Source organism: Benincasa hispida, chromosome 9, assembly GCF_027475165.1.
Source record: "Benincasa hispida cultivar pf3 chromosome 9, pf3_genome.v1.1, whole genome shotgun sequence".
In the NCBI taxonomy this organism is placed as follows: domain Eukaryota; kingdom Viridiplantae; phylum Streptophyta; class Magnoliopsida; order Cucurbitales; family Cucurbitaceae; genus Benincasa; species Benincasa hispida.
In genome coordinates, this window is record NC_143486.1 from 82822462 (window position 1) to 82966640 (window position 144179).

Genomic DNA, 144179 nt, shown 5'->3' on the forward strand with positions numbered 1-144179 from the left:
CTTGGCTCAAATTCACGTCAGTATTAGCTAAAGCATGTTCAATTGCGGTTTTACCATTCAGTTTTTGAAGGAAAACACCTCGCAATTTTTCTTCTGGTAGTAAAAATCCATCAACCGCCCTAATTGGCATCTGTTTCTCAGTAGGATTCTCTTTGAGAGTGTTAGAAACCGAACCATGAGGTTGAACTAGTAAGAGATCAGAAAGTTCACTAATAACGAAGCGCTCGTCTATGCTGCGTTGATTCTGAGACCCATCGGCCAAAGCACCATCATCAAATGGATTTGATGGTTCGTGTAGGGTTGAAAACAAGTATGATAAAGCCGATGAAAACGACGGCGAGTAAAGTAAGGAATCGTGATACCTGCCACTGGCGAGACGTCCCCAAAAACACCCTCTGAATTGATAGGAAAGAACACGCCGGGAAGCGCCGAATGCCATACAACCTATTCGATTGATTGCGGGCGGAGAGCCTGAGAGAGAAGTATCTGGGTGGCTTAAAGAGGGGAGCCAAAACGAAGATGGGACTTTCGCCCGTGGGTTCCAACTGGTTGACGGTGATGCCGGCGTGTTAACCTCCTGGCTCTTGTTGCAGCTTCATGTGCAACTGAATTGAAGTTTCTTCTGCTATGAACAAAGGAGCACTCACGGAATTCAGAAGAAAGCAACCGAATTTCCTCAACCAGGAAGTGGGATTCACGTAACCAAACAGAGACTTATTGCCATTAAGCAATCTAATTTCAATATAACCTTGGAGAATGGAAAATTTCAGATTCGAAATCTAAAAACGTTTCACCACTAACCTTTTGCTGATGCGAATTTCCAAAATTTCTCTTTTTAAAAAGCCTTCACATCATTTGATGAATACATGTCTCTACGAATACTTTACAATGATAGGGTCTCCCTCCATTTCGTTCATTTCCTGATAGTTGAGAGAATACTAAGCGAGCGTTTAGAGAATATTAATCGAGAGTATAAATTTGTACTGTATAATTGGTGTTGTACAAAAAAAACGAAGTGAAAATTACACATTATTTAGTCTAGATGGGCCAGTGTCAGGTGTTATCAATGTTTGTCACGTTTTCTTGTTATGTCCTCTCTGACCACGTCGTGTACACCTGTGTATTTGTCATGACTCCTCTCCAATTGAAGGTATCCTGACAGTTTGACGTCGACCTACACTTGCTACCTTTTTGCGGTGGTATAATTGGTTCAAAATCTCCAACATCTCCAACATATGGTCTTCAAACCCATTATTGACTGTGTCCAATTGGGAATATTGGTTCCGCTTATGCAGCAAGCACACACTCAACTGTAAACCATTTTGCAAATATCCATCGTCCACATTAATTATATGCATATTCACCGGAGAAATACGATATTTTATAGACATCAATCATGATTCCTTAAGAATAATCATTGCGTAATCAATTACAATGTTTGTGCATGTCGTTGTATGTGTACGTCGGATATAGAACCAACCTTGTAACCACTCGCAGATATGCTCTAATAGCTTTGTGATTGGTAGTTCTCGGGCATTTTTCAACACTCTATTGAGGTATTCTACTATATCTGTCGTCATCTTGTCATACTTACAATGGATTTGATAAATCCTTGCCCACCGTTGTAATCCAATCTCCTCAAGATAGGCCGTCACACCAAGATATTGATGGAGCTTAGGCCAATACATCTGAAAGTCAAACATTCTATAAGCTTTCGCCGCTAGGTAGAAGTGTGGGTTTATGTCCTTATTATTGAATTTGTCAACCAAATTGTTCCAAATATGGTATATACATAGGCCATGAAATGCATCAGGGAATATACTTACAACAGCCTTTGCAATTAAGATGTGACGATCTGATATAATCACTAAATTGGGAACGTCTCCTATCAAAACCTTCAAATGAGTCATGAACCAAGTCCATGATGCATCGTTCTCACCATCTACAATACTGAAGGCGGTATGATATATGTTGTTATTTCCATCGATACACGTTGCTATTAACAATATACCTTTGTATTTCTCATGCAAATGGGTTCCATCAACAACAATTACTGGGCGGATGCAGTTTAGAAACCCCTAATACACGGACTAAGTGCCATGAAGACATACTTAAAGTATTATTCGTCCTCTACTTCAACCTCAAATATGGTACCTGGGTTTGTAAACTTAAGTGTCTCGCCGTATGCTCTAACAATAGCATGTGATCCTTCTGGCGACCCTCGTGCATACACTAATCCATACTCTTTAGCGCGATAAGCTTGTCCGTAACTTATGTTCACTCCATAATCTCGTCGGACGTCCTCAATTATATCCCTTAAGCGGTAGGTTTGACCAACTTGTTCGTATTTGGACTTGATTAAGTGTTCCATAACCCAACTTTTTGCTTGTCAATGATTACCAGTTCTCATTTCAAGAGAACATGTATGTTCACTGCGATATTTCGTCACTTTGAAGGAATCACTTTCTTTCATTTTTTTTGCACGGACCCTCCACTTGCATTCCTCCACCGAACATCGGATAGTTAGCAAGCTATTTGTTGACTTTTTTACACGGTAGTCAAAGTTCTTTCTTATTGCAAGCATCGATAATTTAACTGACAAGTCATATTTCGAAAAGAAAATTTGACCGACCTTTATATCCTCATCATTCAGAAAGTCATGAGGTATTGTGATGAGATTGTCATATGATGGGCCCTCTGATGGTCTGGGTATATCAACAAATGGTTCAATTGGAACGGTGGAATGCATTATAACTGAAGGCATCACACCTGGTGGAATGAGAGCAGGTGAAGTTGGAACATGGATGTTAGGTATTGGAGAAGTTTGTAGTTCTAAAAATTATCCATATCAATGTTCAGTATCGAATTATGAAGTACATATGGGTTCACAGTTCCGACCAAACTAAGCTTCACTTCAGTCATCCCTCAAGTTACATGGCTCAATATGATCATCAAGTGAAGGCATGGTATAAATTGGATTAGGTTGATCGGTTGGATTGCAATGCTAGTACACATTGTCCGTGTGTACTCCATGACTTTCGCAAGGTGTAACTCGTATAAATAACGACATCCGGGATGCATCACTGCCTTCTAAAAATAAACTAAGATCTTCAGTCGTTGGTACATCATACTCATTAATTCACTGATTGTTATATCATTTCTGACTTCCAGATATTTCATATGATCACCAACGTAATTTCTTCTGGATTCATCTCAATCCTCACCAAACCGTACAAAGATGCGAAGTAACGTTATTAATCTACAATGGGATAAACAAATCATCGATAAGTGAACGATCGTTTATAAATTACCATACGATCGTTTATACATCACCATGTGATTGTGTATAAATTATTATGTGACCGTGTATAAATTACTACACAATTGTTTATAATTTACTATACGATCGTGTAGTAAACGATTGCATAGTAATGTATAAACAATCACATAGTAATGTATAAACGATCCTATTGTAATTTAATGTTAAACGACACTTATATTGTAACGAACAATTGTGTATATATTACTACACGATCGTTTATAATTTACTATACAATCGTATTGTAATTTATGAACGATCATATAGTAATTTATACATGACCGCATAGTAAATGATTTGCATAGTAATGTATAAACGATCGTATTGTAATTTAATATTGAGCGACACTTATATTGCAATGAACGATTGTGTATATATTACTACATGATCGTTTATAATTTACTATACGATCGTATTGTAATTTATGAACGATACACGATCGCATAGTAAACGATTGCACAGTAATATATAAACGATCGCATAGTATGTATAAACAATCGTATTGTAATTTAATGTTAAACGACACTTATTATGAAAGCGATCTAGGAAAAGAAATCGTACATTGAATGAAGAGTTGAAGAAACCATTGAAGGAAGAAGAAATGTGGACTGAATCTGACAATGAAAGTGATCAACAAAGATATTGGGCTGAAACTCTAAGAGAAAGCTATGAGAGAACAATGAGAGAATTTCGTGAGGAGCTCGATGACAAAAAGTGAACAATGAGAGTGACGTTCCATTCTCTTCAATGCTATTGAAAGAATATTAGTTCAGAATAAATGTTTTTGTGGAATGTTAGTGGTATATTGAATGCACATTGAATGAAGGCTGAATAAATCGTTGAAGGAAGAAGAAATGTGTTGAGGCTTTTTAAAAATTGGGGCTAATTTTGTAATTTCGCATGAGCAAAAGGTCAGTGGTAGAAAATTTTTTAAGAATAGGTTATTGGTATAAAAGTTGTTGGGTTTTGGGTCATCATGTGAAATTTTCCTTGGAGAATTCGCACTTTAGAGCAACAAGAAGCCCTTCCTCGACTGCATTTAATTTCCGTAGTGGGTCATCAAAGACAACATCAAAGCATTCAAGAGCAAGTCCCTTCAGATATCCAACTGAATCACGACATACAATACCCAACCCTATAATAGGTGGATCTTGTCTCCAAGCAGTATCTACGTTCATTTTTAGGAGTGCAACAAAAAATCGAAAAATCGAAAAATCGAATCAATCCAAATGGATCCAATGGTTTGGTTTGGCTTTTTAGTATAAAATTGGACATCTTGATTTGTATTTGGAGAAAATAAAAATGTATTGGTTCGGATCGGTTTTATATTAGAAAAAAAATCAATCAAAACCAAACTGATCCAAATGGAATATATATACCCTTCAAAATAAACTATCTTTTAGTAATTTAATTATTATGATGTATGCATATTTATTGTTCCCAGTTATTATGGAGCTGGTATGTTATTTATTTAGAAAAAAATGAAAAAAAAATGTTAACTTTCAATTTATAAAAGAAATAAATTGACACAATTTTAATTTTAAATTAGCAAAATAAACCAAGTCAAAACAAAATGGTAATAAAATATTAAAATTGGAAGAAAAAAGGAAAATGCAAAAGTTGATAACCAAATCAATAATAAATTGATCCAAATAAAACCAATCTAATGGTTTTGTTCTTTATTGGACATTGGTCTGGATTTTGGTTTGATCATTGGTTGACTTCAAAACCGACAAAACTGAAACGACCATCACCCTATTCCTCTTCATCAGATCCAATGGAGGAGTTGTCCATGACAAGATTTTCAAAGACTGAAGGATCCTTGGTAAAGTCATATTACATCTCTCCTTCTCCGTACTTTTTGAATATTCAAAGATGTCGTTTTGGATCCAATGTGCTCTGGTATTTGCATCGGCAGCTTTGGCTCCATGGACAATGGCGTTACAATCGGACCAGATGGCCTAACAATCTGTGGCAAATAATATGATTTTCGCTGGAACAATGGTTCATTATCTTAATTCATCTATCCATAAAACTATTATTGAAATGTTCAAAAGGCAAATAGCATATTGGAAATATAACTCCAAATGTCCAGGGCACGGAAGCAATTGAAAAGTATGTGATCCAGACTTTTTATATTCATCACCACAACATTGGCAAACAGGTATAATTTATAAGTCTTTCTTATCTAATTCAATTCTTGTGGGAAGAATGTTATGAAGAGCTCTCCAAAGGAAATTTTTTATTTTTGATGGGCCTCAATTTTCCATAATTTCTTCCAAATATACGTCATGTTATGGTTGTTGGACCATTCTTCTTTAATAATTTGTTGTATGAAAAATGGTATTCGCTTTTAATATAATAGGAATCATATCAGTTTTATCCTCCATTCTTCTGTTTGTAGGAACTTTCTTAATGTAATTAACATCATCTTCATGTAAATAATCATGTAAAAGTTCAAAATTACAGCTTTCCTAAGGATGGATAAAATCAGCAACCTTAGCATTGATTATTAGAGGATTGAAGCAGATGGGTTTGAATAATGAAGGCTTTAGTAGCCATCGATCGAGAAACGTTCTCATGTCAGAAACCTTCCCAATTTTATAACGGAGACCTTTAGATAAGAGGTCTCTATCCCAATACAAACTTTTTCATAGATATGAAGGATCATCCCTGATTTCTACTTCGAGAATAGGTTGACTTTCAAAATAATTGTTCTTCAAAACAGCAGTTACTAGGTTTAAGATCATTCATCATTCTCCATACTTGCTTGGCAATTAGAGTTGAAGGAAATGAATTCCCGTGGAAGCATGTGAACGTCTTGTATTTAGACATTCGTTATTTATGGAAACAAAAACAGTAAAATAAAACATGCACTTGTAGGATAACCGTTCAAACAAAACTATAAACATGCTAGAAAATAAAAAATATATATAATAAATAAAAACTCATATTTGTTTATTCTTCTAGCTTTCCTCTTCCACCATTATCAACGATCTCGAATTTCTCCAACGAAGAAGGACACCACCAACAAAGATATCTTGCTATTCTCTAGGATTCTAAATAACTTGAAAGAGAGATCTTCAATAACTTTTGAGGAGGAAAGGGTAGAGAACTTCTAGAGAGAAGATAAAAGGTTTGGACGCTAGTTATTTTATTTTATTTTATTATAAAAAACACTCGTCCTAAATGGGCTTTAAGGATATATTTATATTTCAAAAAATTTCTTTTATAACCTCACTGCTAATTAATTAAATAGTCATTATTTGATTAATCGACACATTAATTAAATAACTATATATTAAATCATATTTAATATACATTTAATTCATTATCATAAATAACATACATTTATACTAACCTCCAATCTCCATTATTTATTAATCAATTAATTAACAATTAATTAGTCAATTAAATAACCATATTAAATCATATTTAATATGGAGTTGATTAACATATAAATATTACATATTTGTATGTGCACGTCTCTTTATGAATCCAATTCATATAAATCTAATATTTGAATCTTATTCAAATATAACTCTCTTACATGATTTGGATTATAGGTCATATCTACCATTAACCATTATATATTAATATCATTAATATAAAATTTCCTCATTTGATTTGAACAATTTAAATAATTCCTCATCACTATCCTCTAGTGAGCTAACAAAGAGATTTTATAGACCTACAATTTAAAAGCTTTAATGATACGAGATTAATTGATTAAACTCATTTAATCCAATTAATCAATATTCATCAACTACCGATCACTCCACTAAAAATCAATAGTTGTACTATTCCCACAATAGATATATTTATGTGTTTGTGGATATAACCAATCAATAGAGCGATGACCCTTCACAAATGCTCATAACTACACCCGGGTCAAAATACCGTTTTACCTCTGCAATTACATCTAACTATTTAAATACCACTGATTTCTCTAACGAACAAATGGTTTATAGTGTAACTATAAACTAACACCCCTTGGGTCAATGAAAAGTTAAGGCCTCATTGTTCAAGACCCAAAACCAGCTTTTAAGGGAGCAATTTATCTACTTTTCCGATGAATGGGAATGAGTGAATTCCATCCTATGTAGTTGTGTTTCCAGCTTATTAATCATACAAATCCCGAAAATGGTAGGCTTATTGAGTCGACTATCATGACCACTCTCACCCATACATATCAAAGGACTGTCGTCATAAACAGAATTTCACAACTCACTCAGGATTGAGGTCAAGTCTCCTATGGTCATCCTAATTAAGTATTAGTTTCTTCAAGTAACGGTGTTATAAAGAGAAACTAATTATTTCGTGGTCCGATCCATGTATAAACTCCTTTATACAATATACCTTCACTCACATGTCCATCCATTTACTGCAAACCTTTTAGGTTATTACTTGAACATAAACCATTTGTATGTCAACCACATACTGTGCAAGTGATATCATGTAACCTTGGATCTTAGTTTATTGGATTGGATTAATGTTGTCTAAATGTCAAATAAAATACCTTTGATTTTATTAGATAAATAATTTGTGTTAACAAAACTACAAACCATGAGATACACTAGATTTAGGATATCAATCCTGACAAGAGCTTGGTTGAAGCTTTCAAGGTCACAATTCATTCTACCAAGAGATTTTGGCAAACACATCATTTTCCATGAAATCCAATGGATCTTATCTTTATTTACTTTAGAACTCCACCAAAATTTGGAGAGGGATTTTTTGATATCATTGCAAAAGATCTTTGAATTTGAAGAGATTCCTTGCATAGGATGGGAGAGATTGGCCCACACATTTAATAAGAATTCCTTTCCCAACTTTAGAGAAAAATGACCTCTTCCAACTTTGAACAACCTTCCACACTCTTTCTTGAATAAATCTAAATTCAGTTGATTTGTTTCTTGGAAAAATAGAAGGAATGCCTAAATAATGGCCAAAACTATCTACAAGGGATATGCCTAATAAGTTTTTGAGGAAATAAGCTCTCAAATGCCCCACATTAAGAGATGGGAGAATAATATACTTCTCAAAGTTATTTTTTTCCATTGATGCTAATTCAAATTGAAGGAGAATTTTCTTCATATTAATTAAATCCCCTTCAGTACTCTTACATAAAATGAGGTTGTCATCCGCAAAAAGGAGGTGGGATATGATAGATGATGTAATATGATTGGGATAATTTGGTAATTTCAAATCAATCTTGGTTAATCCATAATTAGTTACATTTTAGTTACCTAATTAGTTTTTAGTTTCTTTTTAGCTATCCTTTTGGGATTATTCTATTTCTCTATTAGTACTAGTCCTCCTCTTGTATTAGACAAGTTTTGATTGATAATAAAAATCTTGATATGATTCTTGGAGATTCCTCTCTGTCTAGCATTTAGCTACATCAAATTGGTATTAGAGCGATTGCTTGGGCCAAGATTGATTGTCGTTGGTGGGAGACTAAAAAACTCTTAGCGACACCGATCGCAAAAGGGAGCTTCGTGAGTTGTGCTTTCTGCCAAACAACACACATCTAATTGGAGAGAACCCTTGAAAGTCCAAGAAAGGAAGAAGAAACTAAAGATTTTCCAAGATTTTTCAAGAATGGACTATTACCGATCAAATAAGGCATCCAAGAAAAAATATAAAATTGATATGGGCAAGAAAATCAATTTCATTTCCAAAAACAGTGTTGGGATTTTGATTCAAGTGATTCAGAAGAATAATTCCCACATGTTGTTTTCACCCATGCCCGATTTTCTCAAAATGGTTTTTCTCATAATTTATCCACTTCAAGAACTCCTCGACAAAATGGTGTAGTTGAAAGGAAAAATCGTACTTTGCAAGAATTTGCTAGATCAATATTGCATGAGTATGGTTTACCTACATACTTTTGGGCAGAAGCCGTTAACACCTCTTGTTATGTTTTAAATAGAGTTTTAATTAGACCTTCTTTGATAAAACTCCTTATGAACTTTGACATTACAAACTTCCAAATATTGGATATTTCAAAGTTTTTGGTTGCAAATGTTTTATTTTGAATAACAAAGAAAAACTTGGAAATTTTGATTTTAAGACGGATGTTGGTATTTTCCTTGGCTATTCCTCTACTAGTAAAGCTTATAGAGTTTTCAATAAAAGAACTTTAGTAATTGAGGAATCTATGCATGTAGTATTTGATGAATCTTGCAATGTTATTTCTAATGAGCCTATTTATAGTGATGTTTTAGAAGGAAATTCTGGAGATTTACTTGTCAGTGACAAAGGCAAGGAAATTGTTTCAAGTAAGCAAGATGTGAGCTTAATCGAAAAGAACAAAGTTGGTTCTTCATCTATGCCTAAAGAGTGGAGGTATGCTCCTTCCCATCCAAAATAATTAATTCTTGGTGATCCCGAACAGGGTGTGAAAATTTGTTCCTCTCTTAATATGTTTAATAATCTTGTTGTTGTTTCTCAAATTGAACTAAAAAGTTTTAAAAATGTCGAAAATGATGAATTTTGGATTTTAGCTATGCAAGAAGAATTAAATCAACTTGAAATGAATAAAGTTTGGGAGTTAGTCCCTAGGCCCTCTCATGCTTCTATAATTGTAACTAGATGGGCCTTTAGAAATAAAATGGATGAAAATGGAAATACCATTAGAAATAAAGCTAGACTTTTAGCTCAAGGTTATTGTCAAGAGGAATAGATTTTGAATAAACTTTTGCACCCGTTGCTAGATTATAAGCCATTAGAATGTTGCTTGTTTTTTCTCATTATAAGAATTTCATTTTGTATCAAATGGATGTGAAAAGTGCATTTTTAAATGGTTATATTGTGGAGGAAGTTTATGTAGAACAACCTCCAGGGTTTGAAAGTTTTGATTTTCTTAATCATGTCTATAAGTTGAAAAAGACTATCTATGACTTAAAACAAACTCCAAGAGCTTGGTATGATATACTTAGTAATTTCTTGTTTGAGAATGGATTTAAAATGTGTAAAATTGATACTACTCTTTTATTGAGATTAAGGAAAACGATATGCTTTTAGTATAAATATATGTGGATGATATTATTTTTGGTTCTACTGATCAATCTTTGTGTGAAGAATTTCCTAAGTGTATGCATAGTGAATTTGAGATGAGTATGATGGGAGAACTTAGCTTCTTCCTTGGACTCCAAATCAAACAACTCGATGATGGTATTTTCATAAGTCAAGAAAAATACACAGAATTTGCTCAAAAGGTTCAAATTCAATGAAGGTAAATTTGCAAAAACTCCTATGAGCACATCCACTAAGCTTGACAATGATGAAAAAAGTAAGTGTGTGGATATAAAAAACTTATAGAGGTATGATTGGATATTTACTTTATTTAACTGCTAGTAGACCCGATATTATGTTTAGTGTATGTCTTTGTGCTAGATTTCAATCTTGTCCTAAGGAATCACATTTACATGCCGTTAAAAGAATTTTTTGGTACTATTGATTTAGGTTTATGGTATCCTAGAAATGTTGAATTTAATTTGGTAGGATATTTCGATGCGGATTTTGTAGGTAGTTTATTTGACCGTAAGAGTACTAGAGGGACTTGTCAATTTCTTGGTAGTTCTTTAGTTTCTTGGTTTAGTAAAAAGCAAAATTCGGTTGCCTTTTCCACTACCGAAGCGGAATATATTGCAGTTGCTAGTTATTGTGCTCAAATTCTTTGGATGAAACAAACTCTTTGTGATTTTGGATTAAAGTTTGATAATGTGCCTATATTTTGTGATAATACCAGTGCTATTAATTTGACTAAAAATCCTATACATCATTCTAGGACTAAGCATATTGATATTAAACATCACTTTATTAGAGAGCATGTGCAAAATGATAATATTACTCTTGAATTTGTAGGCTCTAATAATTAATTAGCGGATATTTTTACCAAGCCTTTGAATGAAGAAAACTTTGCAAAAATAGGCTTGAGCTCGGTATCATTCGTTGTGATGCCTCTTGATTTTATAATTTTACTTGTTAAATCTTTTAGAAGGCATTTTGATAGGGGGGAGATATGGAAAACATGTGTTAATATTCTTATAGGGAGTTGTGCTAAATTTATGTTCATGTTTTTAAGGGAAACATTTATATAGTTTTAAAATTTTCTTCATTATTTTTTTTTATGATTCCAAAGGGGGAGAAGTTTAAGAAAAATATGCTATAAATTTGTTACGATTTTGATTGTATTAATTAGGGGGGAAATTTATTTTTTTTAGTGAATTTCAAGAATGATCTTTATGGTGATATGTTGAATTTTATTATGTGCTACATATGGTTTACATGTATTTTAAGCTATTTTTCTTGAATGGGTTGTCATCATAAAAAATGGAGAGATTGTTGGCTTTTTGGCCATTAATCTCAAATTAATTAATTTTCATTAATTAATTAATCAATGTTTTGACGATGACAAACTCAATTTTTAATTACTGAAAATCTTAGTGTTTTAATATGTCCATATCGCAGAGCTCGGAACAATGATTCCAACACCTCTTGAATAACTCAAATCGGAGCTAAAACAAAGACGATATGACCGAAACTAGTCTATAGTGAAAATACCGTGGTGGATGATGTAATATAACCAGACCATTTGCATGTAGACATGTGGTAGTATATTGGTTGAATGGTGGATCATTAGGAGATTAACATATGAACAACTTTTGATTTTTTGGATTGATTTAAAATAAAAAAATTGAAATTAAAAAAAATTAAAAGGAAAATAAATTTAATATTATTTTATGTTTGTATCTAACGGCTAGTTTTTTACACATGATATGTTTTTTTAATTTCTAGATTGACTTTAAAGATAATGAATTTAAAAAGGAAATTAATTAAAAAGAAAATAAATTTAATATTAGTCTATCTTTGTGTCTAACGGCTAGTTTTTGATATATGGTATGTTTTTTTTTTTTTGATTAATTTTAAAAAGAAAATGAATTTAATATTATATTTTGTTTATATTTAACGACTAGTTTAGTTTAAAATATCCACCATTGATTTTTCTTTTCCAAAATCCAATGGTCCAAATTAATCGTGGTTTCTAAAAAATTTTTCATCTCTATATAAATCATCTTCCTCTCCAAATTTTAAACCAATAAATTTTACATTTCATAATGCTCTAAAACTCAAAAGTTCCATTGTTGCTCTCTCTAAGTTCCCATTTTTTTTTGTTGAGTGCTTAAACTTGTAAATCCACTATAATGAGAGTTGTATTGTGTTCTTAAAAAATTACAATATCTGTAACGGTTTGATCCTAAACCGTAGAAAGGATCGAGTTTGCTCTTGAACCCGTAAAAGGAGCGGTGTGTAACGGTTTGGCTCTAATTCGTGGAAAGAGTCGGAAAGATTTTATTCAAATTCCCAAGAGGTGCTTGGGGAGTGGAGGAGGTCGAGTTTGACCGAACCACTATAAAAATTACGGTGTCTTATTCTCTAACTCTTTCCTTTTATTCTTGCAATTAATTCAAGCAATTTATTGTATGTTTTAGTTTGTTCTTATTTATTTGCTAAAATTTGATATAATTAAATTATCATATTTTTGTCATCTTATTTGTTGCATAAATTGAATTTTTCTTATTATTTATAAAAAGTGTATTAATTAGTTTAATTGAGTTAATTTAGAAAAAAAAGTTTAATTAAACTCTATTCACCCATCTAGGATTGTCATATTGATCCAACACCTCCCCGTTTAGTCAACAGGGAAAAATTTTCCTATTCCTCTTCTATCTAATTGGAGATTTCCACCCATTTGAGGCAGATTTCCTCAGGGTCCCGTCCCATAGATCAAATGGACAATCCTAATTTTACTATCTAATTGTTTATCTTAGAGGTTTCAATAATCATTATTTATTTATAAGATATAAAAAGATAAAATATCGATCGATATTAAAAATATATTTGAAGATATGTAATTTATGGACGTATACTTACACAATTATAATATTTATAACAAAAGCTAATAAAAACGGAATTCAAAAAATTATTTTTGATTTTTAAGACTAAAAAAAAGAGACAAAAGGTTCACCGTCCACTGCAAGATGAAACATTTATCCAGGTTACCGCCAAATTCAAGTACAATAAACCCTAACTTTTCCCGCCAAAGCTTTTCCGAGAAACCACCACCAAATCGAACCGAGTACAGAACTCCATAGTCGATAGTGTAGTTCACCAAGCTAGGTAGCTCTCAGGGAGTTCGAATATCCCCACCCGACAAGTTCTTTGCAACACTGCCAAAATGGTATATGCAAAAGGGGGGACGAACCCTAGATCCAAGCCCAATCCGACTTATCAGCTCACGAAGAATGTATACCCGATTGGTGGCATCCAAGTGGAATTTCCATTCCGACCATACGGTTCGCAGCTCGCATTCATGGGCAGAGTTATATCCACCCTCGATCGAGCCCAGCGTGAGGGCCATTGCCACGCATTGCTGGAATCTCCGACTGGAACCGGGAAGTCGCTTTCACTTCTGTGCTCGAGTCTCGCTTGGCAGAAGAATTACAAGATAAAGAATCAGGATGCTAATTCCTGTCACTTGAAGCCCGCTCCAGAGGCTGCCACAGATGCTCTCGGTTTTGGCGGTGGATTTATTCCTGAAGTGCAGCCGTCAAGTAAGTTTGCATGTCTTCACCCTGATCATCCGAACATCTCGAACGCATGAATTCGATTGAGTAGTCAGAGAGCGACGTAGAAAAGAATAGCTTGGAGTTCATGCACGTTTTATTTATTTATTTTGATAAGAAACAAATTCAATTGATGTATGAAATTTACAAAAGGAGGGCATGTAGCCTGAGCCAAAGGAGTTACAAAAGATTTCTCCAATTGGTCAAGAGATGTAAGATCATATGAATTGAAAAACGATGTTCACTTGCACCAAGTCATAGCAAGGTAGATAGTATATTAAAAAAAGTGTCAAAAGACCTCACATTTTCATTGTAGAAGCGGTTGTTTCTTTATGTTGAAATTCTGAATTTTCTCAATATTTTTCTACATACATTTTATAAGGGGAGTCCCTTATATATATAACAATGTTTGCCAAATATGGCAAATACACATATCGGTAAAAATGGACATAAGGAAAGAATAATACTGAAAAGGAAAAATACAAATTGCAAGGAATAATATTCCAAATGAGTAAGGGGAAGGAAAAGAATTTCCATATTCAACACTCCCCCTCAAGTTGGACAGTATATGTTGATTAAGTCCAGCTTGGTTTTTAAGACTTCAAACATGTTCTTGAATAGGGCTTTTGTAAGTATGTCAGCAATTTGCCTTTTGGTAGGTATGTAGTTGAGTGAGATACTTTTAATTTCAATTTTCTCCTTAATAAAGTGTCAATCAATATCCAAGTGTTTTATGTGATCATGATGGATTGGGTCTTTGGCGATACTTATAGTAGCTTGATTATCACAGTGTACCTCCATCCGTTCTTTTGATTTGATTTTAAGTTTAGATAGGATGCTTTTGAGCCACATTCCTTCACATATTCCTTGAGCTAGAGCTCTTAGTTCAGCTTCGACACTACTCTTGGATACTACTGATTGTTTCTTACTTCGCCAAGTGACTAAGTTTCCCCAAACAAAAGTGCAATATCTGGTAGTTGATCTTTTGTCTATTTTTTTAGCTTACCCAATCGGCATTTGTGAAGATTTCAATGTTTCTTTTCCTAGATTTCTTGAAGTACAATCCTTCTCCTGGAGTTCCTTTCAAGTACCTGAGTATTCTGTAAATAGCTTGCATATTGTCTTCTGTTGGACTGTTCATAAATTGACTTACAAAGCTAATTGCAAAATAGATATCAGGTCTCGTGTGAGTTAGGTAAATCAATTTTCCTACTAGCCTTTGATACTGATCTTTGTTAATCACTGTGTGATTGTTTTCCTTGATTATGTGATTGTTCGTGTCAATGGGGGTATTAGCGGGCTTACATCCAAGCATACCTGTTTCCTTTAACAGGTCAAGGACATATTTTCTTTGAGAAATGCTCAAACCTGTTTTTGAGCGGGCCACTTCCATCCCTAGGAAATATTTAAGGTTGCCTAAGTCTTTTACTTCAAATTCCTTGGCTAAGAGAAACTTTAGATTCCTTATTTCTTCTTCATGATCTCTTATAAGGATAATGTCATCTACATAGACAATGATAATTGCTATTTTACCCATGTAAGAATATTTGATGAAAAGGGTATGGTCAGATTGACATTTCGAGTACCCGTTTTCCTTTACCACTTTTGAGAATTTTTCAAACCAAGCCCTAGGGGATTGTTTTAGGCCATAAAGAGATTTTTTGAATTTGCATATCTTATTCATGGTTTTAGTTGATTCTATACCGGTAGGTATATCCATATACACTTCTTCTTCTAAGTCTCCATTAAGGAAGACATTTTTTATGTCTTATTGGTGAAGTTTCCAATCATTATTCACTGTTAGGAAAAAAAGGACACGGATAGTATTTAATTTTGCTACCGGGGCAAATGTTTCTTGGTAGTCAATGCCATAAGACTGGGTGAATCCTTTGGCGACGAGTCTAGCTTTGAACCTATCTATTTCTCCATTAGCTTTGTATTTGATGGTGAAAATCCATTTGCATCCTACTGTTTTCTTCCCTGGAGGTAGATCTGTTATTTCCCATGTGTTGTTCTTTTCCAAGGCCTTTATTTCATATAATACAACTTGCTTCCAATTGATGTCTTTGAGGGCTTCATAGACATTGTTCGGAACATGTATTTTGGATAGTGTAATTGTGAAGGCTTTGAACTTGGGAGAGAGATTTGTGTAGGAAGGTAGTTTTGGATGGGATGCATCATACAAGTTCTTACCCCTTTCCGTTTTGCAATGGGAAAATCAATGTCTTCAGTGAATGTTTCCGTTGTGAGTTGGAGACATGATTTTTCTGCATTTCGGTTGGGTTTTGACTGAGTACTGGTTCATGTCCAAGGGTGTTTTTCCTTCTAGTATAGACTATAGGATCTTTCTTACCTTCAAGTGAGTTTTGATTGGAAACATCGGTTTCTTGTACACAAGGAGCACTCTCTTCAATGAGATATGGATTTTGGTTTCCTTCGTTTTCAAGAAGAATTCCATTTTCAAGGAGAGTGAAAGGTTCAGTGGTACCTTGCTTTTGAAAGTAAGGTTGAGTTTCAAAGAAGGTTACATCCATGGAGGTATATAACCTTTTAATGGTTGGCGAATAGCATTTGTATCCTTTTTGGCTTGGAAGTTGGAGCATAACCGAGAAAGATGCATTTGATTGCCTTAGGATCTTATTTACTCCTATCGGGTCTATGATCTTGAACGAAGACCGTACAACCAAATATTTTTAGGGGAACTTGAGAAAATAATCTATCATGAGGAAATAATTCCTCAAGTTTTTGTAAGGGAGCTTTGAAGCGTAATACCCAAGAGGGCATTCTATTAATAAGGTAGGTGGCTGTTAGAATAACTTCTCCCCAAAAATGATGGGGGGTGTTAGCGTAAAGCATTAAAGCTCTAGAAATTTCTAAGAGGTGTCTATTTTTTCTCTCTGCAATTCCATTTTGTTGGGGAGTGTTAGGACATGTACTTAAGTGGGTAATACCTTTTTCTTTTAGATTTTTTTTTTAAGGAAGTGTTGAAATAATCCTTCGCATTATCAGTGTGACGGATTTGGATTTTAGTGTCAAAGAGATTGAGAATCATGGCAAACATGTTTTGGAATATGGTCATGACTTCAGATTTTTCTTTCATTAAAAACACCCAAGTAAGTCTAGCGTGATCATCAATAAAGGAAACAAACCATTTAGCTCACGTTACATTTTAAACTCTACTAGATCCCCAAACATCACTATGCATCATAGAAAAAGGATAAGAGGATTTATATGTGCTTACCGGGTATGAGGATCGAGCCAACTTTGCCATTTCACAAGACTCACATTGAAAAACCTGAGAACTTTTATTAAAAATATATGGAAAAATTCGTTTCAAATATAAAAAATTGGGATGTCCTAAACGATTATGCCATAACATTATTGTACTATCATAATTGTCTTTAGAAGCAACAAAAGTAGATGTACTATCATAATTGTCTAAAAGCAACAAAAGTAGATATACTATCATAATTGTCTTTAGAAATAACAAAAGTAGATTTTCTAAGATCTAACTCCTTGACTTGAGGCTTAAGAGCATTTAATATGTAGAGACCCGAGGTTTCCTTAGCATTGCCAATCATCTTCCCCGAATTCAAATCCTGAAATAGGCAATTATGTGAGTAGAAAGTTGCACTGCAATTTTTCATAAGATTTAGTTTGCTTATGGAAAGGAGATTGCATTTAAGATTTGGGACATGCAACACATTTTCTGATACAAGATCTTTAGATACAAAGACATTGCCAGTTCCCATTACTTTAGAATAGGTACCATCAACAATCTTTATAGTAATTTGACTGTTACAGTGTGTGTAGTTAGTTAAAAGTGAGATATCACCTGTCATGTGATCTGATGCTCCAGAATCAATAATCCAAGTACTACAATTTTCTTTGGTTGCATTAAGAGCCCAAAGGAAGTTACTTGATTGTGCCACTGTTGCTACACTGGTTTTTGATGTTTTTTGAGTAGATCTCGGTTGACCAAATAGTTTTTGGAGAAGGTCCAACTGCTCCTTAGTAAACACATTATGTTCAGAGTTGAAGTTACCTTCAGATGTTGTACTTGCTTGGTAGGCCTTTCCACGTCTGTCTCCTGCACCTTTGTTTGGCTTCCAAGCTGGAGGTTTACCATAAATATCCCAACACATTTCTTTAGTATGTCCTGGTTTTTTACAGTGTTCACACTATGGTCTTGGTTTTCGTTGTCGATTCTCAGTTCCTATGTAGTTCTGATTTCGAGCAATTAAAGCCGATCCTTCAGATTTAGAGCTTGCAGTCACTCCTCACATTACTTTCTTCCTACTTTCTTCCTACTTTCTTCTCTTCTTACTTCTGCAAAAACTTCTCTGATATTAGGTAATGGTTTAATGACTAAGATTCTACCACGTACCTCATCTAGTTCTTTATTAAGGCCAAGAAGAAATTTGAACACTCGTTTCTTCTCAACTATCTTTTTGAATGTGGCTCCATCTGCAATGCATTCCCATTTGTGGCTTTCAAATACATCAAGTTGCTGCCAAAGAAAAGACAGTTGAGTGAAATAGTGAGTGACTTGCATATCCCCTTGTCGTAGCTCGTGAATCTTGCCTTTAATTTCAAGTGACTTTGCTGTATTTTCTTGGTTGGAATAAGTTTCACGAGTTGCTTCCCAAATTTCGCTTGCAGTTGAGAAGAGTAGAAATCCTTCACCAATCTCTGTTGTCATGGAGTTGATTAGCCATGACATAACCGTATTATTTTCCGCTTTCCATATCTTGTATTTTTGATCAGTTGGATCTGGGATAGGAGTTTTGCTTGATAGATAATCTTCCTTTCCTTTTCCACATATAAACATCATAACAGATTGTGACCAATGGAGATAATTTCTTCTATTTAATTTGTGATTAGTAATTGGGAGTATGGTTCCTTTTGAATTGTTAGAATTTACTGATGCCATAAAATTGATAATTTGCAAGATAAAAATTAAGAAAGAAATAGGGAAAAAGGAAAAAACACACTCCTAGACCCAAATTCTTTAAAAAAAAAGCTTCTCAGACCCGGTTGAATTTCGACTCGACCTGATTGATAAAATACTCGACAACACAAACCCACGAAGAATGACGACCTACACATGGTGACCTACGACTTCGAGCACGACAACACGATACTCGAAGATGATACTCGATAACTCGATAATAAAACCAAACCCCTTAACGATACTCAATACTCGACAACACACACGGATTAGATCGAACAAACCCACGACAACACAATACTTGGTCGAAGAATGGATACTCGATACTCGACAACACACACGGATTAGATCGAACTAACCCACGACAACACGATACTCGATCGAAGAATGGATACGCGATACTCGAAGAACGAGATTCGGCCGTCGTGAACGGTGGAGCATGGATTCGCTTTGGACGTGAAGCTTTAAGTTGTGGATGGAGGTTTCTTTGACGCACAACTTCAAACAAATTGGTAAGTTTGAAATTTCATTGTTCTGTTTTTCTTTGCTAGGGTTTCGGACGTGAAACCTATGAAAATGATTCAGAGAGATGACTCTGATACCATGTTGAAATTCTGAATGTTCTCAATATTTTTCTACATATATTTTACAAGGGGGAGTCTCTCTTATATATACAACAATGTTTGCCAAATATGGAAAAGACACATAACGGTAAAAATGGACATAAGGAAAGAATAATACTGAAAAGGATAAATACAAATTGCAAGGAATAACATTCCAAATGGGTAAGGGGAAGGAGAAGACTTTCCATATTCAACACTTTCCTTCCAAATTCTCCGTAAGAAAGCACGTATGAAGTGAGACCACATAATCTTCTCGTGTGCAAGAAACGGACGACCCAAAAGCGCGTCAGAAAGAAGGCTTTGTATATCATGAGGAAGAGGAGTGGACCACCCAAAGGAGGTGGTAATTTCCTTCCAGAAGTGTTTAGCAAATTGGCAATGGATGAAGAGGTGACTAGGAGTCTCAAGATCCACAAGGCAAATATGGCAGCACTGGGAGATAGAGCAATGTGTGGGAGATGTCTCTGAATTTTATCGTTTGTATTGATGGCATTATGGCCAACCTCCCATAAGAAAAATTTGACCTTTTTGGGATAAAAGTCTATCCATATAGCTTAAAAAGGGAAAGGGTTTGTTTCATCCCTCCGATCCCCAGATCAATGTTAATAATGATTTGGAGGAAAAATGACCATTTCTGTCAAGATTCCAAATCCATTTATCTCTAGTAGGAGTAGGCCAAACCTTCCATCCACTCCTCCAAGACCACGGGTGGCTTTGATTTTTGTGTTCAATGCTTTGTATGCCAAGGCCTCTATGAGAAAGAGGCTTAATAACTTTATCCCATCTAACAAGGTTCACTCTGGATCAGTGGGGGCCACCTTTCCTTAAAATAGTCATGTACAGTTTTTCAATTAGCACGATTACCTTGGTAGGGATCTTGTAAAGGGATAAGTAATAAGTGGGTAGGTTCCATAATGTGGCTTGAAGGAGGGTAAGGCGACCACCCTTGGATATGTGAGAATGATTCCATGACTGCAATCTTCTTTCCACTTTCTCAATGATGAGATTCCAAAAAGATAGAGTTCGGGGCTTGTCAAATAAAGGTAAACCACGTTAAGATCCTGGCCAATGACCCACCTTACAGCCATAGATTATAGCAATCAGACCAATGTCATTCGGTACCATATTAATGCCAAACATCTCAGATTTTTTTGGTGATTGATACTTAATCCCGATGCCTCAAAGATTTTCACAATACCGAAGAGGTTCTCAACCCTTTTGGGATCATTCTTTGTAAAAAGAATGGTGTCATCTGCGAAGAGAAGATGGTGGATAGGAAGAGAGCTTCGTCCAATAAGGAATCCTTTTATGTATTCATAATCATGTGCCTCCACCATCATCCTACTAAAACAATCCATGATAATGACAAAAAGAAAGGGTAAGAGAGAATCACCTTTCTAAGACCACGGGTGGCTTTGATTTTTTCCCCTAGGACGACCATTAATAATGATAGAAAAGTTTGTTGACGAGATACAACCTTTGATCCATTTCCTCCATGTTTTGCCAAAACCTTTGGCTTTTAAAACCATGTCTAAGAAGATCCAATCCACCTTTTTTTTTTTTTTGGTTAAGAAACAACTTTTATTGATGTATGAAATTTACAAACAAAGGTCGAAGCCAAACCAAATGGAGTCACAAAAGATTCCTCCAATTGGTTAATAGTGAAGATAGATTGTATGATCTGTAGAAAGATGTGCATTTGCACCAAGTCATAGCATGATAGACAATGATTTCAAAAAAACTATCAAAAGAGCTTCCCCTGTCGTTGAATATGTGGCTGTTCCTCTCCTTCCATGTAATCTATAAAAGGGCACGAATCGAGTGCATCAACATGATTCTTCTCTCTTTAATGACTGGATGGCCATCGGGAGCATATGAGAAGAGATTGATGATGTCATTGGGGAGAGCGGTATGCCAGCCAAAGGAGGATAATATCTTCATCCAAAATTTGTTGGCGTATTGACAGTTGATAAAAAAGGTGGCTAGGTGACTCATAATCTGATTTGAAAATGATGTGACAATGTGGAGAGAGTGCTCTATGTGGAGATTTTCTTTGGATTTTGGCACATGTATTGATGGCGTTATGGCTAATTTCCCAAAGGAAAAATTTGACCTTTTTGGGGTAAAAGTCATCCCAAATCGCACCATGGAAGAGGTGGGCAGTAGTGGTCATATTTGATCCGAAGTCCGAGAGGGATTTTGTGGAGAAGGCACCTTTGGTGTCAAGTTGCCACATCCATGTGTCCTTTGATGTGGAGATATGGAAACCATTAAGGCAATCCATAAGGTCAATCCAGTTGTCAAACTCCTCATCCTTGAGATTCCTCATAAAACATAAGGACCACCCGTGTCTCATGTCCCATAGATCATGTATGGAGGATTTTTTTGTTTGGATAGAGAGTAAAGCTGTGGGTATGCATCCTTGAGGGATGGATTTTCTAGCCAATTATCACACCAAAAAGATGTATTAATCCCATTGTTGACTTTGATAGATACTATATCTTTAATGAGGTTCATGTGCAATAATATAGTCTGCCAAGGCCCTTAATGTGTCCCAGATGGTTAATGTTAGGCCAAGATAGATAAGGAGTCACCCCATATTTGGCGTCTATGACCTATCTCCAAAAAGCGCCATCTTTGTGGTAATATCGCCAAATCCACTTGGCAAGAAGAGCTCAATTTTTATTGACCATATTCTGTAACCCAATGCCACCCTGTGCTTGAGGCTTGGTCAGTTTGTCCCATCTAACAAGATGAGACCCTTGTTGTGTAGTGCCACCGTCCACCTTGTCAAAAGCCTTTTCAATGTCAAGTTTTATAACCAGCCCCTATTTCTTTAGTTTAGCACAATTTTCAATAATTTCATTGGCAATCAATGATGCATCCAAAATTTGTCGACCTTCAGTGAATGCAAATTGATACTTAGTGATTGTACTTGGTAATACCTTCTCGAGTCGTTTAGATATTACTCTGGCAATAATTTTGTATAGACAGGAGATCAAACTGATCGGTCTATAGCCACCCAATGTTCTAGCATTAGACTTTTTGGGTATGAGGCAAATATAAGTTTCATTCAAGCAGGCATTAATGATTCCCTGTCTTAAAATGGTTTTGGAACACCCTCATAACATCACTCTTAAGAATGTACCAATATTTTTTAAAGAACTCTGCAGTAAAACCTTCAGGGCCCGGCAATTTATTAGTACCAAGGTCCTTAATAGCCTTGTGAATCTCAATTTCAGAGAATGGTGTTTCAAAAAAGCAAGCCTTTTTTATTGTTTGTTTATCTGGGTTCACCTTGTGAGCTCTTTATGCTTATTGCATGAGGATATATATATATACAGATACATACTGTGAGTGTCCAAACCAACTTACACGCACCTCGACTAATCTCACGAGACAACCCACTTTGACCCTACAACATTTGGGTGTCAAGGAAACTTGTAAAATACTAAACCCTAGGTACGTGACCACCATAGATTGAACCATGATCTCTTAATCCTTTATCAAGGGGATGTCCTCTTATTTACCACTAGGCCAACCCATGATGGTTTGCGTGAGGATATATTTAGGACGATAGCTTTACGGTGACATAGATTTTCTTTGTGCGACACCTGCAAAAAAACATGTTCATTATCGTAAACTGTTAAATTTATTGATGTCAAATTGGATTTGGGGATGGTTTTTTTTGGATGAATAACGTTGAGAAAGAGTGAGAGAATACGTGGGCTCACAAAGGTTGGGACAAATTGTTTTTCTTCTATTTGCTATGGAATATCATCTTTCAAACTATCATTGAAAATAGCTATTGTGGAATGTGGATGCTGGCAAGCTTTTGTTTTACATGTGGTTCTTTCTCATCTGTACTGAAATTTATACTGATGGAAGGATCTCAATTAGCAATAAAATAACCTTTCTCACTTTTCTTTAAATACATACATACACACATACATACATACATACATATATATATGTATATATATTTGCCTTTTTGTTCCTTTTTTTTTTTGTGTGTGTGTGTGTGTTTCTGGGCCAGTAACTTCTTCTGAGGAATATGGTGGGTTTTTTAGTGTCTCTAGATACAGAGTCATCTGTTCCAGTGCCAAACAACAAAAGTCAGAAGAAAACAGCCCCGACCATATACTATGCCTCGTAAGTTTCAATCTATGACAATTTGAGAAAAGGGCTGGGAATTTTTTCAAACTGTTTTTCTCATTTACGTTTGATGCTGATGCTATACGTTTTCTTATTCAAGGAGGACACATTCACAGATATCACAAGTGATCCGTGAGTATAGGAAAACTGTCTATCGAGTGCCAATGGCAGTGCTGGTATGTCACTTCTTAAACATCTGTGTGTGTATATATATATATATATATTTGTTTGTTGAGATTAACCATTGAATAATTTGAGAATTTAAATTAGCTGGTTTTGGTTGTAACAATCCCTTGGTTTCCTCTCGTATCAGCTGTGGTTCAGATGCTAATGCATTTCTGGGTAGTCCTCTTTAGGTAATACTGCACTGTTATTTTATTAACCCCCTTTTTATCCTCAGGCGTCAAGGAAACATTTATGCACAAATCCTTATGTACGAGGGAAAGATAATATAGATGAAGAATGGTGCATATTTCTCTCCATAGGCACCTTTTTCTTGATTGTTTGTCTTTTCCCAGTCAAATAAAGTCATTAATATTCTCCTTTTAACTGTAAATTTGTTGAAATCTACCAGCAAACTACTTTTGAAGGATCAAGATGCAGGATGCTGTGAATTTAAGTGAGTTATCTTTATCCCATTTCTTCCTCAATTTATTTCTCAAATATTACTTAATTTGAAGCAATCAGCAAAGGAAGATAAATAGTTTTTCATTTCTCTAATAGAAACGCAAACAAGGTTAAAAGTCATCCAACTCTTCAGAAAGGAGGATGTCATGAGGTTCATGACATTGAAGATTTGGTGCAAGTTGGAGAAGTTGTGAAAGGTCAATCCTTGATTTTTTTAGGTGTTTAACGTGCCTTATATTGTTATCACATATTTAACTTAATTTCTTTATCCTTTTTAGGTTGTTCATATTATGCAGCTCGTTCTATGGCAGACGATGCACAGCTGGTGTTTTGCCCATATAGCTATATTATCAATCCAGTTATTCGAGGAGCAATGGATGTAGATATTAAGGGTGCGATTGTGATCCTTGATGAAGCCCAGTATGTGTACTAGCATCAATAAATTATGTATTTCCTTTTACCTCGGTTGGATGGTAGCTTCATGAGATAGCTAGCAAATGCACGCAATTAATTAGTTTAACATGTTCACTTTTCAGCAATATAGAGGATATTGCTCGTCATGCTGGTAGTGTGGATGTTGAAGAGGATACTTTAAATAGTAGGTCATTAAAATGATACTATTTTGTTTGACGATTTGAGAAAAATATTTTCTTATGGCTTGTATTTCACATCTTTCAAAGAATTGCGGATGGAGTTAGAGCAACTATGTTATATTAATTCTTTGGTTTACCAGCCTCTGTATGAAATGACACAGGTAATTAGTTGTAATTACTTAGAATTATTTGTAAACATCTTTAACGATCTTTTGATATTTAGAAGTCTAACTGAACTTTTAGGATCTCATAAGTTGGATTGACCAGAGGAAGACCACATTGCAGAAGCGTGAGTTTCAGCATTATGTTACCTGGTGAGTTAAAAAAGAAAATTTTACAGGTTTTGCTGTAACATTTGATGTCTCAGTTGCAAATAGTTTTTCTTTGAATCGTATTGGTGTATTTAAAACATAATATCATATAATTCACCTTTTCTCATTCTAGATTCCTCGATCCAAGGAAGAAATTGATTTAAACTGCTTTTATTGATGTAGCTAGTGTGTTTTAAACATTTTAGGTATAAATTCCAGATTAAAATTTTCTCTTTTCACACTTCGAGCCCTTCAATAAACATGTATGTCTAGCTTATTCTCTCCTAAAAATGGTGCAAAAGACCTCTCTAGTAGCTGATATCAGTTTGACTTCTGTCTATGAGATATCCCATTTCTACGTTTATGAATATTGTAGTTGGACTGGCAATCATGCTCAAAGGGAGCTCCAAGAAGCTAATATAACTCAACAATGCTTCCCTATTTTGCTTGAATGTGCAACGAAGGTATCCTGTGTTGGGTTCTTTGAATAATTTGGGGGACCTTCATTTTGCTCTCATTATCTTAAAGTTTCACCGCATGCTTGTTTAAGGCTATTAAAGCCGCTTCAGATGCGGAGTCTGATGATGCACATTTGAGTGGCCTGTCAGTGATAACACTGGAAGGTAAGAGACTACTGGGTACAACATTTGCTTTATTTATATGTCAACCTTTCAATATTGACTAATTTATACAATGCAGGGTTATTCTCTTCACTGACATATTTCTTCTCAAGAAATGGTTGCCACATGTCTGATTACCAGCTTGCGTTACAACGCTACGTTAAAAGAGATCCTGGTAATTGGTTGCTTAGTCTTCTTCTTAGTTCACTGCCTGCAATGATTTTTCAGTCAGTGGTGACGGTTCTTGTTACCTTTTTTTAGTTATAAAGAACAAACTTCCATTGATCTAGAAGTACAAAAAGGAGAAAAACCATCCTCCCAGGAGCTGATTAAGCTTTTATGAAGAGCTTTGATTTTTATATATATATATAAAAGAAGTATATGTCCAACAATTTCCGAAAAAGAGCACAAGCCAAAAAAATCATCTTAAGTCCATATCTAAATATCATCAATTTTCCAATAAATTTTAATCTGAAACTCCCAAAATAAAGCCTTAATTGCATCAAGACAAGAACTTTAGCCCGCTGCTTGATGAAAGTGTGGGCACACACAAGATGGCACCACAGCAAACTCAAAAGGAAATAATATAGGATGTTGTTCCTAGTCTTTGGGGATGTTTGACCTAAGGAGTTGGAGTTTGGGAGGGGGGAGTGGAATTATGAACTCTACTTCTTATTTGGCCCCCCCCCCCCCCCCCCCCCCCCCCCCCCCAATTATTGATCAAAGAAATACATTCCTTTCAATCTTATGTAGTGGCGATGATGCAAAATTTTAGAGTATTGACTTTATATTGTAATTGTAATGCTGAAAGTTGACCTTTAATCACTTGAGGGAAAATGGGAGGCAAGAAGTTTGTCTGGTGTTATCTGGAGACTGTAATTGGCTTGCTATTTTAGACTTTTCAAGAGAAGACAGTTTTCACTGAATCTTATTTCTTGAGAATAAGAAAGAAAACTCTTGCACCTTTTTGCTTATGTTGAAATAGTTTTAGTTTTAGTTTCTTCTTGTTGTTCATTTTTATAAATAATTTTATATTTATTTTTTTATTTCAGGAAAAGCTTATGGTGACTGGACGCTTACTTTAAGTTTGTGGTGCTTGAATCCAGCTGTTGTATTTAGAGACATTGGTGATCTTTCCTTATCAGTTATTTTGACTTCTGGGTGAGCATCTAAAACTTGAAAACTGGAATATGATGTATTACATAGTTTATGGAAACCATAAATATCTTCATTCTTGGCTTCTACAACTATGCTCTTCAGCCATATTAAATTCAATTTTAACGTATCCTCCTTTCTTCTGGAAGAATAAGACTTGCAGACTTGCAGTTTCTCAATGATTAGAGTTGTTAGATTGACTATAAGTCAGTTGTTTAGCAGATTTCTAGACATTTTACTGAGTTCACACTTGACAGGATGAAAATTGAGATACTTCTTTAAAGTGCTCTCTCTTTCCTACATTTTCTTTTGGTGGGATATTTTATATATGTGCCTAAGAAGGCAATTCGTCTATCTAATTATTTCTGATTTCATTTAATTAGGACCCTGTCACCTATGAATTCCTTCTCATCTGAACTAGGAGTTCAATTTGGAACTTCACTGGAAGCTCCTCACGTAATTGACGTGGAAGCTCAGGTTCAAATGGACTTTTCTTATTTTCTGGTTTTTCTATCCCTGCAGCTGTTAAATTTTGAGCTATCAACAACTGTACTGCAGGTGTGGCCAGCTATTATATCAACTGGTCCAGGAAACTATCCTCTCAATGGAAGTTATAAAACGGCCGATGGATATGCATTCCAGGTACTTTTTGGAATTTCATGATTGATATAAACTTATTATTGGATTTTCTGGTCTTATACTGGCCGTTTTCTTAAAGGATGCTCTAGGAAAATCTTTGGAGGAGATATTTTTGATTGCTCCTGGTGGCTGTCTTGTGTTCTTCCCTAGCTATAAGCTGATGGAGAAACTCCAAAATCGTTGGTCTGAAACTGGTCAATGGTCTCGACTGAATGCAAGGAAGTCCCTTTTTGTTGGTAGGATACGTACCGGAAAAGTTATGTTAGGCTAGTACATGTTGCTGGTATTTTATCAATCAAGATGAGTTGAATTATATAATGTTTCTTGCATGCATATATATATATATTTTCTTTCTGCGTGTTGCATCAAGAATCCAAATCAATTCAATTGTTTTGTACAGAGCCAAGAGGAGGAGCTCAAGAGGATTTTGATTCCATTTTGAAAGGTTATTATGATACTATACGTCTTGGTGATAACTTTGCAGTCGGGAAGAAGAGGCGAGGTAAGAAGGACAAACCCAATCACCCATATGTGGTTGGCTGTGAAAATCCCAAGGAAGGTGCAGCACTCCTTGCAGTTTTTCGAGGAAAGGTATGTTCCTTTTGATTACTTAAAATTCAACTGCTTTTCCTTGTTTCTTTACGGTAATGCTAGCACCTTCTCGTCCTGAAGGCACAAAACAACCATGAATGTTGATATGCAGCTTGCAGTTTTGCGTGCCTCATGTGTTTTTCTTTTCTTTTCCTTTTGTTAAGAAATGTGTAAGAACTTCATTCAATAATGATCTCTAATTGGTGGAAGTCGCCAATTTCAGTATGACCTTCAGCTTGGTTCTTGAAAGAAAACTGATGAAAAAGGAAGAGAACATAGAGAAAAAATGTACACACAAGTTTACGTGGAAAACCCTAGTACAGGGAGAAAAAACCACGATATAGAAGTTTCTTATTACAATTGATACACCAGATACATAGAGGCTACACGTTTAAATAGAAAAAAGGGAAACCCTAGAGTATAATGAAAAGACAAAAAAGCCCCTAGGGCTTAAACCCTATTTTTAACACTCCCCCTCAAGTTGAGGCGTAGATATCAATGAGGTCCAACTTGCTAATACATGAGTCAAAGATCTGTTTGGGAAGCCCTTTTGTAAGAACATTTGCTATCTGTTGATTGAAAGGAATATAGGGAATACAAATGTTGCCCTTGTCAAGTCTCTCCTTGATGAAATGCCTATTAATTTCCACATGCTCCGTTCTGTCATGTTGTACTGGATTGTTTGCGATACTTATTGCGGCTTTATTATCATAGTAGAGCTTCATCGGACCGTCATGATCTTGATCAAGATCACTCGGGACCTTTTCCAGCCAAATTTCCTCACATATCCCCGACTCATGGCCCTGTATTTAGCTTTGACACTGCTTCTGGCAACAACACCCTGTTTCTTACTCCTCCACGTAAGAAGGTTACCCCACACGAAGGTACAATATCCAGATGCCGACTTCCTGTCTACCACAGAGCCTGCCCAATCAACATCTGTGTATGCCTTGATGCACCGTTTGTCGGACTTTTTAAACATCAACCCTTTGCCCGGAGAGGTTTTTAAATACCTCAGGATGCGCTCGACTGCTCTCATATGTTCTTCGTAAGGGGACTGTATGAATTGACTAACTACACTGACCGCATACGCAATATTTGGTCTGGTATGGGAGAGATAGATTAATTTTCCAACAAGCCGTTGATATCTTTCCTTGTTAACCGGAGCACTGTTACTCAAGTTACTGAATTTAGCATTAACTTCCACAGGAGTGTCCACTGGTTTACAGCCTGTCATACCTGTCTCCTTAAGTAAATCCAGAGTATATTTTCGTTGAGAAACTGAAATCCCTTTTTCAACCGAACCACTTTTATTCCGAGAAAGTACCTCAATTTTCTGAGATCCTTAATTTCAAATTCCTCAGCTATATTCCTCTTCAATCTGTCAATTTCTGAAGCATCATCACCTGAAATGACAATATCATCTACATACACAATAAGAACTGCAATTTTCCCGAATATTGATTTCTTCGTGAAGAGGGTGTGATCTGAGTGTCCTTGACTGTACCCTTGTGACTTCACAAAGGTAGTGAATCTGCCAAACCAGGCTCGCGGAGATTGTTTCAACCCATACAAGGACTTCCTCAGTTTACATACTCGATGATTGAACTATTTCTCGAACTCTGGGAGAGGACTCATGTAAACTTCTTCTAATTCTCCATTAAGAAAGACATTCTTCACATCAAACTGATGGAGAGGCCAGTCTTTGTTAATCGCAACTGAGAGAAGAACACGAACAATGTTTAACTTTGCTACTGAGGAGAAAGTCTCGAAGTAATCTATTCCGAAAGTCTGAGTGAAGCCTTTGGCAACCAATCTGGCCTTGTATTTGTCGATCGTTCCATCAGACCTATATTTAACAGTGAACACCCACTTGCACCCAACTGCCTTGTGCCCCTTTAGAAGGGTAACCTGGTCCTAAGTGTTGTTTTTCTTAAGCGCCCCCATTTCCTCCATGACTGTAGTTCTCCATTCGGGAATCTCCATCGCTGCATGTATACTGCTCGGTATTGTAATTGTGTCTAGGCTCGTAGTGAGGGCTTTGAACACGGGAGACAAGTTGCTATAAGACAAGTAACTCTGCAGCGGATACTTCGTGCAAGATTGCGTACCTTTTCTTAAGGCAATAGGAAGGTAGGAAGGTCAAGAGAGGCATCGTGGTCTTTTTTCTCCTTTGACTCCCCATTGCATTCAGCCTCCTGCTCATGTGTCTTATCCTCTAAGGGATCTCTTTCACCTCCAGCAACGTTCTCTGCTGGAACAGGTTTTTCACAACTACCATCACCTGTATTAACCACATTCTCAGTACAGTCATTGGTGCTATCACCGTCTTCTCTGTCTTTACTCACATCATTTTCAACACAAGCATCATTTTCAACATAAATGTTACCATTATCAGGGATAGGATTACTAGTACCTGGAACTGACACCCGTTCTGACTCGTGGACGGGAGCCGAAGAAGTAAAGGCGGCGCTATTTCCTTCCTGAGATTCATCCTATAGTACGTGATCCATGGGACTTGTTTGGTAGGCATAAAGGGTTCGTTGATACTTATGTCAGAAATAGGTTCAGGTAAGACTGACAGACTTAGACCCCAATTAGTCTCTTCACTAGTACCCCCTCCCCTTGAAGAGGACTAATGGGAAAGAAGGGTTGATCTTCGAGGAAGGTCACATCCATTGAGACAAAATATTTCTGTGAGGAAGGATGGTAACATTCGTACCCACGTTGATGAAGAGGATATCCCACAAAGACACATTTTTTAGCACGAGGGGTAAACTTGGTTCGACTAGGACCATGTGTATGAACGAACACAACACACCCAAACTCTTGAAGTGGAACATCAGGGATAAGCCGGTTATCAGGATAGAATTCCTTGAAACAGTCTAAGGGGGTTTGGAATTTTAAGACCCGAGAAGGCATTCGGTTTATCAAATGAGCTGCTGTTAGAACAACATCTCTCCACAATTAGGACGGAGGTGAATTGACAACATAAGGGGCCGAGCAACTTTGATAAGGTGACGGTTTTTCCGTTCGGCTACTTTATTTTGTTGAGGAGTATACACACACGAACTCTGATGGACAATTCCTTTAGAGACTAAGAATTCCCTAAAGGAATTATTAAAAAACTCTTGACCATTGTCACTTCAAAGGATAGCGATTTTTGCGTTGAACTGGGTTTCTACAGAACTATAGAACTATTTGAAAGCCGGCGTGACTTCAAACTTATCGATGAGAAGAAAAACCCAAGTTAATCTAGTGTGGTCATCAATGAAAGTTACAAACCATCGTTTGCCAGTGGCGGTAGTAACAGGTGATGGACCCCAAATATCGCTATAGAAGAGGGTGAATGGTTTGAAAGGCTTATAAGGCTGACGAGGTTGTTTAGCTTGGATACACACATCACAATTCAAGTTAGAAAGATTAACATTGCGAAACAGATGAGGAAACAGATATTTTATATAATGGAAACTGGATGTCCAAGACGATAGTGCCATAACATATAATCAGTTTTAGAGGTAGAAAAACATAATGAAAGTAAACTAGTCTTATCACATATCCTAGAAGAAATCTTCAGAAAGGAAATAGAGCCCCCCATCATGTCGGGCAGTGCCAATCATCGTCCCCGAGTTCAGGTCCTGAAAAACAACATCATCGAGTGAGAAAGTAACTCGACATCACAAATCTCTTGTAATCTTGCTAATAGATAATAGATTATAAGAAATTTTAGGAACATGCAACATATCTTGAAGACCTAATCCCTCAAAGGGAGAAAGACGACCTTTCCCAGCCACCAGAGCAAAGGACCCATCAACGATTCTGATTCTTTCATTTCTAGCACTTGGATGATACGAAAGAAACTAGTCGGAGGAGCCAGTTAAGTGGTCTGTAGCCCCTGAATCTAAAATCCATGGCTTGCTACCAATTATACTAACAAGACCAAAGGATTGAAGAGTACCTGTTTGGGCGATCATGCTCACGCCCACTGTGCTAGAGTTACTCTGGTTGGTTTCCTGATTCTGTGGTTGAGGACCTTCGGGTGCTGATTCACTTGCCAGTGCTTGTCCAGAACCAGACTGACGCTGTTTACCATTAGGTGGATGACCATGCAGCTTCCAGCATTGGTCTTTGGTGTGCCAGGGCTTTTTGTAGTGTTCACATAATGGAGTTGGCTTGTCGTTTTGTTTATCATTGACAGGACCTGACGTTTTAAATGCAGGAGAGTCAGTTGGCGAAATTAGTGTATTATTCATAGCATTGGACCTGTCTTCCTCAGATTGATAATGTAATACCCCCCACACGGACAATTCCAGACCATCTCACGACATAGGTCCATTTCTTGCCAGATAAGAGACAACTTGTTGAAGTAAGCTGTCACATCCATTGTCCCCGACCCTTGCTTGCATTCATTGACTTGTTTGCATAAAGTATAGAGTCGGGACGCATTCTGTTGTTTGGAGTAAAGCTTCTGGACAGCCTCCCAAATGTCTCATGTAGTGGCAACATATAGTAGGGGTTTGCTAATTTGAGGCCCCATATTTCCTACTAAAATCGACCGAAGTAAGGAGTCTTCTCCCTTTTATATACGTTCTTGAGGGTCACCTGGTCTTGGTTTTGGTATCTCGCCCGTCAGATATCCGAATTTATGATGACCCTCAAGGGCCATTTTAATGAATTGAGACCAAGAAAAGTAATTATGACCATTTAATTTCTCTCCTACCATAAAACTAGCAGAATTTCCTATTGCCCTAGAAAATAAATTTGTTGTAGATAAGGAGGGAAAGAGGTTATCAAATTTCCTGAGTACATCGGTAGATTTGAAGGAAGATCTGACTGGACATTTGAGGTCGTTCCTAGAGTTTCTTTGAGAGCAGTTATTTGTTGCCGAACTGATTCGTTCTACTGTTTAATATGAAGTCGAAGTTGGGTAAATTGATCTTGGATTGTACCACCTTGGCCTCGAGGGTAGTGAGATGATGACTCCCCAACTTCAAACCCTCCAACCGTGGGAGACGGCTAGCCCAAGCTACTGGTCGACGCTGGATGGTAGCCGTGACTAGGGTCGACTTCAACAGGGTGGAAGCCGCAGCTTGGATTGGTTGGAAGTGGGTTGCGATTGCGGCGGGATCGGCTGGGACTGTGCTAGCTGTTGGGATCGCGTCGATCTGGTGCTGCTGTGCAGCTTGGATCGCATCGGTCTGTTATTGCTGCGTTGCACGGATCACATCGATTTGCAGCGGCTGGGGCATCGGCTGCGGCTGGACTCCAGCCGTTTGAGGCGCACCATGATTGCTTGCTTCAGTCGGCTGGTCAATTCTGTGGAGATGTGGGAGAATCGTCTGGAAATACTGTTCTATGGCGTTTTACACGATAATGGCTATATCAGTGCCATTGTTGTCAACTAATGGTCTTTGTGATTCTCCTGTTGGGTTTTCCTCAATGGTGGCCAGGGTTTCGACTCCATGCTTTGATACCATGATGAAAAAGGAAGAGAACAAAGAGAAAAAATGGACACACAGGTTTACGTGGAAAACCCTAGTACAGGGAGAAAAAACCACGATATGGAAGTTTCTTATTAGAATTAATACACCAGATACATAGAGGCTACACATTTAAATAGAAAAAAGGGAAACCCTAGAGTACAGGGAAAAGACAAAAAAGCCCCTAGGGCTTAAACCCTATTTTCAACAAAAAATGTTGTAATACAAAACTTTTCTATATTTCTTTTTTGATAATTTTACAAGAGGGAACATCCCTTATATATACACCTATGATAGCTAATTAAGGAAAACCTTATAACAGTAAAAAAATGTACATATGGAAAGAATAAAAGTAAACCCAAATTATAGGGAATAAAATCATATGTACAAGGTAAGAGGTGATTTCCCATATTCAACACTCCCCTTCAAGTTGGGTAATATATGTTGATTAAGTCCAGCTTGATTTTTAAGTCTTCAAACATATCCTTGGAAAAGGCCTTTATTAGTATGTCAGCAATTTGCCTCTTGGTAGGTATGTAGTTGAGTGAGATGCTTTTGTTTTCAATTTTTCTTTAATAAAGTGCCGATCAATGTCCACATGTTTTATGCGATCATGATGGACTAGGTCTTTCGCGATACTGATAGTAGCTTGATTATCACATTGTACCTCCATTGGTTCTTCTGATTTGATTTTAAGTTCAGATAGAATACTTTTGAGCCACATTCCTTCACATATTCCTTGAGCTAGAGTTCTTAGTTTTGCTTCGGCACTGCTTCTGAATACTACAGATTGTTTCTTGCTTCGCCAGGTGACTAAATTTCCCCAAACAAAGGTGCAATATCCGAAAGTTGACATTCTGTCTATTTTTGAGCTTGCCCAATCGGCATCTGTGAAGATTTCGATGTTTCTTCTCTTAGATTTCTTGAAGTATAATTCCTCTCCTGGAGTTCCTTTCAAGTACCTGAGTATTCTGTATACAACTTGCATGTTGTCTTCTGTTGGACTGTTCATAAATTGACTTACAAAGCTAACTGCAAAACAGATATCAGATCTTGTGTGAGTTAGGTAAATCAATTTTCCAACTAGCCTTTGATACCGATCTTTGTTAACCAGTTTGTGATTGTTTTCTTTGATTATGTGATTGTTAGTGTCAATTGGAGTATTAGCAGACTTGCATCCAAGCATTCCAGTTTCCTTTAACAAGTCAAGGACATATTTTCTTTGAGAAATGCTCAAGCCTGTTTTTAAGTGGGCCACTTCCATTCCTAGGAAGTATTTAAGGTTGCCTAAGTTCTTTACTTCGAATTCCTTGGCTAAGAAAAGTTTAAAATTTCTTATTTCTTCTTCATGGTCTCCAGTAAGGATAATATCACCTACATAGACACTGATAATTGCTATTTTACTTGTGCAAGAATGTTTGACGAAGAGAGTATGGTCAGATTGACATTGTGAGTACCCATTTTCCTTTACCACTCTTGAGAATTTATCAAACCATGCCCTAGGGGATTGTTTTAGGCCATATGGGGATTTTTTTAGTTTGCATACCTTATTTATGGTTTGAGTAGATTCTACACCGGCTGGTATATCCATATACACTTATTCTTCTAAGTCTCCATTAAGGAAGGCATTCTTTATGTCTAATTGGTGAAGAATCCAATCATTATTCACAGCTAGGGAAAACAGGACACGAATAGTATTTAATTTTGCTACCGGGGCAAATGTTTCTTGATAGTCAATGCCATAGGACTGGGTGAATCCTTTGGCTACGAGTCTAGCTTTGAATCTATCTATTTCTCCATTAGCCTTGTACTTGATGGTGAAGATCCATTTGCATCCTACTGTTTTCTTTCCTGGAGGTAGGTCTATTATTTCCCATGTGGTTCTTTTCCAAGGCCTTTATTTCGTCTAATACAGCTTGCTTCCAATTAATGTCATGGAGGGCTTCATAGACATTATTCGAAATGTAAACTTGGGATAGTGTGGTTGTGAATGCTTTAAACTTGGGAGAGAGGTTTTTGTAGGACAGGTAGTTTTGGATGGGATGCATCGTACAGGTTCTTACCCCTTTCCATTTTGCAATTGGAAGATCAATGTCTTCATTAAGTGTTTCAGCTGTGGAGTTGGAGACATGATTTTCCTGTATTTTGGTTGGGTTTTGATTGAGTACTGGTGCATGTTCAAGGGTGTTCTTCCTTCTAGTATAGACTATAGGGTCTTTCCTACTTTCTGGTGGGCCTTGATTGGGAATATCTATTTCATGTATATAAGGAACATATGGAGCACTCTCTTCAAAGAGATCTAGTTTTTGGGTTTCTTCGCTTTCTAGAAGTTTTCCGTTTTCTATGAGGGTGGAAGGTTCAACGGTGTCTTGCTTTTTGAAGTAAGGTTGGGTTTCAAAGAAGGTTACATCCATGGATGTATAGAACCTTTTTGTAGTTGGTGAGTAGCATTTGTATCCCTTTTGGCTTGGAGCATAACCGAGAAAGATGCATTTTATTGCCTTAGGATCTTACTCCTATTGGGTCTATGATCTTGGACAAAGACTGTGCAACCAAATATTTTTAAAGGGACTTGAGAAAATAATTTATCATGTGGAAATACTTCCTTAAGTTTTTGTAAGGGAGTTTTGAAGCCTAATATTCGAGAGGGCATTCTATTAATAAGGTAGGTGGCTGTTAGAACCGCTTCTCCCCAAAAAAGGTGGGGGGTATTAGCGTGACACATTAAAGCTCTAGAAACTTCTAGGAGGTGTTTGTTTTTTCTCTCCGCAATTCCATTTTGCTGGGGAGTGTTAGGACATGTACTCAGGTGGGCAATACCTTTTTCGTTTAGAAAATTTTTCAAGGAAGTGTTAAAATAATCCTTAGCATTGTCAGTGTGAAGAATTTGGATTTTGGTATTAAAGAGATTGAAAATCATGGCAAACAGATTCTGGAATATGGAAGTAACTTCAGATTTTTCTTTCATTAAAAACACCAAAGTAAGTCTAGTGTGATCATCGATAAATGAAACAAACTATTTAGCTCCTGTTACATTCTGAACTCTACTAGGTCCCCAAACATCACTATGCATCATAGAAAAGGGATAAGAGGGTTTATATGCGCTTACCGGATATAAGGATCGAGCCAACTTTGCCCTTTCACAAGACTCACATTGAAACACCTGAGAACTTTTATTGAAAATATCTAGAAACATTCGTTTTAAATATAGAAAATTGGGATGTCCTAAACGATTATGCCATTACATTACTGTACTATCATAATTTTCTTTAGAAGCAACAAAAGTAGATGTACTAACATAATCATTTTTAAAGACAATAAAATTAGATGAACTAGATGTACTATTATAATAGTTTTTAGAAATAAAACGAGATTTGCTAAGACCTAACTCCTTGACTTGAGGCTTAAGAGCATTTAGTATGTAGAGACCCGAGGTTTCCTTAGCATTGCCAATCATCTTCCCCGAATTCAAATCTTGAAATATTCAATTATGTGAGTAGAAAGTTGCACTGCAGTTTTTCATAAACGTTAGTTTGCTTATGGAAAGAAGATTGCATTTAAGATTTGGGACATGCAACACATTTTCTAATACTAGATCTTTAGATACAAACACATTTCTAGTTCCCATTACTTTAGAATAGGTACCATCGGCAATCTTTACAGTAATTTGACTATTACAATGTGTGTAGTTAGTTAAAAGTGAGATGTCACCTGTCATGTGATCTGATGCACCAGAGTCAATAATCCAAGTACTACAATTGAAAGTTACCTGATTGTACCATTGTTCCTACGCTGGTTTTTGATGTTTTTTTGAGTAGGTTTCAGTTGGTCGAATAGTTTTTGGAGAAGGTCCAACTGCTCCTTAGTAAACACATTATATTCAGGGTTGACGCTACCTTCTAATGATGTACTTGCTTGATAGGCCTTTCCATGTCTGTCTCCTATACCTTTGTTGGGCTTCCAATCTGGAGGTTTTCCATGAATATCCCAACACACTTCTTTAGTGTGTCCTAGTTTTTTACAGTGTTCACATCATGATCTTGGTTTTCGTTGTCGATCCTCAGTTCCTGTGTAGTTCTGGTTTCGATTGTAACGGTTATCATGAGTATTTGTACGTACCTCATTACCAAGGTTTCGAGTAAGTAAGGCTGATCCTTCAGATTCTGAACTGGCAGTCACTCCTAACATTAGTTTCTTCCTGTTTTCTTCTCTTCTCACTTCTGCAAAAACTTCTTTGATGTTAGGTAATGGTTTAATAGCTAAGATTCTACCACGTACCTCATCGAGTTCTTTATTAAGGCCAAGCAGAAATTTGAACACTCGTTTCTTTTCAACTATCTTTTTGAATGTAGCTTTATCTGCAGCGCATTCCCACTTATGGCTTTCAAATACGTCCAGTTGCTGCCAATGTCGAGATAGTTGAGTAAAATAGTGAGTGACTTGCATATTCCCTTGCCGTAGCTCATGAATTTTGTCTTCAATTTCAAATGACTCTGCAATATTTTCTTGGTTAGAATAAGTTTCACGAGCTGCTTCCCAGATTTCGTTTGCAGTTGGGAAGAGTAAAAAACCTTCACCAATCTCTGTCGTCATGGAGTTGATTAGCCATGACATAACCATATTATTTTCCGCTTTCCATGTCTTGTATCTTTGATCAGCTTGGTCTGGGATAGGATTTTTGCTTGACAGGTAATCTTCCTTTCCTTTTCCACATATGAACATCATAACTGATTGTGACCAAAGTAGGTAATTCCTTCCATTTAATTTGTGATTAGTAATTGGAAGTACGGTCCCTTCAGTATTGTTAGAATTTATGGATGCCATAAAAGATTGTTGATTGGCAAAATAATTAATTAAGCAGGAAATAGGAAAAAGGGAAAAAAAAGGATAAAAAATTGATAAAAAAATTGTCCAGACCCGAGATTTCACCCGATCTGACCCAGAAGACTCCGACCCGGTTAGGCCCGACTTCATTCACACGATCCGTGCAGTTTTTGACCCGTTCACTCGCGGTTCCGTCAACCCGATCCGACCCAGAAGGCGTTGACCCGGTTTTGACCCGACTTCGTTCGCACGACCCGGATCAACTTAACCCGTTCCCTCGAGGTTTCGTCGATGATGCTGCCGCAATTTCGTTTTCGGCGATCTCCACCCACGATCCGCGACTACTCACGATCGGAGATGAGACTTTCGGGAATCGGCACCCACGATCGATGACTTTCGGTTGATGAACGTGTTCGTGGTCGTCGGATGAACGTTTTTGCTTTAGAGAATGTGTTTCGGCTATGAATCGTTGGTCGAAGATTTTGTTCTCAGATTTTCGGATTGTTGGCTGGGTTTAATGTGTTTTTCTTCGGACATGAAGCTTCACGCAAGGAATCGATGGAGCTACTAGGTATGTTTGAGGTTTTCTGTTTTCTTTTCTAGGGTTTCGGACGTGAAACCTATAGAAAAGATTCATAGAGTTGGCTCTGATACCATGTTGTAATACATAACTTTTCTATATTTCTTTTTTGATAATTTTACAAGAGGGAGCATCCCTTATATATACACCTATGATAGCTAATTAAGGAAAACCTTATAACAGTCAAAAAATGTACATATGGAAAGAATAAAAGTAAACCCAAATTACAGGGAATAAAACCATATGTATAAGGTAAGAGGTGATTTCCCATATTCAACAAAAACTACAACATTAAATGATCCAATAAGATTTTCTTAAAATAAAAAGATCCAATAAGTTGATGTTATGATGTAATTTGCATATCCTAAATTGCTTTGTTGTGCTTGCAGGTTTCAGAAGGAATAGACTTTTCTGATGATAATGCTAGAGTGGTTGTATCCTTTCCTCTTTTAAACATCATCTACCTTTCCTTTTGTTGGGGATTGCCTTAGATCCTGGAGTCGGTGTTTACATTTTCTTTCATTTTTTCTCTATGAAAGCAGTTGTTTACATTATTAAAAAAAAAGATCATATTACGAATGAATTGGACCTGTAAGTCATGAAGTCAGTGTCAGTGAACTTGAATATTTGATTTTCATTTGTTTATTTATAGAAATTCTTAACTAACACATTCAGATAATAGTTGGTATTCCATTTCCAAATATGTAAGAACTTCATCTTTACTTTATTTTTGGAAAAAATGTACTATACTATATTTTGATTATTTCTTTATAATTCCTTTCAGAAATGATATTCAAGTTGCGTTGAAGAAAAAGTTCAATGACACATATAAAATGTCCAAAAACCTTTTAAGTGGAAATGAGTGGTATTGTCAACAGGCTTTCCGAGCTTTAAATCAAGCTGCAGGTATTACTTCTAGCTGTTCTCATTTCTCTCCACTTTCTTGGTTCTTATGTGGAGTGGCATCATGCAAATAACCTTGTTATATTTTGCAACAATTTCTTTCTGCAGGACGTTGTATTCGACACAAGTTTGATTATGGTGCCATTGTGCTATTAGGTAATAATTGCTTTAATGTCACTTGTTCCATTGCCTATTAAAGATACGAGCTTTCATTGGTTAAATCACTAATTTTGTATGTATGCATATGATTGTTTGTGCTGGGTAGAGGAAGAAATCAACCTATTTAACTCGAACAGAATTCTTCCAAAACTTGCTTGGAAGCTGCCATTCCTTGGCCGTAACATTTTAGCTAGTTTTGTGATTTCGATATTGTTTTTTTCTATATTCATGATAATAAATCTAAAATTTCCTTGTCATTCTTAAAGTAGTTTCTATGGTAGACTCATGAGCTTATTTTATGCACAAATCTCCCATTGTTTTTTTACCCTTTCTTTCTTTTTGGGTAAATAGACGAGCGTTTCCAGGAAGAGAGGAACAGGACGTACATTTCAAAGTGGCTAAGAAAATCCATTAAACAATTTGATAACTTTGAACAGTCTATGGAGGAGCTGAAATACTTTTTCAGCCACATTAAGGTCTGGAACATATTTTCCTTTCTTCTTCTCTGTTATTTTCTTCCTTTACATACTTAGGGTCAGCCAGTGAGACACGTAAATTATTGTTGGGCTTCATCTTAGGGGCGCATTAGCACCAACACAGAAAGTGAATTGCCGAAGTCTGAGAATGAGGAGCACATTACTTCTACCTGCCCAAGTAGTTGTAGAAGAAAGAAGATAGAGAAATTTGACAAGTTAAATTATCGTGGGCAGAAAGTTAGTACTAAAATCATGAAGTATGATACCTATTTTTCTCGATCGAAATTTCTAGTTGCTAATAACGGCAAGCTTAATTTCAGGCTCACGAAGATGCGAAAAACTGTATAATTGATGTGGAGTGCAGCATTGAAACAGAAACGAGGTAAACATGGACTCCATTTGCTAAAGGTTTTTACGGCATGCCCTATGGAAAGCTGAAAATTCATTAGCTTTTCCATGTTGGTGCATAATTTGATTTAACACTAACAACGTTTGTACAGGAACTGTAATCAGAAGGTTGATTAGTTGTCATATCACGCCTCTATAAATTTGATGTTCTTCTTATCTCCCTACGCAGCAATCAGTATTCCTTTTTCATTTGCAATGGTCTTGAACCACTGCTTATTGCAGGAACCATGAGTTTCTATCTATGAATACCGTCCTTGAAGTTCCAGATTCACCGATTGCGCTGGAGACTCCTTGTGTTGGTATTGGAGGCACCACTAGTCCAGGAGACTCCAAAGATGAAAGATCGACTTCAACCGTAATTGAGGCCTCTTCTGAATTTTCTGATCAATTATCTTATCATTCATTACCTTTAATCAAATCAACAAGATCTCCTCTTACAACTGAAAGTTCAATTCTTCATACACCTGAAAGAAATGTAGCTGCAAATGCCTACAGCGTTACACGAGATACAGAATCTTCTTTGAATATGAGTGTAAACTCTCATACCCAGAAAAGGAGGAAGTCCATCGGTTTAACTATTGCGAAACTTGCTCAAGAAGAGTTTGTTGCTGATCCTGAAACCAAAAATTCTGAATGCAACAGTGTGGACAGAAGCTCAATAATCAGCGGAAATTTGACTAGCCCAAAAGATACCAGTTATGAAATTCTTCTTACAGAAAAGAAGAAGAGTTTAAATGTCACCCAAATGCTCAAGCTAAATGACACTATTCCTGTTTGTCTGTCTTCTGGCCTTCCAATGGACAAAAAGTTGCATCTGTCTTGTGCACTTTGCAGAAGCCCACTTGGTCGCCCAGAGAACCATTTAAACATAACGTGCTCATTTACTGTATCATCAAAAACACATTTAATATCGATATATAAAGAAAGGTTGAAAGCTCAAACTGCCAATTCGCCAACAAGTGTACTGCTTATTATTACAGACATCATGTTTGTTAACCAGAAGGTCCTAGTTAGGTCTTCAAAAGATTCAGGACGTGGTATCTGGAGTGAGGAGGATGGTTGCGTATACAATTGTGTCTTTTGCCCCTTCTGTTGCACTGACAATTGTATTGGTGTACAGATCATGGCGACTGATGCATCAAATATTCAGTTACTTAATAAAGTACGTGTTATTCAATTCTTCTAAAATTTGATGAAGATGAATATTGATTTATTATTTTTATTTTTTTTAATTACTATTTTTTTGTGTTACAACATCTCAAACTATATCATGACAGTTTTATCCACTATTTTCTTTTGTTACATTTCTCGTCTGATCATTTTGCAGGTGATGTTTTACTTGGAGTGTTTGGAGATCCAAGACCTAAAAGCTGATACAGGAAAGGCTTCAGTAAACAAGGTAAACGATTGTGATTTAATTTTTCGTATGAAAATGACACGTCAGATGACCAGAAATTCATGTCTTGATGGGGAAAAGTATACTTGTTAGAAGAGAATTTTGATGACAAATTAAAGTTAATTGACTAGTGACTGGCGTGAATTAAAATCAGTATGATGGCTCATCATGATTTCCAAATTCTATTGCAGGAATTATCACCCGTTAGTAGCTTAGCCAAGAATAAGTTTGCCGTCATGGAACCCATTGAAAATTTTTCGTACTCCCCTAGCCCGCTAACCTCAGGTTGCTGGAGATCTACTAAATCGAAAGTCAGAAGGAAAGGAACTTCATAGAAGTACTCATCAAGACTCATTCTGCTTGGCTTAATTTAACAACAGTCCTGGGCAGTAGTCCAAACTAATAAGATTGCCTGGATGTTTACGTGGTGCTATAATGGGAGATCTGGCCATTTCTCTTGGTCAAACTCATCATTCAAAGAATGCAGCTAAGGTGGAAGCGTCGGTGTGTCTGGACAAAAGAATCTCTTAATCTATGTTCATTTATACTACAATTGTAAAGTTGACTGCATATTTATCTCGATCATTTGTATCCAGGTTGTGAAGCCCTCTGTATAGTTTAACAATTGTTTTGTCATGCGTCATGCTGTTTTAGATAGGATAGCATTGTAGATCCCAACTAACAATAGTGTTAGATAACTTCCATGACCCATCGAGGGTATGATTGTTGCACTCAAATTGGAAGGTTTGTGAATTTAGTGTTTCGGGTTTACCTTCATGATCTCTTGTAAATGATCTTTTTCATTAAGAAAAAAAAACAAAAAAACTTTTTCCGTGAACAATGATCATTATTCTGGAAGACGTTGCATTATGTACTATTTTCTAGCCATTTGGCTAGTTAATTCATCAGACGCAACTGTTTGAGTTCTACAACATTTTGCAGTACTTGGAACACAAATCAACTTCTCAGGGAGACGAGTCAAATACAAGGTCGGTTTCCGTTATAAATTCATTGGTTACAAACTAACGATGTTACCATTTTGTTTATAATTCACTTGCAGGGATTAGGTGAGTTGACAGTCTGTTACGTCTCAGGTGCAAAATTAATCATCATTCAAGCTCAATCAAGGGAATAACCAAAATTGCAGGAAAACAACACTTTTGTACCAAAAAGTAATAACGTATTTAATCAAATCCTTCAAAAATTGGTTTAAAGCAGTACAGTAAGCTATATAATTCATAACCACGTATATAAAATGCCTTACAAGCATTTTCAAAATTTGAATTCCTTTTACATGCAGTATAATATTTACTATGTCAGTGCACATTCCTCCAGGATGAGCTTCAGGACAAGCAGACAAGCACATCAGCGGAATGATAGAAGCATCACTCGACCAAGTGATATCCTTCACAAGGAGTGTAAGGAGAGTAATCTGGCACGTTCATTTTATCATTCGACAGATTATTTCCTACACATTGACAAGTTGAATTAGAAAGTAACAAATTATTCAGAGATGCCAGGAGATTCAAATATGCATATATCTATATGTTTGATTCAGGATACTCAAATATATAATTGCTGCATTGTGAAATGCTTCGATGAAGAAAATCTAAAAAATGCTCAAATTTTTAACTCTTGGAAAGACAGTGATTGACATACTATGATTCTGTATTGGAGTCATCTGACTGATATGACCAGATCCGAAAGACTGAAACATGGGCTCCCCTTTATTCGACTGTACGTCAAAGGAATGTATTTCAGTACTTAAATCAGTTCTCTGAGAGTATATGTTGCCTGACTTCGGAACGAAGTGTTCGTAAGTTTGGAAGGTTTCTGGTTTAGTCTTTTTCTCCTTTGGAGAATCAACTTCTGTCTCTGGTTCTGAGTCTGCATTACTTGGTACTGAATTTGCTTGCTTTCTTTTTGAACGAGCCCTTCTGTTCTGAAACCAATTATAAACGTTTGCTTCTGAAATTTGACCATGTTGTGTCAGCTGTAGAGTTATATCCTTGATCTTCTGCTTGCTTGGGGTTCCATTGCCCTCATCAAAGATCTGCTCAAGAATTTGAAGCTGCACAGGCGTAGGCGTCCACCTCTGCCTGGCAGTTATCTTGTGACCAGCAGCAGATGCCATTATTGGATCACAGTAAAGATTCCCAAGCCTCATTCCTGAAAACCAGAAAGCATCAAAGCTGTTTAAGGAGCAAAATTCATTTTCCAAAGGAGTCTATTTCTATGGTCATGTTGGAGCATCAAAGGCATTAAAAAATAGGAAAGACAATTTGATGGTTCTGATGATGAAACAAACAGCAAGAGTCCCGCTTAATCTTACAATTCTAGTTTGCAGCAAACAGAACAGGTAATATTAAAGTTTAATCAATTAACAGAACAGAAACAGAGGAGGATATTTCTACAACCCAGATTTAGTCTTACAGTTCACTTCCCATACGACAAGTAGATCTAACAGAAAGAACTATTCTTGTAGGTCCAAACAAATGAAGATGAAACGGAGAATCAATAAGAAGAATAATGCAGATAGATAAGAAATGAAAGAGACCCGCAAGGTCCTGCTGGGCGGTGATTGCCTTGTGCATCTCGACAAGCTGCTCACAAATGGAAGCATAGACAGAGATCTGCTGCCTGAGAAGCTCCATTTGCTCATCGGTCATCACCTTGACATAGAGGCCACTAACTCCATCGGCGTTGCTCAATTGCTCCACCTGCATTTGCATTTGCAATTGCTCAGTTTGGTTCTGTTGCTGCTGGTTCTGGTTCTGCCACTCCATCATCCTCTGCTTCTGCAACTTGTGGGTTCGTTTCTCTCTCTCTTTCTCTCTATTCTCAGCTAACCCATTTGGCCATTTCCATTTTTCTCCTCTAAGCAAAGCAAAAAGGGGGGAAAGCACTCGAAGAAGAAGAAGAAGAAGAAGAAGAATTGGACTGGACCCTAAAAAAAAACATGCCACGTCGGACGCGCACTCTAACATTGATTGCGGGGGTCGCGGCGGGTCTTCTGAAGAATATCTCGGTTTGTCTGTTTGTCTTTTCTTTTGCTTTGCCACGACGGCAATGTCTTCTTTAACATTAACCCTATTCTCTACTCGCAGGTGAAGCGCGTGGGATCCACGCACCAATGGCTTCGGTTGTCTTGGTTTGGTGTCGTCAAACTGACTTATTGAATATTCCAATTCTCATGCAACGTTGGTTTTTTATTTTCTTTTTAAGGGTTTAGAATTTAGACAGATTAATAAGTTTGGTCATTTTTTTCTGCAGAAGCCACCGACGGAAAATTCAACCCATTCTTGAAACGAAATCAAATAAATTTTTCGGATCCGATGAAGGTAAGTTAATTAAATAATGCCGTATATATTATTTTAACGGTGGAGGTGCGGACTGCTTATAGTGGTGACCATATTATCAAATGACCATTGACCATTGACCATTATTCCCTCTCTCTTTCTGACACAGTTGATCATACCGTAGACCTGCCCGTAGACGATAACTGAAAAAGAAGAAAAAGGAAAATGGGTTTCCACAACTTCTTTAAGTATAAAGAGGGTACGTGTACCTAATTATATGACAATGAGACTCAATTTTTACCCGTTTACTTGCAAAAAATTTAAAATATTCTCATTTTTCTAGGGCTTGCAATATCGTTACCTTTTATAGATGTCATCTATCATTTGTTTAGACTTGAAATAGGTGCTACAGTGAGTCGCTTAAGATATTGTGGTTGTGTTCATGCTTTTTCTTATTTTGGTTCACTTGTCACATTGTTTGATATTCTAATCTTTGGTTAAAATTGTAATAGATTTTTATGTCAATAGTGATTTTGAAACATATATAAAATGAAAAATACTTGAATACATCTCAAGTTGCATTTATCTTTGTACAACTCATTAAGTGTTCGATCGTAAGTTGCCACGTGGCAAACTTTTCTATTAAAAAAAAAAATTTGTACTCTTGTGAAATGTTAAAGAGTACTATTGAAACTTTTGAAAGAGTATTTTTCACATAATTTATTATTATTATTATCTCTATCTCTATAATATTGAAAGGGGTTATGTATGGAGAATCTTTGCTTGTCCTTTTTGCCCTTGCATTTTTTTAGAAATTTTCATATTGCCCTTTGTTGAATTGTTGTAACTTTTCGAGTGTAGGTGTCCATTTGAAAGATAGTGGTTGTGACTTTTCCAATTTTGCAATTGATATTGATGAGACGCAACTCTTCAAGATAGGATGCAATAGATGCCAACTGGATGCATTTGTTCGGGATGGAGGTGATTACACACATTGAATTGGTGTACTGATTCTTCCAATGTATGTGTGAGATGCACGTGTAAAAGAAAAATAAAATATATATTGGCATTTACATTCTTCAAAAAATAATTTCATGAGATCCAAAGTTTAGAGAAAATAATTGTAAAAAAATTTAGAAAAATTGCAAAAAAAGTAGAAGATTTAATAGAATGAAAGTAGTAAGCAACACGGTCAATGCATCATTTCGTTGTGACTTCATAGTAGATATACAATGATACTAAAATAAAAATGATTGCATTATATATATTACAATACTGAAATATTAATAAATTAATTCGATAATTTAATTACTAGAATAAGTTTTCTCTTCGTACTAGATATAAAATTTCTTTGTTGAAAAAATACAATAATACAAATAAAAATTGTTATACTATCTAACTTTTAACTTAAACAAAATTATATAATATTTATTTATAATAGGTTAAAAATTCATTATTTAAAAAAATAATTAGAAGTATAAGATTTCACCTTATATTGCACGTATTGTTTGACTAATTATTTAAAATTTAACATTTTCATTGTCTTTCTATCTTCTTTTTGGCCGTTTGTACGATGGGTTCTTTTTTTAATAATTATTTTATTCTTATTTTGAAATGAATGGTAGGATAGAATGGAGTATAAAAATGAAAATGAAGCTGAAACATGTCTTTTGGATATTAATTCATAACTCGTCTGTCATACGTATGCATAATAGTTGAGATGAGTACCAAAACAACAAAGACATTATTATTTTACATATTCTTGTATTTTAAAATGTGAGGATTGAACTTTTTTACAATGGTAGACTGAGTGTATGATGGTTTTGAGATGCACTTGAGTTACATCTATCTTTATACTGGATTTGTAGGATAATGAAGAATGTTATCCTTGGACTTAGATCTTCAAAATTTTCAATTGTGCAACTCAAAATGTAACCTCGTATTTTCTTTTTATTGTATCATTGTGCTTTAATCCCCACTTCCGATTAAAATATTATGACCATGATTCTTCCTTCTAATTAATGTGGTATTATATTTGCATCAACAAGAATTATGTCATCAAACAACATACCATTGAATTTTCTCTTGAATATTACAACCATATCCCAACATCTTGTCAAAATCAACTTTCTTTTTGGAACATCTATAGATTTGAATCATCAATCACATAGTAGAATATAGTTGTCATTAACCACTTCTCATTTGCACTCTTAACAATCGTTTGTCTCTCAAACAAAGATTCATGTTGAAAATCTTTTTAACAACTTTCTAACAGAGCATGTCACAATATATATATATTTAATTAGCATGACACAATATTAATTGAAATATGAAAAATCAAAACTTTCCATAAAATTACAACTTATTTTAAAATTCTTATGAAAAGAACTACAGTAAGGAAGAAGAGCAAAAAAATTATCTTACGAAATTTTATACCATAATCTCTGCAAAAGTAATGGAAATCTTCCCTCGAAAACTCTAGAAAATTAAAACATAAAATGATGCAAATTTGAAACCATAATTTTATTCTCTTTCTTTATCAAACAATTTAGATCAAATACATTTTTTTTTTAAAAAAAAATCTTTATCTACCACAGTTCTTTTTCTTTTAAAATGGAAAATTATTTTAAATGACAAAACTGTTGAAAATATTTACAAATTATATCAATTTTTCAGAGACTTTTATCAGTGTCTATCATTGATAAATTCTAAAATTTTACTATATTTTGTAAATCTTTTGTTTCATTTTTCTATATTTGAAAACACCCCAAAATAAAGTTGCAATGGATTAGAAACAATTATGAAAATCCATATATATAGAAACCAATCATGCAAAGAGGGGAGAATCTCTAACAATTGGATTTTCCTCATTTATTTGGATTGTATATAGTTAATTTTTGGGTTAATTTTTGCTGTAAAATTTATGTTCGGTAAATTTTGGTTATTTGATTTGATCCCATGCTTTTGCTCAAGGTCCTTCAATGATTCTTTCATCCTTAACATGATGGTTCATTTTGATGTCGTTGAGATGAAAGGAGATCTCATAAATGAGTCCAGTCAAGTGAGCTTTATTCTGGAATCTCTGTCAGATAGTTTCCTACAATTTATGAAAGGAGGTCTCATAAATGAGCCCAGTCAAGTGAACAAAATTGACTACAACCTTACCACTCTTCTTAATGAGCTGCAATTTTTTTTAGTTTTTAATGAAAGTCAAAAGGACCAATGGGAAGGTAAATATTGCCTTCAACAAGAAGTTCCACAAAGGTTCGATCTCTAGAACTAAATCTATACCACATTCTTCTTCCAGTGCCAAGAAATGGAGGAAGAAAAAGGGTGAAAAGGGGAATAAAGCCACCATTGTACTGTTCAGAAGGGCAAAAAGGATAAAGTTGCAAAAGAAACCTGCTTCCATTGTAACCAAGATGGACATTGGAAGAGAAATTGCTTTAAGCATTTGGCCAAAAAGAAGAAGGCAAAATAAGGTAAATATGATTTACTGGTTCTAGAAATGTGTTTAGTAGAAAATGATAACAATACTTGGATACTTGATTCAGGAGCCACTAACCATGTTTGTACTTTTTTCTATAGGAAACTAGTGCTTGGAAGCAACTTAAGACTGGAAAGATGACTCTACAAGTTGGAGCAGGGAAGTTTGTCTCAACGATTGCAATTGGGAGCTTAAAGTTAATTTTCAATTCAAAGTTTATATTGTTGGATAATGTTTACTATGTTCCTATTTTTAAGAGAAACTTGATTTCAATTTTATGTTTGTTAGAACACTCTGATAATATATCTTTTATTCGAGATAAAACATTTGTCTAAAAAAATGGTGTTGATATATGTTCTACGAAAAACAAAAGTAACTTATATGTACTAAGATCGTTAGTGTCTAAAATTCTCCATAATATTGAATTGTTCAACATTGCAACCACACAAAATAAAAGAGGAAAGGTTTATTCAAAAAGAAAATGGTCATCTTTGGCATATAAGACTAGGTCATATTAATCTCAATAGGATTTATAGGTTGGTTAAGAATGGACTGCTAAACGAGTTAGAAGAAAATTCTTTACCAGTATGTGAATCTTGTCTAGAAGAAAAGAAAATGACAAAACGACATTTTTCTGAAAAAGGTTATAGAGCCAAAGAACTCTTAGAACTTATACATTTATACCTTTGTGGCCGATGAGTGTTAAACCAAGATGAGGGTTTGAATACTTCGTCACTTTTACTGACGATTATTCTAGATATGAGTATGTTTACTTGTTGCAACATAAGTCTGATACACTTGAAAAGTTTGAGTATAAGGTTGAAGTTAAGAATTTATTGGGTAAAAAGATAAAAACACTTCGATCTGATCAAGGTGGAAAGTACATGAATATAGGATTCTGGAACTATATTATAGAACATGGAATCACATCTTAACTCTCAGCACCCGGTACACCTAACCACAATGGTATATCATAAAGAAGAAACAGAACCCTGTTAGACACGCTTTGATCCATAATGAGTTATGCTTCTCTACCTATCTCATTATGGGGTTATGCAGTGGAGAGTGCAATATACATTTTGAACCAAGTTCCGTCAAAAGAGTGTTTCTGAAATACCTTTTGAATTATGGAGAGATCGAAAAAGTAGTTTATAATATCTTAGGATTTGAGGGTGTCCAGCACATGTGCTTATGGCAAACCCAAAGAAATTGGAAGCACGTTCAGAATTATGTCTCTTTGTAGGCTACTCCAAAGAAACAAGAGGTGGTCACTTTTATAATCCACAAGAGAATAAAGTATTTGTATTGACAACTGAAACTTTCTTAGAGGAAGACCCATTAAAGAACATAGACCAAGAAGTAAAATTATATTAAATGAACTTACGAAAGAAACTATTGAAACTTCAATAAGAATTGTTGAAGAAGGAAGCACTTCAACAAGAGTTGTTGATATTGATTTACCCAATCAAGCATTATCCTACTCAAGATCGGAGGGTGTTGGGTTTTATGCTCTAAAACTTGTAGATAGTAAATGTTATTAATTGACCATCATCAATAAAAAGTTATCGATAGTAATTCAATAAATGTTATTGATGGTGTCGTATACTATTTTGAATCGTATATGGAGACATATAGGGATCAATGTTCAAGATACAACCTAAAGGGTCAATAGTATAGGGATAAGGTTGGGTAGCTTATTCTGATGACACTAAGGATATGACCAATTTTGTATTTGATACAAATATAATGATTCAACACTCTCATGTAGGTGACATGAGAGTAGAGGTATCCTATGCAATGAGTTTGGATAAGAGCAGACTGCAAAATAATAACCACTAGATGTAACGTCATTAACTAGTTAGATTTCTATTTTAATAGGATGACTTCAACAACTTAGTCTTAATCCTGAGTGTATTATGAACTCCTATTCACGAGGGAATGTTCTTTGATTTGTATGGGTGAGAGTGACCAATTTGCCGACTCAATAAGCATACCATCTTAAAGACAAACTGAATGGGGTGCTGGGAACATAATAATACAAGATGAAATTCACTCCTTCCCAACTTTAGGGTAAGTAGATGGGTGTTCTCTTAAGTGGTGTCTCCAGGACTTGAACAAAGAGCCCTACCCTCTCATTGACTCGAGAGAAGTTTCTATTTATTGGTTGGACTATAAAAAAGTTGTTCATTGGAGGAGCACTGGAACTTAAGGAGTTAGAGGTAACCGAAGGGTAAAATGGTAATTTGACCTAGTTGGCGTTACGAACACTCACGAAGGACTAACTTGTTGTTATTGATCTATATCAATGGATGTAAAAATATATATACAGTGAGAAGAGTGTAGTTGCGGGTCTTTAGTGTAGTGTACCCATAGTTAACTAATGTTGATTAATGTGGTTAATGAGTTTAGTCAATTAATCTTATATCACTTGAGTTTTTGATCTGCAGGTCCACTAGGTCCTTTTGTTAGCTCATTAAAGGATATTAAAGAGGAATAGTTTGAATTGTTCAAATTAAATTGAGAAAATTGTATATTGATGTGATTAATATGTAATTGATTATGGATGTGATCTAATTTAAATTAAGTTGGAAATAAGTATTTAAATGATATTCAAATATTTAATTCAAGTGAATTAGATTTATAAATGATTTATCAATTAAATTAATAGAGAGATGGTGCACAAAAACATACAATGTTTATTTATGTTAATTAAATATATACGTTAAATTGGATTTAATGTACGGATTATTATTTAATTAATGTGCTAATTAATTAAACAAATTTTATTTAATTAATTGAGAACAAGGGTAAATTAGGAAAGACCTGGAGAAGGGGTTAATCCTTCTCCATATAAATTCTTCCTTATGACTCTTTTAGGGCATGAATTCAGTTGGTGAATTTTAACTTAGCCACCAAAAGAAAATCTTCTCTACTCTCTACAAAGAAATCTCTCTACTTCTTTCTCTTATGATAGTTGAATACCATCTATCCTTTTATTGGAACCCTAGAGAATAACAAGGTTATTCTTGTGGTACTGTTCAAGATCAATTGTGGAAAAGTTTGTGTTTAAGATCAATTGAGGAGACGTTCATTGGAAAATTGAGAGGATCTTTCTAGAAACATGGGATTCTTCAAAGGCATTCAGACGCTTTCATTTGTGATTCGATCCCTTCAGAGGGAGCTTCAACGAAGATGGAGAATTTTAACCCAACCTACTCGTTATTTGGGTTTATAGAAACTTAAGATGTCATACAAGATGATGACGTTGGGGATTCATTGACCTACAAACAGGCAATGGATGATGTGGACAATGATGAGTAGATTAAAGCCATGAATCTAGAAATGGAGTCTATATACTTTAATTTTGTTTGGAAACTTATAGATAAACCTAATGAAGTCAAACCTATAGGTTGCAAGTGAATCTACAAGAGAAAAAGAGGTGTAGATGGAAATGTGTAAATCTTTAAAGCGAGATTAGTAGCAAAGGGTTATACCCATATTGAGGGAGTGGACTATGAGGAAACTTTCTCGCCTGTTGCTATGCTAAAATCTATCTAGATTCTCTTGTCCATTGACATATATTATTGAAGGAACTCGTATTGAAGAGAGATCCTTGAGCGGAAGTGGATCGTCCAAATTCCATTTTTATTGAAAACATAATTTAGAACAAACATATAAGATATGCATTCAAAATAAACTACAACATGCTAAAACAAGAAATAAAGGTTCAAGAGATATTCCTTTGAAGAACATTTCTTCGTGTAATTCCCTCAAACAATCACGAGCCTCGAACTCAACAACTTCTTGAAGACCTTCTTCAAGGACTTCACGAACCAAATAGATCAGACACTACCACAGTGAGCCTTTGGTATTCTCAGGGTGAGAACTCATGAGTGGTGGGCTCTGACTATTTTGGTTATGAGGGATTGTTTGAGTTTGGAGGAAGAACAAGATGAAGCACACAGAACAATTCCACAAAAAAAAATTCGTATAGCCAATTGCAATGCTCAAGCATAGAGGAAGAAGAGAAAACTATTTTCTTTTATTCATTTTACCAAAAAATGAATAACCACCCACTAAGGTAGTTGGGGAGAAAATAGAATAGTTATTATTAAAAAATAATAAAATAATATAAATAAATATGATAACTAATTATCATATTATATTTATATTAAACTATATGTTATATGAAATATAACATATAACCTATAGTTTTAATATTGTATCACATACAACATAAACTATAGTTTATTTTCTCTATTTTATGGCATTTAATATAAATCATATTTATATTAAATTTAACAACTATGAATCTCATTCATAGAAAATATATTTGAATCTCATTCAAATATTTATTTCCTCTAATTAAACTATAATGTATCAAATACATTATAACAATTATATCATATATAATTGAATCAATTTAATTATATCATATATAATTAAATTCCCTCTTATTAATTTAAAAAAATTCAAATTAACCCAAAAACTGATTCTTAACTAAATCCTTTTGAGCTACCAAGGAGACCTTATGGACCTGTAGCTTGAAGCTTCAACAGGACGTGAATAATTAATTAAACTCTTTAATTACATTACCCACCATCCGTTAACTATTGAGCACTCCACTAAAGATCCACAGCTGCACTCTTCGCACTATAGATATATTTTTGTGTCCATTGGATATAACCAATCAACAGTACGATGACTCTTCATAAATTGCTCGTAAGTACATCTAGGCCAAATTATCATTTTGCTCTTGTAGGTTACATCTAACTACTTAAGTACCACTGACCCCTCTAATGAACAATACATCATAGTCCTACTATGATTAAACCCCTATCGGGCTAGGAGAGGGTGTGTCACCACATTGTTTAAGACCCGAAATCATCCTTTAAGGGAACAATTTATCTACTTACCCCTGCTTCGAGGAAGGAGTGAATTCCATCTTGTGTAGTTGTGTTCCAACTCCCCAATCAGACGAATCCCCAAAATGGTAGGCTTGTTGAGTCGGCGATCTGACCACTTTTACCCATACAAATCAAAAGACCGCCATCACAAACAAGAATTCACAGCTCACTCAGGATTCAGGTCATGTTACCTATGGTCATCCTGGTGAAATGAAAGTCTCTATTATGAACGATGTTATATAATGTGACTAAACATTTCGTGGTCCGGTCTTATATAAACTCTTTTGTATAAAATATCCCTGCTCGTATGCCTAATACATGAATGACTAGGATCAGATCATTTGTAGCACTTTACAACAATTGGAACACCTACAAAGCGGGCCATACTTGTAGTGTCACCAATATAAGGCACCCAGCCTTATCCATATACTACAGACCATTTAGGTTATCACTTACACATGATCTACTTGTATGTCTCCAGATTTATGTTTAATTTACAACGATAACCTTGGATGTTAGTTTATTGGTTTGTGGTTAATACAACTAAAATATCACATATTTATAGACAAAGTGAATGAAATAACATATTTTATTAATCACATAAAAGTTTGTTCATACAATGTTTACAAACTATATAACCCTACGAGATTTAGGGCATCAATCCCAACAATTTTTCACTTGTCCTAAAGCTAGTGGGGTGTACAATATAAACAAATACAAGGTACATAAAACAATAAACTAAGGCATAACACGCCCAATACAAGATTTTCCACTTGCCCTAGTCCAACCGTGGTCTGTCCCATAGACCTATACTCTGCAGGTGACTCTCAAGCACTGTAGCTATGAGGGCCTTCGTAAACAGATCAGCAACATTGAGCTCCGAAGTGATCTTCGTGACAATCACATCCCCTCGATGCACAATCTCTCAGATGAGAAAATACTTCTGCTCTATGTGCTTGTCGCGCTTATGACTCCTAGGCTCTCGGGAATTAGCCACAACACACTATTATCACAATAAAGTGTGATGGACTTTGGCATATCTAGAATAACTTTCAGATCAGTCAAGAATTTCCTGAGTCAAACGGCCTTCTTAATAGCTTCACAAGCTGCTACATACTCAACTTCCATGGTGGAGTCTGCAGTGCACTCCTGCTTGGTGTTTCGCCATACTACTGCCCCTCCGTTAAGAGTGAACATTGATCCTGATGTGGATTTTCGAGAATCTCTATCAGTCTAAAAATCAGAGTCCGTGTATCCTATAAGGATTAAATCCTTAGAACCATACACAAGCATGTAATCCCTCGTTCTTTGTAGCTACTTGAGGATGTTCTTAACGACTGTCCAGTGATTTAATTTTGGATTAGACTGATATCTACTGACTATCCCTACTGCATAGCAAATGATAAGTCTAGTACATAACATTATATACATCAAACTATTGGATCAACACCAACACACAGCGGAAGGGAAAAAGATCCATAAGCATCCTAATTCATTAATTTTGGTTGAAAAGAAACATGCTAAGACAGAGTATAATGAGTTTCAAGAACATACCTTTGTCGAACCATCAAAATCTCTATTTTCAGCTGCTAAATCCTTCAAATCCTCATGTAGACCACTACAAGATCTTCCCTACTATCCTCTTGGTACTCTAGATTGAGTTGTGAGACTCAAAATAAGTTGGAATCAAAGGGAATATGGAGAAAGCTCACTGAACCAACCCATTGAAGAATACCTTCTTCATCCGAAATTTTCAGTAAAAATTCAATCAACTCATCATTCATTCTTCACTCTAATCTTTTCAATATATTGCAGACTATCATGTAATGAGAAGTGATGCATGGGATGTAGCTCATGCTTGGTGTAAATTAAGGAAGAGGTGGTGGATTCCTAGTGAGCAAGTTGAAGATCAACTTGAAAAACCAATTTTTCAAGTTTGTGTAATTTTTCAATTTCCAAAATTTATTTTGATTTTAAAATCATATTTTATTTCTAAAATCAAAATTTATTAATTTTAAAAATTAATTTTCTAATAAAATTAATAAATAATTATTTAAACAATTTAAATAATTCTAATTAATTTAATATCCAATATTAAATTAATTTTTACACAAATTCATCTTCATATATTTAAATCATCTTTAAATATATTTTCTCCAATTTCATTTGATTTTAATTTGAACGTTTCAAATTAACTTATCACGCTACTCTAGAGCTAATCCATTTTCGAGCTAGTAGAGGGACCTCATGGACCTATAGATCATGGGCTCCAACGATCCAAAATTAATCGGCTAAAATCATTAGACCGATCTAACCCCCATTCGTTAACTAATGGATCATTCCACTAAAGCCCATAGTTGAACTCCCTCCACTGTAGATATATTATGTCCACTCGATATAATCATGATTAGTAAGTTAACCCTTCACAGGTTGTTCGGAATAACGACTGGGTTAAATCTCTGTTTTACCCCCGAAATTACCTCTTGTTCCTTAAGTCCCCACCGATCCCCTAATGAACAATTTTTTTGTGATCCAATCATAAAACTAAGTCCCTCTCATACCAAATGAGAGGGCGGGATCCCTTGTTCAAGCCCCAGAATCAGCACTTAAGGGAACAACCTCTCTACTATCCTTAAAATGGATAGGAGTGAATTCCCTCTTGCACCCTATGTCCCCAACTATCTATCCAATTTTACACCTGAAATAGCAGTCTTATTGAGCCAGCGTTGTTGAGCCAACCCTCACCTATGCAAATCTAAGGGCAATCCCGAATAAACAGGATTTCATAGTTAGCTCAGGATTAAGGTCAAGTTACCTAGGTCATTGCTTTGAAATAGTCAGTCTTATATCGTAAACAACATTATAAATTAAGAGTGACTCATTTCGTGATCCGATCTTGTACAAACTCTTTTACACAAAGACACCCCCATTCTTCATGTCCAACATGAACGAATTAGGATCACTTCGTTTGTAGCACTTTACAACTCCTTGTAACAACTACAGAGCAGGCCATATCCAATAGTGTTACCAGAACAAGATACCCAACCTTATCCATGTACTATAGATCATTTTGACTATTTACTCGAACCCGATCCACCTTTATTTCTCCACATAAAGTTCAAGTACTCATCCAATAGTCAAGGTACTTTTAGGTTTATTGGATTTCTATTCAAGTAATAGATCTATTCAATAACACCTTTATTGAATTTTGAGAATAAGCTCCATTGTTTACATACCACGAGTTTTAGAACATAAAACCTAACACAAACAGCCCATGACAGATGCATAGGGGATCTGTCTCATATCCTCAACCTCTTGAGGTGTCTTAGGACACTGTTCCTTAGACAAAGTAACTCTGTGCCTGAAAGGCAATAGGCCGCTCTTGGAGTTTTGCATCGAATACTTGACAAGCATCTTGTCAATATACGATGCCTGAGACAATGTTAACATTTTGTTCTTTCGATCTTGAAAAATCTAAATACCCAGAACAAACTGAGCCTCTCCCAAATCTTTCATTTGGAATTGGGTCGCTAGCCAGTTCTTAACTGTAGTCAGTAAACCTACATCATTCCCAATGAGTAGGATATCAACTACATACAACGGTTTGATAAAAACCATAATATTTTATTGCAGTATCGTACCTTATGTTCCAAGATCGAGATGCCTGTTTTAGTCTATAAATGGACCGATTAAGTTTGCAAACCATTTGCTCTTGATCTTAGATTATGAATCCCTTGGGCTGCACTATATAAATGGTCTCATCAAGATTGCCATTCAGAAAAGTAGTCTTGACATCCATTTGCCATATCTCATAGTCATAATATGAGACAATGGATAGGAGGATCTGGATAGACTTCAGCATGGCAACAGGTGAGAAAGTCTCCTTATAGCCGACTCCCTCTACCTGGGTATAACCTTTTGCCACTAGTCTAGCATTGAAGGTTTGCACCTTCCCATTAGCACCCCGTTTTCTCTTGTAGATCCACTTGCAACCTATAGGTTGAACCCTATCAGGTTGATCTACAAGATCCCATATTGAATTGAAGTACATAGACTCCATTTCGAGATCCATGGCTTTGATTCATTCATCTCTGTCAACATCCTCTATTGCCTTCTTGTATGACAATGGATCCTCAACCTCGCCATCAGCTACCATAGCTAAGATTCCAATTAAACCCATATAGCGAATAGGTGGGTTCGCAACCCTCCCACTACATCGGTGTTCCCTCAACACTTGAGGTGGATTTGACCTACTAGATGAACCTACTTCAACAAATCTTGTTGAGGTAATAGGCTCTTCAACAACTCTTGTTGAAGATTCAGTAGTTTCTTTAGAAATCTCATTCAACACAATTTTACTTCTGGGTCTGTGCTCCCTTATGTGGTCTTCCTTAAGAAAAGTAGCATTTGTCGATACAAATACTTTGTTTTTTTAGGATCAAAGAAATAACGACCTCTCGTTCCCTTGGGATAGACTACAAATAGGCATAACCTTGATTGTGGTTCCAGTTAATTAGGATTGGCCTCAAGCACATGTGTTGGGCAACCTCAGATTCTGAAATGACGTAAATTAGCTTTACGACCATTCCATAACTACAGAGGTGTTATGGTAACACTCTTAGAGGGAACGCAGTTCAGGATATAAACTACAGTCTCCACTGCATAACCCTAAAATGAGTCAGATAAGGAAGCGTAGCCATCATAGACCGTACCATGTTCAACAGGGTTCTATTTCTCCTCTCTGATACACCATTATGTTGAGGTGTACCATGTACTAAGAGTTGGGATACTATTCCATGTTCTATCAAATAGTTCTGGAAAGTTAAATCCATAAACTCTCCACCTCGATCAGATCGAAGTGTTTTAATCGTTCCATTTAATGCGTTTTCAAAAGACTTATACTTATGTTGCATTAAATAAACGTACCCATACCTTGAATAATCATCAACAAAAGTGATGAAATATTCATAACCTCTCGTAGCTCTTACATTCATCAGACCACAAAGGTCTAAATGCACTAGCTCTAGAGGTTCTTTGGTCCTATGACCTTTTCCAGTAAAATGCCTTTTAGTCATCTTTCCTTCAAGGCATAACTCACACACAAGTAAAAAAATTTCTTCTAACTCGCTTAGAAGTCCATTCTTCACCAACCTCTCCATCTTATTGAGATTAATATGTCCTAATCTTAGGTGCCATAGTTGGGTATTTTTCTTAGGAGAAATTCTGGGTCGTTTATGTTGTGTTACGATAGTTTTAAACATCTCTATGTTATGAAGGGCATTTGTTGCTAACGGCCTTAGCACATACAGATTGATTGTTTTCCAGTTTAGCAGAATATATATCAATACTATTCTTAGTAATAAACACTTTATTATAAGAAAAGTTTAATTGATAGTTGTGTTCTAAAAGACACTTTACAGAAACTAAGTTCCTTTTTAAATCCGAAACAACAAATACATCATTCAGAATGAGAAATTTGTCATGTAAAGTTAATCAAAGACCTTCCACTGCCATAATTGAGACGACGTGCCCGGTTCCAACTCACATCGTCATCTCACGAGCATCAAGTTGCCACCGGGAACTAATTCCCTGAAATGAATAACAAACATGGTTAGTGGCCTTAGAGTCAATAATCCAGGTAGAATCATAATTCTTCACTAAACAAGTTTCCAAGACAAGCAAATTATATTTACCTTGTTTGACCTTCTTTTTTTCTGCCAAATATATGGGGCAGTTCCTCTTCCAGTGTCCATTCTGATTGCAATGGAAACATTTTTCCTTGTCAATCCTCATTGGTTGTCTACCCCTTGGAGCAACAACTCCTGGGTTAACAGCAACCTTCCCCTTTCCACTCTTCTTCTTCTTCCACTTTTTGGTGCCGGAGGAAGAAGGTGTAGACTTAGTTCCTGAAGTCGAACCTTAATAGAACTTTTTGGAAGATGAAACAACATTTGCTTCACTCTTCTTCTTCTTGCTTTTCAACAAGGATTGGAAAGTTTGTAGCTCATTGAGCAGGGTAGTCAGATTGTAGTCAAACCTGTTCAAAACAGCATTACTATGGAAGTGCAGGAAGCTTTCTGGTAAATATTCCAAAATGATGCTAACCTGGATGGCATCATCGATGCTTGACCCGTTCATCTCCGCGACGTTGAAGTGGATCATCATGTTGAGAACGTGTTCCCGAACAAATGACCCTTCTTGCATACGTGAATTGAAGATGTACTTGAGAGCGTCGTGCTTGAGCTGTACGGACGGTTGTCCGAACATTCCCCATAGGGACTCCATGATCTCACGTGCAGTGACCATGGGCCCATGCTTCTTGGCCAAGACTTCGTTAAGGCTTGCCAAGATATATGCTCGGACTTCTCGTTTGCCCTTGTCCATCACTCATATTTTTTTTCGAACATTTATAGCAGCAGTAGGAGGTGGAATGGGAGGACACTCCTCCATTAGGTCGAAACGTAAGTCATCAATGATTAAAATCGTTTTTATGGTGCTTTTCCCACTAGCGTAATTTTTTCCAGTTAATTTATCAGCGGCAAGCAAACTAAGTGTAGCGGTAGCCATTTAAATTGCTGAAAGAGAACAAACTTAATTTAGTCTACTTGCATTAAACAACTTTTTAGAAAATCAATCACGTTTTAGCAAAATAGTCTAGTGTACCCTAAGTGACATCTATTTTGCAATGATGCTTCAGTGAAGTAGAACAAAAGTCACCGTAGGGTGATCAAGTGCCATTTCACTGAAATGAGACATTCTCAACCATTAGACAGAAACAACTCCTTGTAACTGTAATTAATAGTAACCATTGTTCGATCTAGAATTTGTTAACATCCTTAACAATTCTGTGTAAGTGTAACCCCTCATTTTAAGTTCTAGAGTCCCACCTTAATGAGCCAACCTTAGGGAAAAGCCGATTAGAACAAGAGACTGAAGCAACCCTATCCATTTATGGAGATCAAATAAAGCGTCATGCAAAACTGCCATCCTTTAGAAAATCAATACCCATGATGCCACGAGGCGATGCATGAAACTTTATCCAACCTAATGAGAGAGACCGAGGGATATGTTGTCACTCTTTCTCCATTCACCTTGGTATTGACCTACCCAAACACCACCCGTAGGGGGACACCCATGGTGCCTCGAGGTCGAGAGTAGATCTCAGGGTGTGAACTTTTAGGGAGAAACGTGTAGAGGTTAAAATGAAGTATCATATACCCCATTTTCCTCACACTGAGTGTTCTACCTAGGGTTAATTAACTTAGAAAATCCGACTACGGGTTTTATCTAAGTGTTTGTTTAATTTGCTAAAAAACAACTCTTGTCTTTGATGATTAAACAATTTTGATTCAAGTCTTATTAAAGTCTTTAACAAACTTTCATCAAATTTTCATGCATGTAATAAATCTATCTAATTCACCTTTCCAGGTAGGTTCCCAGGTAGGGGTGCGACGTTTTCATCGACTTAAGTACCCTAGCCTAGCCATAACCATCCTTAGACAAAAAGTCCCTCATAGATATATTTGTTACATATTTAATCTTTTATTAAGAATTAGTTTAGTCCTATTGAACCAATTTAAAAGATTAAACTTAAATTTCTAATCTCATTAGAAATGTGATCTTAGGTCTATCTCAATCAAATTTTAAAACAATTTTAAAAAGTGATTATAGCCTAAGGTTTGCATGCAACTCTTTGTTATTGATTTTAATTCTAATTTAATTTATTATAACATGTATAAGAAATGAAACAATTAAAACCAAGCATTGCAAGAATGATATACATAAGTCATTTATAACATTTATAAATTAACCTAAGGTAGTGTCACACTTCATGCAATGTTCATTCATTATTAATATAACCTTAATATAACTAAGTAATGAACTATGCTATAGCATACAATCCATGCAACCATTCAACCTTACATAATATAAATGATGCATGGATATGCTATAATGCATGCATACATATACTACAACTCTTATATTATATGATGCATGTGCATGCTTTATGTAATTTAAATCATGCATTCTAATATCTTATAACACTTATAATATAAAATGATGCACAAAAATAAATGCATAACCTATGGTGGGTTTTAAAACTATATGACATACATTAGGGCATATAAAATACACATACATCACATGTATATTTAAACTAAAGTTGATGGAACGAGATAGACAATCTCAAAAACCGAAAATTAAAGGCTAACTTATTACAAAATTGAGCCCCTCGGTTCAGAACAAGTGAACCGGGTCTTATCTTGAATCGCTCCACCAAGAACCCTTGCAATTGATCGTGTAGCAAACTCCTCATCGTCGAGTAGCGAGGCGTCGAGTATAGACGATAATTTATATACGATCGTGTAGCTTTTGACTACGCGATGAACATGAAAGTATATGCAATCGTGTAGCGTACGTCGAGTATCACATACTATGCGATCGTGTAGTTAATGACTATGCGATGAGCATGATAGTCTACGTGATCGTTTAGCATGCAAGCTTGTGTCGAATATCATATACCGTGTGATCGTGTACCCATCGAGCGCCTACATGATCATGCAACCAATGCAACACGATCGTGTAGCAAACTCTACACTCATGTAGCATTAGCAATGCGATTGTTTAGCAAATGCTACACGATCGTATAGTAAACTCTACACGATCGCATCTAAACAATCGTTTAGCTCTAGCTACATGATGCGTCATCCTCCATTTCGTCTTCTCCATCGAAACGCACTGCAACTCTTCTTCTGAAGCCTCACGAGTGACTCAAAACTTAAACAAATACAAACTCGATTGTAATTTATTGTCCAAAAACGCAGGGGCCCTTACAAATTAACTTTGTAAATTTAAACAGAAAGCCATAAACAGAGATTTCTATCCTGTATACATCCATCAACAAACCATCTACATACATTTATCACATAAACACAATGCAAAATGTAAAACCCACAAGTATTGTAAATGAATTCAATACAAGAATGGAATTTGGAATCAGAAACCAACAACCTGGCTCAGATACCAATCGAAGGAACTCATATTGAAAGGAGATCTTTGAGCCGAAGCGAATCGTCAAAATTTCATTTTTATTGAAAACATAATTTACAGCAAACATACAAGATATGCATTCAAAATAAATTACCACATGCTTAAACAAGAAATAAAGATCCAAGAGATATCACCTTTGAAGAACCTTTTTTTGTGTAATTCCCTCGAACAGTCATGAGCCTCGAACTCAGCTACTTCTTGAAGACCTTCTTCAAGAACTTTACAAACCAAATAGATCGGACACTACCACAGTAAGCCTTTAGTATTCTCAGTAGGGGTGTTCAAATAACCTGACAACTTGAACAACTCGAAGAACCCGGATTACCCAACCCAAAATGTAAGGGTTGGGTTGGGTCAGTTTTGTTATTAGGTTGGGTTGGGTTGTGGGTTGGCTAAAAAAAATTTGGGTTGATCCAGCCCAATCCGAATTATATATATATATATATATATATATATATATATTCCTCTTTGTTTAAAGTTTAATTTCTTTGTATTGATTAATTTTTGAATTTTTAATATTTTTCTTTTAAAATTGTTATGATATTTGTCTTTATTTAAAGTTTACAATAAATATCATATATATTTGGTATTTAGTATCTTAATTTTATGAAATTTTAGTTATTAGTCATGTGTTGTATATAAATTTACATATTTTTCATTAAAAATAAAAAAAATAAGTTATAACCCGACAACCCAATCCAACCCAACCCAACCCGAATTTTAAGGTTTGGGTTGGGTTGGGTTGGAAACTTTATTTGGGTCATTTGGGTTTCAAATTAAACCAACCCAAATTTTCGGGTTGATCCAAAAAATACCTTCAACTCATCCCAACCCAACCTATATACACCCCTAATTCTCAGGGTGAGAACGCATGAGTGGTGGGCTCTGATTATTTTGGTTAGGAGGGATTGTTTGAGTTTGGAGGAAGAACAAGATGAAGCACACAGAACAATACTACAAAAAATAATCGTATAGCCAATTGCAGTGCTCAAGCATAGAGGAAGAAGAGAAAACTATTTTCTTTTATTCCTTTTGCCACAAAATTGAATAACCACCCCCAAGGTGGTTGGAGAGAAAATAGGATAGTTATTATTAAAAAATAATAATATAATATAAATAAATATGATAACGAACTTATCATATTATATTTATATTAAACTATATGTTATATCAGATATAACATATAATCTATAATTTTAATATTGTATCACATACAACATAAATTATAGTTTCTTTTCTCTATTTCATGGCATTTAATATAAATCATATTTATATTAAATTTAACAACTATGAATCTCATTAGAAAATATATTTAAATCTCATTCAAATATTTATTTCCTCCAATTAAATTATAATGTATCAAATACATTATAACAATTATATCATATATAATTAAATTTCCTCTTATTAATTTGAAAATTTCAAATTAACCCAAAACTTATTCCCAACTAAATTCTTTTGAGCTAACAAGGGGACCTTATGGACTTGTAGTTTGAAGCTCTAACAGTACGTGAATAATTAATTAAACTCTTTAAGTACATTATCCACCATCCGTTAACTGTTGGGCACCCCATTAAAGACTGACAGTTGCACTCTTCGCACTACAGATATATTTTTGTGTCCATTGGATGTAACCAATCAATAGTGCGATGACCCTTCAAAAATTGCTTGTAAGTACAGCTAGACCAAATTACCATTTTGCCCCTGTAGTTACATCTAACTACTTAAGTACCACTGATCCCTCTAATGAACAATACATTATAGTTCTACTACGACTAAATCCCTCTCGGGCCAGGAAAGGGTGTAACGCCACATTGTTCAAGACCTAGAATAAGCCCTTAAGGAAGCAATTTATCTACCTACTCTTACTTCGGGGAAGGAGTGAATTCCATCTTGTGTAGTTTTGTTCCCAACTCCTCAATCAGGTGAGTCTTCAAAATGGTAGGCTTGTTGAGTCGGCGATTTGGTCACTCTCACCCATATAAATCAAAGGATCGCCCTCATATGCAGGAGTTCACAACTCACTCAGGATTCAAGTCTTGTTACCTATGGCCATCCTGGTGAAATGAAAGTCTCTATTATGAACGGTGTTATATAATTAGACTAAACATTTCATGATCCGGTCTTATACAAACTCATTTGCATAGAATATCCCCGCTCGCATGGCTAATACATGAATGATTAGGATCAGATCATTTGTAGCACTTTACAACAATTGTAACACCTACAAAGCGGGTCATACTTGTAGTGTCACCAGGATAAGGTACCCAGCCGTATCCATATACTACAGACCATTTAGGTTATCACTTAAACATGATCCACCTGTATGTCTCCACATACATGTTTAAGTTACAACGATAACCTTGGATGTTAGTTTATTGGTTTGTGGTTAATGCAACTAAAATATCACATATTTTATAGACAAAGTGAATAAAATAACATATATTATTAATCATATAAAAGTTTGTTTATACAATGTTTACAAACTATAGGACCCTACGAGATTTAGGGCATCAATCCCAACAATTATGACTATGAAATATGGCAAATCGATGTCAAGACTAAATTTTTGAATGGTAATCTTGATGAGATAATCTACATGTCTCGGTCAGAAGGATTCATTGGACAAGGAAAAGAGAAAAAGGTTTGCAAGCTAAATCGGTCCATTTATGCATTGAAACAAGCATCTCGATCTTGGAATATGAGGCTTGGTGTTGTGGTCAAATCTTATGGCTTTGATCAAAAAGTTGATGAACCTTGTGTTTATAAGAAGATGATCAACAGTTCAGTAGCTTTCTTAGTGTTGTATATGGATGATATCCTACTCATTTGGAATGATGTAGGTTTTCTGACTAACATTAAGGAATGGTTAGTTTCTCAATTCCAAATTAAAGATTTGGGTGAAGCACAATTTGTTCTAGGGATCCAAATCATTAGGGATCGTAAGAACAAATCACTAGTCTTGTCTCAAGCATCGTACATTGAGAAAATGCTTGTCAGATATTTGATGCAGAATTCTAAGAAACGTTTATTACCTAGGCATGGAATTATTTTGTCTAAGAAACAATGTCCTAATACACCTTAAGAAGTTAAGGAAATGAGAAGGATTCCCTATGCATCTGTATCTGCAGTAGATAGCCTTATATATGTCATGTTGTGTACTAGGCCTGACATCTCCCATGCAGTGCGAGTGGTCGGTAGATATCAATCCAATCCAAAATTTGATCACTAAACAACGATTAAAACTCTTCTCAAGTATCTTAGAAGAACGAGAAACTATATGTTTATGTATGACACTAAGAATTTATCCTTACAGGATACAATGATTCTTATTTTCAGATTGATAAGGATTCTAGGAAATCCAGATCATGATCAGTGTTTACTCTAAACAGAGAGTCTATAGTATAGCATAGAATTCTCCACTATAGAGGCAGAATATGTAGCTATTTGTGAAGCTGCTAAAGAAGTTTTCTAGCTCAGAAAATTTCTGACGAATTTGGGAATCGTTCCAAACATGACCTTACCCATCACCCTTTATTTTGATAATAGTAGTGCTATGGAAAATTTCAAAAAGCCTCAAAGTCTCAAATGAGTAAAACATATTGAGCGCAAATATCATCTCGTTAAGGAGATTGTGCAACGAGGATATGTGATTGTCACAAATACCGCTTTGGACAACAATGTTGCCGATCCATTTACAAAGGCTCCCACAGCTAAAGTTTCTTAGGATCACCTAGGAAGTTTAGGTCTATAGGATATGAGTTATCTAATCTAGGGCAAGTGAGAGATTGTATTGGATATATTGTATAGCCTTGTTTATTGTATTGTATTTGATACTGCACATCCCACTCGCTTCAGGACCAGTGGGAGATTGTTGGATTTAGTGTCTTAAATCTCTTATATCTTATAGTTTGTACTTTGAAAGAATAAATTATTTATTTAATAAAATAAGAGGTATTCTATTTGAAATTCAGACCACGTTAATTCAATCCAATAAACTAAGATTCAAGGTTATGTAATGTCACTTGAACAGTATGTGGTGGACATACAAGTGGTTCATGTTCAAGTTATAACCTAAAAGGTTTGCAGTAAATGGATAAGGTCGAGTGCCTTATCCTGGTAACATTGTAGATACGACCCACCTTGTAATTGTTAGTGAATGAACTCTTTTGAGGAGCGGAAGCGAATCGACCAGATTCCATAAATTATCGAATGTAAAGTTTACGGTAAACATACAACAAATATGCATTTAAAGTTAAATTACAGCATGCTTTTACAAGAAATAAGTTCAAGAAATATCACCTTTGAAGAACCTTTCTTGACGAATCCCTCGAATAGTCACTAACCTCTTGAAGACCTTTTTCAATAAAAACTCAGACACAACCACAACGGAGTCCTTGGTATTCTCAGGGTGAGAACCCAGGAGTGGTGGGTTTTAACTATTTTGGTTAGAAGGAAAGAGGCGTAAGGTGGAGGAAGAAGATTAAGAGCTTTTCACACTAAACTCAAAAGACAGAACTCTTCTATTTTCTCAATTGTTCAACAATATCAACATAGAAGAAGAAGAAAAACTATTTTTTTCTTTTATTCTCCTTTTGCAAAATTGAATAACCACCTCCAATAAAGTGGGTGGAGAGAAAAGAAGGGGAAGGAAGTTGTAACTCTCTTCCTTATTATTCAAATAATAATAATATAATATAAATAAATATGGTTACTAACTTATCATATTATATTTATATTATATTATATGTTATATCAAATATAGCATATAACCCATAGTTTTAATATTGTATTACATACAATATAAACTGTAGTTTCTTTTCTCTATTTTATGACATATAATATAAATTATATTTATATTAAATTTAACAACTATGAATCCACTTCATAGAAAATATATTTGAATCTCATTGAAATATTTATTTCCTCCCATTAAGCTATAATGTATCAAATACATTATGACAATTATATCATATATAATTGAAACGATTTAATTATATCAATCCCTTTATTAGTTTGAACAATGCAAATTAATTTAAAAACTGATTATCAACTAAATCCTTTTGAACTACTAAAAGGACCTCATGGACCTGTAGCTTGAAGCTCTAACGGTACATAAATAATTAATTACACTCTTTAATTACATTATTCACCATTCGTTAACTGTCGGCCACTCTATTATTCACCATTCGTTACAATCAGCAGTACGATGACCCTTCACAAATTTCTCGTAAGTACAACTAGGCCAAATTTTAGTTTTACCTCTGTAGTTACATCTAACTCTTTAAGTACCACGGATCTCTCTAATGAACAATACATCATAGTCCTACTATGACTAAACCCTTCTCGGGCCAGGAGAGGGTGTGGCGCCACATTGTTCAAGAATCAGAATCATCCCTTAAGGGAGCAATTTATCTACTTACCTCTGCTTCAGAGAAGGAGTGAATTCCATCTTATGTAGTTATGTTCCTAGCTCTCTAATAAGACGAATCCCTAAAATGGTAGACTTTTTGCCTTGTTGAGTCGACGATTTGACCACTCTCACCCATACAAATCAAAGGACCGCCCTCATAGGCAAGAGCTCACAACTTACTCAAGATTCAGGTCATGTTACCTATGGTCATCCTTGTGAAATGTAAGTCTCTATTATGAACGGTGTTATAAAATGAAACTAAACATTTTGTGGTCCGTTCTCATATAAACTCCTTTATATAGAATATCCCCGCTCACATGTCTAATATATGAATGATCAGGATCAGATCATTTGTAGTACTTTACAACAATTGTAACGCCTACAAAGCAGGCCATACTCATAGTGTCACCAGGATAAGGTACCCAGTCTTATCCATCTACTACAAACCATTTAGGTTATCATTTAAACATGATCTACCCGTATGTCTCCACATACATGTTAAGTTACAATGATAACTTGGATGTTAATTTATTGGTTTATGGTTAATGCAACTAAAATATCACATCTTTTATAGATAAAGTGAATAAAATATCATATATTTTATTAATCACATAATGAGTTTGTTCATATAATATTTACAAACTGTAGGACCCTATGAGATTTAGTGCATCAACCTCAACAATTACATGAGTTGTAAATGTTATAGACAATATGTGCCATATTGTTGATGTGGAGATATGTGAGTGGGGGTATCCTGTATCAAGAGTTTATACAAGACTGGACCGCAAAATGATTGGTTGCTCTTTATAACACTGTTACTTGAAGAAGCCAATATTTCATTAGGACGGCCATAAATTACTTGACCTTAATTCTGAGTGAGTCGTGAACTCTTGTTTATGATTGCAATCTTTTGATGTATATGGGTGAGAGTGGCCGTGTTAGCCGACTCAAAAAGCCTACCATTTTTGGGATTTGTCCGAGTAGGGAGCTGGGAACACACTTACACAAGAAGGAATTCACTCCTTCCCAATCATAGAGAAAGTACATAAATTGCTCCCTTAACAGCTGATTTCGGCTCTTGAACAATGAAACCTTAACATCTCACTAGCACGAGAGGTGTTAGTTTATAGTTGAACTATAAACTGTTCGTTCATTAGAGAAATCAGTGATACTTAAGAAATTAGATGTAATTACAAGGGCAAAACAGTATTTTGACCCAGTTGTAGTATGAGCAATTTGTGAAGGATCAGCTCACTGCTGATTGGTTATTTCAACAGATACAAAAATACATCTACAGGCAAAGAGTGCATCTATCGATCTTTAGTTGAGTGATCGGTAGTTAATGAATATTGATTAATTTAATTATTAAAATAATTTATGTAAATTAGTCTCATATCATTTGAGCTTCTAAACTATAAGTCCATAAGGTTCCCTTATTAACTCGCTAAGGATAGTAAAAAGAAATTATTTGAATTGTTCAAATTAATTAAAGGAATTTTATATTAATATGATCAATATAAAGTATAGTGAATTCTGATAGATATGATCTATAAATCTAACTATATTAGAAGAGACATATATTTGAATGAGATTAAAATATTAGATTTATATGAAGTGGATTCATAAAGAGATATATGCATATAAATGTGTGATATTTGTATGTTAATTAATTAATTAACTTTATATTAAATTTGATTTGGTATATAGTTATTTAATTTTTATGCTAATTAACTAAATAATAGTTAATTAATTAATTAGCGAAAATGAGAAAAGTGGAAAAGCTTGGAGAAGGGGTTACCCTCTCTCCCTATAAATATACTATTATAACCTTTTTTAGGGTAAAGGTTTCTTTTTATGAAAAATAACCTAGCCTCCACCTCTCATCTCTAATCTCTCTTATCCAAAAAGAATTTCTCTCTAAAAATTCCTCGATCAAAAGGTCTTGGAGTAGACCCACACTTTCAATCCATCGTTGTGCGTCGGGAGATCCGCTATAAATTCCAGATCTCCCTTTCTCTTCTCCCCAATTTCTCAAATTTCTCAAACCCGAGGAGAGGTTTTGGTCGCCGCCACCGTTGTCGAGTCATCCGTCCGAGAGAGTGAGGTTCGCCGTCTTCAGGTCGTCCTTCGCCGGAGAGAGTGAAGCGTTGTCGTCCTTCGTCAGTGGTTTGAAGATTCATCGTGGTTTGGTTTGTCCGTCGTTGTTGGTCGTCAATCGGCCCCCGAGATAGTGAAGTGTTTTCATCCGCTTTCGTTTGCCATCGTGCCTTCGCCCCCGTTTCGTGAGTTCTCTTCTCTCAAATTTCTATGATTTTTGTCATTTCTATGATTTTCTATGATTTTTGCCATTTCTATGATTTTCTATGATTTTTTCCATTTCTATAATTTTCTATGATTTTTTTCATTTTTTTTAAATCAATGAAACATATTGAATCAATGGTCATCTTAGAATTTAAACCTCGTTCTTCTATTCTGTCATTTAAATTTGTATCACATCAACTTTGATTGTTCAATTTTAATTAAATTTTCTATTACTAAATCTCTAGAAACAAATTAATAAAAATTGGGAAAATGTGAATGAGCATTTCTAAAGTACAAGCCCGAACTTAAACCCAAGTAATTCTATAAAAAAAATATTTGAAAAAGAAAAACCCTAGTAAGACCATTATAATTAACTTAGTATCAAGCAAATATAGCTTCTTTCATATATATACACACATACATATATGTATGATGTATGTATGTATGTATGTATGTATGTATAGATAGATAGATGTTAAATAATTTTTTAGTACAATAAATGTAAGGTATATAGAAGAATTAATACTACAAACTATGAGGACGTTTGGGCCCCTAACATACCTTGAGTTGAGTGAGTTATTATGCCTTGAGTTGAATTATATGCATTTTTTGATATAAAATTAGACATATTATTTGAAGTTAGCAGCTATTGTTGGTTTGTGCAATTGTTTCAAGTTGGAAGCTATTGTTTGTGCAGTGGTTACTATTTCTGCAATTGTTGTCCTCAATCTCTGCTGATAAAGATGTTTTTGGAAGCTATGAAAATCTATTTACAAGTTGTAAAAATTATGGTCTAGAAAAGCTTGATCTAGAAAACATGATCAAATTTGGCTGTGTCCTTTGTCCTTTAATCAAATTGTTTATTAAATGAATCAAAATTCATGCTTAATACAGGTTATTGTTTTGGATTACGAGTTGGTCAGAAAATATTTATTTTTAAGGATGAATAAAGAAAGGATTAAAATAAGAAATAAGTTATCAATGGAGTATAGAGAAGAAGTATCTTAGTTTTTAGATGTGGTGAAGTTTCATGTTAATGATTCTGGACGAATAAGATGTCCATACAAGAATTGTATAAATTCAATTTGAGAAAAATTAGATATCATGGAATGACATCTATTAACATATGAAAAATCTCCCTCATACTATGAATGGGTATATCATGGAGAGCCTCTAAACTTATCTAGAGGTTTTGAAAGTCATGCAACTCATTCAATACACAATATTGACGTAGATAGTATAGAGGGTAAAGTTGTCAAAGAAAATGAGATGTTGAATCTTATAAACGATCTACAAGTTCCAATTGAAAACGAAGATGCAAATGAAGAAGGGATTGAGAATGAAATGTCCTCTAATGGTCAAGAAAGAGATACCACGAACTTAATTGAGGATTTAATGACCGAAGCACGTAATGAACTATACCCTGGTTGTTCGCAATTTCCGTCCTTGAGCTTTTTAGTGAAGTTGATGCATAACAATGTTCTCAATGGCTGGAGTAACAAATCGTTTTACATGTTGATGGAATTGTTAAAGTAGCGTTTCCAGCTGGCACCGCTATACCTACTTCCTTTTATGAAGCTAAGTGAAAATTGCATGATTTAGTCATAGGTTATGAGTCTATTCAAGCGTGCAAATATGATTGTGTATTATATTGGAAAGAATTTGTAGATTTGCAACAATGTCCTATTTGTGGTGAGTCTCGGTACAAAGTTAATGATGGCAAGGATAAAAAAATACCTCATAAGATATTGTGTCATTTTCCATTGATACCGAGATTAAAATGATTGTTTGCATCAAAAGAAGGCGCTTTTGATATGAGATGACATAAAGATAAACAAGTTGAAACAGAGGATGTATTGCGACATCCAGCTGATGCAGAGGGTTGGAAACATTTTGATCGTGAATTTCCTCATTTCTCTTTAGATCCCCGAAATGTTCATTTGGGATTAGCTTCAGATGGGTTCGATTCGTTTGGAAATATGAGTGCTTCTTATAGTATGTGGCCTATGGTGATAATTCCTTATAATTTTCCCCCTTGGAAATGCATAAAGGAAACAAACTTCTTCATGTCTTTGCTCATACCTAGTCCAAAATATCCTGGAAAGGAAATTGATGTTTACTTACAGCTGTTAATTGAAGAGTTGAAAGAGTTATGGACAATTGGTATGCGAACTTATGATTCTGTTACTGATGAACTTTTTCAACTATATGCCACCTTATTATGGATTAATAATGACTTCCCTGCATACGGTGACCTATCTGGGTGGATAACAAAAGGTTATCAAGTATGTCCAATATGCAAAGAAGATAATTCGTCCTTCAAGATAAGAGGGAAAATATCATTTATAGGACATTGACGTTATCTTCTAGAGAATCATAGTTGGCGCCGAAGTAGGCAACATGATAGAAAAGTTGAACGTAGACCTCCTCCAGTTGTAATGAATGAAGAAAAGATCTTACAACATATAAATATGTTGAACTTTTCTGTGCTTAGCAAAAATCCATCGAAGCAAGATTAAAAAAAAAACGAATTCTAAATTGGACTAAGAAAAGTATTTTTTTTCCAACCTTCATATTGGTTCAGACTATTGTTACGACATAAATTGGATATAATGCATATTGAAAAAAATATATGTTGGACGCTTGTTAAATATTGAAGGAAATACAAAGGATACAACAAACGCTCGATTAGACTAATAAGATTTGAAGATAAGAAAGGACCTACACTTGGTACAGGTCGATAATAGATTTGTAAAACTACATGCAGTGTACACATTAACTAATAGTAAACGGATTTTTTTTTGTAAGTATTTGAAATCAGTGAAATTTCCCGAGGGATTTGTGTCTAACATATCACGATGCGTGAATCACAAAGATAGAAAATTATCGGGGCTGAAAACACACGACTGTCATGTGTTGCTTCACAGACTACTCCCTATTGGTATTCGAGCATACCTACCGAAGAACATATCCACTGCTATTGTTGAATTGTATACATTCTTTGGCGACTTATGTGCAAAAACAATATGTGTAAGTGATTTGAACTGACTACAAGCAGACATCATAGTCATACTTTGTAAGTTGGAGAAAATATTCCAGCCTGCCTTCTTCAATGTAATGGTACACCTTGTAGTTCATCTACCATATGAAACCAAAGTGGTGGGTCCAATTAGTTACAGCTGAATATATCCTATTGAAAGAAGCTTACGAACATTAAAACAATTTGTACGGAACAAAGCACGTCCTGAGGGGTCTATAGCAAAATCATATGCAATGAATGAATCATGGAACTTCTGCTCGAGATGAATGAAATGATGATAACATTCCCGATCATGAGATATTTGGTGAATTTGAATTATTTAGGCAGAGGGTATGTCCATTAGGGGCGTGAACTTTACGAACGTTATCAGTGGAGGAAAAGCGTATCGCACATTGGTACATTCTCAACAATTGTAAAGAAATAACAGACTATCGCAAGTATGTTTCAAACCTTATAAATATCTTAGGTCTAGGATAAATCCTTTGATATAACTTTCAAATGATCAATTTTTTATGCAACACTTGAGGTTAATTCGTCATGAAGCTCAAAGCGCCTCTGATGTATATATAAGACATCAACACAAATTTCCTAATTGGTTCAAATCTCAAGTGTACATAGTATTGGAAGTTGAGAAATGATTCATGTTTTGTATTCATTTTTAATGTATAATTAATTATCAGGTTCTACAACGACACGAGAGAGAAGATGTCTCTAATGATTTCTTTTCACTTTCAATGGGACCTTTGTCTGAGGTGCGCTCTTACAATGGATGCATTGTTAATGGGGTACGATTTCACATTGTAAAGCGTGATAATCGCCAAGCTACACAAAATAGTGGAGTCCTAGTGGCCGGAGAGATCAGTGGGAATGGAAGTGTGGATAACAATTTCTATGATGTTGTAGACGAAGTATTAGATTTCCAATATGCGAACAGAAGACATGTTTTTTTTGCTCAAGTGTAGATGGTTTGACACGAATAACAACAAAAGTAATAGGACACATGTGGATTTAGGATACAAATCGATCAATACATCATGTTTTTGGTATGTCGATGAGCCTTTCAACTTTGCTATCCAAGCACAACAAGTCTTTTACATTGATGATTCAAGTAGTTGAAAATAAGCGAATATGGGATGTACCAGAAGTGGATGATGTTGAAAATGCGCAACTAGATTTACTAAAAATTGTCGGTGGAGTCTGAATGGACGAAACCATTGAGGAGGTTACTTTATGCAAAGTTGACGTTGATCCTATAGTTTTGGAAAGATCAATTGTTCGACATGGCGATGATGACTTCATAAACGATGATGAAGAACAATTATCTCCCAATAACAATTTAAGTGTTGATGAATAATTTGATTTAGATGACGATGATGAGTAATCATGTATTTACTCAATTCTCTTTCTCTGTTTACACGTATTTCATATTAATTTAATATTGTTTTGTCTTTTTTGTGTTTGTATAGATACGATGTCAACCCTTAATACGCAACAAGAAGCTGATGAAGAATTTCAGGAGCAAGAGATATATCTAGGCAACACGGAATCTTCTATGGGTGACACTTCAGGTTAGTATATTTTGAAATATATTCTGTTATCTAAAATATATCTTAAACTGTTTTAAATTTTTTATTCCTCAGATAGTAGCTCTGCATCCACTCGGAGGAAACGTGAGCATTCGCGAAACATCGAGTTGGAAAAATACGTCCAAAAACATGGCAAAATTACAATCATGATAAATGAGGGGGAGACGAAACCGATTTAGTAATGTGATTGGTGTCACGTGAGATCTGCATTTCCAGTACGATGTCGTACTTTTGCTGAGGTTCCAAACAAGTTTATAGAATTGGCTAAGAGTCAATTGTTGGTAAGTTATAAGTTTATTCTTTTAGAGTCAATTGTAGACTAAGAGTCATGAACATCATATATGCTAATTCTTCCTTTATTCTTTTATAGCCTCATTTCGTACTTGATCTATCTAGTCAACGACTTAACCATTTTGTAGAACATCAAATGCAAAACTCCTTCAAAGAATTTAGAGCTGATTTGCATAGACATTACAGAAAATGTGGAGATCCTCAGCAAGCACGTGCCAACTTGCCTAGGTGGCTTAAAAATAGACCAGAAGATTAGTATTTTTTGTGTGACTGCTTCGAGAATGAAGCATTTCAGGTTATAATAATTTATGGCGTGTATCATTTACTGCATTTACTATTATAGAATATTTGTTTTTTATTTTTATTTTTTTGTTGAAATGTAGGAAATGTCAGAGACGAACAGGAAGAATAGAGAGAAATTACCGTTCCACCACGTAGGCAGATTGGAGTCGTTCCTGCAAATTCAAGCAGAGTTGCAGGAAAAGAAAGGTCGAGAAATAGGACATGTTGACCTATTTAGGGAAACACACCCTAAAGGTGGAGAGTTCGTGAACAAGGCAGCTGAAAATGCACACATAACATTTTTTTTGTTTTACTTTCGTGTTGTTTTTCATTTCTAATTTCAGTCGCTCGTACTTACACATTTAATTAATATGTCTAGAATCAAATGTTAGAATTACAATCCATCCCCACTTCAAAAGGTACTCAACCACTAAAAGGGGATAAAATATGTGAGACGGTTCTCAACCACTCTAGACGGTTCTCAACCTTTTAGAATTAATATGTCTAAAAGGTTCCCAACCAACCCCACTCCAGAAGATTCTCAACCACTAAAAGGGGATGAAATTTGTGAGACGGTTTTGGGTAGACGACTCGGATATTCAAAAGGCCTAAGTTGGGGCCTTAAACCTAAGTCAATAAGGGGTAGCAGCTCATCAAGTTCGTCATCTACTCAAGGAACAGAGAGGGAAGTGAGGGAATTGAGAGCCAATTTCGAACAGTCTCAGTCGAGGATTAAGGAACTTGAAGATGTTCAGAAACAAATGAAAAAGGATCATGCAAGACAAATGAAAAAAATGAAAAAAAAAATGATTGAAGACATGATACGTTCATAGAGAGAAAGCCCATCGGATTAGATATGATTACTTCATTATTTAGTAGTCTAATATGTTGCTATCCTGCAATATGGTAGCAAAGTAGTTATGTCTTAGAAGCTTTATGATAAAGAATTATTGGCTATACTACAGTTATGGTAGCCAAACAACTGAATTTTGATGTGCTTTATGTCGTTTTGTCGTTTTTTGTGTGTTTATGAATGTTTATGAAGTTTGAATATGTTGTGGGGGTGGGTAGAGTACGATTATAATCGTTTTGGAGTTGAATTTGTAGGTTTTTATGTGTTTTTTTTATGTTTATGAGAAGTTTCATGTTTATCGTGAGGAGTGGGTAGAGTTTGATTATACTCGTTTTGCTCGTTTTGTCGTTGAACTTGGAGTTTTTGTATGTTTATGAATGTTTATGAAGTTCGAATATGTTGTGAGGGGTGAGTCTAGATTCGTTTAGATTGTTTTGGGGAGAAAGTTTTAGTTTTATGTGTATTCGTTCTTGTTTATGAAGTTTGAATATGTTGTGGGGGTGTGTAGAGTTTGGTTGTAATCATTTTGGAGTTGAATTTGTAGGTTTTTGTGTGTTTTTTGATGTTTGAGAGGTTTCATGTTTGTCATGGGGGGTGGGTAGAGTTTGATTATACTCGTTTTGCTCGTTTTGTCGTTGAACTTGGAGTTTTTATTTGTTTATGAATGTTTATGAAGTTCGAATATGTTGTGGGGGGGTGGGTCGAGATTGGTTTAGATTGTTTTGGGGAGAAAGTTTGAGTTTTATGTATGCTCGTTCTTGTTTATGAAGTTTGAATATGTTGTAAGGGTGTGTAGAGTTCGGTTGTAATTGTTTTGAAGTTGAACTTATAGGGTTTTGTGTGTTTTTTATGAGGTTTCATGTTTGTCGTGGAGGTGGGTAGAGTTTGATTATACTCGTTTTGCTCATTTTGTCGTTGAACTTAGAGTTTTTGTGTGTTTATGAATGTTTATGAAGCTCGAATGTGTTGTGGAGGGTGGGTCGAGATTGGTTTAGATTGTTTTGGGGAGAAAGTTTGAGTTTTATGTTCTTGTTTATGAGTTTGGTTTAGATTGTTTATTTATGAAGTTTGGTTGGACGATTATGACATTTGTGGATGTTTTTGTTTATGAAGTTTGAACGTATTGTGGATATTTAAAAATTATAACATTTGAATGTTTTGTTTTATTGTAGGATGTTGTTTGGAGATGAGGTTGGACGATTGTTCAAGATGTTATGTTCCAGACGTTGTTTTCTTTTTTGTATTTATTAACGTTGTTTTCATTTTATTTCTTCCATGTATATATGAAAACAAATTTCTTTTATTTACTATCGACTTTGTTTTATTGTAGGATATTGTAACTTTTCATTTATTTGTTATAGTATAGACTTCGTTTTCTTTGTTTTATTTATTATGTGAATCTGTTTGAGTTGGTTAATGATGTTTTACAGGTTATTCAGATCAAATTAAAAAAAAATTACAAATTATAAACTAAAAAAATTTAAAATCCAATATTCAACCAATGAAGGAACTCCCCATGCATATTTTAGCGTGTCAGGAGTTCCCGTAACTCCCGACGAATAAAACAAACCGTCAGGAGTTCGAGAACTCCCGAGGCATAGAATAGGACATCGGGAGTTCCTAAAACTCCCGACGCATAAAATAGGGCGTTGGGAGTTGGTTAAGAACTCCCGACACATAGAATAGGGTGTCGGGAGTTCCTAGAACTGCCGACGCCATATATGATGCATTCTCGAACAACTCTCGACGCCCTGTTTTATGCGTGGGGAGTTCCTCTCCCAACGGATTTTTTCTGACCAAACTCCCGACGATCCATCTATCGTCGAGAAAGGATCTCCCGACGCATTTTTCACCCTTTCCCGACGATTTGTAGCATCGGGAGAAGTGTGATTTGTTGTAGTGTTTGAAAGTATAAAGAATGGGAATGACAAACCAAAACTTCAACTTTAAAGCAATGAAAAACGGAAAATATATGAAAAACTTTATTAAAAAATGAATCTTTAAACTTAAAAAGTTTGGAACTTTTAAAAAATGCAAATAAAGATAAACAAATTACTTGAACTTAAAAACAAAACTGAAAATATATGAAAATTTTATAAAGAATAGAATTTTTTAACCTAAAATTAAAAGTTTGAATATTTAACACACGCAAATAAGGATAAATCAAAGCTTAAACTTCAAAAGAAAACTGAAAAATAACTTAGTTTTAAGTTTGAAAGATGAAAAAACTATAGAAAAGAAAAAAAGAAAAGAAAAAAGAAAAAACTTCATAAAAAAAGGAAAAAGAAAAAGAAAAAAATTTACTCTGATGAAGGAGAGGATGAGCCACACGAATGAACAACAGAGGATGGAGAAGAGGAGCCGCGTGAGTGATGTGTGACGGTGACTTGCTGACGAAAGAAGAAGGTTTGAAGGAGACGGACAATAAAAACTTTGGAGTTTGTTTGGTCGTTCGTTGTTGTCTGCCTCTATCCCGTGTGATGAGTTCGTGACCGAGCCGAGCGTTTCATTTTCCCTTTTCGTGAATCGTGAGACATGAGGCAGACTGAGGGCTAGATTAGGAGAATAGTGGGTTGTGGCCTGTGGGCTAGGCTAGGACTTGGGATTAGGTATGGGTTGGGCCTTGGGACTCCCAAACTAATATTTCATATATTATATTTATTTATTATTGTTATATAATATATTTAAAAAATGGAGCGACAATGGTCGGGTTCGGAGCAATCGTCGGTCGATTTTTTTCAGTGTTTTGAAAAATTTGACCCTGATCGATCTAGCCAAAAAACCTAACTTCTGACGTTCGGTTCAGTCAATTTCGTCGTTCAGATCGATTTTTCAGGTGTTCGTGCTCATCCCTACTTAAAAATAATCTTTTAGGGGGGTTTGACACACCAACATGAGTACAGTTAAGTTGGTGAAAATTATCAACTCAATGCTTGCCCATCGACTTTAAATGTTGGTGAGTTGAATTGGTTTTTTTTACCAATTTACTCCAACTCACCCCAACTCTTCCCTGCCTCCAATGTCTTTAATGGCTCCACCCATCGGATACCATCGGTGATTACAGCTACCACACTCTGATGATACAGTTCATCGACCACCTTTGCTGGTCAACTCCGACGATCAAATCTGGGCTCCGATAACCACCTCTAACGATAACACCGGTAAACAACTCTGACATCCACCTTCGCACAAGTAACTCCAACAACCACCTTCACGTGGCCAATTGCGATGACCAACTTCAGGCTTCGACGACCAACTCTAGGCTCCAGCAACCACTTCCGATGATAACTTTGCACGACCAACTCTGACGACCACCTTTGTATTGGGTATAGAGATACCGAATGGTAAATGATGTGTATTGGATGTCCTAGTTTATTATATTTCTCTGTAAAACTCAGAAACTCAGTCTTATATATCGGATGTATAAGTTACCACTGCAGTTTTAGTCCAAGTGTGAGTTTGTTGGGTTTTATGTCATAAAACTCGTGGTATGTAAACACTAGAATTTATTCTGAAAATTCAATAAAGGTGTTATTGAATAGATCTATTGCTTGAATAGAAATCCAATAAACCTAAAAGTCCCTTGATTATTAGATGAGTACTTGATGACCTAGGTGTCCTTGTGCAAAAGAGTTAAACCATTCGTTCATGTTAAGATAAACCATTCATTCATGTTAGACATGAAGAATGGAGGTGTCCTTGTGCAAAAGAGTTTGTACAAGATCGGACCGCGAAATGAAACACTCTTACTTTATAACGTTATTTACCGTTTAAGACTAACTATTTCAAAGCGATGACCTAGGTAACTTGACTTTAATCCTGAGCTAACTATGAACTCCTGTTTATTCGAAATTGCCCTTAGATTTGCATAAGTGAGGGTTGACTCAACAGTGCTGGCTCAATAAAACTGTCATTTCAAGGGTAAGACTGGATAGATAGTTAGGAACATAGGGTGCAAGAGGGAATTCACTCCTACCCGTTTTAGGGATAGTAGAAAGGTTGTTCCCTTAAGTGCTGATTTTGGGGCTTGAACAAGGGATCCCGCCCTCTGATACAATGAGAGAGACTCGGTTTTGTGATTGGATCACAAAACAATTGTTCATTAGAGATTTGTGGGGACTTAAGGAACAAGAGGTAATTTCGAGGGTAAAACAAAGATTTGACCCAGTCGTTATTGTGAACAACCTGTGAAGAGTTAACTTACTAATCATGGTTATATTGAGTGGACATAATATATCTATAGTGAGGAGAGTTCAACTATAGTCTTTAGTGGAGTGACCCATTAATTAATGAATGGGGGTTAGATTGGTCTAATGAGTTTAGCCGATTAATATCGGATCCTTAGAGCCCATGATTTGTAGGTCCATGAGGTCTCCCTACTAGCTCGGAAATGGACTAGCTCTAGAGTAGCGTGATAATTTAATTTGAAACATTCAAATTAGAATCAAACAAAATTGGAGAAAATATGTTTAAATATGATTTAAATATATGAAGATGAATTTTTGTAAAAATTAATTTAATATTAGATATTAAATTAATTAGAATTATTTAAATTATTTAAATAATTATTAATTTTATTAGAAAATAAATTTATGAAATTAATTTGTAAAATTAATAAATATTGATTTTAGAAATAAAATATAATTTTAAAATCAATTTTAGATTTTGGAAATTGAAAATTACACAAACTTTAAAAATGGGTTTTTCAAGTTCATCTTCAACTTGCTCACTAGGAATCCATCACCTCTTCCTTGATTTACTCCAAGCATGAGCTGCATCCCATGTAGCACATCTATTTGCATGATAGTCTGCAATATATTGAAGAGATTGGAGTGAAGAAAGGATTGATGAACTGATTGAATTTTTACTGAAAAAATCGGATGAAGAAGGCGTTCTTCAATGGGTTGGTTCAGTGAACTTTCTCCATATTCCCTTTGATTCCAGCTTATTTTGAGTCCCACAACTCAATTTAGAGCACCAAGAGGATAATAGGGAAGATCTTGTGGTGGTCTACACAAGGATTCGAAGGATTTAGCAGTTGAAAATAGAGATTTCGACAGTTCGTCCAAGGTATGTTCTTGAAACCAACTATACTCTATTTTAGCATGTTTCTTTTATGTCAAAATTAATCAATTAGAGTACTTATGGATCATATTCCCTTCTGCTGTGTGTTGGTGTCAATCCAACACTTTTTCAAGCAACTCCAACGACCACCTTCGCGTGGTCAACTCTGATAACCAACTCCGGGCTCCGGTAACCACCTTCAATACAATTCCAACAAATATCACCTTTAATGATCAACTTTAGTGACAACCACCTCTGCCAACCAACCTTAACATTCATCTCAGAAAACCAACTTCGACGAAGACCACCTTTAACAGGACCCTTAATGACAACTCTATTTTTTATGTATGTTCAACTCATACCTTCTACAATCGTTGAAGTATATTTTAGGGTTGTTGCTTATATAAATAATAGTATTTATATACGTTAATTGCAATGTTTCTATCTAATTTATTCCGGACCTTTGAAGGTATATTTTAGTATGTTTATTTTTAATTTTATTTGCATTTAGCTTCATTCTAATCTAACTATAGTTTGTTATCTTACTTATAGGGTCCAAACTAATTGCACAATTCCTCCAATAATTAGTTTGAGGTTCAAGCTTTAAGTTCAAAGTCTACTTTTTATAGTTCAAATTTTATGTATCGAGTGTTATTCATTGTTATCATTGTTTTATGTACATAGACATTTTCGTAGACATTATTATTTTATTTGTAAGTGGCAAATTAGATAACCATAAAAAAAATTGAACAAGAAAATGTTTGCAAAAAACGAGTTTGCTAAAAAAAAACCATTATTTTGTTGTATTAGTGTAAATCGTAAAGAATCAAATGTTTGCATTAAAAAAAAAAAGAAAAAATAAAAAATAAATCAGTGACCATAAAAATTGAAACTCATATTTAACATACAGCCAAAAAATAAGATAAGAATTAATTCGGTTTAGTATTTTTTTCTTTTAAATTAACATTTATGGTTTTAAGTTATGATTAATCAAGGGTTAGGGATTAGAGAAAATGTTCATTTTATTGAAATATGACATGTCTTTGGAGATGTAGATAAAATTATTATGCAATTGAGTGTTCAAGTTACGTGGTGAAAATATGTTACATTTTTCAAAAAGGAAAAATAAAATGTTGTTCAATTTTTAAGCTTCTTAAGCTTTATGATCAAGAGCTAAGTAGTTGTGAAAAGTTTTTCATTTGCTTTGAATATGTCTAGTGTTTAAGAATGGAAAAAGGTATATATCGTGGAATTGAGTGTTTAAAAATTAAATTCAAAATTTGTGTTTAGTATATGTTACTTTGTAGGAATTTGTTATGGTTTAAGAGTGGAAAAACAAAATAAAGCATTTTCTAGTTTTAAAATTTTTAGGAAAATATATGTAGTTGGAAACTTAAAAAAAAAAAAAAAAAAAAAGACAACATTCAAGACAAAACCAATTTCGTTTAGAAAAATTGTACCAAATACCCAACTCAATAAACTCTGCACCTTAAACACAAATTTTCTAACTCAACTCAGCACTCGAAACAAAAACATTCCAACTCAACTCAACTCTGCACGCCAAACACCCCTTGGACTTTGAAAAGAAAATTTTCATAGCATAAATTGAAATTGAGTACAAAAATTTAAAAACATGACCCGAATAACCCGAACGAACACAACTCAAATGTTTTGTAATTAGGTTGAATTGGGTTCATTTTTTAATAATGATTATTTGGGTTGAAAAAACTTACCACACAAACAATTAGATTAATTTTAAAAAGTCCTTCAATCCAACTCAACCCAATTCATGAAACTCATAATTTTTACCAACAAAATTGATGTCCAAGTTTACGTTGATGCGTGTATCAATTTCCTTTTTTCTTTTTTCTTGTTTTTTTTTTCCTAAGGGAAATCAAGAAAAGAGAACAGCAAAAGAGACAAGTTAGATAACACGAGAATCAGAAAGCATAACTGACTTCATCCATTTAGTGTTGTCTTCCAACCAAATTTGTAACAATAATCTTTGTCTTATAGCGCAGGAAGCAACCTCGCAAGTTGCCACTATTGCCTTGAAAACGGCTTCTAATTAAAGTTCTATGGATGTAACAAAAATTTTTGTTCATTTCGAAATTATTTTGTTTTTCATTTTTATAAATTAAGTGTATTTAGAGTTTGTATCTTTATTAAGCATAAGGGTTGAATTTTTGTCCAATTTTAAAAGTTAAAATAAGTTTTTAAAAACTAAAGTATTTTAGTTTTCAAACTTTGACTTGGTTTTTGAAAATATGAAAAAATAATAATAATAATAATAATAATAATAACATAACAAGAAATTTAGAAGGTAAAATGGGTGTTTCTGAGCTTAATTTTTAGGAAAAAAAATATCAATTTATACCCTTGAATTTTGGGTGTTGTATCAAATTAAACCTTAAATATCGATTTAAATATTGAACTTTGGAAGTTGTATGAATTTAAATCTCAAACTAACAATTGTATCAATTTAAACCCTAAACTTTTATGAGTGTATCAATTTAAACCTTTCATTATGTTTTATTTTGATATACTTAAAAAGGTTTAGAGTTTAAATTAATATATCTATGAAAGTTCAGAGTTTAAATTGATCCACTAATGAAAGTTCAAGGTTTAAATTAATACAACTCCAAAACAGGATTTAAATTGATACAACCCTTAAAATTTAGGGTTTAAATTGATATAGTTCTTAGTTTATGATTTAAATTGATACAACTCCAAATAAATTAATATTTGTCCTAATTTTTAAATTCCAAGGAATTGTAAATTTGTGTGTGTGTATCTGAAAATTGGAAGGTAAAATGTAGGTAGCCAAACAGTCATGGAATATGGAGGAGGGATGATGTAGAAGGTTGGAAGCCAATTGTGAAGGCTGTTCATAACAAAGAAGCCATCTTCTTTTGTCAGCTTTGGCATGCTGGAAGAGTTTCATCCTTGTCAGTTTTCATAGCTTAACATACAAATGATACAACCAACTATTTCTCTACCTATTCTATTTCTCTCAACTTTGCTTTCCATTTCCTTTTTTATACCATGAATTTTACTTTTCAAACCTATTTTCAGCATTCATTTAAAATGACCATTTTAGTTCCAATTGGACAATAATTAGATGCAACTCATATATCCATCCTCCCTTAAGTAAAAATAAATAAATAAATAATAAACTATTCAATTTTTTTAAGAAAAAATTGATACATACAAAATTTTATTTGGCAAATGTCTCGACCCAAATGACACTAAAACTTTTCTTTGAAATTATCATATTTTAGTTTTATTTTTAAAAGACCAACATGATCTCATTTTATAAAATTAAAATAATCAAAATGGTCTCTTGAATGTTTCATTTTAATTCTTGACGCTAGAATTTTTTTTTTCAAAATAACCCTTGGTCGTTAAATTCTTCCACACAAAAACGACCCGCTATAAAACTTAAGTTTTAAAAACTAGGTCAATATTTCTTTTGAATATTTTTAAATATGTCATCCATACAATTTTTCGATTGTTTGTGTTTGCCTATCACGTGTTGCTTAATTGAATAAATCTAGACACATACATGAAGTAAATTTAGGTGTGAGGCCTAGCAAAAAAAAATTATAAAGGAAAGAACATGAAATTGGAATTGCGAGACTAAAACAAGAAAGATGACAACTTGTATAATTCACAAATTTGCTATGTATCTTTAATTCATGTGTCTAGATTTATTCACATAAACATATACAAACTTTTTCATCTATGAATTTAACAATACAAATATACCAGAGTTGTTTGTACCAAACTTCAAACTTTAAAATGAAAATCTTAAAAGTTTTGAGTATAATTGAAATCATAATCATAATTCATGGATATTTTTTATGATTTAATGTGACATCTTGGCCTTAGCAAGATCCCAAAATCTGAGCTTTTCGAAATTTAACCTAAAAGGATAAAAGTTTGACTAGGTGACTCAATAAGAGCCTTGTAGAGAAGTGAGGCAAGCAGGACATATGGCTATAACATGGGTTGATAGAAAGGAATTGTGTTTGAAAGAAACAATGGAAGAATGAGTCAATGAGGGGAGACAGGCGCATAGGATAAGTTTTTGGGGCACGTAGGGGAATCTTATGGAATCCATTTTGAGTCCACGGGGAACAAGATGAAAGTATGAGACAGTCCCTTGGAAAAAAAATTATACCAAAGAAGTCTATAAATCAAGTTGGGCGCATACCTAGAGAAGTAAGTCTAGGATGGGTGCATACCTCAAAGGAACAAGGAAGGTTGCCTTTATTATAAATCAAGTAAGGAAAAATGAAACAAGTTGGAAGCCTAGATGGGGCACCGTGTAACCCAACCATGCATTAGTGATCATCACATGGGCACATGAAGGCATGATTGGCACATACATCAAGGGATGGGTGCATGACCTAGTCATTGAAAGGATTCCAAGATGCCCTTATTGGACTTCGAAGGAGAGAAAGAAGTCACCTTAACTGCATCTTGAGAGCTATGCTACAATTGAAGGAGAATACATGCTAAACATAAGGAGCTACACTATCTAGGACAAAGATGGGTGCAACCCTAGGGTGGTCAAGGACAAGTCGGGCACATACTAGGGCTTCATGAGCGCATACCTTAGATTACAATTGAGCTATGCTTTAATCGTAAGAGGTTATGCTACAATTAAGCTATGCTTTAATCAGAAGAGGCTATGCTACAATCAAGTTATGCTTTAATCGGAAGAGGCTATGTTATAATCATGCCATGCTTTAATTGGAGGAGAACACCTACATGGAACTTGGTTGGCGCATAGGGGCAATTTTTGACATTTTGGAGGGAAGAAACTCTATTATAGCAAGGGAAACAAAAACCAAGAGGGAGAAAATGAGAGTTGGACGCATGGAAGAATGGTCCATACGCCCAACAAGGTCAACCATGCACTAATCAAGAAAAAGTATGGTTCATGGGAAGTTCTTGAACATTAAGAGTCAAGTTGTTAGCAAGTTAAGAGAGCATAAGATGAATCATACACTCCTTGAATGAACATGAGATTGGTGCAAGGTTTTACAAGATTAAGGGAAAAGGGGATGTTGAAGGAAGAAGTATGGCTAAGTAATTGACAACATAGGGCATAACCACTAGAGGAACCTTAGGAAAAAAAACTAAAGATGGGCACATAAGGGAGTGGATGGGCACATAGTAGGACTTGTTGAAATTTTCGGACATAATCAAGAGAAGTCGTGGTGTAACAAAAAACAATTAGATCCAATAATGGAAAATGTAAGGGAGTTGGACGCATGGATGGAGGGACCATGCGCCCAACAAGAGGGTCATGCGCCCATGGTAGGAAAGTTGAATTATTTGCAAGAAAGAGAGGAGTGTGGCTCAATCGGGTGAAGTTTGGTTGGTTTAAGTAGGAGGTGGAAGATGGAGATGCAATGTTGGGCTTGCAAAACAAGAGTTGGCCATATCAAAGGGTGGCATGCGCTAGCCTTATGGGTGATGGACACAACATGCTTTACATGAAATTTGGTGGTGGCAAGGAAGTAGGAAGTGGCCTACAATGGTGTTGACACTCAAAAAGTTTGGAAGGTGGAGGTGTCATGCATTGGTGGCAAGGAAGCATGACGAGGATGAAGGACAAGAGCCTATAAATACCCTTGAAAACTTCTCTTTCACATCACAACTCAAAAGTCCTTAAAAAAGATAGTGATAAAAGTTTGATTGGAGGAAGTTGATGCAATGTTGGCATCATAGGCAACATCCATGCACCCAACCTTGTGCTAGGTGGAGTTGTCTTGCATCAACAACAAGTTGTCTATCAGACCATGTGCCCAACTGTGTAGGGAAGGTCAACCTTTGCGCCCAACTGTGCAAAAAAGTCAACCATGCGGCCATCAACTGTCTTTTCCAGTTCAAAAGTTTGTTTTGGGATTTTTAGGTTAGTAAATCAAATTTGAATTGTTTCAAGACTGTGGTTAACCGTACGCATGGGAATCTAAGCAATTACTTGGTTAATACAGGGGAAATAAGGAAATTAAGAAATTTGGAGGAAATAGACCCTGAAAAGTGAATGGTTTATTTTGATTGTTTGAATGCATTTATACATATGCGATAATATATGTACAGTTTTGAAAACTTGGCATGATCTGAAAATATGTTTTCTTGGATTTTAACTACGGCTTTACCATTCGTTATCTAGATGACTATTTTGACTATGGTTTGTTTGGATGCTTATTTTTCATTGGTTTGATTGGAAACTGGAAATTGTACCCGGTATATTGTTAGCATACTTCATGGACGTTTGGTTGGGATGTTCAATGTATATGGCTGGGATTGTCAGCGTACCCAAGTATGTCTAGCGAAAATTATCGACACGTGCACATTTGGCAGGTTGTTTGGGTACCAAAAATTGTTTACTCAAACCAGATTATGGATTGTTGCATATTTGGAGGAACATGTGATCATGCCAACTGTCTCAATTACCAGACTAAGATCATGCATTCTATGGTTGCATATGTTGTGTTATTGCCTTCCCAAAAATGTTTTTGAAAGCAAATACTATTTTAATTCAAATGTTATTGCTTTCCAGCTCACGTTTTCCAAATGTTTTCTTACCCCCCCAGGTATCAGGAAAAAGATGATGGGTTGTGCTTAGAACCAGTCAGCGAAATGATTGCGAAAATCATCTCGTCTCAACAGTTGTAATAGGAATGTTCGGAAACATTGTACAATTGTATTTATTACTTGTCAAATGATAATGACTTGTATAAAATGTTTCTTAATGAGATAACTCAACTATGAGTTGTAGCTGGAAAACAAGTTTTTAGACAGTAGATATTACAAAAGGGTAGTGTTTGTTGCCTTCACGCCTCTTTCTAGGTTTAAGATATAAGCTCGGGAAAGGGTGTGACATTTAACCTAGAGCCTAAGCCTTATTTAAGTCTCTTTATTGGGTGTGTGATAGCTTTTCAACCAAATGGTGAACCTTCAATATCGTGTATCGACAAGCCACCGTCGATTAAGAAACAAATAACCAGAGGCATAGTATCGGAATATCCCCTTCCTCAGCCATTAACAATGGAGGCGATTACTCAAGTGGTTAACACTTACAGAGTGGCGGCTAGAAATGCCATAGAAGCTGGTAACATCGAATGAATTGATCCACTACCTAATTATTAATTATTATAACAAAATGAATTAAGAAAACGCCACATTTGAAATTACAAGTTTAATCCTTGAAGTTTTAGGTTTCAACGGAGTTGAGATTAATGGAGCCAATGGGTACTTAATCGATCAGTTTCTCAAAGACCAAGTCAATAGCAGGAGGGATGTTGAATATGGAGGAAACTTAGAAAAGCACTACAGATTTTGTCTAGAAGTTGTGAAAGCTGTGAGTGAAGAGATTGGTAAGGTATTAGATTGTTGCCATTCGCTGATTACCACGAATGCGGCGACTCTGATCCTAAAGCTCTAGGCAAGTTCTTGTGCAAATCATTGAACAAATACGGAATTTTGTATTGTCAAACAATCGAGACAAGGATGGTTAACTCAGTTTGAGAAAAGTGCGGGGGAAGAAAGAAGCTTGTTGGCGATGAAAAAAGCTTTTAAAGGAACCTTCACTGTGGCTAGCGGATACAGTAAGAGGAAGTAGAGGAAGTGATTAGAAATGGCGACGCCGATCTTGTTGCATTTGGAAGGTTGTTCTTGGCAAATCCAAATTTGCCTAATAGATTTCAACTTGATGTTGCCCTTAACAACCATGATCGAAGTACTTTCTACACTCATGACCCTGTAATTAGCTACACTGATTATCCATTTCTTGAAATGAATTAAAATTCATTTGGTTATTGGGCAGTCTACTATATTATAGAGAACAAAAGTTGGCTTAGATAAAAAAGAAAACTCTCAATGTAGCTAAACCTTTGACCTTTGACCATGAATGGATATCTCTTAGGGTATATTTGGGGTACAGAGTTGATATAAAATGTCTGGAGAGATTATATATCTATGTTTGGAGTGCAGAGTTGTTTTGTCTGAGTTCATATGTCTGTGTTTGGGAGTACAAAGTTGATATAGGATGCCAGGGGTATCCGGTACAGTTTTTTTAACTCAATGTTCTACTTATTTGTTTTGAAACTTTTTTGTACCATAAATCTACCCATGGTTTGTTTAAATAATATTTTGATTGAATTTTTGTTAAGTAGATATATTTTTTATAGTCATGAATTATGGTCTAGGTTTTAGTTTTGGATCTTTCCTTCCAAAATGCCTTTTAAACAAAAACAATTATTTTACAAGTTTGATTGCTATTAGTTGTTTTGAGAAGTTTAGACAACTATTTGGAATCATTTGATAAATGGAAAAAAATCATTTTAAACAAAAGCAATTATTTTACAAGTTTGATTGCTTTTTGAGAAGTTTAGACAACTATTTGGAATCAGTTGATAAAGAAAAAAAATCATTTTAAACAAAAGCAATTATTTTATAACTTTGATTTCAATTAATTGATTTGGAAAGTTTAGACAACTATTTGGAATTATTTTGATAAAGAAAAAAATCCTTTTGAACAAAAGCAATTATTTTACAAGTTTGATTTCTATTAGTTGATTTTGGAAGTTTAGACAACTATTTGGAACTATTTGATAAAGAAAAACAAATTTCTTTTAAATAAAAGCAATTATTTTACAAGTTTGATTTCTATTAATTGATTTGGGAAGCTTAGACAACTATTTGAAATCATTTGATAAAGAAAAAAAAATCCTTTAAAACAAAAGCAATTATTTTACAAGTTTGATTTCTATTAGTTGCATCATTATACTTGTTGCACAAAAAGTAGATATTAGCTTATATAGGAACCATTTCCAACCCATTCACAAGGTGCACAAAATATATATATATATAATTCAAGACATCCACAGCACATATTCAAATCAATCAGCCTTGTCCAAAAAACATATGCAATATCTACGTTTCGACTTGTGGGGAAAGGCTAGAAAATAGTATGCTTTCTGAATATCAGTCAACACGATATCCATAAGGGTCAATCGATCATCTTCCTCTAAACCCTCAACCCGGTAGATCTGCTCGATGGCATTCTTTCGTATCCCAACCTCCAACCCATAATTCTCTTTTTACCATGATACAAGCTTTTTCATTTGTGTTTTTTGGAACTCCATTGCTAATTGGATTATGTCAAGAAACTTAGATTGGAATGTACTCCTCTTTCTCTTGCTTCCTCTCGAGGTGTTGTTGGTTGGTCTGACACGCCTACTAGTAGGTGTATCTGAGAAAATCTCGTCAATTCTGTCAACAGTCGATCTCAAATGGTTGGTCCTCTGATTGCTCATTATTCTTTGATTCCAATCTAAAAGCATTCATATTTTCCGCCATTTCTGATGCCTGGTCGATAAGAGTCTGAGAGTTCTCATCGGTAGCTCTATTCTTCTCAAAAATAAGGGAAAGTTCGTCAAAGTGGGGGAATAGTTTGTGCCCCATACCCTTCGCATAGGATGTGACTGTAAATGAATATATATTATGTTAGAAAATTTATATTAACTGTGATTATATACCACAATATATTAGCTTATCCGAACCTATAAATCAAAACATCCTTCTTTGCATCCACACACTTAAACTCTTCATTCCAACCGAAGTCGCTGTGTGTGATGCTCAACATCTCATTAATTGTTGTATACTGTCGTTTTAAGAACCTCACCTTGTATTCTATAGTCAATGCTTTAATGTCACAGTTAGGAACTTTCTCCTGCATCATACGTTCAAGTAGTTGCAAATAGCCAGGTTTGAAAGTTTCATTGTCAACTCGCCACCCATTCTCGACCAATTGCATTAATGATTCAACCAACTTTACGTCTTCAACTTTGGACTAAGTGTGTTCTTTTATCTTGTCACGACCGGTCATTAAGCTACATACATTTGTATATCTAATTGAATTAAAAAGGGAATACGTAGATAAATACATTTAGTAGTACGAATTACGTAAGGCATATTTCATAAAGAAACAAGAAAAGCGTTCGAGCTTACAAGAAAATGAAACGAAGTCAATTAAAATTAAATTCATAACAATGCAGTTTCAACGATAAAGTATTTCTTCATGATGCCTGTTCTCATGCATCAAACATTATACTCATCAGATCATCCCTAAAGTTGGTCCATTCATCAGACGTTTCAATAAATTGTATATTATCTTCACCCAATCCACTAGGTACAAAGTCTTCGCTCTCTGGTGCTTTTAACATTGCAGCTGGCCCCATCTCCCTGGTGATCAGGTTGTGAAGCAAGCAACACGTTGTTATTGGTCGACATTGGACCTTCACTAGGTAGAATGACTTTCCACAAAGAATTGTCCACCGACCCTTCAGTACGCCAAATGCTCTCTCTATGCAATTCCTATAGAATGAATGTTTCATGTTGAAAAATTCCCTTTGGATTAGTCGGTGCATTTTCAGCACCACGTCATTTTGAAAGATGATATCATTTTTCCCTATACAGTGCCAAGAAACCCTCAGCATTGGGATATCTAGCATTGCATAAGTAGTAATAATCTATATAGGTTATATAAATAGTTAGTTGACAAGCTATTCAAGTTGCACACAAAAAATGTTGTCTTGGAAAGTTCCATATACCCTTTGGAACTTTCAATCTAGTAGGTCGAGAAATTGCAACCCTAAGCACCCTAGAATCGGTTGCGGACCCTTCCTACTCTGACAACACAAATATGAACTCTCATTTGGAGAATATACCCAAGCACGTTGTGGCTATTTCATCCTTCCTGGTATGATATCATGGTCGATCGATTGCACTAACATTGACCTTGATGTATGTGTCATCCAAAGCATCCACACAATTTTGTTTGAGTTCATACGTCATAAATAAGTTAAAGTTTGTGGTTTCTTGGAAGAAAGTTCTTTAGTATTTGACCATGAACTGATAAAACTGATCTAATACCTCAAACTATTTCCATCTCTCATCAATGCAGTCATTTGTGATGGGCTCTGGTTTCTTAACAGTATCTCATAAAGTTGTAAAACTGCAGTAAGGACAGTTGAAATATCGTGAAATAGTTTCACTAGACCATGCAAATTGTCTTCGAACTACTCAATTCTTAACGTCGTGGGCCAATATGTGGAGGAACATTGTCTCAACACACTGAGTAGGTGTTAGTCGACCAGTCATCTTAAGCATGTTACAAAGGATGGAAAATGTCCGTTTATCCATCTATGTGCTCTCGCGACAACATAAGTCATTCTCATAAATAAGCTGGAAGAAGTTCAGTTGCCTAATCTGATTTCTAATAAGCAATGATTGGTTCTCTATTCTACAATGATCATTTAGGAAGAGGGATAAAGCTACCAAAATTTTTCGTTGAGAGGTGGTAATGATTTGTATAATGGTAAATAGTTCTTTGTTTTCCATATTCAAAGATAGGAAATATGTTCAAATTGTTCCTAAAACCGTGAGAGCTAATATAAATTAAAATTCTTAAGGTACTCAAGAGCCAATACTAATTCCTATATACATAACGACCCAAGATAGGGAATATGTTCAATTTGATCTTCCTCATCTCATCTCACTATAATCATTTCTAGGTGGAATTTTATAATAAGGAAAATAATATTTCAGTTCATGTACATTGCGAATTTCGATCGAAGCTAATTCTGATTTATGAAAGCTTATAAAAGCTAATTCTGAGTGATTAAATACATGACTTTTTTAATGCACACTTTGAATATCACCATTCAAATAAGATTTTGGAAACTGACTCATAAGAACAAAATAGTCTCCTAACTTAGTCTCACTCATATGTACTCTACTTTCTTAGTGTTTAGATCAAGGCACCCATATAATAAAATCTTATTAAATTTATGAAATTTTGATTTATAAAATCCTATTAAATTTATGAAATTCTGATTTATAAAAGCTTATTAACCTGTTATATTATTTAATAATTTAATCAAAAATAAATTTGAACCAAAAAGTTGAAGAGTTTTTGAAAGTACAAAAATTAAAATTAAAATTGGATAATTTTTGAAGTACATGGATCAAAATACTTTAACCCAAAAAAATAATAATATTAGGAAACAAATTTTCCTTTCATGGAAATGTTCTGCAATTTAAAGTGGTCAATTTTGTACTTGTTATGGAAATATTCCTTTTACTTTTCTTTACGATTTGAATGAAAACATCATAACTTCCCTACAAACAGTTTAATTAATGTAAAGTTAATTAAATTTATAAATCTAGAAATTGCTAAACTTAGAAGATTTTATGGAGGTGAATTTATAAATCTCCAAATTTTCATTTTCATTTATAAAAAAAATAAATAAATAAATAATGTCTTCAAACCTACAATTAAGTGTGATGTTGTTATGATTCAATTTTATTTTTAAAAACAAAAAAATATATATATTTACTTTTTAGAACAAAAACCTACAATTAATTTTATGAGCTTTCGAATCTACAATTATCTATAATTAACTACTGCCCAATTTATAATATTTTATGGTCATTATATAAACAGAAATAAAACTATTGAGCTTCACACAACAGAAATAAAATAGTATGCATACAAAATGCTCAACAAATTATTAAATTCCAAGCATACAATTATCGTCGATATATAGTGTTTATCAACAAAAAAAAATGTACGAAATAAACAACAAAAAAATTTACAATAAATCAAATGTCTAACATGTGTAAATAATCCAAAAAATAAAAATACAGAGATACATTAGAGAATGTATTTTATATAAAAATAAAAAAATATATTCTATGTAAGACATAAAGTAGTTCCATTTAGGAACTTCTAATGGAGATATATGAATACATCCTTAAATGGGGGTATAAGAGTATTAGCTGAATTAACTTCTTTTTTTATCGGGTAATTGATGGAATTACCAATGCGGTTGGTAAAGGAACAAGGGGAAGAATCTACGAGGAATCCATAACATCAAATCGTGAATCAAAAAGCGTGACGAGAATTCTCAACCCGAGATGTTAGAAGGTGCAAAATCAATGGGTGCCGGAGTTGCTGCTCTAGCTAATTGTCCCCCCTTCCCAAGTGTGATTTCTATGTTATGTATGGCCGTGCAAGCATACGGCCACGAAAAAGATGAAGGCAGGATTCTTCGAAAAAGCGTGGGAGGGGAGAATGAGGGATGTGAAATTCCACAAAGGTGCTCAGGCTCGAAGATCCGGAGGATGTTAAGCGTGCTCTCCAGTTGGCTCTCCATGACGACTGGGAGCACGGGCCTATTGATCAAACTTCCCAAAGAACTTCTTCTGTTCCTCCTCCTAATAGGGAAAGATACCCTATAAATCAAGCTTTTCTTTCAGGGTAGTGAGAAAAGAGCGGTTAACGGAACACTAACATATTCTGATTCACGAGAACAAGTCATTGGGTTACAGACCATCAAATAGTCATACCTTAACACATTCAACAGGTGAAAGAACACAATGCACCTTACCACTCATCAAACAAACAAAAGCAAGAAAATGGAAAAGAAGAAAATAATAAGAAAAATATGGTTGATGAAAACAACTCACCAAATTGGAAAAAAAAAAAAAAAAAAAAAAAAAAAAAAAAAACTTTGGACATAGAGGACTTTCAAATTATTGAAGGTGGATGAGACAGAAGTTATATAGGGAAGAGAAGAGGAGGTGGGTGATTCAGTATTTAATAGAAACCCAAAAAATCAAAATAAATTAAATATAGATTTGACAGGCATCAGATTTTACTTTTATAAATCATAGATAAATTAACTCAATCCATTTCATGAAATGGTTAAGTCATTAATGATGTGGTTGAGTATTAGTGTATATGAAAAAAAAAGTGAAGCTTAATCAGCAAACAAAAACATTAAATAAGCAAAATTAAGTAGTAGTGGAAAAAATTGAAAAGTACACAGGAAAAATATGAGGCACAAATGACAATTGCAAACATAAGTTAAACATTTCATTGGAATTGGACGAAAACAGAACTAAAATCATTAGTTCAACAAACAAAATCAATAAATAAAAATGGGTGGGCCACTGGGCCATTGCAATATTGAACAGTACACGCATAATTGAACATTGCATTCAAATTGGACTGAAAAGGACCAAGTACTCAAGCAAGTGTAGCATTTGATACAAATTGAAATCCATAGGAATGAAATTGAAATTTTTTTAAAAAAAAATACAATTTTAGAACATAAAAAAAAATAACATATAATTTTAAAAAATGATGATGAAACACAATAGATAGTTGGATCATACTCAATAGAGGATTCAAACACAACAGAGAGTTCGAACACGTAATTAAACATAGCATCGTTCAAACAACAAAGAAAAAGTAAACTACCAATTGAGACAAGTTGAAATTCATAGGAATGAAATTAAAAAAATAATAAAAATTGCAATTTTAGAACGAAAAAAAATAAGCATAACAGACAATTAAAAATAATAATAATGAAACACAATAGATGGTTCGATCGTACTCAATAGAGGGTTCAAACACAATAATGAGTTTGAACACATAATCAAACACAGCAAAGAGTTCAAACACATCAAAGAGTTCAAACACAACAGAGAAAAAGCAAACTACCAACTGATACAAATTGGAATTCATATAAATAAAATTGAAATTTAAAAAAAAAATGTAATTTTAGAACATAAAAAATGAAATATATCAAAGAATAACAACATAAAATTGAGATTTTGTGAAAAATTATTCATATGGAATAACTCATCATCGGCCTCTTAGGATTTTAAAAAAAAAAAAAAAAAAAACCTAAGGTGGATGGTATTCTCCCCCATCGAGCTTCAATGTCTTCAAATAGCCCGCTACCATGCATTCGACGACCGACAACTCAAAAAAGAATCGACAATCGAAATCCAGATGTAGAATGGGTTGTAGATGAAATGAGGGCCATCGAAACGGCAGTGAGCTTGTTGAACTTTTCATTGAAGCGGCGAGGGGGAAGGGGATTGATGTGAAATCAACATATCTGTCGAGAAACTACGAAAAAAATTGGAAGGAATCGATGAAACGAAAGATCTGAGGAGTTAACGATAGGGTTTCAGATTTGGGTGTTTGAGATGAGAGATCTGAAGATTTGATGATAGGGTTTCAGATCTAAGGGTTTGAGATGAAAGATCTGAGAAGGGTTTGACGTTAGGGTTTCAGATCTAAGGGTTTGAGATGAGAGATCTGAGAAGGGTTTGACGTTAGGGTTTCAGATGTAAGGATTTGCGATGAGAGATCTGAGGGACGAGAAACGCGCGAGGGAAAGGGGAGAGAAGAGATTTGAGAGATGAGATTTGAGAAATGAAAATCGCATGAGGGAAAAGGAAGAGCAAATATCTAGGGATGAGATCTCAAGAATAAGAAACGGGAGAGGAAAAGGGGAGAGAAGATCTAGAGAATGGGGAGAATAGAGAGACGTGTGAAGGAAAGGGGAGAGAAGAGAGACGTATGAGAAAGGGTGAGATACGAAACACCCCTTCCAAATTAATAAATTTGTAAGTTGGACATATTGAATGGGTGACATATAGAAATGGACCCCCAAATACGAAGATGATATTGAATCTCAACTCAAAACTCATGTTGTGCCCCTAAATAGTCTCTTATAAATTTTGATTGTGCCACCAAAACATTTAGGCATCATTCAAATGATTTTTATTTTTAGTTTTTGAAATTAAGCCTATAAACACCTCTTTCAACTCTAAATTTATTGTTCTTATCTACATTTTAAAAAATCGAGACAAAATTTGAAAATAAAAGAATAGTTTTTGTTTTTTCAAAATTTGGCTAAAAATTCAACCATTCATGCACTTAAATAAGATGCAAATATTATAAGAAAATAAATATAATTTTCAAAAACCAAAAATGAAAAATGAAATGGTTATAAAACAAGACGTTAATATCTAGTTGTGTTCGTAATATTTATAAAAAAAAAAAAAAAAAACATTTCATCTTCAAATTTTCCAACTCGCCATTTTGCTTTATTTTTTCAGAACAGGTTTTTGTGGGTCCCGCCAAAATACATTCCAATAAAAACAAAAGGAAAAATATTAATCCTAAATTGTTTTAAATCTTAAAAAGTAATTGGTGGAAGTTTGGAAGCCAATCGTGAAGGACGTTCATTAGAAAGAAGGCATCTAAGCATCTTCTCTTGCCAGCGCTGACATGCTTGAAGAGTTTGATATAATTGAGGATCTCATTCTATAATGTATTATTAGTTTTGATTTTAGTAATTGAAGCAGAAGCACCACTATGTACACACAAGCCGCCGCCACCAACAAACAAACAAATACATGGAAGCAGTATATAAGCTGAGGAGATTCCTGTTTGCAGCCAGAAACGCCATACAAGCTGGCAAGACACAAACACCAGCAAAAGCTGTGTGTGAAGAGGTTGGTAATCTGACCTTGGCCGTTCAGACATTCTAGTTGTGGGTATTGTATTGCCACAACTTCGAGAAAGACAGAAATGTCTGGCAACCAATAGAAAGGTATTCAACGGAACCTCTATTGTCACTGGTGATTGCCAATTTTGTTGCTTTTGGCAATCCCAGATTGATGTACTGCTTATTCGCATTTCCCTGTAATTAGCTTCACTGACCATCCATTTCATGAAGTACATTGACAAAGCCATTTGATAACGGTTCACGTAAGATCCACTGTTATCAATTTGGTACTTGGAACATTACCAGAACAAGAAAACAGATGATACATTAAAATTCGTGGGCATAAAGATATTCTTGTTCCAACTAGAAATCAACCATTAACCTTTACTGATAAGAGAATGAAAATAAATTCAGAAACATAAGAGCTGAAAACAAACAGCACTGATCGAATTTAAGCTCCAATTCTCCAAGTAAAAAAAAAAACACATAAAAAGAGGGCCTACGAATAACCATTAAGAGGACACACCTAAATACATACAAAAACAAAAGCACTGGAGTTATTAAAAGGGAGCTCTTTGTTAAGGGTGGCCAACTGAGCTTGATTGGAAACTTTAATACATTTACTGCGTGGGTTTGATATTGTCACACAATGTGTGAGAAGTGGAATGTTCTTGGTCATCTCAGTTGAAAAGTTCAAAAGTAACAAAGAAAACAAAACAAAACAAAGCAAAACAAAAAACAGTTGGATTGGAATAACTAACATTGTAAGGTACAAGACAGTTGATCTCCCATTACAACCCTTAGTTACTGAATGCACAAACAAAATAACAGGGAGATACTAAAATATTTTCGTGATATAAAAAACCAATTAACAGGAAATGATCAGACCATTATTATGGAAAGATCAATTACACTGACAGCCTAAATGACGTTACTATCATCTACATCTTCATCACTCGTCATCATCCTCCTGCAAAACGGGAGGAAAAAAATGAAATGGGTGAACAGTTCCAACGCTGGCACGTTTAATGACTAATTTATTGACTAAACTCCTTAAGGAAGCTAACCTCTTCACTCCCCTCATCTCCGTCCTCATCATCATTCACCTCAGACATTGACTTCTCAGATTCATCTTCTTCCTCAGCATTGGCTCCACTGGCCTGATCTCGGACAGTGAATGATAACTCCATTCAAATAAGAAAATAGAGCTGCAACTAAAATACTTCAGAAACTTTTCCAAGAGAATTTACCTGTTTCTTGTTATAGGCCTTCATATTTTTTTCATATTCAATCTTCCTCTTGTCAGCCTTAGCAATGTAAGGTGCTTTTTCCTGATATTATAAACAGTAATTCAGAGAGAGTTTATAATACCAGGAGAAGTATAAGAAATACTATGATAGCTATCACGTACAGCATCCGTCATTGATTTCCATTTCTGTCCAGCAGCTTTACCAACCTGATTGCATCATTTGTAAGTCAATATCTTCGCTCATTTCCACAAAAGTATCATAATAATTGGAAAGGAGACAACAACTAAAAGGGCAACTAGTACAGAGCTAAATAGCTTACAGCAGACACTGCTTTGTTATTTGGATTCTCCTCATTGAACTTCTTCCTGAACTCTTCCCTTTGATAATAAAACAAAAGTGACAACGTGACAACAAGAGGTTAGATGGTACTCGACTTGCACGGAGACCGGCTTCAAAAAAAAAAAAAAAAAATACAAAGGGTCTACAAGCCAAATAGACACAACAAATCAAAGGAATCTATTTTACGAAAAGTCAAGCGGTTTTAACATTCACTTATATTTCCAAAAGATACTCTTAATGAATTTGAATACCATTAGCTACTCATATTCGATACCCCAATGAAAAACCACGAAAAAAAAAAGTTCGATGCTATTCTGCCCTTGTTTACATTTTTTGCAACTCTACAACCATCCTATCCGACTTAGATAATTTGCAGACGATAAGAATAATTCAGAACGGTAAATTATAAAAATAAAAAATAATTACATAAAAACGAAGAAGGCACTGGCAGGCCTCTTGGGTTTGTTGGGATCTTTCCCTGCCTTCTTACTTCCTTTCTTGCCCGCGTTAGCTGCACCTTTTTTCACTGCAAGCCTACAAATTATAAAAACGACAAATCAGAAAGGAAAAGGGTCAAGGCGTAACTTTTGGACAGGTAATCCAAAACAATGAAGCTTGTTAGATCTAGGGTGGATCAAAACTAGAAAATAACATATACGACAGACAAAACGCGGAAGAGACGAGAAAGAAAAACCCACTTGGCGTCTGCTTTCTTCGAGTCCGACTTCGATTTACCACCTTTCATTTCGAATCCTGCAGAAAAGGATCGGATCAGGAACAGAATTGAAGGGGAAAAGAAGAAAAGACGTGAAAATAGAAGAAAATAGTTGGAAAATGGGAGGAAAACGATGAAACGTACCGACGGGAGAAGCACGGGAGAAGCTCCGGAGGGAGGTGAGGTTAGGTTAGGTTAGGTTTAGGGTTTGAAGAGGGAGGAAGAAGCGGAGGGGCGCGTGAGAAAGAAAAGAGAAGAGGAGGAGTTGAGAGAGTTAAAAGGGATCCAACCCAATTAATTAAAGCCCCCTGAGGGCAAATTGAAATTCAATTGCTCACGAAATGAAAGCAGGGATTTAGGCGGGATTCTAAATTTATTGCCACCTCAATAATCTGCGAACTCCTATTTCATTGGTCCACGTCATTACTTCATCCCCCCATCTCTCCGCCTCTTTGTGTTTTCTCTTCTAATATTCGTTGGCTTCCTGGCGGTGCGCGGGGGATCTCGGAGCCCGCCTTTCCTTATTTGGGCCTTATTATGAAAACAATAACCCCAATTCCAGATATTGGGCCTTCGATTAAGCACACAATTATGCATAAGGGCTCATGATTTTCAAAGTTTCATTTTTTATGAATGGCAAAATTGTTTCAAATTAGAAAAATAGCACAGCGAGTTTAAATAATAGAAAATTACTAATTAGTAAATGACCAAGTTACTCTAAAAACTAGCAAATTGAGTATAAATAGATAATGATTCAAAAACAACTCGAAAATCATAATGGAAAATAAGAAAGAGAGAAAGAAAAAGGTGGAATGAGAGGAAGTTAGAGTAGAATTAGGGTTTTGAATATATATATATATGTATGTATGTATATGGAGGAGATTGCTTAAATTTTCTTATTTACTTAGATATTTTTATTTTTCAAAAAAAAAAATTATAAATACATTGGAACGTTGGATTTATTTTTAATGAAACAATGTAAAACAAATCTTATAAATATAATAAATAGGCATATAAATATGTTTACATATCAATGATATATTGTTATATAATTAGAACACTTTTTAAGAAGTACAAACTATTTAAATAGTAATGATATAAACAAAAAATATGAACATGATAACTAAATGTATAAACAAATAATAAAAAAAATAGATAAAACAAAATTTGATAATAAAATATAGATTCAAATAGATATTGTTGGAAAAAAATTAGGGATCAGAGAATCTCCAACTTAAATCACAAAACACGAAAAATCATGGTTAAAGTTGCATAACTTCATATTATAATTACACTAACTTCGTGATATAGTTACAGGGTATGTGTAAACGTATATTAGTTAATTTCCATAGTCCACCCAGGATAAATTGAAAATACGTTTAACTTCAAATATATTTTGAATCTAATAACAATATGTTTAAACAAACAAAAAATATATAATACCAAATATGGCAACAAAAGATTAAACCAACTGAAAAATAGTTAAATAAACCAAATTTGATAACAATGTGCTCGGAAAGTTAGAGAGAAGATTTGTTTCTACTAAACTAATATTCAAATGCATATTTGTAAGATTCATATGTGAAAGACTATGAGGTCTGATATAGAAGTGTGGATCATGTCCCAAATTCAATTTCATGAATAATTGAAATACAGAGAAACACAAATTATACATTTTACATAATTTTACAGCATGTTATTTAGATTAAACATGTGAGGATAAGGAATTAGATTACTTACCCTTAAAGCCAAATAAGTCTTACGAATTCCTTCTACCACTAGTCATGAACTCTTCAAATCTCCTCGAACCAAAAACGGCAATCCAAGATGGCCACCACCAAGAGATAATCCTTTGTATCCTCCTCGAGGTAGGGTGAGAATAAAAAAAGTGTGTGGGATCTATTTATTTTGGGAGAGGGAGAGAATTTACTTGGGAGAATTACGTTTGGAGAATCTCACACACAACCCAACCCTCTATGATTATCTTCTATGTAGAAGATGAAGAAGCTAATATGTAATAACTTCCTTTCCACGATCAATGATCGTGAGAGAAAATAAATTAAATTCAAAAAATCTAATTTAATAAAGATTATATATATTTGTGTGTGTGATAACTAATTTATCATATAATATATATTAAACTATATGTTAGATCAAATATAACATGTAACCTATAGTTTTTATATTGTATCCAATACGATATAATCTATAGTTTAAATTATCTCAATCAATCATGGTATTTAATATAAATCAAAATTATATTAAATTTAATTATATGAATACAATCCATATCATTAGTATTTGAATCATATTCAAATATTTAATTCATCTCAAAAGCAACCTCATATTCTAAAGTATTGAATAGATTATATTAATTATATCGCATATAATGAATTTAAATTAATCATATCATATATAATCAATCCCTTAATTAATTTGAACAATTCAAATTAATCCAAAATTAGTTCTCAATAATCTCAGTTGAGCTACATAGGGTACCTTATGGATTTGTAGATTGAAGCTCAAATGGTACTTGAATAATTAATTAAACTTATTTAATTAAATTACTCGACATCCATTAACTGTCGATCATTCCATCAAAGACCGACAATTGCATTTTTCGCACTGCAAATATATTTTTGTGTTCATTGAATATAACCAGTCAATAGTGCGATGACCCTTCACAAATCGCTCGTAAGTACAGTTGGACCGAAATTATCATTTTGCCCCTATAATTACATCTAACTCCTTAAGTACCACCAATCCCTCTAGTGAACAATAAGTCATAGTCCAACTATGACCAAACCCTTTTTAGGCCAAAAGAGGGTATGGCGCCACTTGTTCAAGCCTCGTAATCAGCACTTAAGAGATAAATTTATCTACTTACTGTGACATTAGGGAACGAGTGAATTCCATCTTGTGTAGCTATGTTCCCAGCTCCCCAATCAGACGAATCCCCAAAATGGTAGACATATTAAGTCGACGATTTAGCCACTCACATTAATGCAAATCAAAGGACCACCTTCACAGATAGAAGTTCGCGACTCACTCAGGATTCAAGTCATGTCACTTATGGTTATCTTGATGAAATGTAAGTCTCTATTATTAAGAGCGTGATATAATAAGACTATTTATTTCGTGGTCCGATCTTATATAAATCATTTTGTATAGAACACCCCCGCTCACATGTTTCTACATGAATGATTAAGATCATATCATTTGTATAACTCTAAAACAATTGTAACATCTACAAAGTGAGTCGTATTTGTAGTATCAACGGTATAAGGTACTCAGCCTTATTCATCTACTACAGACCATTTAGGTTATCACTTAAACATGTTCCACATATACGACTCTATATACGTGTTTAAGCTACAAAAGATAACCTTGGATGTTAGTTTATTGGTTTTATGAGTTAATGCTACTAAATGTCAAATAAAACACCTCATATTTTATTAAATAAATAAATTGTTTATACTTTACAATTATAGACTACAGAACCCTCGAGATTTAAGGCATCAACCCCAACAATCTCTCACTTATCCTAAAGCTGGTGGAGTGTACATCATAAAAGTCGTACTAATACAAACATACACAAAACGAAAAACTAAGGGATAAAACGTACCTAGTACAAAATCTCCCACTTGCATTAGACCAGATGTTGGCATGTTTTGTAAACTCATACTCTGCATGTGACCCTCAAACACCTCAGCCGTGAGGGCCTTTGTAAATAGATCAGCAACAATGTGCATCGAAGCTATCTGCATGACGATCACGTCCCCTCGATGAACAATCTCTCGATTGAGATGATACTTTCGCTCTGTGCTCTTCCTGCATTTGTGACTCGTAGGCTTTCGGGAATTAGCTACAACACCATTATTATCACAATAAAGAGTGATTAGTTTAGACATGTCTGAAACTGCTTCCAAATCAGTCAAAAACTTCCTAAGCCACACAATTTCCTTAGCAACTTTACAAGCTATTGCATACTCGGACTCCATAGTGGAGTCAGTAGTGCACTTTTTCTTGTTGCTCATCCAGGCTATTACCCCTCTGTTAAGAGTGAACACCGATCCTGATGTGGATTTCCTATAATCCTTACCAGTCTAAAAATCAAAGTTTGTATATCCTGTAAAGATCAAATCCTTAGAACCATATAGGGCATGTTGTTGGGATTGGTATCCTAATTCTCCCAAAATCTCGTAGTTTGTAAACAGTTTGTACACATTGTTATTAATAAAATAAATGTTCTTTTATTTGTATTTACTCATATCCAACAAAATAAGATCCGTGGTTATTTCATGTAACTTAAGCATGTATGTGAGACATATAAGTGGATCATGCCTTAAGTAATAACCTAAATGGTCTGTAGTATAAGGATAAAGGAGGGATACCTTATCCTAGTGACACTACGGATACGGCCTGCTTTGTAGATATTTACAAGTGTTATAAAGTGCTACAAATGGTCTAATCCTAACCATTCACGTGAAGACATATAAGTGGGGGTGTCTTACATAAAGAGTTTGTATAAGACCGGACCACGAGATGATTAGTCTCTTTATACAACATCGTTGATAATTGGTACTTACATTTCACTAAAATGACCATAAGTGACATGATCATGAGTGTTTTGGGAACTCCTACCTATAAGAACGGTCATTTGATTAGTATGTGTGAGAGTGGCCAGAATGCCAACTCAACAAGCCTATGTTTTTGGGGATTCGTCTGATTGGGGAGCTGGGCACTCAGCTACATGAGACAAAATTCACTCGTTCCCTGAAGCATAGGTAAGTAGATAAATCACTCCTTTAAGGACTTTTTCCGGGTCTTGAACACGGTGACCACACCCTCTATTTGGAAGAGAGAACTTAGTCATAGTGGGACTATGACTCATTATTCATTAGAGGAATCAGTGTTACTTAAAGAGTTAGATGTAACTACAAGGGCAAAATGGTAAATTGGAACAGTTGTACTTACGAGTGATTTGTGAAGGGTTATCGCACTATTGATTAGTTATTTGGACACATAACATATCTACAGTGAGAAAAGTACAGTTGTCGATCTTTAGTGGAGTGTCCGATAGTTAACGGATGGTGGATCTCGTGACTAAAGAGTATAGTCGGTTATTCACGTACCATTGGAGCATTAAGCTACAGGTCCATAAGGTCCCCTTGGTAGCTCAATGGGTTCAAGTCGAGAATTAGATTTTGGGTTAATTTGAAGTGTTCAAATTAACAAAAGGAAATTCAAGTATATGTGATATAATTGATGTATTAGATACATTAAATGGAGGAATCAATATAAATATGATTTAGATTCTCCCACTAATGAACGACCGAAAGAAGTTTTAGGCCAATTATCATGTAATTAACCAATTTAATAATTAATTAATATAATCATATTATATTCTTACCCTATAGTTTGATATCATATCTACTATAGTAATTTCTCCTATACTTGATATAAATCATATTTATATCTAGTTTTCTCCAAATTAATGTATCTCATACATTTAGTCAATTATAACATATATAATTAACCAGTCCAATTATATCATATATAATCGAACTTCCTCTTGTCAATTTGAACATTTCAAACTGACCCAAACATTGATTCTCGACTTTATCTAAGCTACCCAGGGGACCTAATGGACTTGTGACTCAAAGCTCCAACGGTACGTGTATAGCTGACTAAACTCTTTAGCCAAGAGATCCACCATCTGTTAACTGTCAGACATTCCACTAAAGACCACCAGCTGAACTCTTCTTACCACAGATATATTTCTGTGTCCATCGGATATAACTAATTATGAGTACGATGACCCTTCATAGATGCTCGTAAGTACAACTGGACTAATTTACCGTTTTGCCTTTGTAGTTACATCTCACTCTTTAAGTACCACTGATTCCTCTAATGAACAATACAACATAGTCCAGCTATGTTTGAACACCTCTCGGGCCAATAGAAGGTGTGTGGCACCACATCGTTCAAACACTGGAATCAGCCCTTAAGGGAGTTATCTATCTACTTACCCCTGCCTCGGGGAAGGAGTGAATTTCATCTTGTGTAGCTGAGTTCTCAACTTATAAATCAGACGAATCCCCAAATGGTAGGTTTAAATCAGTGACCTGGCCATTCGCACCCATACAAATCAAAGGACCGCTCTCAATGGCAGGAGTTCCCAACTCACTCAGGATTGAGGCCATGTTACCTATGGTCATTTTAGTGAAGTGAAGTCTCTATCATGAACGGTGTTATATAATGATACGTTAACACTTCATGGTCAGGTATTATACAAACTTTTTGTATAGGACGCCCCCGCTCGCATGTCCCCAAAACGAATGATCAAGATCAGACCATCCGTGACAAGTCACAACACTTGTGACTATTCCACAAAGCGGGCCGCATCCGTAGTGTTACTAGGATAAGGTTTCCCTCCTATATCCATATACTACAGACCATTTTGGTTATCACTCAAGACATGATCCACTTGTATGTCACCACATACATGCTTAAGTTACATACAGATAACCAGGGATTTTATGTTTATTGGTTTATGGTAAAACAAATAAAACAAACTGAGCAAAATCAAGATGTGAAGTAAATATCATATATTATACAACACAAGTGTTCGTACAAATTGTTTACAAACTACAGAACACGAGACTTTAGGACATCAACCCCAACAATCTCCCACTTGTTCTAAAGAGAAGTGGGGTGTACATAAAACTAGTACAAAACAATAAACTAGGGCATAAAAGCCCATTACAAGAAAATCTCCCACTTGCCCTAGTCCAGCCGCAGGCGATCCTGTAGACCCATGCTCCGTAGGTGACCCTCAAACACTGTAGCCGTGAGGGCCTTCATAAACAGGTCAGCAACAATGTGCTTCGAAGCGATCTTCGTGACGATCACATCCCCTCGATGCACTATCTCGCGGATCAGATGATACTTCCGCTCTAGTGTTGTCGCGTCCGTGACTCCTCAGCTCCTTGGAGTTCGCCACTGCCCCACTATTATCATAATATAGGGTAATGGGCCTAGACATATCTGGAACAACTTCCAGTTCTGTCAAGAACTTCCTGAGCCAGACGACCTCCTTAGTAGCTTTGCAAGTCGCTACGTACTCCGCTTCCATAGTGGAGTCAGCGATGCACCCATGCTTAGTGTTTCACCACACTACAGCTTCTCTGTTAAGAGTAAAGACAGACCCTGATGTGGACTTGCGAGAGTCCTTATTAGTCTGAAAATCAGAATCCGTGTATCTAGTAAGGATCAAATCCCTAGAACCATACACGAGCATACAGTCCCTCGTTCTCTGACGGTACTTGAGGATGTTCTTCAATGCGGTCCAGTGACCATGGCCTGGGTTAGACTATTGCCTACTGACTATGACCATAGCGTAGCAGATGTCTGGACGAGTACAGAGCATCACGTACATCAAAATGCCAACGATAGATGCATATAGGACCCGTCTCATCTCCTCAACCTCCTGAGGCGTCTTAGGACACATGTCCTTATACAAAGTGACTCCATGCTTGAACGGTAGTAGGCCCCTCTTGGAGTCCTGCATCGAGTACTTGAGCAACATCTTGTCAATGTATGATGCCTGAGACAGTGCTAGCATTTTATTCTTACGATCCCAAAAGATCTGTATACCATGAACAAACTGAGCCTCTCCCAAATCTTTCATTTGGAATTGAGCCGCTAGCCAGTTCTTAACTACAGTCAGTAGACCTAAATAATCCCCAATGGGTAGTATATCATCTATGTACAACATTAAGAAGACTACTGAAGCGTTTATCTTCTTGTAGACACAAGGTTCATCAACGTTTTGGTCAAAGCCATACGACTTGATCGCAGTATCAAATCGTATGTTCCAAGATCAGAACGCATGTTTCAGCCCATAATGGACTGATTCAACTTGCAAACTTTTTGCTCTTGACCTTGGGCTATGAATCCCTCGGGTTGCAAAATATAAATGGTCTCTTCGAGATTCTATTCAGAAAGGCCGTTTTGACATCCATTTGCCAGATCTCATAATTATAATAAGTTGCAATGGACAGGAGGATGCAGATCGACTTTAACATAGCAACATGCGAGAAAGTCTCCTCATAGTCAACTCTCTCTACATGGGTATAACCCTTTGCCACAAGTCGAGCCTTGAAGGTATGTACCTTCCCATCAGCACCCCGTTTGCGTTTGTAGATCCATTTACAACCTATAGGTCTTACCCTATTAGACTGATCTACAAGATCTCATATTGAGTTGAAGTACATCGACTCCATCTCGAGATCCATGGCCTTGACCCATTCATCCCGGTCAACATCCTCCATTGCCTTCTGATAAGACAAGGGATCCTCAATGTCGTCATTTGCTACCATAACAAGGATTTTTGTGAAACCCAGATAGCGAACGGGTGGGTTCGCAACCCTTCCATTACGTCGAGGTTCCCTCAACTCTTGAGGTGGAACCGACCTACTAGATGAACTCCCATCAATAACTCTTGTTGATGTAGCAGGCTCTTCAACAACTCTTGTTGAAGTTTTAGTAATTTCATTGAAAAGCTCATGCAACACGACTTTTCTTCGTGGACTATGCTCCCTTATATTATCATCCTCTAGGAAAGTAGCGTTCGTTGAAACAAACACCCTATTTTCCATCGGATCATAAAAATAACCCCCTCGTGTACCTTTGAGGTAGCCTACAAAGAGGCATAACCTCGACCATGATTCCAACTTCTTTGGATTAGCCTCAATCACATGTGTAGGGCAACCCAAATGGGAAAATGACGTAAAGTAGCTTTACGCCCGTTCCCCAACTCTAGAGGTGTTCTTGCAACACTCTTGGAGGGAACACGGTTGAGTATGTATACCGCAGTCTCCACTGTAAAACCCCAAAACGAGTCTGATATGGAAACTTAACTCATCATCGAGCAAACCATGTCCAAAACGTCCTATTTCTCCTCTTCTCTACACCATTTTGCTGAGGTGTACCCAACGCTGAGAGTTGGGAAATAATTCCATATTCTATCAAATAGTCCTGGAATGCTGAGTCCAAAAATTCTCCACCTCGATCCGATCAAAGTGTTTTAATCCGTATATCCAATGCGTTTTCAACTTCAGCCTTGAACTCTTTGAACTTTTCAAAGAATTCAGACTTCCGTTGCATAAGATAAACATACCCGTACCTAGAGTAATCATCAGTAAAACTGATAAAATACTCATAGCCACCTCGAGCTCACACATTCATAGGACCACAAAGGTCAGAATGTACTAACTCAAGAGGCTCCTTGGCTCTATAACCTTTTCCAGTAAAAGGTCGTTTAGTCATCTTACCTTCAAGGCAAGACTCACACACTGGTAAAGAATTTTCTTCTAACTCACTTAGAAGTCCATTCTTCATCAATCTCTCAATCCTATTGAGATTGATGTGTCCTAAACATAGATGCCAAAGGTGGGCATTTTCTTTTGAAGAAATACATCGACGTTTGGTTTGAGTTACGACAGTTTTAAAAAAATTATGTGTTATGGAGGAAATTAATGGCTAACGGCCTTAGCACATATAAATTAGATTCCAGATTTGTAGTATAATAAAAACACAATCTTTATGAATAAACGCTTTATCCACATTAAAAGAGATAGTATATTTACATTGCAATAAACACTTTATATAAATGAGGTTCCTCTTAAGTTTGGGAACAATATATACATCATTCAAAACTATAAACCTATTATGTAAAGCTAACTGGAGCCCTCTCACTGCCACAGCTGAGATGACGTGTTTGGTGCCTACTCGCATCATCATCTCACCAGCCTCCAACTGTCGCCAGGATCTAATCCCCTAAAAGAAGAACAAACGTGGTTAATGGCACCCAAATCAATTATCCAGCCAGAATCACCATTCTCCACTAAACAAATTTCAAGTACAAGTAAATCATATTTACCTTTATCAGCTTTGGCCTTAGCCTTGGCTGCCTTCCTCTCTTTCAGATAGCGAGGACAATTCCTCTTCCAGTGTCCATCTTGTTTGCAGTTGAAACATTTTCCTTTTTCAACCGGTGGACGCCTCTTTGGGGCGACAAGCGATGGGTTAGCAGACGTCTTCTCTTTTCCCTTACCACCCTTCTTCTTCTTCTTCCCCTTTGCAGAGTTAGAAGTAGAAGGTGTAGACTTCGTCCCTGAGGTCGAACCTCTATGGAACGTCATGGAGGATGAAGCAATATTTGCCTCACCCTTCTTCCTCTCCTTACTTTTCATTAAAGATTGGTAGGTCTGCAACTCGTTGAAGAGAGTTATAAGGTTATATTTCACTTTGTTAAGAATCACATTGTTAACAAAGTGCAGGAAGCTCTTCAACAATGAATGCAGGATTATGCTAACCTGGCTGACCTTATTGATGGTAGACCCATTCAACTCCGCCACATTGAAATGGACCATCATGTTAAGCACATGTTCACGAATAGAGGTGCCTTCTTCCATTTTGGAGTTGAATATATATTTAAGAGCCTCATGCATAAGTTATTCAGATGGTTGTCCAAATATCCTCCACAGGGACTCCATGATCTCATGCGCGGAGACCATAGGCTCATGTTTCTTGGTCAAGACTTCAGAAAGACTTGCCAAGATATAGGCTCGAGCCTTCTCATTCACCCGTGTCCATCGCTCGTATGCCTCCCGAACATTTTGAGCGGCATTTGGAGCTGGAATAGGAGGACAAACTTCAGTAAGAGCGAACGTGAGATTCTCGATGATTAGGATCGTTGTGATCATATGTTTCCATGTCGAGAAATTATCAACAGTTAATTTTTCGGCGCTTAGCAAAGCAAGTGTGGTTGTTGCCATTTGAAAAAGTTGTTGCTGAAAATACGAACAAAACTTTAGTAGATTTTGCTAAACCACGTTTAACCGATCAGTTTGCAAAACATTTTCAAGTACCCTAAGTGAAAGACTTATATTTTGCAATAATGTCCCAGTGAGACAGAACAAATGTCACCGGTTAGGTGATCAAATGCCCTTTCGCTAGGATGAGACATTCTCAACCATTAGGCAGAACCAACTCTTGGAACTGAACCTAACAGCCACCGTTTCTCGGTCCAGAATTGTTAACCTTTAACAATTTCACGTAAGTGTGACCCCTTACTTTCGGTGCCAGAGTCCCGCCCTAATGAGCCCATCGTAGGGAAGAAGCAGATTAGGACAAGAGACTAAGTTACCTTATCCTCTTACATGAGATCAAATAAAAAAATGCGCAATATTGCCATCCTTTAGGGGGGGACACTCCCAGGGTTCCTCGAGGTGATCCGCAATAACTTTATTCAACCCAATAAGGGAGACCGAGGGATATGTTGTCGCACTTCTCGCTCCCACTTATTATGAACACTCTCTCCATCCACCTTGATATTGACCTACCCAAACACCGTCTATTAGGGGGACACGCCAAAGATGCCTCGAGGCCAAGGGTGGATCTCACAGTGTGGACTATTTAGAAGAAATGTGAAAGGTTTAAGTGAGGCATCTTATGCCCCAAGTACCTCCCACTGAATGTTCTACCTAGGGGTTCATTAACCTAGACAATCCGACTACTGATTTTAGCCCAAGTCGTATTTTTCAAAACTCTGCTCATAAACAACATTTGTCTATGAAATATGAATAAGTTTAAATAGTCACATTTAAACACTTTAATGGACTATCCTTAACTTGCATGCATGCATCAAATCTATCTAATTCACCATTCCAGGTAAGTTCCCAGTTAGGGGTGTAATGTTTCCATCAACTTAAATACCCCAGCCTAGACAGAACCCGCCTTAGAGAAAAGGTCCCTTATAGATAGATTTGCTACACTTTAACCTTTTATTAGCCAATTTAATCCTATTACACTGATTAAAAGATTAAAGCCTTAGGGTTGCTAATCATATTAGAACCGTGATATTAGGTCTATGTAATCCAAGTTTTAAACATTTTAAAACCATGAATTAAACCTAAGTGAGCATGCATGTCTTTCTTATTTATTTTAGTTCTAATTTCTCTTTAACTTTTAAAAAGAAACAACTAAAAAACCATTGCACACAACAAGGTGTTTATAACATTTATAAAGTAACCTATGTGTCATGCTTCATGCAATGACCGGTCATTACTATACATAACTTTTATATAGCGCGTAATAACCAAGCAAACATGCTATCATTCACCCTTATACTATAACACTTATAATATAAAGATGATGTATGTCAATGCTTTTTATGCATGCATAAATATAACTCTTATATTATATGATGCATGAGCATGCACTTACATAATTAAATCATGCTTCTTTAAATTATAACAATTACAATAAAGAGAGGATGCATGACCAATGCATAACCTAAGGTGGGATTTACTATATGTGCATACCATATGACATATAAAAACCATACATTGCATGTAATAAATCAAGGATTAATGGACCAGGATGAGCCTTTACAAAAAACCAGAATGAAATAACCCTATATATTACGTTTTTCATCGAGCAAAACGGATCACAGGCGAACTGGGTCTTGAACCGCCAGAAGGACTCCATCGTGTAGTAAATTCCGAAAGTAGACGATCGCCCAATGCGCACTAGACGATAGACACAAAAACTAAACGATCGCGTACATGACAACGAGGCTACGAAGCCTGATCGTCTAGGTGATCACTTAACGTGACGACAGGTAAATAATTTACTTTGCGTTACTAAGCGATCGTTTGGTCAGTTACTAAGTGATGAAGCTTGCTGAGCTAAACAATCATCTAGTGTACGCATGTGTGTTAAATGATACGTGAGCATCCCATCGTCTACACGACCCGATACTCAGTGGTCGCTTACCCATTGTCTACACGATGCGATCAACCCTTGATCGTCTCCTTCCTCGAAGAACTGTAACTCTTGCTCCGATTTTCTTCATGAACGACTCAAGATTCAAACAGACTTTGAATTACAGACTCGATAACGATTATTAATGCCCAAAAACGCAGGGGCCTTTACAAACAACCGCAAATGTAAAAGAATTAAATTAAACCGAGGCTAACATACACGAAAACATCCATTAATTCACACATCCACAACAATTTAACGATTATACAAAGTAGATATGCACCCACCAAGAATGTATATGTAATTCATTGCAACAATAAAATTGGAATATCAGAACATACCTCTGATACCAATTGAAGGAACTCCTAACGAAGAGCATCCATAAACGTATTCGGATATTTTCCATTTCATCGTGACCAAAATACAACATATACATTCTAACAAACAGTTATGCAAATTCACACTAATTAAAGGCATGCTTCGAACAGTAAAATAAAAGGGAAAGAGTTTTCATACCAATTGAAGACCCTCTTCAAGCTTTAAACTCAGATGCAGCAGAAGAACCTCTACGAGAACTCTATCGCCCAGCAAACTAGTCGGCTGCAGCAGCACGATCGTCTACACGAAAGGCAGCAACATGAACAATCACGAACAAGTGAACAGCAGCGGGGGTGACACCACCAAAATGGAGCCCTTGGTATTCTCGGAGTGAGAATCCAGAGTGTGGTCTTTGGTGAATTTGGTAGAGGTTGGAGAAATAACTAATCGTGTAGACGATAAGCAAATGGGAGAGAAAAAGAGCTATCGTAAAGCTATGTGCTTATCGTTTAGAAGAAGCTACACAATCGTGTAGTAAATGGTAGACGATCGTTTAGAAAAGGCAACACACTATGCGATCGTTTAGGAAAGCTAAGTGGTTGTTTAAGGATAATAGTGCGATCGTTTAGGCGTGAGTTGTGCAATCGTTTAGATGATAAAACTCTATCGTATAGGCTCTCGACTATGAGATCGTTTACGTTTCCACACCGATTGCCAATTTTTTCGAACTCTTGCAAAATGAAAAAAAAAATCATTTTATTCTTCGGTTACAATAACCGACTTTAGATTCTCCTACCAACGCACGACCGGGAGAAGTTTTAGGCCAATTATCATATAATTAACCAATTTAATAATTAATGAATATAATCATATTATATTCTAACCTTATAGTTTGATATCACATATCTACTATAGTAATTTCTCCTCTACTTGATATAAATCATATTTATATTTATTTTCCTCCAAAATAATGTATCTCATACATTTAGTCAATTATATCATATATAATCGAACTCCCTCTTGTCAATTTAAACATTTCAAACTAACTCAAACAATGATTTTCGACTTTATCCTAGCTACCCAGGGGACCTAATGGGCCCTGGCTCGAAGCTCCAACGGTACGTGAATAGCTGACTAAACTCTTTAGCCACGAGATCCACCATCCATTAACTATCAAGCATTCCACTAAAGACTAATAGCTGAACTCTTCTTACCACAGATATATTTCTGTGTCCATCGGATATAACCAATCATGAGTACGATAAACCTTCACAGATGCTCGTAAGTACAGCTGGACCAATTTACCATTTTCCCACTGTAGTTACATCTCACTTCTTAAGTACTACTGATTCCTCTAATGAACAATACAACATAGTCCAACTATGTGTGAACACCTCTCGAGCCAAGAGAAGGTGTGTGGCACCACATCGTCCAAGCACTGGAATCAGTCCTTAAGGGAGCTATCTATCTACTTACCCTTGCCTCGGGGAAGGAGTGAATTCCATCTTGTGTAGCTGAGTTCCCAGCTCCCAAATCAGATGAATCCCCAAAATGGTAGGTTTGAATCGGCGACCTGGCCACTCGCACTCATACAAATCAAAGGACTGCCTTCAATGCCAGGAGTTCTCAACTCACTCAAGATTGAGGTCATGTAACCTATGGTCATCCTAGTGAAGTGAAGTCTCTGTCATAAACGGTGTTATATAACGAGACGTTAACACTTTCAGGTCTTACACAAACTCTTTGTATAGGATGCCCCCCTCGCATGTCCCTAACACGAATGATTAGGATTAGACCATCTATGACAAGTCACAACACTTGTGACCATTCCACAAAGCGGGCCGCATCCGTAGCGTTACCAGGATAAGGTTTCCCTCCTATATCCATATAATACAGACCATTTTGGTTATCCCTTAAGACATGATCCACTTGTATGTCACCCCATACATGCTTGAGTTACATACAAATAACTAGAGATTTTATGTTTATTGGTTTGTGGTAAAGCAAATAAAAATAACAACTGAGCAAAGTCAAGATGTGAAGTAAATATCATATATTATACAACACAAGTGTTCGTACAAATTGTTTACAAACTATAGGACATGAGACTTTAGGGCATCAACCCCAACACTAAGTACATTCATGATCCTTCTAGACTCTTATAGACAATTCTAGACCATTACAGAGAAACCTAGAGTACGTACATTTGAAGAGGTGTTGGGATGTTCTAGCATGTCTATGAGCCTTCCAGAGTTATCTGGCACATTTCGACACTGTCTAGACTCTTCTAGTGACTTTTGGGACTATGTGGGGCTGTCTAGCCCATGCTGACACTTTGTGGGGCTAACTAGGCCCTTCCAACACAATGTGGGGCAGTATAGATGCTTTTGATGCGTTTAGGTGCTTCTTGTGGACGTTCGTGTTGTCTCATGGCTTCTAAAACCAACTGGGACTGTCTAGGCCTTAGGCGAGAAGTCAAGTCATGTCTCATGCCTTCTATAAGCTTCCAAAACCGTTCAGGATAGTTGAACGCCTTCCCGTGTCTTCCAATAGCGTCTAGGTTGTGGGCGCGTGGATAGAGACGGTCGCACGTCTGGGTGTGTGCGTGCAGCGTTGTGCGCACACCTGGGCGTCTACATCTATGAGGCGCACATAGGGACGTGCACGCAAATTCGTCTATCTGTGGGCCGCACAGGCGTTGCCACTCGTGTGCGTCTGCTCTCGCACACTTCGGACAGGGGTGCGTGCTCGGCCGCATGTCTGTGGGCTTCCTTGACCTCACACGAGGCCTTGCCTCTTCTAGGCGTGTGCGCGCTCTTGGTTGTGCACACGTTGGCGCACATGGGTGCTGTCCTTGGCACCTGTCTTGTCGAGTTGCCTTGCCACGCCCTCGTATACCTGCACCTGAGCATGTGAGCGCCCTAACCAAGGCACTTCTGTCTCGCCATGCTACCTTGCCACGCCCTTGTATGCCTGCACCTGGGCATGTGGGCGCTCTAATCAAGGCACTCTTGTCTCGCGATGCTAGCTTACCACGCCCTCATATGCCTACGTCTGAGCATGTGGGTGCCTTAACCAAGGCAGCCATGTTAGTTTTGCCTATCTTTGGGATGCCTTCCGTTGGGTCTTGACTCCCTTATGGCCATGCTATTGAAGTCCCATGTCTCTTAGTGGCGCGATTTGAAGAACGATTTTTGTGAGGTTTGACATTATGCTCCCTTATGTGGCCACCTTTTAAAAAAGTAGTGTTTGTCTACACAAATACTTTATCTTTTGGATCATAGAAGTAACCACTTATTGTTCCTTTAGGGTAACCTACAAATAGACACAATTTTGAACGAGGTTCTAATTTCTTTAGATTTTCCTCAAACACATATGCTAGGCAACCCCAAATCTTGAAATGACGTAAACTACCTTTACGACCATTCCATAATTCCAAAGGTATTCTAGTAACACTTTTGGATGGAACGCAGTTCAAAATATAAGTTGCAGTCTATACTGCATAACCCCAAAATGAGTCAGGTAAGGAAACATAACTCATCATAAATCGAACCATGTCTAACAAGGTTCGATTTATCCTTTATGATACACATTCTGTTGAGGTATACTAAGTGCTGAGAGTTGGGATACAATTTTATGTTTTATAAAATAGTCTTGGAATTTTAGATCTATACACTTTCCACCTCAATCAGATCGAAGTGTTTTAATTGTTTTATTTAATGCATTTTCAATTTCATCCTTGTACTCTTTAAACTTTTCAAGGTCTTTAGACTTATGTTGCGTTAAATAAACATATCTATATCTGGAATAATCATCGGTAAAAGTGTTGAAATATTCAAATCCTTCTCTTGACTTAACATTCATCGGACCATAGAGATATGAATGAACAAGTTCTAAGGGTTATTTAGCCTAACGACCTTTTCCAGTAAAAGATCTTTGCCTTCAAGGCATGACTGACGTATAGGTAAAGAAATTTTTTATAACTCACCTAAAACTCCATTACTAACTAGTTTCTCAATCCTATTTAAATATATGTGTCATATTCTTAAATGCCAAATATGAGTATTTTCTTTAGGAGAAATTTTATGTCTTTTATTATGAGTTACAATAGTTTTAAATAGTTAAATATTTAGGAAAGTTTTGATCGCTAACGGTCTTAGCACACAGAGATTATTTTCGAGATTTGTAGAACACATATGTACTCCATTCTTGTAAACAAACACTTTATTTACATTAAACGTTAAAGAGTAGTTATGTTCGAGCAAACATTTTACGGAAATCATATTATTTTTCAAGCCTAAAACCACATATACATTATCCAATAAAATATATGATTTATATAAGCAGAGTTGAAGTCCTTCCACTGTTGTAGCTGAGACGATGTGCTCAGTTCCATAATGCATCGTCATATCCCCAGCCTCTAGGAACTAATTTCCTGAAACGAAGAACAAACGTGGTTGGTGGCGCCTGAATCTATTATACAGGTTGAAACATCATTCTCCATTAAACAAGTTTTCAATACAAGTAAATCGTATTTACTTTGCTAGGCTTTCTTATTTTCTGCTAAGTATTTGGGAAAATTCCTTCTCCAATATCTCTTTTGGTTGTAATGGAAACATATTCTTGTTGTAGCCTGAGCTTTCTTGCCTTTTGGGACTGCAGTTGGTGGGTTAGCTTTCCCTTTTTCCACCTTCCATCTTTCTTCTTCTTCTTCCATTTTTTTGTGTCGGAAGAGGAAGACTCGGATTTAGTTCCAGATGTCGAACCTCTGAAGAACTTTTTGGAAGACGAGACAATATTTGCCTCACCCTTCTGCTCATTGACTTTCATCAAGGATTGGAAAATTTGTAGCCCATTGAGCAATTTCATCAAGAATTTGAGGATACAATTGATATAATGTATATAGATACATTATAATACAAAGTTAAATTTCAATACGATTCAAAATTGTACTTTATAATAAGAAAGAAATGAATATTTGAATGAGATTTAAATATTGTTTATATGAATGAAATTTGTATAAAACTATAAGTTAAAATAATACAAATGAGATTCACATTAAACCTATATGTTATGTGATAGAATGTGATTTAACTGTGATTAAAATAATATTATATATGTGATATTTAATAGTTGATAAATAATATTATATATGTGATTAAAATAATATTATATATAAACCCTAAATAATATTATATATGTGATATTTAATAGTTGATTAATTAAATGTTAGTTAATTAACATTAATTAATTTATTTTATATACATGTTAGTTGGTTTTATATATATATATATATATATAATTAATTAATTAATTAATAATAAAATCAGAATAACTCTCATGTAACTATCTCCATTCATCCTCTGGTGCAAATGACCAAAAGGAGGAGGATTGATAAATAGCAATAGTTTTTGTAGAATGTTAATCTCTCTGTAAAATCTTTCCTCTCAATGAACTTTGTTTAACATAAAATACGTTTCCCTTTCAAAACAATAAACCCAAACATCCTTGGTGCTTATTCGAGAGAATAACGTGGTAACTGAATGGTAGTGTCCTTGTCAGGCTTACTGTTTGTGTTGTTCAGTTTGTGTTTTTGTGGAGACAAACACAAGGAGAGGATTTACATGAAGAAAGATCTATAAGGGTGAGTTCTTCTCTTATTTTCTCCTTAAAAGCATGTTGTAATCATATATGTTTATCCTATGTCTCTTTGCATGTTTATCTGATTTTTGGAGTTCTGAAAATTGATAAACACTGGCACTGTATTCACACGCTTCCGTTTTGAATTCAATTCCTTTAGTCACATAATAATTAAAATTCATATAGGCACATCCTTTCAGATAGTACCCAACCATTCACATAATAACTATATATTTTTCAAATAATAAATGCAAACTTTCCAATAAACTCTTTTTTGCCTCATCTTTATTTTTAGAATATCGTGGTAGAAATAATTATAGAATGATAACCGAAGCTTTTTCATTATTCATAAAGAAACCATTAGATCATGGCAAAATGAAACCTTGATAATTCATGAACTTATTTTCTCTGATGAAAATGTATGATTGTCCTCGTTAAAGTTAAACTCTGATCTATTATTATTCATTAACAAATATATTTGAGAAGTCAGATATTCATAGTATTTCGAAATTTACATTTTTAAACAATATTGATCGGTAGATTTATTTCCAACACCAACAAATATTTGGGTTATTCTCAAGTTTAAACTTTGAATACATAGGAATTTAGTTTCATTTTCTTTGAATACATAGGAATTTAGTTTCATTTTCTTTCTTTGTTTTTTTTAGGAGACGGGTGGGAGAAACTACAAGAAGTAAAAATAAATGAGATTTATGTTGGTATATAAGAAACATAAGTGGTTTTGAATGGAAATGAGAGAATAACAAATGTGAAAGAATGGAAAGGTTCAGGAGGAAATATTTGTTAGCATAAATACTTTATATCTATATTGAATAGATAAACCCTATAATCATTCATGTCAATTTGTCAAGAATATATACATACTGGATTCCATTAAAAGATTGATGATGACTAAGTGGCGGTTATTGTCTTCCTCAACCAAAGCTCCAAATGCCCTAAGTGGGATCTTTCTCTAGATGGGATTAAGAAAGACCGAATGCTTATTGCTTTGGTATATTGGGGACCATAGCCCTAAGGTCTCTTTATATACTAGTTCAATTAGGGTTCCCATTAAACCTTAACTAACTAGGAATAGGTTTCTATCCATTGAGTTCATACTCAATTAGAAATCTAGGGCCTTAATTAATTAGATCACATAATAGGGCCCAATCCACTAAAATAACCCAATGTGATAAATTATTAATCCACATACATAGCCATACTTTAATTAAACATATTATTATTTAAATATGTCTAACAATCTCCCACTTAGGCTATGTCTGTGTACCTTATATAATTAGATCACATAAACCTTGAGCGCGCATAAACAGGATATTTCAATAATAGAAATCCTCTTTAGTTCAATCTGGTCCATCTCCTGTATTAGCATGGAATCAAGGCGGCTTTCGTCACTACCCTTGTAACTAAACCTTCCTTGATCACCAATTCCAATACATTCAATGACATAGATAAAGTATGGATGGATAGCATGGAAACTACATGCAAAGTGATCTAAATCATGCCTGTTTCTAACTGGTCCAAATTCCTTAATGAGATCATTCTAAAAAACTTTATGCTAAACTGCATGCATGATAAACGAGTTCAAATAATAAAACATAAACCATCAACTTTGTTCTATATAGAAAATAAATAAAATAAGGTCAAAAAACATCATTAATAACAAAATCCCACTAAACCATGGAATCAGAAAAGTGACTAACACCCATGTGAGTAATATGCTCATGAAAAACTTTATGTGGTAAACCTTTAGTTAATGGATCTGCCACCATAGAGTTTGTTCCTATGTGTTCTATCAAAATTTGACCATTCTGAACTCTTTCTTTAACAACCAAAAACTTTACGTCTACATGCTTTGACTTCGTGTTGCTTCTGTTGTCGTTGGAATACATCACTGCCGACTTATTGTCACAAAATAATTTTAATGGTCTTTCTATGCCAACCACTATCCGCAGCCTAGTGACAAAATTTCGCAACCATATTCCATGATTGGATGCCTCATAACATGCTATAAACTCCGCAGCCATGGTAGAAGAAGTCATAAGTGTTTGTTTAACACTTTTCCAGGATACAGCTCCTCCAGCCAACATGAAGATATAGCCTGAAGTGGATCGCAAAGTGTCTTGACATCCAGCATAATCAGAATCAGAATACCCAATGATCTCCAAAACTTCTAATCTCCGATAAGTGAGCATATAATCTTTTATTCTCTATAAATACCTCATAACCCGTTTGGCTGCTTTCAAATGATCCATCCCCAGGTTACTCAAATATCTGCCTAACACTCCAACTATGAACGCAATATCTGGACGGCATACTTGAGCATACATTAGACTTCCAATGGCCGATGCATAGGGAACCTTCTGCATCTCCTTAGTCTCGAGTGTGGTCTTGGGGCATTGACCTAAATGAAATTTATCACCTTTAGCGATTGGGGTATCTCCCGACGCACAATCTTTCATGCCAATTCTACTCAAGATCTTTTCTATGTAGTTTTTTTGTGACAATCTCAAAATACCTTGAGAATGATCTCGCAGTATTTCAATTTCTAATACAAAAGAAGCATCATCAAGATCCTTTATCTCCAAATTTCTTTTGAGAAATCTCTTAGTGTCATGCAATAAACCTACATCATTACTAGCTATGAGTATGTCATCGACATATAACACCAGAAAGATTGATTTACTCCCACTAAACTTGTGATATACACAATCTTCCACAATGTTCACCTCAAAACCAAATGAGGTTATCACTTCATGGGATTTATGATACCCTTGACGAGAGGCTTGCTTGAGACCGTAGATGGATTTCTTTAATTTGCATACCATAGACTTTGAATTACCAGACACAAAGTTTTCTGGTTGCACCATATAAATCGTCTCATCAATGTTCCCATTGAGAAACGCAGTTTTTACATCCATCTGGTGTAGCTGTAAATCGAAGTGAGCTACCAGTGCCATGATTACCCTAAAAGATTCTTTCGATGAAACCGGAGAGAAAGTCTCTTTGTAATCAATGCCTTCCTTTTGAGTAAAATCCTTTGCAACAAGACAAGTCTTATATCTTTCGATATTGCCATGTGAATCCCTTTTGGTTTTAAATATCAATTTACAACCTATGGGTTTCACTCCTGATGGCAGTTCGACAAGTTCCCAAACGTCATTGTCTTTTATGGATTTTATTTCCTCTTCCATAGCACTTATCCACTTTTGAGAGTTAGAACTTTGTAAAGCTTATTGAAAGTTGATTGGATCATTTTCTATTACGCCTACATCATCCTGATGTTCTTGAAGAAACACAATATAATCATCTGGAATTGCACTTCTTCTCTCTCTAGTAGATCTTCTTAATGGCACTTCTTGAGGTTGTTGAGTTTGAACTTCAGGTTCAACAACGGGGACTTCAATGTTGTCTTGTTCTATAATTGGTTCAATAATGAAGTCAGGAATTGAAGCCTGAACATCATTTATAATCACATAATGTTCTCAAGGATCTAGCATTTTCCATCTCAAACAATGATCTAGAAGTGGGATCATAAAACTTGAAACCCCGAGAGTGCTCAGAATACCCAACAAAATAGAAACTAATAGTTCTTGAGTCCAATTTTCTTTCATTAGGCCTATAAGGCCTAGCCTCAGCTGGACAACCCCATATGTAAAGATGCCTAATATTAGGCTTCTTTCCTGTCCACAGCTCATAAGGGGTTTTAACTACTGCTTTACTAGGTACCCTATTAAGGATATATATTGCAGTCTTTAGTGCCTCACCCCAAAGGGATTCTGGTAAAGAAGAATGACTAATCATACTTCTTACCATATCCTTAAGTGTTCTATTTCGCCTCTCCACTACACCATTCGTGCTGGGTTTGCCCGACATAGTTTATTGCAAGACAATTCTACATTCCTCTAGGTATTTGGTAAAGGGCCCTGGACGTTGTTCACCTGATCCATCATATCTATCGTAATATTCCATAATATTCACTACCATGATCAGATTTGACAGCTTTAATTTTCTTTCCAAGTTGAAGTTCGACTTCAGCTTTGAAAGACTTGAAAACGTCCAAGGATTGAGACTTCTCATGAATTAAATATAGGTACCCATATCTTGAATAGTCGTTTATGAACGTAATAAAATATTGCTGTCTATTCCAAAAGGCCGTAAGGAATGGACCACAAATGTCTGTATGTATTAGTTCTAAGACGTCTGAGCATCTGTTGGCACCTAATTTTCTTATGCTTGTTTGTTTTCCCTTAATATATTCCACACAAACGTTGAAGTTACTTAAATCAAGGGAATCAAGAATTCCATCTGACACAAGTCTCTGAATTCTCTATTTAGAGATGTGACCTAAACGCTTGTGCCATAATATAGCGGAATTCTCATTTAATTTACGCTTTGTACCACATGAATTAGATAACAGGATTTTGTTAAATGAAGTAGAAGCATCAAGCATATATAGATTATTAATTAAAGAACCGGTACCAATAAGCTTAAAATCTTGAAAAAGACTAACTTTATTATTTCTAAAAGAACAAGAAAAACCAAATTTGTCCAAACTGAAAATATGAACTAAATTCCGTCTAAATGATGGTACAACAAAAGTCTCATTCAGATCCAAATAACAACCAGTTTTTAAAAGTAATCTAAAATTTCCAATAGCTTCAACTGGAACTGCTTTGCCATCGCCCACATAGATGAATCTTTCAGCATCACTTGGCGGCCGACTCCATAGGCAACCCTGCATTGATATACTTATTTGAGTAGTAGCACCAGAATCTACCCACCAAGTATCTGTAGGTACGGAAGCTAAATTAACTTCAGAACAAACCAAAGTAAGAAGTTTATCCTTCTTTACACACCACTTGGTGTACTTGGGACAATCTTTCTTGAAGTGATCTTTCCTTTTGCAGAAAAAACAAGGATTTTCAGTAGCTTGTTTCTTGTTTTTATTCTGCTGAGATGTCCCTTCTGCAACATCCACAATTTTTCTTTTCTTCTTATCACGAGAGCATGTTGCCAAATGAGCACTTCCCGTCCTTTCTCTCTTAATCCTATCTTCTTCTTGCACACATTGTGAGATAAGCTCATTAATACTCCATTTATCCTTCTGAGTATTATAGCTTATCTTAAACTAAGTGAATTGTGCAAGAAGAGAGATAAGTACCAGATGCACGAGTAAATTTTCATTTATCTCGATATCAAGTGCCTTTAATTTACCTGCGAGATTGGACATTTCCATAATGTATTCCCTTATGTTTCCATTTCCCTTATACCTCATAGAAGTTAAAGAAGTCAAAAGACTACTTGCTTCCCCTTTCTCATTTTTAGCAAAATATTTCTCAATTTGAGCAAGGAACTTATTGGCATTTTCACTTTCCGTGATAGAGCCCCGAAAAGACTTCGGAATGGAGTGCCTAATGATCATCAGACACATGCGATTTGACTGTTCCCACTTCTCTATGTTAGCCGTATTTGGCTGTTCCTCAGTAGAAGTAGGTTTATTGGTCCTTAATGCAAGGTCCAAATCCATACACCCGAGAAATATCTCTAGGTTTTCCTTCCAAATCTTGAAGTTCGATCCATTCAACTTAGGGATTGAACTCAGATTTCCAGATATTTGAGTAAGACCAACTGAAACAATAAACAACAAAATATATGCTCACAATTAAAATATAACAAAATAATTTCACATATGTGGTGGGTCCCTTTAACAAGATACCTAACACAACATTGATGTCCAGCCTTTGGGCAAAAACACCAACTGTAAATGGTACTCTCAACGTAGTAATCAAAGTACTAAGAATTAACTCTGTCAAAAAATAGTCTTTCTTTGGACCGACTATTTTTCACATGAGCAATCCTTATAATTGCCACGTACTCATTACCACATGCATATCCACAATTTGGCCAAATAATTATCTTACTTTAGGCCGATAATTATCCGCATAAATTCATGAATATGCACATCTTATATTTTAGAATTAAATTAATCTATATAACAGAGGCTACTTTGGTAACATATTATTTTGACCAACTCAATCTAAAATATAAGACACAATAATATGATAATATTATTGTACAAAAATGAAAGAGGAAGAACACTAAATAGTCTTTACCAATATTCACTTAATAATTGCATACACATAATACAATTAAAGCAACAAAACATGTGAATATCGCTAAATATCATCAATCAAATTTAAATTTAAATTCACCACATTATCGATCATATTTAAATTTAAACCATAGCATGATCAATTAATCTTGAATCCACAACACAAATATTCAAATCTTGACTTAAATCACTAGTAAAACTTTAGATTCAAATTCAAAAACCTTATTAATTTAAAAGCTAGATTTAAATTCACTAAATTATCAATAATCAAGATCAAGAATCATCGGCAAAATCAAACAGGAAACGCCGACCAAAATTTCACAAAATTATTCTCTTTCTCTGCCGCCAATTTTAATCTCCAAACAGCAGTCAACACAGTATTCGTTTGCAGATTCCGTTGACATAATTAAATGATAAAGACTTATAAAATAAAATGGTTGTTTTTGCACTATGTGTTTTTTTTTTCTATTGAAACCCACGAAAGCAAAGAACACGTGTACTTTATTTATTTTTCTTTATAGCCAATGAATCTTGATTACTTTTTTTTAGAAAATCTACCAAATTCATTGAATGCTCTAACAATAACCCTTCGATTGCACATAAGTTGCAATCTTCGGATTCTATTATCAAATTCATAAAATTGCTATGGCACAATGAGGGATTCAATTTTTTTCCTTTTTTTTAGAACTTTATTCTTTAATTCTTTAACCAAAATCAAAATTGAATCACAATCCCAATGTAAAACAAATATAAACCAACAATGTAACATGAAAAACATGCTCCGATACCACTTCTTAGCATAATATACTTTATATCTATATTGAATAGATAAACCATATAATCATTCATGTCAAATTGTCAAGAATATATACATACCGGGTTCCATTGAAAGATTGATGATGACTAAGTAGCGGCTATTGTCTTCCTCAACCAAAGCTCCAAATGCCCTAAGTGGGATCTTTCTCTAGATGGGATTAAGAAAGACTGAGTGCTTATTGCTTTGGTATATTGGGGACCATAGCCCTAAGATCTCTTTATATACTAGTTCAATTAGGGTTACTATTAAACCTTAATTAACTAGGAATAGGTTTCTATCCATTAAGTCCATACTCAATTAGGAATCTACGGCCTTAATTAATTAGATCACATAATAGGCTCCAATCCAATAAAATAACCAAATGTGATAAATTATTAATTCACATACATAACTCATACTTTAATTAAACATATTATTATTTAAATATGTCTAACAATGTTAACAATTACGATTATTTTGGTTTTAGAAATGTAATAGTTACAAATTAACTTCAAACTTCAAAAAATGGCAACACTAGAGAAGACCTAGAGGGTAAAATATGCCACAATTTCATTTTATTATTACATGTTTCTCATAAATGGTTTCACTTCATGGTTATTAGTAGGAGATTATAGGAAGTTTTTTCATTTTCAATTTATCGAACGAGTCTTCTCCCAATTGGCAAATTATTTAGTATATTTAAAAATTTGTTCCATCTGGTAGCGACACAATTATATGAAGTGTATTAATTTTCGTATATAACAAAGATTTATAAATTTGTGTTATTCTAAAATTTAAATGCTGAACCCGTGTTTTTTTGGTAGTTCGTGAAATTTTATATCATTGTTATTTTATTTTATTATGTTTAGTTAGATCTTTGATAAGATTTCTATAATTTAAACTTTATAATGTCATGTATCTCATTTTTTTGTTCGAACAAAAACTTTTATATGTTTTTCATGTGTTTAAATTTAACATTTTTTTAATTCATTGTGTTAAGAGAACTACCAATGACAACTAAAGTAATGAGCAACAAAATCAATTTTGATAGATTCAAAAGAGATCTAAAACAAAGGTACTAGTACCATATATATCTCCAACTTATTATTTGGAAATAAATATTTTGAATTACACAAGCATGCCAGCAAAACCAATAATCATCGATAATGTTCATGAGTTAGTTGATGACTTATATTGTTATTTCATCACATTTTAATTTAATGTAAAAATCTATAATTTATACTCACGTGAAAAATATATTGATTTAAATTTTATGTCATCATTGATTTACGTTCCAAATGTTCCAAATATTCCCAAACACATGCAACTCATTTTATAATTAACATAAAATATCTATACATAGTTTGACTCTTAACTATTTTATTATTTTTAATTCTTATATTAGATATTTATTATTTAAATCTAATAAAAGTTATATTAATTTTCTATTGAATTTTCACACCAACAAAATTCATGTTCTAAATATTTTAGCCTCGTACATTACATGTGTTTTATAGTTAGTAATTTACAATATGAAATATATAGTATACAAAGATTTGTCGCATAAAAAATCCTAGAGTACAAAAGAAAGCTCATATAGCAAACAAGAGCTTAGCTCAACTAACATCTATATGTGCGGATGAAAAGAGGTCTGCGGTTCAAATCCCTCCATCCCATTTGTACTAAAAAAATGAAAAATTATAAAAACCACTAAAGTATATTGATAGTTGCAATTACACTCTTAAACTTTCGATGTTCAAAATTAGACCCCTAAATTTTTATAAATATTAAAATTGGACTCTCAAATTTAGAATAATGGTAGAAATTCGGATAAAATTTGAAGTCTTAAACTTACATAGATTATTACAATTTATACAACTAAGTATTTTTAAAATTGAAAGTTAAAAAGGGTGTTTTTTGCAATTTGTAAAAAAAAAAAGGGCCCATATAATGGAATGGGCCCAGTTGCCATGCCTTCGTGCTTTACGGTTCCAATTTTTAACAGGGTTTTTGTTCCTATTCCTTTGCACGCACGTTATACCGTCATGCGATTCGCACGTGATAGGGTCATGCGACTCGCACGTGCCTAGAAATTCCTGCATCTTCCGCCGCGAAAACTGAAATCAATTAACCTCCCTGCGTTTGGTTTCTGCAAAAAAGGGAAGAAGAATGGGCGAAGTTTCTAAATCGACGATGAAGAAGAAGAAGAAAAAGGGTCGCCCTTCTCTTTTAGATCTTCAAAAGCGCTTCCTCAAACAGCAAAAGTTGCAGGAACAGCACCAACAACCGCTTAACGCTTTCGACTTTGCCTCGAACCCTAGCAACCCATCTTCTTGTCGGAATCGCAATGTTCAACCGGCAACAGACCGCGTCCCCAGCGCCGCCGCCGCCTCCTCCGCCGCCGCAGACGACGACGACGACGAGCGCATTGAGAAGAAGCATAAGCCCTTACTCGGTTTAACTTCTCGTCAAAACTATCCAACATCGTCCGGTTATTCTTTGCGTAAACCGGCCTCCTACGGTGAAGATTCCGAGGCGTTCCTCAAGCGTCGCAGAATCGGCGCCGCCCAGTTTGGATCTTCTGAAGTGGTGATGAACTGTCTATATTCGCTCGTCCAAAAATACTTTAAAACAAGAAGAACCCTTCGGCAACGATTTATAAAATCTACCAGCTTTTTATTTCTTTTTTTTTTTTTAAAAAAAAATATATATAATCAATTGCCGTGTCATGTTATCCAGACGAGATTTAATGATTTGTTTAATTTCGCGCGTAAATTGAAGATTCTGATAAACTTTCTGTCAGATCGGATGTTTGTGGTGTGTGTGTGTGTTTGACTCGGTCAAGTTTCGCCTCTGTTTTATCTTTTTGAAGTTTGGGATGATAGTAGTTTTATTACAGTAGATAATATTACTTAATGGAACTCTCCCTTTCTTTATTTTTATAATCATAATTAATTAATCTGATGAAAGCTTTAGTGAAACAAAATAATGCAGTATCAACTAGAAAAGAATGAATTTGTCTTATCTCTGACCTTTTTCTATTCATGTTATAATGAAACCGATTCCCACATCCCCCAAAGTTGTAATATTGTTTTAATGGCGGTATTAACTTAATTTGCAGAGAGAAGAAAAAGCTTTGAAAGCGACAGACACTGCACATGGTATGGTATCTATTTCTAAACAAAGCTCAGTTGTTGTTGAAGAAGAAGAAGGTCGCGTTCTGAACTTTATTTGCTGATACTATTTTATGTGGTGGGGGGTAGGGCCGCAGGTGGAGTCTGGTCCCACGACAACTTTGCCAGACAAAAAGTTGTTGATTTTCATCCTTGATAGGCTTCAAAAGTGCGACTGTTCATTTGTTTCTTATCGTTTTCCCACGTTATTGTTTGCAATTTAATAATCGTTCTCTGAACAGTGCTCTCTGTTTTCATCCAGAAAAGACACACATGGAGTATTTTCCGAACCCGTGGATCCAAACGAGGTGCTTTTTTCTTTTTATTTTTCTTTAGCCGTCTTTTATTTGTTAGTTTTTAGATTTTCAGGCGCAAAATTGATTCATTTTTTGGTAATCTTTACAGCTTCCCGACTACCATGCCATTATTCAAAATCCTATGGATTTTGGGACTGTGAGAGCGAAATTAGATGGAGGAGCTTACGCAAATTTGGATCAGTTTGAAGTGTGTACTTGTGCCTTATAAATTCTCTATTTATTTCTTTTGATGCTCACATTTACTAATTTCGTAGTGTATGCTTCTTTCTTAATTATTATCATAGACTTGCTGTTTTTTTATCACTTGATTGTGCCATTCTGATTGCCCCTGTCTCTGTCTTCTTTTCAACTCTCTAATTTATGACATTTGACTTATGGAACTGTTTGAGTCACCTGTACCACATCCATGTCAATGTACTTGCAAAAGGCTGCGGAATTTTCAGCTATTTACACTACCTGTGTTTTCAGAATCTTCTTTGAGATGTCGTCACAACCCCACCGAGGTTTTACGAAGTTTTGAGCACCTTAAAGTTATGAACGGTGGTTTGGACTTCAAGCCACTGATGTGCAAGGTCTTGATGGGTTTTGATTAAGATCTGTGATGACCTCTCATATATTCCTTGGATATGATTCTTTCGTGCTTTTGTCTACAAGTCTGACCACCGTTTGTGTATGTAAAGCTTGAGAATTTGCTTATATTTTAGTTTGATTGATTCACTTTCTTATGACATAACACGAACTTCTTTGCCTCTATAACTTTTGTTTCTAGAAAAAGAATATTTCTTTCGTTTGTTGATTGTCAAGTAATTTGTCTTGTGACGATTGAATATAGAGTGGAGTATTGACATTTTATCATTTTAATCTTGCAGGAAGACATTTTTTTGATATGTTCAAATGCAATGAAGTATAACGCTTCGGATACTGTTTTCTTCCGTCAGGTTTAGACAAGTTTGGATTTGTGTTTTTGAATGTTATGGCTTTTGCATTGATTAGAATAATTATTGGATTTACTGTTTATATGTTTTAAAGTTCATTTTATCTTAGGCACGATCCATACAAGAACTGGCGAAGAAGGATTTTGAGAATTTGAGGCAAGAGAGCAGTGATGAAAGTGAACCAGAACAGAAAGTTGTGAGGAGAGGTAGGCCACCAGGAAAGAGCCTGAAGAGATCATTAGGCCTTGGTAACCCTATCGAAAGTAATGGAGCAGAGTTCTGCTCAGGTGCTACTTTTGCTTCCGGATGTGATGATTCCTACAACGTCAATGGTTACAATTTGAGGAGATCACGTTCCGCCTTCAGGCCTCTACCTGCAGATCCTTTAGCAAGAACATCTACAGCTCAACATGGCGAAACTTTGGCCAGCTGGTTGCCTGAATGGAAAAATGAGTTTCCAGGTTTCTTTTATTTCACACTACTATAAAATATCTTATCCATCTTTAGAGTTTTGTCTAAGAGTTTTATCCATTTGTTTTCAGCTTCAGTTTTGAAGGGTGTTCTTAAGAGTGGAAAGAATGATAATATGGCTGTGAATGAGAATAGACGTGATACCTACAATTGTGCAATGTCCTGCGGGAATTGGCCATCTGTCTTTGGTAACTTTGGTGGAGACTTGAAGCAACTAATTACTGTATGTAGTGTCACTCCTCATTCTGTTCTATTTAACGTGTTTGTATATATGCAATGGAGACCGCATCAATTCTCATTTATTGTCTTGAAGATCTGTTGAGTTTGGGAATGTGTGTGGTTTGTGGGGGAGATTTTTCTTCTTCTTCCTCTTCGTTTTTTTTTCTTTTGGGGGTGGGGTTCCTTTTATTTGTGATGGGGGAGATTCGGACTAGTTTTGACCAGGTAGTTCCATTGCAGTCACAGTACATCTAATTTTTATCAATATCAAGCAGGTAGGTTTGCATGCGGAGCATGGTTATGCAAGAAGCCTAGCTCTCTTTGCAGCCGATCTTGGTCCTGTAGTTTGGAATATTGCTTTAAGGAAAATTGAAAGTATTAGTCGGGAGCTGGGGCGAGTATTGATACAAGAAATTGAAATGCAACAGCAGAACCGAATGTTGCCTCTGGATGGAGGCTCATCCAAAATGAAAACAGTGGCAGAGAGCACTACGATTCTTCCATGTAGAAGCATATCTGGCTCCAATATTGGTGTTTCCAATAATTGTTTGAAACTCGGTGAAGATGCTGATAATGAAATTGATAGAGTAAGAAATTCCGAAAGTGAGACAGTATTGCTAGACAGAAGTAGAGGTGTGATAGGATCAACAACTTGTATACCGAACGAGCAGAACGATCAGAAAATGATAGTTCCTTCAAACATTCCTCACACAAATGGTAATCTTTTCCCCCATTTTTCACAAGAAATGAGAATGGTAAGACTCGATTCTATTCTTGGTGGGACGTCTTGTTCAGACGCCTTTTCAGTCCCTTGTCAAATGCATGGTACATCTCCAGCGATCAACAATGCTTCTTTCCAAATCCCTGCCGGTGCTGGTGATATGGATTTGTTAAACCAAGCTGGAATGCCAAAACTTGCAGAAGAAGCAGCCTCTCAGTCGCACACTCCACGGCATTCACTGTCCTGTGTCTACTTTCAGGACTCGATCGATACACAACAAGACGAGCGTAATGAAAAGGGGCGTCGGCAAGAATTATCAACATGTCCCGTGCTAGATTCAATCACCTTCAATCCCGACCTTAATTTTGGATTAGGCTTGTCTGCTGCACCCAGTTCTAATCTGCAGATTCTTTCGCAAATTCAACCTGATTTAGTATTGCAGCTCTGAGGACATGTTATTTGGTATGTATACGATACAAATTAATGTTGCAGTTATGTACAGACCAGATAGTAACTCCAATTTATCTCATTTTCTCGATCTAGACCATAGGGACTTGTACAATTATTGTCTAGATCCACCTCATTTATCTGTTTACGTGGACAAGCCAAAACCAAAAAATCAATATACAGGGAAATTTTTAAGAACAATGATGCGTTAACTATCTTTTCCTAAACTTTGGTAAATGATGCCAATTATATGATACCCTTCATCCATCTGATTCTTTTTGGGTTTTTGTGTTTGGGTCCAAATTTATGACCATTGTTCATATTATACAACTCAATCACGTGACATCTTTTGTTTCAAATTCTCTTTTCCTTTTTGATGGGGCCCAGCCTGTCTCTATTTTTTGGGTAGAAATTGTATGTTCATCCAAATTGATTATTGTTTAAAAAAGAATAATCAATAAATTATTTTATTGGTATTTTGAATCTCTAATCAGCATTGCATGTGATGTGGATGAGACTTGCAGTGTTGCACCCAATTAGTACAGTTCTCCGTCAGGTAAGATTTAACGTCGTCAAACCGAGGTAAGGGCTAAGGCGTTGACCTAATTCAAATCCGATCTGAACTGAACCGCTGGGGCTGGCAGTGTTAGTTTCGTAAATAACAGAGATGATAAAGGGCAGTGGCGGAAAGTGGAGGGCTGGCAAAGGGAAGGAAGAAATCCAGAGACTTGTGAGGATTGCCCACTAACATAAATGCAAACAAACAAAGGCCCACCATTCCCCCAATCCAGATTCAAACTCTATACAAAGCAAAGTAAAGAAAAAGCAACTGTGAAGGATCCATTTCAAAGTGTAATCATGAAATAAACACAAGAGGGTACAATTGAAAAGGCATCTCTGAAACAGAGTACGTGTAAATTAAAAAGATATAAACTCAGCAACATGGAAGTATCCACATATGACTCTGCTATAAAAGTTCAAGCTCCACGGAATCATCTAAAACTACTAATGTACACCCTCTCAAGTGTCAAGGCCAACATTATATATCCATTTCTACAAAATATTGAGACTAAAAAACTTTATTACATGTTGGAATGGAAGCATCGCATTCTTTTGTTATTTGCTGCATTCATTCTTCATGATAGAGATACAAACCAAGGCCAAATCTTGCACAAGCCTTGCAAAAAGCTATTTCCTCCGCAGCAGCTACAGGATCCTCAATATTGCTATCAGTGGCCGATACTGTTCCAGTTGATTCACGGTGTGCCTCTCCATCCGATCCTCTAACGGTCACACGATAAACCACAGTCACACCACCATTGTCAGAGAATATGACATCTCGTATTTCTCCACACCATCCAGGGGCGTAGAAACTCAGCATCCTATTAGCATGAAACCAAGGGATGAATGTCGCAGGAGCACGATCATGGGTGTCAGAATGAGGGGCTTTCTGAGCGATGTTATCAGGGATTCTCTTGTTTAGATCGCGAAGGATCTCCGCAAGGGGTCGAGTAATGCAGGATGAGTTAGCTGGGGAAAAAGATTTGTTGAGTGGAACAACATAGTTGGAATTGGGTACTCCCTTCTTACTACTATTAGCATCACTGCTGGAGCAGACTAGACGAAGATAGCGTCGTCTTGAAGCGGTAGAAATTACAGGGAGTCGAATCTCACTAGTAGTGTAGGAAGAGGGCAGGGACAATAATGCAGGGAGGTGAGGCCTTGAGAGCTGGGAATGGGCATAGGTTTGAAGAGCCATAATAACGATGAAGCAGAGCAGCCAACGATGACTTTAAGTTAAAATGTCTCTAGAATTAGAGCATTCGATTTGAGGTCTTGGTGACAGCAACAGTGATCCACACTAGCAACAAGATCAACAATCGCGAAAGAAAATGCCTTCAAGAACGACCTCAAGGATTTAATAAACCTGCACATCAACAAAGAAGACATTTTAGACAAAATCCAAACCTGCAAATCAATCAAGATCTACCAAAAGATACCATCCCAGCCGATTCTAGCGAGGAAGAGGTTCTAGGACAACAACTCCAAGCGACTTAATGACTTCAAAATGAAAGTAAAACTCCCTGACATTGATGGGAAGTGAGATATGGTATCTTATTTAAGATTGGATAAAAAAATGTTTAAACTTTGTTTGATTAGACAGGGACTTTAGAAGCACCAAAGTCAAAATTGGTTGCGCTAAGATTAAGAAAAGGAGCATCCAGTGGGACCAATTACAGAATAGAAAAGCTCTCATAAAGGCATGGCTGACCATGCAAAAACCCATGAGGGAAAGGTTCCTCTCTATAAATTATGAACACCTTTTATATAGAAGGTATCCTTAAACAAGGAAATAGGAGCGTGAACGATATACAGAAGAGTTTTATGTCGTTAAATATCCAGATTAAGAAAAATTATACAATACTAAGTAGTTTTACACCCAATATCCTATTTAAAAATTAAAAGAAGTTGTAAATTAAATTTGGTCACTACGATAGAAGCAGAACAACAAGAACAAGATTCACAAAAACCCCAATGCAAGAGAAAGATTCAGCTGGAGTATCATAATAAATCTCAAAGAAACAATTCAAAATCCCAAATAACATTTGAAAGAGGTGGTACTTCCACCAATCCTTTTAGCAAAACAAAAGAAAACAATTTCAAGCCTATAAAAAACTGAGCATCATCCCAAAGAAAGAAAACACAATATCCCTAGGCCAAAGTAACACCCAGAAAGTGTTTTTGCTGTGGCCAACAAGGGCACATATCCAACAAATGCCCACAATGCAGAAAATGGCTACAACAGAAAACATAGATGAAGAAAATCAAACAGAGAGTGAGAATTTAGAAATGAGAGGAAGAAGCGCCATATGATAAAGGGATGAGAAAGATCAACTTTCATAAGAAGAGGAAGTAGTTATAGATGGAAAACTTAGCAATACTAACGAAATCATAGGCTGTATATATATGTGTGTGTTTATTGTCCAGGCCAGCATGTGTGCACCCCCAGTACAATTGTTTGACCCTAAAACATTTAGTTGCTAAGGGAACTCATAAGATATTAATCCTAGGTGAGTGGTCAACTAGCCACTATAGTTTGATTTCATTCCCTCTAAGTCTTTTATTATTTACATGGTTTTTATTGGCCACTACATTAACTCATAGTGGTTAATAGTGAAAAATAAGTTGTTAAAATCCCTATTTAGAACACTAAACTTAAAACCAGACGCACACCCTTCCTCATATAAGATGGGATGGATACAGAAAGGCTGGTGATCCACAGACTGATGGCCAGACAGAGGTGATCAGTATAACTTTGGACAACTTAATAAGGTCCTTTAGCAGCCAAAATCAAAACAGTGGAGCATATGACTGCATCAAGCTGTGGTCACATTCAACTACACACAAAATCCCTCACACACAGGGAAGCATCCACTTGAAATTGTTTATACTAAATTGCCTAAACTAACTGTAGACTTGTCTAAATGGCCCTCTACGATTGATTTTAATCATTGCCATGGGAGAAAATATTGCACATATGTATAATGAAGTCACACACAATTAGAAACCAGCAACCAAACGTATAAAGCAGATGCAGATGTACATGGTAGAAAGAATGAATTTAGTGAAGGTGAGCAGCAGAGGCGTTATAGATCAAACCAACCTTCAATTTATCCGACCACACCGAATATTTTGCTCCCGATGATTTTCGGATTTCAGATCCGATTAGATCCACACACGTTTAAGCTTCCTTCGATAGATCTGTAATGGTTTTAAGAAAAGAAAAATCTGTAAATATCTCAAAAGTTCAAAAGGTCAGAAAGCTACAGACCTCAGCAAATAAGTTTCATCTTTGGGCAAGGGCAGGACCTTGATGTTAACGTCGCCGGAGCCAAATTTGATGCAGTTCTTGATCATAAAATTTGCGCGGCGGCTTGGGTTGCTCTCTACAACTTGAAATAACAGCTTAATTTTCTCTCCCTCACCTAACTCTTGGGAGGGGGAATTGAAATTGATGTAGATAGTTTGTCTGATCAAGGGTTTTTCATCATGGGCTTTTATTTTGAAGTGGGCTTAGGAAGTTATTGGGTCTTCCAGATCAATCTCATAGTTTGTTTTCAAATGGTTACAACTTGTCATCCAGTATATAGAAATGGAGTTTGACCACCTACATTTCTTCTTTGACCAAACCGTACGGATCGTCACCAACCTCCATTGAAGTTCAAATTTTGAAGAAAACTCAAGTGGGTAAGTGGGTTTTTCTGCTTTTCGATCGAAACCTCTTGAAGAGAAATTGAAAGCATAAGAAAATTCATTTGAGGTTTGATTTCATAAGAGAAAACATTGAAAGCACTAAGAAGAATACATAACAAAGTCGAGCAAGAACAGAACCTTGCATCGTTTCTGGAACAAGAAGAATACGATTCTTATATACAGATTCTCTCACAAATTTAACCCGATAATGGCTTCTTTCTTTCAAAGTTCTTGAAAACATTCTAAGCACTTCAAACTTGTTAGAAAGTCATTTCAAACATATTAACTGAGTTGACTGTGTGCATTATTGCCTTTCCTAGACACATTGGTAAATGATGTCAGTTATGTTATATCATACTGTTCTTCATTCAAATTTTGATTGTAATGCAAAAAGTGATTCCATGCCCATGTTGAAAAATTTATACCTTTTCCTTTTTTTGTCTGTGTTTTGGTTAAGTGGGTTGAGATCCCAATATGTAGTTCTGGTCTCAGACAGCCAAACACATCGAATACTGAAGTAGAACCAGACAGGCTTGCTTTCCTATTAAAATGTTTGGAAAATGAATTGGGGTTGTGCTGCTATTTCCCAACACTTGCATCGTAGATTAGATTTGGGTCCAAATCTACGACCACCATTCTTCACATTATACAACAATCCAATCATGTGCCATCTTTTGTTTCTAATTCTGTCTTCTTTTTTTCTTTTTTTCTTTTCAATGGGACCCAGTCTAGTTTTATGTCATGTTCTTACAAGTTAGCAGACAAAATTAAAAAGAAAAAAAAAAAGGAACTTTTTTCTTTAATTAAACAAAATCATATGATTCATATCACTGTTGACATTAACGACAACTTTGCTTCTATCTATGTCAATCCAGTTGGCTCATCAAGCTGTTTATGTCCCATTTTTCAAAATTAATGATATCTTGAATTTCTAATCTGCACTACATGTGATGTGGATGAGATTTGCAATGTTGCACCGAATTAGTACAGTGCTCCGTCAGGTAAGATTTAACGTCCGTCAATGGAGGGAATGCGTTGACCTGATGAAAAGTAAAGTCAAACACGATAACCCACAATACAACCGGATTTGAACCGGTGGGATAGTGTTGTTTCGTAAATAGCAGTGATGACGAAGGGCAATGGCGGAAACTGGACGACCGGCCGACCGGAACGTTTAAATGCGGGCAAAAGGAAAGAAGAAATTCAGAGGGAAGAGAGCGACTTGTGACGATTGCCCACAAACATAAATGCAAAGAAATGGAGGCCCACCATCTCCCCAGATTCAAACCCTAAACAAAAATGCTCACTTGGGTTTCCTTTTCTAGGAAGAAACAGGGAAATTTGAAGCCAAAACTCTCTGTCATCAGCCTTCTCCTTTACTTCGCCGGAATCTAAACCCGATCGTCGGCGGTGGTTCTTCCCCCCCGGCCAACCCATTCTATTTTTTGCTTTGCTTTCTCATTTTTGCCCTTTAGATCTATCTCTGGTTGAAAGATCATGTTCGGCAGTAGCGATACTTCTGATCGGATTTCCCTATTTATTTACTTTTTTTTGTTGGGTTCTTAGAGTATGTAGCCTACACTCTTTATTTTGTTTTTTCTTCGTAAAAAAATATTTTTTTTTCTCTTCCTCTCTCTCTCTCTCTCTCTAACGGTTCTTCTCTCCTTAACCCTAGGGTTTGTTTTCGAATCTTCCTGATTCGGAGGGGGAGGCTCATGTGACCAAGCTTTCTCCCTCTGGTCAGGGATAGAGTGAAGTTAATTTGAAATGTGTATATGGGTCGAGTTGGGAATTGGGGATTTCGTTGGTTTGAGTGATATTTCTTTGTGAGTGATAATTTCAATTGTTCTGCTTTTGGAGATATGAGCTGTTTTTCTTGCATTCGTACTCGTTGTAAAGACGCCAGCAAGGTCGAAATTGACAATGGTATGGTATTCGTTCGAATTTTTAGCTCTCTCTCTTACTTTAATTTGAGGTCAGATTTCACTGAATCTTCAATGTTTTGGGATTTGTGAACTTGCAAAATTTTCGCAGGGAGTGGGAGGGGGAAGTCATATTCAAATGGTAAATGGCTACTGCTACTACCTGATTCTTAATGCTTTGTTGCTAAAAGAAAAGGATTAGTAAATAAGCTTTTGATTTTCGTCATATGGTTGTTGAATTTGTGTGCAGAAACTGGAAAGGGGAAGGAATCACAAACCAGAAGTGGAAACAACCGGAAATGTGGAGCTGCACGAAGCTTCCCGTTTCGCGAATTGGCGACGGCCACGAGAGGTTTCAAGGAAGTGAACTTGATTGGTGAAGGGGGTTTTGGAAGAGTTTACAAAGGCCGATTAGAAACAGGCCAGGTTGTTCTTGCTGGTTCATTTTTTGTCACCCAGATCGGTGAAAAATACAATGTGCTCTTGTTTTTCTGTAAAGTTTATTTTGATCATGCAACTGTCATTTGCTTGCTTGAACAGGTCGTTGCAATTAAACAACTCAATCATGATGGTCTTCAAGGATATCAGGAATTCATCGTTGAAGTTCTAATGTTAAGTTTATTGCATCACAGTAATCTTGTCACGTTGATTGGTTATTGTACTGATGGAGATCAAAGACTGTTAGTCTACGAGTATATGTCGATGGGAAGCTTGGAAAACCATCTTTTTGGTAAATGTCTATCCTTCTTTACCTTGTGTTTCTGCACGAACTAAAAGACATCTGTTGCATTTGATATTTGTTCTGTTCTTGAGCCTGAGGGATTAGAGAGTGGTAACTAATGGCTTTGGATACCCTAAAAAATAACATAGAAATAACTTTTTAAAAATATATTTCGGTTGTAATGCTGGTTGAGTTTAACAAATTTTAAGGTTGGATGGTTCGACTTGTCATATAAATATTAATGTGGGGGCTCTACTTAATTCCTGATTATGTTCTTTCTCTTCTTGGGTTTGTATTTTGTTTTCAGGATTGTCCCCCGAACGACCACCATTGAGTTGGAACACTCGAATCAAGATTGCTCTTGGCGCAGCCCAGGGCCTTGAGTATCTTCACTGCACAGCCAATCCGCCGGTCATCTACCGTGACTTGAAATCTGCAAATATTTTACTGGATGATGACTTCAATCCGAAGCTCTCGGATTTTGGATTGGCTAAGTTAGGACCAGTTGGTGACAACACTCATGTTTCCACCAGAGTTATGGGAACATATGGCTATTGTGCTCCGGAGTATGCCATGAGTGGCAAACTGACCCTTAAATCTGATATTTATTGCTTTGGTGTAGTTCTCTTGGAGATAATTACAGGCAGGAAAGCTATAGACTCCACCAAGAAACCTGGAGAGCAAAATTTGGTTGCTTGGGTAAGTTGTCATGTTGTCCTTGGAAAATCTCCATCGGTTTTTTTCCCGATCCTGTATGTTTCCGTAGCTACCGTAGCTGCCTTGGGCCTTTATTGGCTTTTGATAGACAGCAGTGGAAACAAAACTATTTGTGGCCTCCCATAATCTTTGGAAAAAGAAACTGTTTCATGATTTTCCTGTTTAGAGATTATTATTTCAACTACAATGTTAAGACCTTACTTGTAGAGAATATTATTTCAACTACTATTTCCTGTGGCTGGGCTCTGCTTGTTGTTGTAGAAGATGTCATATTAAATGAACTGGCCCTTACAACTACTTTTCTCCTGTCCCTCCTTTCAGTCTCGCCCTTTTCTAAAAGACCGGAGGAAGTTTGTTCAAATAGTCGACCCGCTGCTGGAAGGGCGCTACCCTCTTCGTTGTCTACATCATGCAATTGCAATTGCTGCAATGTGTCTCCAGGAGCAACCAATGTTCCGGCCAATTATCAGTGATATCGTTGTGGCCCTTGAGTACTTAGCTTCACAGAGTTACGCATCAGAACAACCGAGGGATGGCGTGCCTAGTCCCTCAAAACTATCTCCTCAAAGGGACAGGAGTACCCATGTTCACGAATCAAGATACGGAAAGAGTTCAACATCCAAGTAAGGGTGGCTGCTGTACAAGTCTTCGTATAGCTCTGTAAGGTATCAAATCAATTATCTCGGATTACAGAGAAATAGTCAGCTTTTCTTATAGCAAAGATTGTAGAAAGCAACCGTAACTATTTACATCGATTTAAGTATTTAACCAAGGCAAATTCCAGGCAAAAGGAAAAAACCATGTGAAGATCTCAAGCTTTGATTCTAGTTTATTATAAACAGAGTTCAAGAATAATATATGACCTAATTAAATAGATCATTTAGGGAGAGGGGTAATTAGAGGTAATGGGTTGAAAAGGAAAGAAAAAATCCGTTCCTTGTTCAGTTATATTATATACCTCCTGTGAACACATTTTTCCTCTTATTTAGGTCTCGTTTAGTAATCATTCTGCTTTTTATTTTTGAAAATTAAGTCTATGGACACTACTTTCATCTCTAAATTTCTTCTTTTGTTATCTACTTTTCACAAATGGTTTAAAAAACCAAGCCAAATTTTGAGAACTAAAAAAAAGTAACTTTTAAAAAGTTGTTTTTGTTTTTGTAATTTGGCTAAGAATTCAATCATAGTACTTTAAAAAGAGACAAATCATTCTAAGAAATGTGGATGAAATATGCTTAATTTTTTTTTTTTAAAAAAATAAATAAATAAATGGTTACCAAATGGGGCCTTAGCTTTTTAGTTTTTCAATTCCTTTTGTCGATCGATTCGATCGCTGTATTTCGTGTATTTGCTTTGCAGGTGCATTTGCCAGCGTCAGCAAAACCAGGCCAACTGCAATCTCCTGTTTAATATTGTAGAATAAATATCTAAATATGCAAGTAATCCACACTGCATTTTTTAATGGAAATATCTCTCTTTTGGTGGTCATTGCACATATTTCAGGTAATATGGATTTTTTTTCTTTGCCTTCAATACAGACTAGATCAGATAGTTTCATACATGACTTCACATCCTATTATTCGTCATTTTCATAATTATTTTTGCATTATTTATATTTCTCACAGGTTCCAAATTTTAATTCATTCAGATCATATTAGATTATAGGCTAAAAAAAAAAATTGTGGAATTCTGTGAAACCAATGAAGAATTTCCATGGACTATTGTGAACAAATATTCTTGTAATATTGCTCCAATGGGCTTAGTAAGAGCAGTGAATCCAGCCCGTATTGTCAACCTAAGTTTGGTGTTACGATTGAACATTGAGGTTTAAAAATTATTATAACAGTGGTGGTAAATCAAAGTAACTTTTTTTTTTTTTTTTTTTTTTTTTTTTTTTTTTTTTTCATATGAATACAATAAGTAATCCTTAACACCAAGCGCTGGGGTTAAAAAATATAATGAATTACACGTGTGACGGTCATCCCTGAGTTTAAGCGGGGAATATGAATTAATTGAGACTATTTAAATGAGAGGGTATTTTGAGGCTATGAAAGTGTGAAGAAACACGTTTTCCGATGGCTCATCTACTCTCGAGCTAAGTGGGTTTTGTTTGAAGCAATCTCATGTTAGGTGTCCGTTTGGGAATTTTCTTTAAAATATGTGAGTAAGAACGTTTGTTTTGTTTGGTGAGGATATTTGAATTTTGAATCTAAAACTTATAAGTTAAAACTACATGGAAGTCTAGTACCATTAAGATTGTTGGTGTTTAGTTTTAGAAATATATGACCATGTTTCATAGTCATTTGATCCTTGAAAATTAAACTTATAAACACGTCAATTAATCAATTCTTCATTTTGTAATCCAGATTTTTGAAATTTTTTCAAAAACCAAGTCAAATTTCGATAACTAAAAAGGAAAAAGAAAAATAAAAAACTCAATTTTGTTTTTAAAATTATTTAAAAATTTAGGCACCCAATTTTGTTTTTAAAATTATTTAAAAATTTAGGCACCATTTAAAAATAAGAATGATTTGCATCTTTCATAAATGTGAGAGTTGAATTCTAGTCTTTTTTTTTTTCTTAAAAAAAAGTTAAAAAACTATATTTTTTAGTTATCAAATTTTGGTTTGATTTTTAAATCGTGGGTAAAAATTATAAAACAAAGTAAGAAATCTAGAGAGGTAGAATAGGTGTTTATAGAGTTACTTTTAAAAAATCAAAAATCAAAAATTAAATGGTTATCAAATAAGGTCTTGGATATTTACTTAAGAAGATAAAAATTCTTGTAAAGGAGATGCGTCATAAGCCATAATCAAAAGCAAAAAATAGACGTAATCGTCTCTTGTTAACGGTATTAGTCTTTTTACTTCTATAATATGTATTAAATATATAAATGCTAAATGTATGTAATAATTATGGATCCTTTTCAGGTTTATTGAGAAATAAAGCTTTTTTTTTAAAAAAAAAAATTAGGAAAAAAGGGTTGGTTTCAAAATATTCTTTTTGAAAAAGATTGTTTTTGTTTTTGTTTTTTTAATTTATTGTAATGTATCGTTTGAAGAGACTTAATCCATTGTTCTATTTATTTATTTTATTGAATACGTCTATTGGAGAGTCACATTCCATTAAAAAAAAAAGAAATCTAATTGGACGGGTGTAAAGGCGTCTGTTTAGAAGACGCATTAGCCATTAAGACCATTTTGTCCATTTCCATCCTTTTTTTTATTGAAAAATCAACAATCGTCTGATTTTTTTCATCTCCTTCCTCCAATCATCCAACAGTCACCTCATTTCTTAAACCATCTTTTCTCCATTTTTTTAATCTAACATAATTTTTAGTTTTTACTAAATTTATAATTAATTTTATAATTATTATTTCTATAATTGGTACTCCACCTTAAATTTAAGACAAATTATTTTTATTAATAATTAATAACTTATTACAAGAACATAAGAGATAGAGTTTTATTTCATTTTAGCTCAATACTTTCAAAAAGAAAATTTAAAGTTAATCCTTCAAATTAATTTTAAATATAGCTATTAAACTTGTTCATGCATTAGTAATCTCTTATATAGATATCCGACTTTGTTTTTTAATCATAATAAAATTTTAGGGTCTGTTTGGTAACAATTTTATTTTTAGTTTGTTTGATAACTAATTAAATTTTTTGTTTTTACGATCTAGAATATTTGGTTCATTTGGAATACAACAAAGAAAACAAATATGAATTTACGTTATTTACCTGAGACAATTTTGTTTTAATAACTACAAACAATTGTCTCTCAAGAATAAGATAAGTTACTAAAATGTAAATGGACACTTTAATTACATGATTCGGTGAACG

The 144179-nt window shown here is 35.4% G+C and overlaps 7 protein-coding genes, 1 long non-coding RNA gene and 1 pseudogene across 17 annotated transcripts in view; 5 read left to right on the forward strand and 4 right to left on the reverse strand.

Moving 5' to 3' along the window:
- LOC150034118 (Pentatricopeptide repeat (PPR) superfamily protein) overlaps positions 1–800 on the reverse strand; it is a 2673-nt gene extending 1873 nt beyond the window's left edge. For all 4 annotated transcript variants that reach the window (XR_016531890.1, XR_016531889.1, XM_090317467.1 and 1 more), the window contains exon 1: positions 1–800. This exon is cut by the window's left edge. Coding sequence is in view for 2 of the 4 variants with exons in the window: in XM_090317467.1 (XP_090173593.1) it covers positions 1–439 (439 nt within the window). In the remaining 2 variants the exon portion in view is untranslated.
- A 12552-nt stretch (positions 801–13352) lies between these two features.
- Positions 13353–43221, forward strand: LOC120085746 (RAD3-like DNA-binding helicase protein). Of its 4 annotated transcripts, XM_039041927.2 has the most exons (28): positions 13353–13941; positions 23598–23679; positions 23783–23858; positions 24083–24147; positions 24257–24301; positions 24406–24506; positions 24588–24729; positions 24846–24907; positions 24990–25063; positions 25146–25216; positions 25590–25677; positions 25764–25836; positions 25913–26008; positions 26886–26994; positions 27372–27465; positions 27547–27630; positions 27707–27863; positions 28028–28218; positions 39492–39536; positions 39778–39806; positions 39887–40008; positions 40114–40161; positions 40516–40640; positions 40743–40877; positions 40961–41022; positions 41271–42210; positions 42376–42447; positions 42636–43221. In XM_039041927.2, the coding sequence occupies exons 1-28, from the start codon at positions 13566–13568 to the stop codon at positions 42777–42779; spliced, it is 3708 nt and encodes a 1235-aa protein (XP_038897855.1). In that variant the 5' UTR covers positions 13353–13565; the 3' UTR covers positions 42780–43221. The 4 variants fall into 4 exon arrangements, with proteins under 4 accessions (XP_038897855.1, XP_090174213.1, XP_090174214.1 ...); XM_090318087.1 differs by lacking the exon at positions 40743–40877; XM_090318088.1 differs by lacking the exons at positions 13353–13941; positions 24083–24147 and adding an exon at positions 23996–24038 and having other exon boundaries at positions 23662–23679.
- Positions 43222–43602: 381 nt separating this feature from the next.
- LOC120085747 (WUSCHEL-related homeobox 8-like) lies at positions 43603–45431 on the reverse strand. Its single transcript, XM_039041929.2, has 3 exons — positions 45002–45431; positions 44104–44613; positions 43603–43912 (listed from the first exon to the last, which is right to left on the reverse strand). Exons 1-3 carry the CDS (start codon positions 45429–45431, stop codon positions 43830–43832), a joined length of 1023 nt encoding a protein of 340 aa, XP_038897857.1. The 3' UTR covers positions 43603–43829.
- LOC120085748 (uncharacterized) lies at positions 44613–46830 on the forward strand. The gene is made up of 6 exons (XR_016532314.1): positions 44613–44803; positions 44930–45472; positions 45552–45644; positions 45718–45785; positions 45913–46002; positions 46605–46830. It is a non-coding gene; the product is annotated as an uncharacterized LOC120085748 (long non-coding RNA).
- Positions 46831–48747: 1917 nt separating this feature from the next.
- On the forward strand, positions 48748–89839 carry LOC120084907 (uncharacterized; annotated as a pseudogene).
- Positions 89840–99136: 9297 nt separating this feature from the next.
- On the reverse strand, positions 99137–101313 carry LOC120085038 (HMG1/2-like protein). Its single transcript, XM_039040867.2, has 8 exons — positions 100861–101313; positions 100700–100754; positions 100428–100535; positions 99982–100039; positions 99824–99868; positions 99663–99743; positions 99480–99572; positions 99137–99382 (listed from the first exon to the last, which is right to left on the reverse strand). The coding sequence occupies exons 2-8, from the start codon at positions 100744–100746 to the stop codon at positions 99365–99367; spliced, it is 450 nt and encodes a 149-aa protein (XP_038896795.1). The 5' UTR covers positions 100747–100754; positions 100861–101313; the 3' UTR covers positions 99137–99364.
- A 26936-nt stretch (positions 101314–128249) lies between these two features.
- On the forward strand, positions 128250–132921 carry LOC120087359 (uncharacterized). The gene is made up of 9 exons (XM_039044350.2): positions 128250–129026; positions 129559–129598; positions 129701–129779; positions 129873–129918; positions 130016–130114; positions 130797–130865; positions 130972–131323; positions 131405–131556; positions 131828–132921. The coding sequence occupies exons 1-9, from the start codon at positions 128607–128609 to the stop codon at positions 132719–132721; spliced, it is 2151 nt and encodes a 716-aa protein (XP_038900278.1). The 5' UTR covers positions 128250–128606; the 3' UTR covers positions 132722–132921.
- A 614-nt stretch (positions 132922–133535) lies between these two features.
- On the reverse strand, positions 133536–137477 carry RAD52-2 (cobalt ion-binding protein). The gene is made up of 3 exons (XM_039041390.2): positions 136591–137477; positions 136385–136482; positions 133536–134647 (listed from the first exon to the last, which is right to left on the reverse strand). Exon 3 carries the CDS (start codon positions 134477–134479, stop codon positions 133850–133852), a length of 630 nt encoding a protein of 209 aa, XP_038897318.1. The 5' UTR covers positions 134480–134647; positions 136385–136482; positions 136591–137477; the 3' UTR covers positions 133536–133849.
- A 388-nt stretch (positions 137478–137865) lies between these two features.
- LOC120085427 (putative serine/threonine-protein kinase PBL21) lies at positions 137866–141822 on the forward strand. 4 transcript variants are annotated; one of them, XM_039041388.2, is made up of 7 exons: positions 137889–138900; positions 139009–139038; positions 139147–139322; positions 139437–139626; positions 139925–140316; positions 140656–140999; positions 141694–141822. In XM_039041388.2, the coding sequence occupies exons 1-6, from the start codon at positions 138837–138839 to the stop codon at positions 140959–140961; spliced, it is 1158 nt and encodes a 385-aa protein (XP_038897316.1). In that variant the 5' UTR covers positions 137889–138836; the 3' UTR covers positions 140962–140999; positions 141694–141822. The 4 variants fall into 4 exon arrangements, with proteins under 4 accessions (XP_038897314.1, XP_038897316.1, XP_090173339.1 ...); XM_039041386.2 differs by lacking the exon at positions 141694–141822 and having other exon boundaries at positions 137866–138900; positions 140656–141362; XM_090317213.1 differs by lacking the exon at positions 139009–139038 and having other exon boundaries at positions 138180–138900.
- Positions 141823–144179: the final 2357 nt, after the last annotated feature.

What these genes read in the sequence shown, in the direction of transcription:
- LOC120085746 (XM_039041927.2), top strand. Translation starts at nt 13,566, where the DNA reads ATGGTATATGCAAAAGGGGGGACGAACCCTAGATCCAAGCCCAATCCG. An exon ending in GTCAGTGATAACACTGGAAG is followed by an intron (nt 25,837 to 25,912) that starts GTAAGAGACTAC and finishes TATACAATGCAG; the next exon opens with GGTTATTCTCTTCACTGACA. An exon ending in ATGATAATGCTAGAGTGGTT is followed by an intron (nt 39,537 to 39,777) that starts GTATCCTTTCCT and finishes TAACACATTCAG; the next exon opens with ATAATAGTTGGTATTCCATT.
- LOC120085747 (XM_039041929.2), bottom strand. Translation starts at nt 45,431, where the DNA reads ATGTTAGAGTGCGCGTCCGACGTGGCATGTTTTTTTTTAGGGTCCAGT. An exon ending in CGCCCAGCAGGACCTTGCGG is followed by an intron (nt 44,614 to 45,001) that starts GTCTCTTTCATT and finishes TCTGGTTTTCAG; the next exon opens with GAATGAGGCTTGGGAATCTT. An exon ending in GACTCCAATACAGAATCATA is followed by an intron (nt 43,913 to 44,103) that starts GTATGTCAATCA and finishes GTCAATGTGTAG; the next exon opens with GAAATAATCTGTCGAATGAT.
- LOC120085038 (XM_039040867.2), bottom strand. Translation starts at nt 100,746, where the DNA reads ATGAAAGGTGGTAAATCGAAGTCGGACTCGAAGAAAGCAGACGCCAA. An exon ending in ATAACAAAGCAGTGTCTGCT is followed by an intron (nt 99,869 to 99,981) that starts GTAAGCTATTTA and finishes TGATGCAATCAG; the next exon opens with GTTGGTAAAGCTGCTGGACA. An exon ending in AGGCCTATAACAAGAAACAG is followed by an intron (nt 99,573 to 99,662) that starts GTAAATTCTCTT and finishes GTCCGAGATCAG; the next exon opens with GCCAGTGGAGCCAATGCTGA.
- LOC120087359 (XM_039044350.2), top strand. Translation starts at nt 128,607, where the DNA reads ATGGGCGAAGTTTCTAAATCGACGATGAAGAAGAAGAAGAAAAAGGGT. An exon ending in AGTTTGGATCTTCTGAAGTG is followed by an intron (nt 129,027 to 129,558) that starts GTGATGAACTGT and finishes CTTAATTTGCAG; the next exon opens with AGAGAAGAAAAAGCTTTGAA. An exon ending in ATGGAAAAATGAGTTTCCAG is followed by an intron (nt 131,324 to 131,404) that starts GTTTCTTTTATT and finishes ATTTGTTTTCAG; the next exon opens with CTTCAGTTTTGAAGGGTGTT.
- RAD52-2 (XM_039041390.2), bottom strand. Translation starts at nt 134,479, where the DNA reads ATGGCTCTTCAAACCTATGCCCATTCCCAGCTCTCAAGGCCTCACCTC.
- LOC120085427 (XM_039041386.2), top strand. Translation starts at nt 138,837, where the DNA reads ATGAGCTGTTTTTCTTGCATTCGTACTCGTTGTAAAGACGCCAGCAAG. An exon ending in GCCGATTAGAAACAGGCCAG is followed by an intron (nt 139,323 to 139,436) that starts GTTGTTCTTGCT and finishes TTGCTTGAACAG; the next exon opens with GTCGTTGCAATTAAACAACT. An exon ending in AGCAAAATTTGGTTGCTTGG is followed by an intron (nt 140,317 to 140,655) that starts GTAAGTTGTCAT and finishes CCCTCCTTTCAG; the next exon opens with TCTCGCCCTTTTCTAAAAGA.